Source organism: Alosa sapidissima, chromosome 11 (assembly GCF_018492685.1).
Source record: "Alosa sapidissima isolate fAloSap1 chromosome 11, fAloSap1.pri, whole genome shotgun sequence".
NCBI classification, from domain to species: Eukaryota; Metazoa; Chordata; class Actinopteri; order Clupeiformes; family Clupeidae; genus Alosa; species Alosa sapidissima.
The window spans coordinates 29,118,725-29,260,382 of NC_055967.1; the positions used below are offsets into that span (position 1 = coordinate 29,118,725).

The 141,658-nt window shown below is 41.7% G+C and overlaps 11 protein-coding genes and 4 long non-coding RNA genes across 20 annotated transcripts in view; 5 read left to right on the forward strand and 10 right to left on the reverse strand.

The window, feature by feature from the left end:
- Nucleotides 1–9,402, reverse strand: part of LOC121724320 (aminopeptidase N-like) — a 9,425-nt gene extending 23 nt beyond the window's left edge. Inside the window, exons 1-20 of the mRNA XM_042110783.1 lie at nt 8,793–9,402; nt 8,081–8,223; nt 7,848–7,984; nt 7,457–7,583; nt 7,191–7,345; nt 6,990–7,103; nt 6,351–6,494; nt 5,602–5,667; nt 5,093–5,158; nt 4,428–4,600; nt 4,069–4,145; nt 3,758–3,891; nt 2,984–3,039; nt 2,736–2,883; nt 2,491–2,582; nt 2,285–2,395; nt 1,654–1,821; nt 1,365–1,502; nt 1,180–1,261; nt 1–1,045 (exon numbers count right to left, since the gene is read on the reverse strand). The exon at nt 1–1,045 is cut by the window's left edge and continues 23 nt beyond it. Coding sequence (XP_041966717.1) covers nt 896–1,045; nt 1,180–1,261; nt 1,365–1,502; nt 1,654–1,821; nt 2,285–2,395; nt 2,491–2,582; nt 2,736–2,883; nt 2,984–3,039; nt 3,758–3,891; nt 4,069–4,145; nt 4,428–4,600; nt 5,093–5,158; nt 5,602–5,667; nt 6,351–6,494; nt 6,990–7,103; nt 7,191–7,345; nt 7,457–7,583; nt 7,848–7,984; nt 8,081–8,223; nt 8,793–9,325 — 2,814 coding nt within the window. The 5' untranslated portion in view covers nt 9,326–9,402 and the 3' untranslated portion in view covers nt 1–895. The remainder of the gene's footprint in view (nt 1,046–1,179; nt 1,262–1,364; nt 1,503–1,653; nt 1,822–2,284; nt 2,396–2,490; nt 2,583–2,735; nt 2,884–2,983; nt 3,040–3,757; nt 3,892–4,068; nt 4,146–4,427; nt 4,601–5,092; nt 5,159–5,601; nt 5,668–6,350; nt 6,495–6,989; nt 7,104–7,190; nt 7,346–7,456; nt 7,584–7,847; nt 7,985–8,080; nt 8,224–8,792) is intronic.
- An 802-nt stretch (nt 9,403–10,204) lies between these two features.
- On the reverse strand, nt 10,205–13,528 carry LOC121724322 (aminopeptidase N-like). Its single transcript, XM_042110787.1, has 3 exons — nt 13,109–13,528; nt 12,464–12,606; nt 10,205–10,512 (listed from the first exon to the last, which is right to left on the reverse strand). The coding sequence occupies exons 1-3, from the start codon at nt 13,126–13,128 to the stop codon at nt 10,439–10,441; spliced, it is 237 nt and encodes a 78-aa protein (XP_041966721.1). The 5' UTR covers nt 13,129–13,528; the 3' UTR covers nt 10,205–10,438.
- Nucleotides 13,529–22,666: 9,138 nt separating this feature from the next.
- Nucleotides 22,667–32,576, reverse strand: LOC121724507 (aminopeptidase N-like). 2 transcript variants are annotated; one of them, XM_042111110.1, is made up of 21 exons: nt 31,949–32,576; nt 31,433–31,575; nt 30,499–30,635; nt 30,181–30,307; nt 29,584–29,738; nt 29,282–29,395; nt 28,925–29,068; nt 28,708–28,773; nt 28,515–28,580; nt 27,975–28,147; nt 27,816–27,892; nt 27,580–27,716; nt 27,431–27,486; nt 27,068–27,215; nt 26,744–26,835; nt 26,516–26,626; nt 26,024–26,191; nt 25,282–25,422; nt 25,074–25,155; nt 24,042–24,198; nt 22,667–23,874 (listed from the first exon to the last, which is right to left on the reverse strand). In XM_042111110.1, exons 1-20 carry the CDS (start codon nt 32,545–32,547, stop codon nt 24,043–24,045), a joined length of 2,892 nt encoding a protein of 963 aa, XP_041967044.1. In that variant the 5' UTR covers nt 32,548–32,576; the 3' UTR covers nt 22,667–23,874; nt 24,042. The 2 variants fall into 2 exon arrangements, with proteins under 2 accessions (XP_041967044.1, XP_041967045.1); XM_042111111.1 differs by lacking the exons at nt 22,667–23,874; nt 24,042–24,198; nt 25,074–25,155; nt 25,282–25,422 and adding an exon at nt 25,513–25,606.
- Nucleotides 23,805–47,076, forward strand: LOC121724509. Its single transcript, XR_006035220.1, has 3 exons — nt 23,805–23,883; nt 37,902–37,912; nt 47,066–47,076. It is a non-coding gene; the product is annotated as an uncharacterized LOC121724509 (long non-coding RNA).
- Nucleotides 38,451–44,445, reverse strand: LOC121724508 (aminopeptidase N-like). Its single transcript, XM_042111112.1, is given in 19 exon segments — nt 38,451–38,778; nt 39,118–39,155; nt 39,433–39,581; nt 40,028–40,195; nt 40,538–40,648; nt 40,760–40,851; nt 41,122–41,200; nt 41,202–41,227; nt 41,229–41,268; nt 41,462–41,517; nt 41,611–41,747; nt 41,847–41,923; nt 42,006–42,105; nt 42,321–42,399; nt 42,781–42,846; nt 42,957–43,022; nt 43,215–43,349; nt 43,626–43,643; nt 44,295–44,445. Coding segments are annotated over 19 exon segments (1,596 nt in total). The 5' UTR covers nt 44,298–44,445; the 3' UTR covers nt 38,451–38,622.
- A 7,246-nt stretch (nt 47,077–54,322) lies between the features above and the next one.
- LOC121724282 lies at nt 54,323–55,505 on the reverse strand. Its single transcript, XR_006035177.1, has 2 exons — nt 54,831–55,505; nt 54,323–54,741 (listed from the first exon to the last, which is right to left on the reverse strand). It is a non-coding gene; the product is annotated as an uncharacterized LOC121724282 (long non-coding RNA).
- Nucleotides 55,506–67,256: 11,751 nt separating this feature from the next.
- On the reverse strand, nt 67,257–72,421 carry ap3s2 (adaptor related protein complex 3 subunit sigma 2). Its single transcript, XM_042111220.1, has 6 exons — nt 72,264–72,421; nt 71,741–71,832; nt 70,573–70,684; nt 69,195–69,266; nt 68,192–68,299; nt 67,257–67,805 (listed from the first exon to the last, which is right to left on the reverse strand). The coding sequence occupies exons 1-6, from the start codon at nt 72,330–72,332 to the stop codon at nt 67,680–67,682; spliced, it is 579 nt and encodes a 192-aa protein (XP_041967154.1). The 5' UTR covers nt 72,333–72,421; the 3' UTR covers nt 67,257–67,679.
- Nucleotides 72,422–74,925: 2,504 nt separating this feature from the next.
- Nucleotides 74,926–75,941, reverse strand: LOC121724434 (C-C motif chemokine 5-like). The gene is made up of 3 exons (XM_042111001.1): nt 75,713–75,941; nt 75,471–75,588; nt 74,926–75,262 (listed from the first exon to the last, which is right to left on the reverse strand). Exons 1-3 carry the CDS (start codon nt 75,762–75,764, stop codon nt 75,148–75,150), a joined length of 285 nt encoding a protein of 94 aa, XP_041966935.1. The 5' UTR covers nt 75,765–75,941; the 3' UTR covers nt 74,926–75,147.
- A 2,294-nt stretch (nt 75,942–78,235) lies between these two features.
- Nucleotides 78,236–79,125, reverse strand: LOC121724205. Its single transcript, XR_006035159.1, has 2 exons — nt 79,037–79,125; nt 78,236–78,939 (listed from the first exon to the last, which is right to left on the reverse strand). It is a non-coding gene; the product is annotated as an uncharacterized LOC121724205 (long non-coding RNA).
- Nucleotides 79,126–79,471: 346 nt separating this feature from the next.
- Nucleotides 79,472–80,660, forward strand: LOC121724204 (C-C motif chemokine 4-like). The gene is made up of 3 exons (XM_042110601.1): nt 79,472–79,564; nt 79,665–79,782; nt 79,935–80,660. The coding sequence occupies exons 1-3, from the start codon at nt 79,513–79,515 to the stop codon at nt 80,107–80,109; spliced, it is 345 nt and encodes a 114-aa protein (XP_041966535.1). The 5' UTR covers nt 79,472–79,512; the 3' UTR covers nt 80,110–80,660.
- Nucleotides 80,661–94,785: 14,125 nt separating this feature from the next.
- LOC121724184 (C-C motif chemokine 3-like) lies at nt 94,786–102,944 on the reverse strand. 2 transcript variants are annotated; one of them, XM_042110572.1, is made up of 4 exons: nt 102,476–102,944; nt 97,131–97,152; nt 95,230–95,347; nt 94,786–95,070 (listed from the first exon to the last, which is right to left on the reverse strand). In XM_042110572.1, the coding sequence occupies exons 1-4, from the start codon at nt 102,503–102,505 to the stop codon at nt 94,971–94,973; spliced, it is 270 nt and encodes an 89-aa protein (XP_041966506.1). In that variant the 5' UTR covers nt 102,506–102,944; the 3' UTR covers nt 94,786–94,970. The 2 variants fall into 2 exon arrangements, with proteins under 2 accessions (XP_041966506.1, XP_041966505.1); XM_042110571.1 differs by lacking the exons at nt 97,131–97,152; nt 102,476–102,944 and adding an exon at nt 95,462–95,845.
- A 9,988-nt stretch (nt 102,945–112,932) lies between these two features.
- Nucleotides 112,933–139,201, forward strand: LOC121723356 (carboxylesterase 5A-like). 3 transcript variants are annotated; one of them, XM_042108945.1, is made up of 13 exons: nt 112,933–113,022; nt 128,328–128,523; nt 129,142–129,280; nt 130,430–130,563; nt 131,265–131,418; nt 131,666–131,770; nt 131,944–132,045; nt 132,641–132,778; nt 132,906–132,989; nt 134,033–134,174; nt 135,020–135,169; nt 138,424–138,496; nt 138,842–139,201. In XM_042108945.1, the coding sequence occupies exons 1-13, from the start codon at nt 113,013–113,015 to the stop codon at nt 139,008–139,010; spliced, it is 1,596 nt and encodes a 531-aa protein (XP_041964879.1). In that variant the 5' UTR covers nt 112,933–113,012; the 3' UTR covers nt 139,011–139,201. The 3 variants fall into 3 exon arrangements, with proteins under 3 accessions (XP_041964879.1, XP_041964877.1, XP_041964878.1); XM_042108943.1 differs by lacking the exon at nt 112,933–113,022 and adding an exon at nt 119,815–120,036; XM_042108944.1 differs by lacking the exon at nt 112,933–113,022 and adding an exon at nt 127,926–128,054.
- Nucleotides 112,991–127,017, forward strand: LOC121723357 (carboxylesterase 5A-like). Its single transcript, XM_042108946.1, has 13 exons — nt 112,991–113,022; nt 120,960–121,155; nt 121,261–121,393; nt 121,793–121,926; nt 122,389–122,542; nt 122,843–122,947; nt 123,416–123,517; nt 123,603–123,743; nt 123,863–123,946; nt 124,260–124,401; nt 125,233–125,382; nt 126,276–126,348; nt 126,664–127,017. Exons 1-13 carry the CDS (start codon nt 113,013–113,015, stop codon nt 126,830–126,832), a joined length of 1,593 nt encoding a protein of 530 aa, XP_041964880.1. The 5' UTR covers nt 112,991–113,012; the 3' UTR covers nt 126,833–127,017.
- Nucleotides 116,608–141,658, reverse strand: part of LOC121723361 — a 30,992-nt gene continuing 5,941 nt past the window's right edge. Inside the window, exons 2-3 of the long non-coding RNA XR_006034938.1 lie at nt 132,199–132,203; nt 116,608–117,704 (exon numbers count right to left, since the gene is read on the reverse strand). This is a non-coding gene — a long non-coding RNA (uncharacterized LOC121723361). The remainder of the gene's footprint in view (nt 117,705–132,198; nt 132,204–141,658) is intronic.
- Nucleotides 140,322–141,658, forward strand: part of kiaa0513 (KIAA0513 ortholog) — a 20,639-nt gene continuing 19,302 nt past the window's right edge. For both annotated transcript variants that reach the window (XM_042108949.1, XM_042108950.1), the window contains exon 1: nt 140,322–140,403. The gene's annotated coding sequence lies outside the window, so the exon portion shown is untranslated. The remainder of the gene's footprint in view (nt 140,404–141,658) is intronic.

A 141,658-nucleotide genomic window follows, 5' to 3' on the forward strand; every position in this document is an offset into this window, starting at 1 on the left:
GAGATTTGTTGTCATTTCTAAGCAAAGGCAGTTCACAGATATTCTGAAAGAAAAACACTTATCATGATCCCATTTTGAACAAGTTGTTAGAATAAGCAATGTACTATTTTCAAAAACAATCTCAATCGTTGAGTACTAATGCCTATTTTATTCATACACTGGCTAACCACAAGAATATAAATTATTTTAAAGGTACAGAGATACATTTTTGATGACCTAAAACACAGAAAGAATAAAAAGCAGCAGAGGCATAGGGCCCTTATGGTGGGCAAAGTGCAACGTCTATCACCATGAAAAGTTCGCTATCAACTCTAGCTATCCTGTGGCATGTGGAAGCATTGAGGTGACTCATCCATATCTGTAGTTACTGTCTTGCCCATTAGCAAATAGATTTCACCTCGTTAAATTACAGTACAACTTTGTCCAACATCAAATGAAGGCCCTTAGAAAAACACAATGTTCAGGCGTTGTTTGAGATGCACACATTACTCTTGCATTGCATTTTTACAGCATTTCCAATGAGGCCTTGGAATTCCTGATGACATAGGGAAGTGGTTTACAGCCTCTATCACAACAGCAGTGAAGTGCTAATTGCACACCTGCTGAGAGCTGGAAAGGCTTTAGGGTTTTAACACTCAGCTGGGTGTCCTCTGACAGCCAGGTGAAAGAAGAGAAGGTGTGGGGGGGGGGGGGGGGGGGGGGGGGGTACTACAGTATACTCTGGTCTTTACGCAACACACGCAACTCTGATCTATCATGAGGATCCCCACCAACCTTTTAGGTGGAAAAAGTAGATATTTCTGTTTTTTTTTATCATGTGCTTCCATAAACAACAGTTGCCAAATTCCTACACCGGATAATTAGGGAATGCTCATTTAACTCTGTGAAGTGTTGATTATGTGTGTTGGATGAACCAGTCTTTGATCTCGTCCTGGTTTGCAGCCACCCATCGGATGTTGGCACGCGTCTTCTCCAGAGCCTGCTCGAGGGCAGTGGTGCCAGACCCGAATCCAATGTCCGAGTTGTCCATCATAAACTTCTCCAGCTTTAAACAATAAAAAATGAAAGAAAGGAAACATATTCATATCAGTGGCAGTGCACCAGGAAAAACAACGAATGATGATGAATGATACTGTAACAAACTGTTCTCTAGAAAAGGTGCGTAACACACATGCATACCTCATCCAGCTCTGCTTGTGTGGAGAAGCTTGCGGTCACACCACTTATAAGACTTGCGAATGAAAAAGATCCGCTTCCATATCTAGGAGATATGACACACACATCACATGAACACCTTAATGTCTCCTCCAGCTGCAGCTGTATATGTATACTGGTGTAGTAGTGGTATATTAGGCCAAACATACTGTGTGATATACCGCCAGTTGTCTCTCACAAAGTTCCAAGCCAACGTCTGCCCATGCACATTACTGGCAACAGCCACGATAACAGTAGTAGCATCTTGTTTTCGAATTTTGGCGGAGTCCAGTGTGTAGTTCAAATATCTGAAGTAATAAATGCAATAGACTGCAGGTGATCCATTTCATATCTTACATTGCTAGAGAAAAGTATAACCTCACATTATATCTTTAAATGCCATTGTTTGATATACTAAGAAACACTGTAGTGGCTCCAAGGCCTACAGTATAGTCTCACTGGTTTAGAAGTGCAGTGTCTTTAGTGCAGGCCAGGGCTGCCATGAGTTTGTTTGCCTCTATGGCGATGGAAGCATTCTGGAACATCTTCCAGCCAAAGTTCCACTGGTCCTCGCCTCCACTGGCGATGGCACTGCAGTAGACCGTGGCTCTGAGGTTGGGGTGGATCCTGGCATAGAAAACAAATGCAATCCTTCAAATGTATCTGCTCCAATGTAGTTTTTAAAACAATGAATACATCTTGGTGCATTGCAGCGACAGTCTAATACAGGTGCACCATGCAAGTGTAAAGTATTTTGGTTTGTATATGTGCTTGGACACAAGAAAAGAATATTGTGAGTCGGAATGCCTGAATGATGTGCTTTTAAACAATCAAATGTATTGCTTTTGTATTTGCCTACAGAAACATTAAAGGCAACACCCTCTGGCGGCGTCTGACGCACGTCAAGTGACACCAACGTTTAGAACTTCACTACTTTTAACAGAGCAAAGCCCACTGGTACCATCTGACATGCGGCAATGCCAAAGTTTAGAAAATTGTTCAGCATCAAACCCATAGACGTGAATGTCGTCGCCAGTGGACGTTGGCTTTTACATTTTCACTCATGAATCAACGCTAACCCTTGACTCACATGTTCTTCTGAGGCTGTGCCATCCACTGGCTGTACCAGGTTAAAGTGAGATTCTGGCAGCCATTAACCCCAGTGCTACAGGCCACTCGTAGAGCATTAACCTGGTTGTATCTGCAAACAGAGAGAGAGAGGCATGGAAGCTCATAGAGAAATAACCACTTAATTTTCTACATGTATAATCCCAAAAATAATCATAAATTACTGACTGTTCGGTGTGGCCTTCGGGTATGTCTGACCAGTCTAAAGTGATGTTCTTGAAGTAAGCATATAGGGGCTCCACTTGTTTCTTTAGATATCCCTGAGTGATATACAAATATAGTCAGTCATATAGTCTTGTAATCCTGCTGCTTCAGACACACACACACACACACACACACACACACACACACACACACACACACACACACACACACATACACACACACACACACACACACACAAAACAACCCACCTGCAACAAGTCATACACTTCTGTACCATCAAACATGAGGTAAAAGTAATCCAGATTGTTCAATGCTGTCTCCCATGGCATATACTCCCTCTCAGTAATGAGGTATCTTGTTGTGTTCAGAGCTGCACTCATTGGGATTATTTTAGCCCTTGAGATGAGAGAACAGGCAAATACTGTGAGTTAAAGTGCTACAGATCAGTTATTGATGACAGCTACTAAACGGACAGAGACATGGAAGAATTTCTGACCTTGCAAGATTGAAAGCATCATCTACAAGTTGTGCTCTGTTAATGACAGGGATAACCTGCAAAAAATGAAAGATGGGTATGTTTTTCTATCCGCACACTACAAATTACCAAAGTAGCTTTGCTTGGAAAAACAATTTGGAAATTGCTGTGGTTATACATATGATTGGGCTATGTCTTGCTATATATGCTAATTTCAGCTGTTCTATGAGATTTACAAATTAAAGGTGCTCTAAGCATTGCCACACGTTTTTTAGGCTAAAACATTTTATGTCACTTACTGCAAACATCGCCTAACCAACCGCTAGCTGTCTGGGTCCTGAATACACTGTAAAAAAACAGCTATAACAGCCCAGTCTCCAAAAACGGCAACAGAAACAACCTGGGCAAACCTAGCCCATAAAAACATAACAAACTGTTCCAGCAAATCACAGACGATATGCACGTTTAGGAGAGCTTCAATTGCACAGGAACAGCACGGGAGGAAGGGAGAGGAAGTAGCGAGCTTGCTCTCTGTTAACAGATGTGACGTTACCCAGCATGGCTTAGAGCACCTTTAACCCCCAAAGCTCTCAGTCTCAGACTGGCATTAATTCTTCAAAAGGTAGAAGTCATTCCACCACACATTTGTTCAATCCATTCCCTAAACCAGCTGATTCTAATTACCACAGGTAATCAGATCAGATGAGTTAATGAGTGAAAGCACAGTCAGAATTAACACAGTTAATGAGTTACTCAATAAGTATTTAACATGAGTTGTTATGGCATGGCCTTCACCTGATGATCCGCACGGAGCTGGTTCAGAAGTTTATCCCAGTTTGCAGTGTCATAATTCACTCTGTAGTACCCAGTAACATTAATGTTCGCCAGCAACCACTGCTCTCCAGTTGTTTTCATTGCACTATAACCGGCTGCAATACACAAACACACAATAATCAACCAAAAAGTAAATCATGTTGATCACTCCATAAACAAGCTAAGTAGAACACCTAACACTAAATTATACAGGCACTTAGGCAAACAGGATAAATACAAAATAAAATAATGTTGGAGAAATGCTGAGGTAAGTGAGAAGTGTACTAGCCTACCACTTTTCTCCATGAGCCAAGAAAGTTCATCATTCCCTCCAGACTTCATCCACTTTATGGGAACTATCCACTGATACCTACAGATACAGAGATCAAATGCACACAGCAACTTAACTTGAATACAGCACCTGCAGGTAGGCTATTATTCTTGACTGTTTCTGAATAAATTATTATTTTCTCATGTGTCCATTATTTTATACTGGTATCAAGTATCACTGCTCAAGCAGTTAATGCTCTAATAAAATATAAGCACATGAAATGTTGCCATTACATTTGTGGCGGTTGTATCTTAAAAGCACAAGTTAGCAAGCTAGCTGGGATATTGTTGTAACTCATTTTAGTATTTAGCAGTAGGCTACTTGAACTCAGATGGTCTCTCCACTACAGAGTCAGGGTCCAGCAGGAAGTGTTGCTGGGATACAGTTCCAGTGGCGGTATCTATGGAGACCACAGGGAAGCCCATCTGGAGGACCCAGCGGTTCATGATTTCATGGACTGTTGCTGGCAAATTGGTTCCAGTCTCTTTAACGGCCTGCAAGACAAAGGTTGAAGTGTGATTGTATGAGAAACCAGAGCAATATGTGTTCTCACCTAAAAGTAGAGTTAGATCAGCAGGAGCGGTTATGCTTATGTATCCTCCTTACCCAGTCAGGCTATCCTGGATCTCCTGCAGCTACAGCTACACTTGAAGGAGGCATTTACTCTTGTGTTCCATATAAATTGCTTATTGGCAGTGCTACTTACTGCAATTGAATACTACATGCTAGTCACAGAGATATTTTTGGTTGACGGCATTTGTTTTTTATTGTTGTTAAAATGTGCTATAATAAGCTACTAAAATAAAACATGACTTGGCGGGGGAGGATTAAACAAGGGATACAACCCAGTTACAGTCCCATAAAACACCAGAGGTGATAATTAAACACATAGGAAACACTGGTAACTATCTATACATCCATCCATCCATCACATCTATACATTTCTGCCTGGTAAAGAATATTAGGAAAGTCAACAGTGGGCTCACCTGCTGTAGATGATTCCACAGGTCTGACCCTTCTGTGTTACTGTAGGCAAATTCATTCAGATATGTCTGCACATGGATAACACACAGACATACATTAACACATATCAAACATCTACACCAAGCACAAAGATACCACACACACACACACACACACACAGGGGCGTTTTTTTCTGGCCAGTATGGGCGAGGGCAGCACGAGCGCTGTGGGGGGTGGTCGCCCTGGACGTCATACTAGGTAGGACCGCCACTGCACACACACACACACACACACACACACACACACACACACACACACACACACACACACACACACACACACACACACACCTGTATTACACATTATAAGACCCAAACCTATTTTAAACACTACACATGTCTGCACATGGATCATTTTCTGTATTACACCCCCCAGTTTTTTTCTCCTTGCAAAAATGTAATACTTTGGTAGCAAACAGCACTGGATTGCCATATGGCACCAACGCCTTTGTATAATCTCAACAAGCACTCACTTTGAGACCCTGGAGGAACACAGGCTCAGTGAGGAAGTCAGACAGCATCCGCAAGACTGAGGCCCCCTGGAGAAGGACAACATGATGTAGTTATGCATGAAATCAGCCATGTAACCTGTGGGGTATACTACGAATCTCGATTAGTGGGTTAGCGAGGTATGTTGCGCTCAAAGCCAGGGTATGCTGTGACACGAAAGTGGATCTGTTTTAGTGTCGCTATATCACCATGGTATCTTATGCTGTCAACCAAACCTGGTCAGGAGGACGAAAACGAAGTTCTCTCACGTGTAGGATTCTTTCATATCTTACAGATGGAGCTCCGCCTCTACTAACATTTTGGATCTCGAATGTGCTTTAATAGTGCTGTGCGTGCAAATATCCCACTATGGACGTGCATACCATACAACAACTGATGACAATTGATTTATTTGATGTTATAGGTTAGACACAGATTGGCCAACGTCATCCCAACACCGACAACGCGCACAGATCTGAGCTGAAAGCCTAGTTGACAAATATATCACATAACTGCTATCGTAGTATCACTTAACGTATACCCCTGAGTCAAGGCTTTGTGAAGCCTCGATATGTCTACATAGCCTAGATATGTCTAACGTGCTTCGTAGTATACCCCACTGCAGGCTTAGACATATAGATTGCATTCACAGGACGTATCTTTGCACACAGTCAAGTATGTGTGTGTGTGTGTGTGTGTGTGTGTGAGTGTGTGTGTGTGTGTGTGTGATTACCTTGCTATAGGAGATGGCATCAAAGAGCTCACTGATCTGCTCCGGTCTTTGGATCTCCTCCTCTTTGGAGGACAAGGGATGAGAGGATGCCAGGGCGTCCACTGCAAACACTCTGTGCACGTCATCCAGGACAATCAGGTCTTTCTGTAGAGTGCAAGAGAGAGAGAGAGAGAGAGAGAGAGAGTAAGGTTGCATTGCAGTTTCATGTTAACTAGAACAAACCAGGTTAAATGGAACAATGCACAGTGATAATAATATACATCTACAACAAACCACTATCCATTTTTCATATTGGACAACACATCAGCATGTGCGCATGCGTGGGACTGTATGGGATTACGTTTAAAGTGTGCATGCTTATGTGTTTGTGTATGCCAGTTAGTTTGCTATATCGTACATTTGTGTGTGTGTGTACAGTATGCCATTTAGTTTGATATACTATACGTTTGTGTGTGTGTGTTTGTGTATGACTTTTAGCCTGATATACCATGCATTTGCGTGTGTGTGTGTATATGCCATTTTGTTTGATATACTGTATGTTTGTGTGTGTGTGTGTGTGTGTGTGTGTGTATGTGTGTATGTCATTTAGTTTGATATGCCATACGTTTGTGTGTGAGTGTGTGTCATTTAGGCACTCACCACATTCCAAGTAGGTTCTGCCCTATTGGCTCCAAGGTACGACACATAGGAAGCAAAGCCCTCATTTAACCAAACCTCATTCCACCATTTCAGGGTCACCAGGTTTCCAAACCACTGGGGAGAGAGACGTGTTCACTAGTTAAGCTGGTGACAGCTAATTTATAGATTATGGTGTATCATAAATTGTACGCTATAGAGTACCATGTGTGCCAGTTCATGAGCGATGATTGTAGCTGTTGTCTCTTTGTTCCTGTTGGACGATACATCTGGATCGTAGAGTAGGTTGGCTTCTCTGTAGGTGACAAGACCCCAGTTCTCCATTGCCCCAAAGTAGAAATCAGGTAGTGCAATCTGGTCTTTTAGGAAAGGAACAGACAGATACAAATTTGAGGAAACTAAATTATGACATTTCTATACAGCTCTGTAAGTGAGGCTATGTAAGGTGTCCACGCTCTGTAATAATGCACCTGATTTAGAGAGAGGGTAGGAGATGTTGTAGTAATCCTCAAAGAACTTGAGCACAGGCACTGTCACATTCAGAGCATAGCTTCCATGGCCTTGAATGATGGCATTCTTACGAGCCCAGATCCTTATCTACAAACAGAAAGAGACTTTAAAGGTGATACCTGTAGGTTATACAATCAGAAAGAGACTTTAAAGGTGCTACCCCCCACTTCCCCACCCCAGGTCCTGGGCAACATACTAATGACCTCAAAATGGCTATTTCTTCATATTCTATTACATATAGTTAGCTCTGGTTAATCTTACATATTTGAACATTTTTTTAAACATATATTTTAACTTATAGCACCTTGAAAGAGATATGAGAGAGGTGGTTTGTAATGTATTGTTACATACCGAAGTGTTGCCAGCCAGTGATGCCAAATGGTCAAAATCACTGACCACCAGTGCCAGTAAGTAGGTGGACATTTTCTTAGTCGGCTCAAAGGTGGTCTTGGTGACAGCCTGACCCTCAACAGTAGTATCCTCAATGGCTAGAAGACAAAAAAGAGATGTCTGGAATGAAGTTTAAATGCAGTAGTGTTAGATAGACTAAAACACATTAAGTTTCAAAGTGCTTATCAACAGACCAATTTCCATGCCGTTGGACAGGGCCAATGTCCCTGGCTTGTGAAGGACAGTGATGTGGAAGACAGCTTTCATGGCCGGCTCATCAAAGCATGGGAAGGTTTTCCTGGCGTGGGTCGGGTGCATCTGACTGGTGGCCACCACCCTTTAAGATGAGTACAAAAAGCCACATATCAGTTCAAGAACCTTTACATTTAGTTGGCAAATACAATTAGATGGTCACAATTAGAGCACTCTGTCAAGTATGGACATATTTGACCAATTTTGTAGTCTTGTCATTACTACTACACTAATGAAGTCTGGTATTGGCCTCAGTAAATTTAATCTACATTTCAATGTTTTGTTGGTATATGAGTCTAAAGTAGTTTAACAATTAATATTAAATTCATATTGAAGATTAATATTAAAGATTAATATTATTTTGTGTTCGTACTGGGGAGGTTCTGATAACACATTGCATATCACGCGGCCAGTCACATGAATGGGCTCCTTGCCCAGCCAGCGTCAGATCCACTGACGTCATCCACAGAGCAAAGGTTGAAAAACACTGACAGATATCGGCATTAAAGATTTACCTCTCATCCCGAGATACTTCCCTTTGGCCTTGCAGTGTCTACTTACTGATTTTTTCCCCTCTGCCCTTGAGCATGACAGCAGAGATTCAAAGTGCACACAGGTAAAAAACAAGTAATAGCACAGAGAGCTGAGACTTACTTTGTGACCCCATCCTCAGTGTACTCACTCCTGTAGAGCCCTTCTAGGTCATCGGAGAGCTCTCCCGAAAACTCGGTGTGCAAGTCGTAATCCTGGCCAGCCTTGACCACCCCATTCAGCTGCACCACCAGGTACTGCGTGGGCTCGTGGAGCCAGGTCTTGCGGATGGCCGGGGGCGTGCCACGGAGTGCGGTGAGCTTCACCAGGTGCCCACCCGAGTCCATGGTGGACAGCTTCAGCTGCTTGCAGTGGAGGAGGATGAGGTTGGTGTCGCGGAGGCTTCTGAACCGGACAGTAGAGTGTCCCGTGAAGATGTACAAGCCGTCGGCGTCGGGGTCCAGCCGTGGCCACAGCGTCACGTTGTAACGCTCGGGCACCAGGGTGTCGGGGAGCCGGTAGTGGTCCCACTTGTTGGTGGGAGGCGGGAAGCTGGTGAGCTGGTACACCCACAGACCCACGATAGTGGACACGCAGACCAGCGCCATTGTCGCCAGCATGACCCAGACCCTTTTGCCACCGCAGCACAACACCATCTTTCCACTCAGGCCAAAACTCACCCGGGAGAAAGAAAGCTTGCGTCTGGTCACCTCTCCAGTGAAGTGCCAGCCACCGTCAGTCCCCTAATCCTACACACACACCTTTGAAATGGCTAATCCATTAACCACACCGTAGGCTGCCTGATGGGAAAGATGTGATAAAGGCTCACATGCTGATAGTGCTTTATTATGATGCTCCATTGGCATGTTTACATTCAACCCATCCATCACGTCATGGGGCCTGCGCTGCGCTGATGGGAACCAGGTCCCAAGGCCTCATGAGGCCTACTGCCAGTGTCACAGTGTGGGGCCGGGCATAGGTCAGGTGTCAAAGGACTATTAGCTCAAATGAATAATCTGGTGGTCTCACAGTACACCATTAAAAGAGCACAGGGTCTCATGTTTTGTACTTTGTACCTAGTGCTGTATGTCTTAGTGATAGTCTTGAACGTTAAAGAAAAACTAACCTTTTAAACCATTCTTTATCTGTGTACTTAATTTAACTTATCCTTATTTAGTTTTTTTTACTATTATTATTATTATTATTATTATTAACTAATTTCTTCTTTTGTATTTGTTGTTAAACCATAATTGATGCTCATTGAAGTGTATTGTTTAGGCCTGCAACTATTGCTTATTGTTATGATGATAAAAGTGCCTGTTAAGTAATTATAACCACATCCACCCTATACGTAATTATAACCATATACCACATGAGCTATAAGTCATAGAATATCATAAGAATAAATAAATATCCTGAATCCACAGTTCAAGAAGTTCATATTAGACAATTATCTTCACAGATTTTGATCACAACAACTGTGTTACAAATAGTATTATCAAACTTGTATCAAAAATACACTTTAAATGATGATCACACTTAGATTTTCAATTTATTGTGTGCGATGTCAATAACGGTGGTTCTACTGAAAAGAACTGGATATATTGCGAAAAGTCATTTTGGCAGAAAAGGACTGAAATAATTAATAGTGGGACAAAAGACATCTTAATCTTTAAAAAATAATACAATTAAAAGTAAATTACGGCTTCAGCCAATTCAGCACAATGTCTCTGCTTTCTGCTACCCATTTGATGTTGGCCTGTGTTCTCTCAATAGACTGCTCCACAGCCAGGGTGCCTGATCCAAAGCCCACATCGGCGTAGTCCTGCTTGAACTGCTGGAGCTGTGGAGGGAAAAGTCAGAAGAGCAAAGAGCTATAAACTACTACAGCTAAATGGTATGTTGTGTGTGTGTGTGTGTGTGTGTGTCAGTGAGTTCTTCCACTAAGAAAACTTAATCTGTAAACTTAAGCTGTTCTTGCATTGAAATTGATGCAAAGAAATGAGTGCCTCATGAAAAAAAAGTCTAACATGCTGGTTGAGTTTAGTTGACTGCCACTAGAGGGTGACATAATAGCACTTGATGGCCAAAAGCAACAGAGCAGTCACTCAACTAGATGTACCGCAGAGTGGTACAAAATATGACCGCCGCCCAGTCCGGCAAATGTTTTCCACAAAAATAAGTCACACTGTCTCACTGAATTGCATTATGCACACTCAATTCTCACAGGTATCTGCTAGACAACAAGTACCAAAACATGATTAGTTCATAGATTTCACATGTAAAATACATTTTATACAACCCCACCCCTATCTTGCCTGTTCATAATTCTGAGAAATTGTTGAATTGTGTGCATTGTGCGTGTACGTGCTTATGTGTGTGTGTGTGTGTGCATGCATGTGCTTGAGGGTGTGCCTGTGTGTGTGCATGTGCATGCATGCGTACATATATCTACTGTGTGTGTATGTGTCATACGTATGATTACTGTGAATGTATGTGTGTGTTAGAATATTGTTGATGCACATGTGTGCATATGGAATTGGTTAACATGACCCCTGGAGGCAAACATATGCAAAAAATTGGTCATCCTAGGCCCTACGGTTCTCAAGATATTCACAGAAAACTCTGTTGGTGTACGGTCACTAAATGTACACATAAATTAATTTATTGTATAGCCCCCCATGAACCAAACTCCACGAAACTTGCATGCATTCAGAGAGTGTCATAATGATCCTACACTTTCAATTTCGTGCAGTTTTGACCATGTCAGCCAGAGATATTGTGATTAAAAACACCTAATGTTTTGCTTTTTAATTTTTAACTAGGTGGCGCTATACATGAATTGAGTGGTAATGGGATTGATTGGCATGGCCCCTTAAGACCAACATAAAAAAAAAGGTGGTCCTCCTAGGCCCTACGGTTCTCGAGATATCCACTGACCTACAGGCCAGTTGGTGTACAGTAACATAAATTAATTTATTGTATGGCCGCCCATGAACGGAATTCCACGAAACTTGGAGTGCCTGCAGAGGGTGTCATAATGAGCCTACACTTCCAATTTCGTGCAGTTTTGACCATGTTAGGTCACAGATACCTTCAATTACAACACCTCATTTTTACTTTTTTGTGTTTAACTAGGTGGCGCTATACATGAAATGAGTGGTTATGGAATGGGTTGACATGGCCCCTTGAGATCAACATACAAAAAAAAAATGGTCCTCCTAAACCCCACGGTTTTCGAGATATTCACAGAAAACTGTGTCTGCCCTACCCTCCTTTCGGGGGGTCCAGTCAAGCGGGGGGTTACAGATCAAAACGAAAAACGATGGTTCCATGCTATCCATGTGGGGTTACATGCCCACTGCGCGGCGGTCATAATAAGGAAGCGGGTGCCGACTGCGCAGCCTGAGTCTCGTCGTAAGCAAGCGGGCTAGTTGAATGGCCTACTCCAGAACTAGCTGTTGTTAAATTGTTGGAAATTTAATTGATTAACACATCACATAAACTGTTATTGAGTGTTGTTGATACACTGAACTTGTGTCCTCGGAACCAAATCAGACAGCAAGCAGCTTTGGAGTTTTGGAGTAGGCTGCAGGCAGGCAGCTGGTGGATACATAACTGGCATGCGTAAGGTAAAAGCAACGACCGAAATGCAGTGTTGAAACACGTGCATGAAACGTATTACATATGCAAACACAGATCCGGTATAAACACTGCCCCCCCCCCCCCCCCTGTTTTTGGAAAGCTAAATGTTGACAGGTATGCTATAACATTCACATAGCTTCAGCACTAACCGATGTCCATGGCGTTGGACAAGCCCACAGTGCCCCGTGGGTGGACAAGGGTGATGTTGAAGATGGCCTTCATGACCGGCTCATCAAAGCAGGGGAAGGCTTTCCTTGCATCGGTGGGTTGCATCTGAGTGGTAGCCACCACCCTGATCGGTACAGAAAAGGCACAGTGGTTACTTCATGCAGACAATTTTCAGAACGTGTCAGTCACTGACACAGTGAGTAAACCATTCACAGGAGATTAAACATTTATCTTCATGGTGAAAATATAAAAGAAAAATAGAATTAACAAGCTACAATAGATATAGTACAGTAGGCTACACACACACAAACGTTTATCAGAATCAGAAAACAGCCATTTTAGTTCACTAAGTAATGGCAGTGAAGGGAATTTTACTGTATACGACTCTGAAATATTAAGGATCGCCGTGTTTTGTATAAAGCACATCAGTGTGTTGCGGCTGATTTAAAAGAGTAATTCAAATGGTGCATGTGTGTATCATTTTGTTGCAAGAATTACATTTTTGACACAATGAGCTAAATTTTGCAAAAAGTGTGTAGCAATAGGCAAAATCTGTTCATATAATCTGTGAAATTAACTGTAGATTAAGTGAGCTGCACTGTAATAACTTCTGATAGTGAACTTACTTCTCCACGCCATCCTCCATGTAAACGCTCCTGTAGAAGCCACCCAGGTCATCTGCCAGCTCCCCTGTGAAATCAGTACGCAGCACGTAGCGCTGGCCAACCTTCAGATTACCGTTCAGTTTGACCACCAGGTACTGAGTCCGCACCTCCAGCCAGGTGTCTGTGATGGCTGGGGGCGTTGAGCCGTCCTCGGCGGTCAGCGTGGCCAGCTTGCCGTCGCCATTCACCGTGAGGTTGAGCTTGTTGGAGTGGATGAGGATGAGGTCGGTCTCCTTCACGCACCTGAAGGTGACCTCAGAGTCGCCGGTGAAGATGTACAGGACTGGGTTTTTCGTCAGCCGCGGCCACAGGGTGACCTAGTAGCTGTCCGGCAGTATGGAGTCCATAACAGAGAGGATTTTGGCACTATCTCTTACAGGACCTTGACCTCAGCTGCCTTCGACACTGTCTGTCATACTAACCCAGCTAGAGACTTGGCATCACTACCAACCTCTAACCTGGTTGACTGCCTGTCAATGATTTCAAAGCAATGACAAAATAACAATTAAAGGACAAGGCTAGTGATCTGATAGAGCACTAAAACATATTAGAGGTAAGATCAAAACTGTAAGTACGCACACATTGAAAAATCTATGCTATGTACAAGTGAGGTTTTATTTTCCACTAACACATTATCATGTTCCGTGGCTATTCCAGGCCTTTCCGTTAACTGGGTTGTAAGGTCGGTACTGTATATGAAATATAACATTTCAACAGAATAATAAGAGTTTCAAACGGCAAGACAAAAGTACGCTTTGAAAAAAAACATATACACCTGGGAAGAAATGGAAAAAATGCATCTTTTTTCCTAGTATTTACTATGTTTTTAAATTGTTTTTATTAATTATGAAATTAGCATGGTCAGTAATCCAAAAACTCTTAGATTGCTATGTTCATATTGATAGCACCCAGATGTGAAATGATTTGTAGTGTATTGTGTAATGGCAAAAAGAGATTGATTGTGGCCCTTAAGACAGTCCGATGGAAATTGCAGTCCTGATCGCAACTTTTTATAGCCACTTTGATTTTAAATCACCTCTACTTAAAGGTTGTATCAGCGATTTCAGGTCCAAAAACGGCCCAAACATAAATGATCACATTCATCTAATCTTGCCTAACGATCCACTAGCTGCCTGCCCCATAAGCAGGCCATAAAAAAAAACACGTCTCTGTAGGCAGAATAGGCTCCGAGGTCTGTACACAAAAACAATTGCTACCAACAAGTGTTGGCAACCACTCAAAGGCAAAATAAAGTGTTCCAACCAATAACCGACGAGATGCGCGGTTAGGAGAGTTTCAATTGCACGGGAGAGAGGAGGAGGGAGTTAGCCTGGATACCAGACTGACTTCGTAGAGAGTCTGGCCTAGATCCATTGGCAAACATTTATTTCCTGGTTGGTGGACACTTGTCTGAAGTTTGAAATTATTCACTATCACTAACGTTTGGTATTGACGTATGTTAACCACGGGGGACACAACGATAACGATAGGCTTGCAACTTAAACGTAATCGCTCTCAGGAACGCCCTCTGTTCGCTGGTTGGTTCGGAGACAAGTTGCCAAAGTAAACGAAGTGAACGAGAGCTATTCCAGACAGAATACTGTAGGGAAATGTAAATGAGCGGAAGTACGTAACGTAGACAGGCGGAGTCAGGCTAGGAGGGAGTAGCGAGCTAGCTGTCTGTTTTGTTTGAACATCAACAGAAGTGACGTTACCCCACCATTGCTGATACAACCTTTAATTGTACATCATACAAATAACTATATAGGTACTATTATATAAATAATATATGAATAAATCAGATAAATGTCAAGCACTCTCACGCTTTTTACTACCTGACATTACTGACACTGCAAAAGTTGTCAGTAATACAAAAGTTTTGTTGTTAGCTCTTTAAAGTACTTTTACACCCTCAAGTCTGTGAATGGATAAACCTTAATCATAAACAAACATAACTGCACAACCGTTATTTGACAGAGACTCAAGGTTACACATCTGTTAACACTCTGGTAGAGAATTTCACTGGTGGATGTCTTAGTCTTAGTTTATCAAAGTATAAATAACTAGGTACACTTCATCTTTTTGTTCTTACAGGGTGTTACCCTTTTCAATAAAATGTGAACCTGTAGCCTACCCAGAGGAAACTTTTGCTTCTCATTTGTATCCCTTCTGTTGCTAAAGAGACAAAATGGTGATTCTCTTTTAAGGATCATTTTTAGTATTACTTTTGTCACAATTGTTTCTCCTAATTTTGCCTTAGGAGAAATAAAACAAGCAAAAGATGAGACACATAGCAATAAGACAAGTAGGAGTCACATAAGAGATATTAGTTTGAGAAGCAGGAGAAATACGGGAGATCTCTTATATGTTTGAGTGTAGTCTCACTTACAACTTGTTTCTCCTTAGGAGAAACACTAGAGCAGATGGAGTCACATAAGAGATACTAGTTTGAGAAGCAGGAGAAATACTGGAGATCTCTTATATGTCTGAGTGTAGTCTCATTTACAACTTGTTTCTCCTTAGGAGAAATAATAGAGCAAATGAGGAGACATTGCAATGAGAAACTGTTGAGAAGTAGGAGTTACAATTGAGATATCAGTTTGAGGGTCAAAAAATAGCGCACTCCATAGCATTTCAAACTTTTATTTTATAAAACAAAGCAAAACAGTTGTACTTTAAAAATGGACTTTAAGCAATGGGAGCTTGCACAGATGCACTTTAAAATGGACTTCAAGCAATGGAACCATGTTAATGCCTTGATATGTTCTTTTTATAATGTGTATTCTTATTTATTTATTTTTTTGTGTATGAGTGTGTATGTGAGTATTATTTTTAAAAGCTGCACAAGCAAATTGCATTGTACGGACCAACTGCACAATGACAATTTAAGACTATCTATAAATCATACAACATGGAGAAATTAACTAATAAACAATAACATAAACAAACTGAACTTGTGCCAAAGCGTGCCATACTGTGTACAATGGTGGATGAAAGCGTGGGCTGGTCAATCTGCGTCTTTTATCCTGGTGGTGGAACCAACCAAAGGGAGGAGGGAGAGAAGAGCAGAAAATAGAACATTGTTAGTTTGTGAGCCACTCAAAAATACAAAGTAAGACATTTGTTTGACCGTCTGCTTTCATAACTGTGGGAATTTTGATACAGCACAAAGACACACCTTATTAATCACTTAAACACAGAATGGGGGATGTGATAGCTACCACTCACATTTGCTATATGTTGCCCAATTGAAAAACAGATTTTATTGATATATTTGTCAAGCTTAAACAAGTTTGTTGAATTCCCTCACCTCATCTAGTGAGTAAACTGTATTGTCAGGCTAGGATTAACCCCTATCCAGCTTACCGCTAGGCAAAACCTTGTTTTGGTTGGACTAAGCCTATTCAGTGTAAAAAAAAAAAAATGTCCTGATGTCAAAAAAGTCATTTGGGCAATTTTTTTTTGTCATCTGGGAGCTGGCTCCATAGTCAGAACGCATAACAACTAAATGCAACGTTGCCTTGTTTAGTTCTGATAGTGGGTTTCAACAGGAACATTTCTCCTGTGATCAGTGAGGTTTAAGTGATGAGTATTGCTGGAACATGTCACACAGTCTCATTGAAGGGCAAATCTGGTGTAAACTGATTCAAAGCCTTGTTGTTCGAGCTCACCAGGCACTGTCCAAAGAACAAAGAACAATAAAATGTGTCATAACCTAGACAAGTTATGGACAAGAAAGTAAAGCTGACTCAATATGGCAAAAAAGCCTTCGGTATCTTCTTTCTATTACAGGGTTTCCTTAGGTTTGACCACCTAGGTTTCACTTACATGAAAATTAAGACCTACATCACACCCATTATGCGGTTGTAAAACACCAGATCAAATCCATAATGACAATTAAAACAACACTTCCCTTCACTGACTAGGCTATTTTAATCCGGTCCGCGACACCTTCACGGAACACGCTGCTATTTAGACATGAGGCAGACCGACACAAAGTGTGGCCGCCCATTCTTCTCTAGGAACTACTTGCGAAGTAGCATCACAGACATCACATGAAATAACTTTTTCTCATCTTTTATAAGGTGCTATAGCCGCTATTTGCTGCGATAAACGGTTCGCGAGAAAATTAACTTTCAAGAAATAATCATATTAGGCTACTATAGCTCTGCGCTCATTTCAATTCATATAGGTGGAATATCTCACAAACTTTTCGTTCCACACATAGATAGATAGATAGATAGATAGATATACTTTATTGATCCCTAGGGGAAATTCAAGCCTTGATAACATGACAAACCGTATATTGAAGAGGTTCATTAGGCTTACTGTTTTACTAATTCTTACTGTTTCTCTGTACAAGCCAATAAGGTAAAATTGTGTACCTGACAAGTTTCGGCTACCTTGCCTCTGTAGCCTTCATCAGAGGTGTCACATGATGTTGGGCGCCCTCTGCTGTCTGGTGGTTTTTCATACAGTGTCTTTATCGCCCAGCATGTCTATCATTTGTTTTTCGTATTGTTTGTGTCCATGATGACTGTTGTTCTGCCTTTGTCTGCGGGTAGCACTTTGATGGTTTTGTCTTTGGCTATTGACTGTATAGCCTTCCATTCTTCCCTGCTTGTGTTCCTGTGTGTGATTTTGGCAGACTTCAGTATCCCCGCTATTTCATTGCGTAAACCAGCTTTGTCGCCTTGGTTTGTTATCTTCTGACATGCTAACTCTGTTGCTACGATGAATTCTTCGTATGGGATGTTTATTGGTGTTGTGGCAAAGTTAAGACCCCAAGACAACACACTGCTTTCCGTTGCTGTTAGTTTTCATTGTGAAAAGATTACCCATTTCTTTCTTTTTTCCGTGTGTTCTTCCTCCTTTTTTGCTGAGGTTAGCTTCTCAAGTTTTCTGGTGTGACGGTATTTTGTTATTTTGAATTCTCTCATGCTCACGTTGTAGATGTTCATTCATTATCCGTTCGATTTCCGTGTCCAGGGGAAACGTTGTTTAAATCCACTCCTTTTTTCGGCTAACTGCTCTTCGATGTTGTTTATCTTGTTGACCGTGCAACGTATCCTTTCCTTCACCAAGGCATTCCGTGCTTTACTCACAATTCGTTCCGCGTTCTTCGTCGGAATTGGGTTTTTGATTCCCAAGCTTGTTGGAACAACTCCTTCATCTCGGCAACGTAGTGTGAATCTCAGGTGGTTGCGGAAGCGGGCCAGTTTGTGTTCCAGTTGTTCCAAACAACGGAATTCTTTGACACTAATCTGTCCATGACTTCTACGTAGTATATTGAAGAGGTTCATTAGGCTTACTGACAAACCGTAAACCAGAATAAACAGCAGACCTTACCGAACACAAAGGTGTAATGCAATCCCCTGTACAATAAGCCGTTCCAGAGTAATCCGGTTTTGAAATGGTAGCAAATTTCTATATGGTCAAAGTTGGCAACCCTGCTGGTAAGTTATTCATGACTGCAGATGCTGACTTGCCTATTTCTCGATCCCTCGACCGCAGCAACGCTACTTCCTAGTTTACCTGGGTTACAAGAATGCCCTTTCACTCCTGTTACAATATGCTGTAATTTATAGCAGGTTAAACAAAAGTGAGAACATATTGTGGGGGGAAATATACTTACCATTTTGGTACGCTGTCTGTTCAGCAATTTGATCTGATGGTCTAGCGTAGTCTTCCATTTTTTTAAGAAGCTGCCGGCCTCTTTTCAGTGGCATGAGCTGGAACCAGTTTAAACCAGTGGCAATAACGTTAGCTTCGTCACCTTGACTGACATCCCAAAGACATTTTAAAATTCCGTGCATTTTGGCTACAGCATGGCTTAACACCATTCAAAACATACAGACTAAAGCTGTAAGGCAAAGTAAGCTAGTAGCAACGTTAAATGGTCTAACGTTAGCTTTATATACAAGCGGCACACCCAGTGATGTAACTTACAAGTAGCTAACATTAACTACAGTAGCTAGCTAACTTTATGTGCTGCTTCATCAGGTTGTTCAATGATATATTGAGTCTAAAAATATGCAAGAACGTTAGCAAATTATCAAAATGTTAATGTACCTTCTCTGAGTTTTCGTGGTGGCACAATCCTTCATACCCACACACCGTTTCACTTGGTTTCACTGGGCGCCAAATCTAGACTGCATTTTCTGGAGTCTTCTTGCACGCGAGTTTGTCACGTCCGACCATCATAGACCTCTGGAGTCTAACTTGATTTCTCTAACTTGCTAACAAGTCGCAAGTTTATGGAGTGTCTTCGCATTCAAATCTAGTGGTATTTATTTGTGGATCTACTGTATGGTGTGCAGTAGGAATGTCTCAAAATTACGTCATCGACATAAAAGCAAAAAGGAGATTCACAAATGCAGATTCCACATACAAAGTCAAGCATATTTATTTTCAAATCTCGAAAATATATTTACAAAGACACGTTTATTTATATAAATTTGTTTATTTATTTGTATGTCACATTTTTATATTTGTATTTTGTATTTGGATATTTATAAATGTATGTATATGTATATATATCCTTTTATATATATTTAAATCATTTTGAGACAATTCTCACTCCATACAAGTTAGCTCTGGGGTAGCAAAAATCAAATTGTGCCGCCTTCACGTACCATTGATTATAATATCTACTGGAAGGTTGAAGACAAAAGTGCGTTCAGGAAAGCATCTCCGATTTCGTCGTCTCCCTGGCCTGCGCGAGAATTTAACAGGTGACCTCCTTATATGGGCATAGATGGTAGCTTTTTTGTAGGCGAACTTCAGAGGTCTGTCAGAGCATCGTCATGTGTGGTGGTCACATCACATGGTTAGGCCTACTGTTTGCAAATGTGAACTTGAAAATATGTGCAATTAAAACAAATAAGCCAATGCAAATCATTTGAGAATTGTTGTACAACAGCTAGAGCTCTTACAGATCAGACTAATTTATCAAACAAATAGGTCTGGATGAGCATTACATGAGTTCACTTAGAGAGCTCTCTGATGGATAAGCCTGAGTAAAATATGAGATATATAAATTGAGCAAGTCTGAGTATTGTATAAGCCTTTGCTGAGATCTCTTTTGTAAATCAAAAAAGGACTAAACTGAGATAACTAGAATGAGAACGGTTAAAGCTTGTGAAGAGATCTCTTTTACAGAACTGATGGAGCCTATCTGAAATTTACCAAAAAGATCTGAAATGAGAATTGCATGAGTTTACAGAGAGAGCTCTCTGGTGGATCAGCCTGAGTAAAATATGAGATGTATAAATTAGACAACACTGAGCATTATTTAAAATATTGATGAGATCTCATTTGTAGATTAAAGGGAGTCTACACTGAGATAACTTAACTCTTTTGCTCCAGAGACAAACCTGAGAAGCGGGAGACAAAAGCAATAATCTCATTTTTATATCACTGTGATCTCATTATTGTCTAGGAGAAACAATTGAGAAAGAGAGGAGCTCTCATTTTAACATTTTCTTTCCTCTGGGTACCTCTCTGAGTGAACACACTCTCACTCTCTCTCTCCCTCTCACACATACACACTCTCTCTCTCTCACACACACACATACACAGGCTCTAAGACATCTCACCACCAGTCCCCATCACGGAGGGCCAGATTTTTGGCTAGTGTCTTACAGGTTAGTGTCGAGTGTCAATGTAATGGAAATCAACAGCCTCAATCCATCAACAAACCATTAAGTCAATAAACAATCTTTTACAGCTTGACTTGTAAAAACTTGAGGTGAGGCCGACACATTGTGGCACTATCTGCTTTGATAATCCCCACATTTATATGCATGACAACACGTGTTATAAGAGATGACTTGCATAATAATGACTTGCTTAATAAAACAAAAGTGAACACAGTGTCCCCTGTGTCAGTGCTGAAGCACATAAACAGAGGAGAGCGGTGTACAAAGTAACACATTTTAGTTTTCGCTAAATATTTTTAAAACCATTTGAGTTTCACTGCTCATATTTTTATACAAGCAACATACATAACACAATAACACATACACAACAGCAAATGTGCACTGGAAGTATGTTTGTAGGACCTATCTAGGCCGTATCTACCGTTCTTGTACAGTGGACCTACCGTTCTTGTACAGTTCCACCAAGACTGGCGATAGATGAAATGTTACAACCTGCCCAATATGTGTGGTTAGTTGTAAAAAACAAAAGGCTGTTTTGTGTTTTAATACAATTACAGTTTTTGCCAAACCAATGACTCAATACCTTAACTTCTTGTGAAATACCTTAAACACATTTTCTGCTTTGCATGTTGTATGCAATTTTGCAACACACTTATTGCGAAACACTACACAAGGCTTCTTGCATTAAACACTTTGTTCAAAAATGAAATCTGTTATCATTGGGAAAACACTTCCAAACAACATGCAAAACACATCTTGTAATTGGTAATACCCACACACATGCCGCCACACACATCCCTTACTCCATGGTGAGGTAACTACAGTAATTTACTTCACACACTTAGAATCCAAATGCAGGGTTGTTGACTGCTGTTGGGTCATTTTGTTGAGTTATAGCCATATAGGTTTAGTCATTTCTTTTCTTCCTGATTTTTTTAATTATTTCTTCAGTAATTTTGTGTCAACGATTCCCGGGACACTGAAAGACAGGGCCGCACAAAACTTGGTGGGCATGTAGCCCCACAAGGATGACCCGATTTCATTTTTTGTTTGTTGGGCTCAAGTGGCCATCTCAACCCATCCCATAACCATTCATTTATGGTATAGCGCCACATAGTTAAAAATGAAAAAGCAAAACTGAGGCTCTCTAATCGCAGGTATCTTTGGCTAATGTGTTTAGAACTGCACGAAATTTGACCCGTAGGATCACTAGGAGACCCTCAGAATGCATGTTGAGTTTCATGGAATTCCATTCATGGGGGGCCATACAATAAATTAATTGATGTGTACATTTAGTGACTACACAAATCGGCCTGTGGATGGTGGTGTTGAGCGAAGGGTTGCCGGATGAAGTTGAGATGTGTACACTACACACACTCACATACACGTACGCACACACAAACACACACACACACACACACACACATAGACACACACACAGGCACATAAACGCACACACACACCATTACCCCCCCCCCCCCCACACACACACACACACACACAGAGGCATACTCATTTACATACACAAAAGTTGCAGAGTAGGGGATGAAGTAGGAGATGGAGACAAATTCACAAGCGTGATTTATTTTTGCAGAGAGAATGTGCAGGACTGGGCAGCTGTCATATTTTGTACCGCTCTGCGGTACATCTAGTTGGTGTTACTGTTTGTTTTTGTTTATGTAAATCACATTGAATTACCTTTGTGTATGAAATGCAGTATACAAAACTTGACCTGACTTGACTTGAAAATTAAATGTATTATTATTATTACATAATTATATCCATGTACCACATGGGCTATATGTCATAGAATATCGTACAAATAAATAAATAAATAAATAAGTAAATATCCTGAGCCCACAGTTCAACAACATTTTATTAGACAATTATTTATGTCAATTTTGACCACAAGCAACTGTTACAAATATTATCAAACTTGTATCAAAAATACACTTTAAAATAGCAGCCCAGCAGGCTGGAGTTGCCACACATCAGACTCATGGCAGTAAGCACTCACAGCAAGTTTAATGTCAAGCAACCAAAGATTGGCTGAGATATAAGGTCACTTCCTGTTTGGTGGCTTCACCGCTGATTTTGATTGGCTGTGATGGGCGAACGCTTTTGATTATTTAAAATAACTTTTATGAGGCTTAGTCTGAAGATAATCTGTGCAAAGTTTCGTGACATACGGACAAAATTTGTGATCTGTGAAAATGCTTTCGTGTTTCTAGCAATCGAACATGATGGCCCGATCAAGTACTTGGGACCTTCCACAGCATTAACAGATACAGCTAGTAAATTCAAACACATCATCAGTTACAAGCCAAAATGCATTAATTGTGGCAGCCCTCAGAGGTCAAAGGTCACCAAATGTCTTGTGCGTCCTTACAATGGGGTTCCAATGTCCATGTACCGAGCTTGGTTTTGATACATGACAGTTTTGCAGAGATATGACTTCCTGTCACGGGACGAAAGCTTTTGCAAATGGATTCATAATGCATTTGTAAGGCATGGGCTGGCCTACAGGATTAACGGTAGGTTATTTCATTGCTCTGATTGCATGCAGTAGACTCAAATTCTAAATAGAATTGAGTATGGCTATGTCAGGCTAAAAAGTTGTGTGCGTGAACACATGGCATGTTGGTGGTGCTAGATCGCTCGAGGTGCAGACATGAAACTTGGTAAAAAGAATCATGGGACTGTCCCGTATCAGTGTGCCAAATTTCACAACTTTTTACCAGACGGTTCTATGGGCTGCCATAGTCTCCCACGGGGAAGGAAAGGTAATAAGAAAAGTAAGAAACACATCACAGTTAGATGTTCAATTTGTGCAAGACGTCAATAGCCTTATGTAAAGGCTCTACAGAGAAGAACTGGATATACTGGGCGGATTGTAGGGCGGTGGTAGTGTACGTAGGGCGGTGGTAGTGTAGTGGTTAAGGAGCTGGGCTAGCGTGCAGCAGCCTGAAAGTTGTGGGTTCATTTCCCAGCTTCCACCGTTGTGCTCTTGAGCAACGCACTTAACCTCAAGTTGCTCCGGGGACAATGTGATCCCTTGTAATATAGCTGACATATGTAAGTCACTTTGGTCAAGAAGTGTCTTCTAAATGTAATGTAATGTACTGCTAAACGGCATTTGGGCAGTAAATTACTCTAAATTTTATCTTTATCTAAAATAATAAATAGAGGGAGAGAAAACATCTTTTAAAAATAAAGAATAAAATGACAATTACATTACGGTGAAATTGCCGATTTAAGCCACGTTTCCACAATGACTTTGTTTTCTGCTACCCATTTGATGTTGGCCTGTGTTCTCTCAATAGACTGCTCCACAGCCAGGGTGCCTGATCCAAAGCCCACATCGGCGTAGTCCTGCTTGAACTGCTGGAGCTGTAAACGGCAAGATAGGAGAGCAAAGATAGCTCAATTACAACCAATATAATTACATGGAATGTGATGTTTGTGTGCGTGCATGCGTGCATGCGTGTGTGTGTGTGCGCGCGCGTGTATGTGTGTGTGTGAAGATCAGTGAGTTCTTCCTCTTAGAAAACCTCCTCTGTAAATTCTAGACTGATGTTCTTGCATAAATTAAATAATTAAAGTAATGAAATGGATGCTCATGAAAAATTATTTTCAGAATTTGGTTGTTGGTTGAGTTTAACCTAATTGCCACTAGAGGGCGACAAACTAGCATTTGAAACATCTGAACATCTTCACCTTTTGCTGTTCTTTATGCTCGCACCTTTTTTATGCATTTAATCTCCCCTAGTCCACTTTTATGTTAACCCTCAGTATCTTTTCACTTAAAGTCATTGTCATTGCTGTAACCAATGACATCTGCCTGGCCTGGTTCCTCTGATATCCATACAGGTGAGAGTCCAGTTTGAGACCACCACTCTAATCATTATGCTTAAGCAATAAAACAACGCCGCTTAGCTGTTCTAAAATCAGTCCAACCTACAGACTCAAGTGGTTTATTGCTTTTCTATAACGGTTACTACATATAACTGGCAAGATTTCATAAAATAAAGGCACAGCAACAAAAAATGTAATGATTTATTCATAGATAATCATTCTTCTGCCAAGAAATATATTTCATCTATCAGAATGGTTGCCCAGCAACTCTAACTTTTCTATCAATTTGTGGTGTCAGACCAATATAGAATAATAGACTTGACTTGACTTGATCATACACTGATCAGTTTTTCTAGCTATGTGCTCTTTTTACTTCTGGTAGTAGAGGCAAGTTACAAGTCATTGATTACCTGTTTCAGTTCAAATTCTGTAGAAAATCTTTTGGTCACACCATTGATTAGATTTGAGAAAGAGAAAGATCCACCTCCATACCTGAAACATGGCAAGAGAAGTTAGAAAAACTTTCATAATCTCGCTATCCAAGTCTAAATTTTACATCTGAATGTTAAAACATCAAATGGGAACATCCTTTTTTGATATAAACTCATTTGTACTCACTCATTGAAAATGTACACCCAGTTTGCTCTCATGAAGTCCCAAGCCAGAGGTTGGCCCACCACATTATTGGCAATGTAGACAATAGTAGAAGTAGCATCCTGTTTCCGAATCATGTCTGGTTTCAAGGTGTACTCCAGGTACCTAGAGAGTAAATACTCCATTAAAACCTGCTCACTGAATCATGTCTGGTTTCAAGGTGTACTCCAGGTACCTAGAGAGTAAATACTCCATTAAAACCTGCTCACTGGTTACACACTCCACCAGCGGCAATGGCACTGCAATAGACTACAGAATCATTTCTGGTTTCAAGGTGTACTCCAGGTACCTAGAGAGTAAATATACACTCAGTATTAAAACACACTCAGAAAAATGCATAGTTGAGATTGAGGTAAGATTATATGTAGCAGACACTTTTATACAAAGTATATGACTGATATAACATCTACAATGATATACTTGATATAACATCTAAAATGATAAATACCTGATATAACATCTGCATACTTGATATAACATCTACATGATACATACTTGATATAACACTTACATAATATACTTGATACGACAACTGCAATGTTTTAGTTTATGGATTATATCAGAGTATGTTTACAGAGAACACAGAGACATTTATGACCCTCTGTATGCCAGCAGAATGGGACCCTAGAGCATGTAGGCTAGCATGTAGCCTACTCTAGGCCAAAGTCACATGAGGGGACTCCAAGGTCACAGGAGGGGACCTCACCTGTTCAGGAGCCAAGGCTGTGAAGCGCAGGCTAGGGCAGCCCTGAGCTTGTCCTGCTCGATGGCGATGGTTGCCTCTTTAAACATCTTCCAGCCATGGTCCCATTCTTTCACTCCACCAGCGGCAATGGCACTGCAGTAGACTACAGACCGTAGGTTGGGATGGATCCTGTTGAGGGTTAAAGTTACAGAAGTTAAGAGGTCACCAAGATCTTCTCAGCATGCGTCCCTATGAGAGAGTACTGCATTGTTGCACCAAGGCCCATCTTAGCTAGGCTTCATCTTTATCAACAGGTGTATGAGTATACAGTTAAGTGTTTTTTTTGCACTTGCTTTTCAAACAGCAAGGACAATTATGGAAGTCTTTGATTTTATAATTTTCATCCCTCACAAAGCTTTTATATTTCTTGTACCATCACAAGTATATATTGCTTTTATGTCCATTCAAAACAAATCAAAGCAAAATAAAAAGCGAAAGGCTTGTAGGACTTACGGGTTGTTCTGTGTGTTGTTCATCCAGCTACCGTACCATTTAGTGACCAGGTCAGTGCATGCTTCAATCCCTGTGCTACAGGCCATCCTCAGAGCATTCACCTGGTTGTACCTGTGGAAGCCAACCGACAGCAATCAGCCTAACTTGGGGTAACTGAACTCTTTCTAATATTTCACACTTCACATTTATTCCACTTATTCCACAGTCACTGACTGGCAGAACACCTACTGGTCAGTGTGCCGTTCTGGTACTTTGGTCCAGTCCGCAGTGATGTCCTTGTAGTGGTTAAAGAGGGGCTCCACTTGTTTCATGATATACGTCTGTCATGAGGGCAGAGCAGAACACCAGTCAACCATCGGTAAACGAAATTGAACAAAACGAAGGGGCAGATGTGTAATGGCACTTTCAGATATGGGTTCAGTGTAAATTAGTAGTTGGCTCAGCGTGCCAAGGTCGAAGGTCAAGATTTTCACTGCAACCCACACGTGGCCTTGCTGAGTGGCGTACTGAGGGACTGGATGACCAGTAGTACAGTAGATTAAAGGGACTGACCTGCAGGAGGCCGTAGATCTCCGTGCGATCGAACATCAGGTAGAAGAAGTCCAGGTTGTCCAGAGCAGACTCCCATGGCATATACTCTCTCTCATTGTTCAAATACTTGGTCATCTCCAGAGGTAGTGTTGTTGGCACGAGTTTCGCTCTTCAAATATTAAAGAAAACAAATACATTGTTGAAAATCTATTTATTTAAGCATGTGCATTGAATTCAAAATTCTGAGGAACAACTTACTGAGGAATATGAATTGTATTCATAATTAAACACACACACACACACATGCACACACACACACACACACACACACACACACAGCACACACACACACACACATGCACACTGTATCACTAAACCACTCACCTTGCTAGATTAAAAGCATCATCGATAAGTTGGGCTCTATTGATCACTGGAATAAGCTGGACAAGAAGCAGATGAGATGTTGTTTATTTCAGTATTTCCTGCAGACTGTGTCTGATATCCAGTTTTCTATATGCTATTTAACCACTTACTTCATGAGCCATTGTGAGTTGATTCTGAAGCCTCGCATAATTTGCATCATCGTATTTGACTCTGTAGTATCCTGTCACATTGAGGTTGGCCAGCACCCACTGATCAGCGCTAGTTGTCTTAAGGTCATTATTCAAATCTGGGAGTCATGAAGAAAGAAAATGTATTATTCATCCTGTATTTCATGCCAGTGGCTTTTGTGTTTATCGATAGGGTAACACAAAATGGTAGGCCGTACCTGATTTTTCCAGCAGCCAAAAGTCTGCACCTTTCACAGAGTTCTTCTGCCATGTAATGGGCACATACCATGTATAACTGTGAGACAAGAGAGACACGGTCACAAATCAAATATCTTTGAATGCAAGTCATTATTGTGATCAACCACTGAATCACATACTTGAACTCAGACGGCCTGTCCACAACAGAGTCAGGGTCCAGCAGGAAGTGTTGTTGGGTTACAGTTCCAGTGGCGGTATCTATGGAGACCACAGGGAAGCCCATCTGGAGGACCCAGCGGTTCATGATGTCATGGACTGTTGCTGGCAACTTGGTTCCAGTCTTCTCAGCGGCCTGCGGAACAACAAACGTCTTTCAGAGCTGACAGTGGGAGGAACCATAAAGATCTCTACAGAACACATCATCACACAATCAGCTAGAGCTCTGCTTCCTCTGTGGGGGTGAACACTGCTCTGCCTAAACTATTATATGTCTTTCCCAGGACAGAACAGAAATTACAAGGAATCACCAAGGCAACACACCCAAAAACAATCATCAACACACCAAAAAACAAGCCACTCATTATGTCACATTTATTTTTTTCTGATGGAAATTCCATTCCTTCTAAAATATCATAAAACGCTATAGCAAGCTGTATGAGCATATAGTTAAGCTTCACTATGAATTGTCTCCTTGAGTTTCCAAATAGCAATGCACTTACTGCTTGCAGGTGGTTCCACAGGTCAGTGTAGACAGTGTTACTGAAGGCAAACTGGTTCAGGTACGTCTGTAGGAACAAGAAGGTGGAGATGAGGGATTTCAGAGACCTCAAGCATGTATACCAACAGAATGATGCTAGATTCTAACAGCAGCACTATAATAATCCAGCGCTATAATAATGAAGGGATACCTACACTCAGTCCTATTACAAAGACATCTTCAGAGAGGAAGTTGGATAGCATTCTTAGAACAGAAGCCCCCTGTAAACAATAAACACACAACATACAATGCATACGAATGTAGTCACAGTTCGCAGATATAATGAATGTGTGTGTGTGTGTTTGTGTGTGTGGGTGTGGGTGTGGGTCTGTCTGTATGTGTGTGTGTGTGTGTGTGTGTGTGTGTGATTACCTTGCTATAGGAGATGGCATCAAAGAGCTCACTGATCTGCTCAGGTCTTTGGATCTCCTCCTCTTTGGAGGACAAGGGATGAGAGGAGGCCAGGGCGTCCACTGCAAACACTCTGTGCACGTCTCCCAGGACAATCAGGTCTTTCTGTAAATGGAAAGGGACAAACTGAAGCAATACACACGTTCTTTCCGTAAACGTACGGATGTCAGTAGATAAAGGCATCCCATAATTTGGTTCTTGGTGCCAGTCAGCCATTTGGGCAGAATGTAATGTATTCATATAAACTCTTGTAAATTGTGTGTTAAGACTTGTTCATAAGAGCTTGAAGAGACTCTTAAAGGAAGCAAGAATACGTACAACGCCCCACGCTGGCTCTGCGTAGTCGGCGCCCAGATACTCCACATAAGACGCAAAGCCTTCATTTAACCAGAGGTCATTCCACCACTTCAGGGTCACAAGGTTTCCAAACCACTGCAAGTCAAGGAAAGTCAAGTCACTTTTATTTATATAGGAGAAGCATTTAATGTTGTTAGTGTGTGTGTGTGTGTGTGTGTGTGTGTGTGTGTGTGTGTGTGTGTGTGTGTGTGTGTGTGTGTGAGCGAGCTGTCCCCTGAAAGGTTCTATTTCAAGTACACCAGACTGTGAAATAAGCAACACACCATGTGTGCGAGCTCGTGCGCTATGATGGTGGCGATCCTCTCCTTGTTGCCGTTGGAAGACACGTCGGGGTCGTAGAGCAGGGCCGTCTCCCTGTAGGTGATCAGGCCCCAGTTCTCCATGGCTCCGGCGTTAAAGTCGGGCAGGGCAATCTGGTCTACGAGACAACGTTCAACAAGAGTTTAGATGATGACTGAATGCATGACAAAAACTTAGAGCAGAGCAGATGATATCACACATTCAAGAAAATCAAAACAAGAATACATTCAAAAATAGCGAGACTGTAGTAGCCTGGTTGACTACTGCGTTTTAGCAGGTTTATATTATAAGAGGCTCTGGAAAGGTAAGGTATTTTGGCTCTGTTCCAAAGGGAAAAAATGGCTGACATTAAAGATACTGTATCTATCACAGCAGCGAGGCAGCAAGGTGATGCCTTCTGTTTAACTGTTCAGTAGAACAATTGCTCTACTGTCGACTGTGTAATTACAACTCATAGTATCTATTAACCTTGCCGTGGTTAAAGTATGTACTTCAGAAAGTCTTCATGTAGGTAGCTTTGCTAAATGTAACTTTTTTGAGTGCTTTGGTTGAGTTCTCACCTGACTTTTTCAGTGGGTAAGTAGCATTGTAATATGTCTCGAAGAATTTGAGGATGGGTCCGGTCACGTTAAGGGCATACTCGCCCTGTCCTGCTGCGATGGCCTTTCTGCGTGCAAAGATACGGATCTGAAAGAGCACAGAGGGATTCAGTCAGATCTGGGGATACTGCTTTACAGAGTAGAAACTACACAGTCACATGTAGATGAACTCTGGAAACATACATTCACCTGGCAATTTCATAAGCATGCAGAAGATAAATGCAACATTCAACTGGCAATTTCATTTCATAAGCATACAGAAAATAAATGCAAGTTTACCGAAACATCTCCTTCCATTGCTTGTATATAATCATAATCACTGACAATGAATGCCAGCAAGTAAGTTGACATTTTTGGTGTTGGGGCAAATTTAGTCCTGGTAACCTCCATTTTATCAATAGTCACGTTCACAGTCTCTGAAAAAAATAATTAATATGCCTTTTGAAAGTATAGTCATTCAAAGCCACAGTATGAAATATTGCAGAGTATGCAGTTAATTTCATATGTAAGGTCAAAGGAGGCCCCAATGAGGTATAGACAGTATAGTAACTCCCCCTATTTCCACCGGTCCCGTATTTCCACCGTCTTGCGTGTATGTGTCACTTAATATCCATTTCTATACAAACCAAGACAGCGGACTCCTATAGAAACACAACCACCCACAACATAGGTGTATCTAAATTAGCTATGTACCAAAAATGACATTTTACCGTGACTCGAGGAGCTGTAAACAGTGTTGTAAGGCTGCGTGTACACAACCGCTTGGAGCTCCAGTGGAATTTTAATTTCACGACGAGAATTCTCGGTCTAACCGTCCATGTGCCGTTGAAACGGTGTAAATAGGCGAGCCATCAGGCCATCACTATAACTCCGAGCGTGGTAAACAAAATCGGATATTTCAGGCAGTAAATGCTCCCGTTAAGAACCAAACCAGATTTTGTTCAAATCTACACAACTATGGCTACTGAAAAATGTAAGGTTCATTTAGTAAATGTTATTTTGAAGTGTTAAAAAACATCGTTGTTTTAGAATTTCTGAACAAAAGTGGTGATAATTGGGGGTGTTACGATAAATGATCAAACAGTAATAAAAACACCATTGCTTCTCTACTTGATTTCCCCTATGTATCAGAGCTAAAAAATCTCTTTGGACAGGGGAATTCTCCATAGCTGTGCAGTCAGTGTGTTAACACACACACAGCTTCAACACTAACCGATGTCCATGCCGTTAGACAAGCCCACAGTGCCCCGTGGGTGGATGAGGGTGATGTTGAAGATGGCCTTCATGGCCGGCTCATCAAAGCACGGGAAGGCTTTCCTTGCATCGGTGGGTTGCATCTGAGTCGTAGCCACCACCCTGATCGGTACAGAAAAGGCACAGTGGTCACTCACATTCAACATGCAGACAAGTTTCAGAACGTTTCAGTCACTGACACAGTGAGTAAACCATTCATAGGAGATTAAACATTCTCTTCATTGTTGAAATAATGTAAATGGACCAGTCTTGGAGAAAATAGAATGAACAAGCTACAATAAATATGTACATATAGTACATGCATACAAATTACGCATATCAGAATCAGAAAAAAAGACATTTTATTCACTAAGTAATGGTAGTGAAGGGAATTTCTTCTGGTGTTGGTAAATTAACATTATCTGTTCATATAATCTGTGAAATTAACTGTAGATTAAGTGAGCTGCACTGTAATAACTTCTGATAGTGAACTTACTTCTCCACGCCATCCTCCATGTAAACGCTCCTGTAGAAGCCACCCAGGTCATCTGCCAGCTCCCCTGTGAAATCAGTACGCAGCACGTAGCGCTGGCCGACCTTCAGATTACCGTTCAGTTTGACCACCAGGTACTGAGTCCGCACCTCCAGCCAGGTGTCTGTGATGGCTGGGGGCGTTGAGCCGTCCTCGGCGGTCAGCGTGGCCAGCTTGCTGTTGCCATTCACCGTGAAGTTGAGCTTGTTGGAGTGGATGAGGATGAGGTCGGTCTCCTTCACACACCTGAAGGTGACCTCAGAGTCGCCGGTGAAGATGTACAGGCCGACTGAGTTTTCCGTCAGCCGCGGCCACAGGGTGACCTCGTAGCTGTCCGGCAGTATGGAGTCCGGCAGCCGGTACTGGTGCCACGGCTCATTGAGGGCTGGGGTGGTGACAGGTACGCCGGTGGTGGTGGTGGTGGTGGGGTTTACCTCAACATTCTTGGACTTCTCCTGGCTGTAGGCAACGGACAGGACAATGATGGTGGCCACGGCCCCAGCGCCCAGGATGATGCCTACTACCCCGACCGCCTTGCTGATGAAGAACCCTTTCGCTGCCATGGCTTACTGCTGAAGCCGAGAAGGACAAGAGGAGGCAGCTGGTAGCTTCTCACATATTTATACCGTATGTGACTAGTTTCCCCTCCCATCACAACTAATGGCTAACTATTAACACGAGGGTAGGTTGGGGGGGGGGGGGGGGGGGGGTTGGGAGGGTGACCTTTGTGTACAAGAAAGGATCTCTCACAGGTCAATGATTTCAAAGCAATGACAAAATAACATTTACAGGACAAAGCTATTGGTGTTGTGACAGAGCACTTAAACATATTAGAGGTAAGATCAAAGTATGCATTCACTGAAAAAAATGTACCATATCCAAATATGTAATGTACACCAGTGATGTTTTATTTTCCACTAACACCTGATCACGTTCTGTGGCTATTCCAGGGCATTCCATGAACTGAGCTGTAAGGTCGGTACTGTATATGAATATACAACATCTCAACAGAATGACAAGGGCTACAAATGCCAGGACAAAGGCACACTTTGACAACCTATTACATCTGGGAGGAAATGGATGAAAAATGCATATTCTTTTCTGGTATCTCCTCTTTGCACCTTTTTGACTCTGACTGACTGAAACGTCAGTTCATTAATATACTGGATGCACAGTAAAGGAACCAGTGTTGCACTTTTCTTTTCCCCTTCTCCAAAGTCATTTGTGAAATAGCTGCACCTGCAGCACAATCTATCAAGGTGTGCAGGCTCCTGTCTACCACACACATGATCATTAGTCCAACGATTCTTAGATTGCTATGCTCGTACTGACAGTATCCAAAAGTGAAATTATATGTAGTGTATTGTGTATTGAGTGTGCTTATTAGATAGATAGATAGATAGATAGATAGATAGATAGATAGATAGATACTTTATTGATCCCCAAGGGGAAATTCAGGGTTAGTAGTATTAGTTAGTAGTAGTATTAATGTACATAACAGTCCTATGGAAATTGCAATCCTGATCACAATCTATTTCAAATGGATTTTGAATCACCTCTACCCATTTCTACATCATACAAATAACTATATACTATTGTAGTAAAGAATACTAAATATTACATGAATAGATCACGCCTTTTATTCACTGGTATTACTGAAACTACAAAAGTTATAGTATAGCAAATATGTGACTCTTTTTAACCCTCAAGTCTGTAAATGGATAAACCTTAATCACAAACAAAGATAACTGCACAAGTGTTATTTAACAGAGACTCTCTCAAGGCTACATATCTGTTAACACTCTGGTAAGGGAGATGTCTCAGTCTTATTTTATCAAACCAGTATAAATAACTAGCTACACTTCACCTTTCAACTTTGTTTTGAGAGGGTGTTACCCTTTGTATTTTGTACAGCCTATTGGGATGTAAATCAACTTTTTTTTTAGATATGCATGGAAAAAAAACTTTCAATAAAATGTGAACCTGTACCTCATGAGTTTCTCTCTCTCTCTCTCTCTCTCTCTCTCTCTCTCTCTCAGGGCCCCATCATGACATTCTAAAGTGCATCGTCACTCGTCAAAAGTCTATTCAAATTTAGTAGGATGTCCAGTTCACATTGGGAGGGCTTTCGTTATCAAAAGTGGAGTGCATGGCGCAACAAGGTGTTCCTAGGTTTTTTAATCAGTCATATGGGTGTGTTTGGGGCGTAACATCATTTTAAACCAATTAGAATGACATCTGTCATTCCCTTTAACGGCGCAAAGCGCGATATGTCAAATAAATGCATCAGTATTCTGGCATTCAACGGCGCATTTGAAGGAGGCTGCTTGCGAGACCGTATGGAATAGTCTATGGAATAAGGAATCTATGGAATATATTGTAATGATCTGAGCCTAGCTGTTGATGACTGTGCTCCCATGATGCTGTTCGGTTGATGTGTTATGTTGAATGTTAATGTTAACCATGCAAGTTACCAATGTTGTGCGTCCTGACTGTCGTGTTTATGTTTATAGTTGATTACAGTGTTCATAACCGGGTCTAACTAGTGTGTGTTGTAGATACAGCCTCACATAGATGTTTAGTGCTGGAGCATAAGGGCCAGGTCTGGCCTGGTATTATGCGTTCGTGTGTATTGGTGCGTAACCAATAAAGACCTTTCTAAAACAACTTTGCAAGATTGTTACAATATTCTTAAACCATGCATTACTAAACCCTAGCATAGCCTTCACGCATTTGCAACCGTCTATTATTTGAACTCATTGGCAAAGTGAAACTAACTTCACCAAGGAGTCAGTCAACGACAAGACAGTTATATGCAGTTATTTTCACTATTGACTGACAATGGGTTACCATCGAAAACATAGGCTGGAAAAAGCAACACTTACACTAATATTGCTCAAATGACTGAATAAAACAACATTTATCCTGCAGAGGAGTTGCTTATATCTCGTGACAGTGCGTCTTCAGCTGTGCTCCATACGTGTCTCTCGCCTCTCCCCTAATCACTTTTAACCGTCATTACCAATTTGCAAATGATGGTGAATAACTACTCATCATGAGATGTACAGTATTTCGTAATGTCTTTATTCTAATTATGTTTCCCATTGTAATCGTGCAATTTGTAATGCTTTGCATGGACATGCGCTGGTGTGCGTTCATGAATGATAGAAGGATGGTGCGTGCACCTGCCAATATGACTGTTGACATGCGCTCTTAAAATAGCATATGAACAACTCGCCATTGACTTCTGACCAGGTTTAGGTGGTGTACGATAGCGATTTTTAGACAATGCGCCAGGCCCCTCCCTAGGTTGTTAATTGCCACACCCCTGGGCGCAATGTTTAAAAAATAAACGTGCAAAATACCGAATTAAACTTTGCGCGGTTAGAAAACGAACTTTACGCCATGCGCTGGTGCCCAAAATACAGCCCACAGGCTCTAAGACACCTCACCGCCATTGCCCATCAAATTGTGAGGGTCAGATTTTTGAAAGTAAGCCGGTACTGGCCGGTACGGAGTACCACTAAAATATTTGGAGAGGGTACGCCGTACCGGAAAGAAAACTATACTGTCTCTGAAAAATATAGCACTTTCAGCATGACAACACAACTGCTAACGTCAAATTACCAGAAGCAACACGTTTCCCCCAAAATATATTTCATATACATCGTTCTGAACTGTATCTGAATTGTGTCTAAACCTCCCGTGCAGCTGGACAGACAACGAGCAAGCTATAGCGCGCCTACAGTAATTGCGCCAACGTGCACTGGTATCCAAACTGTTTTAGCAGACGGACGTTTCTTGGAAAGTCTCCCAAATGAAAAAAACATACAAGCTAAAGAAAAATATGTTGATGTTTCAATAGCCTATTCTGGTTTTATGTGTGCAGTGTTTCGCTGGAGAGACACGAGACAGACAGCGCGTGTACGGCTTAACCAGATCTTGCGCAGCAATAATGAAAAGTGAAATGCTAAGTGAAATTTTCGGCGCGCGCTCTGGGCGCGCATTATAACTCTATATCATAGTACCACCAAGAAATAAAAACTACTTTCACCCCTGCTTACAGGTTAATATCTAAATGGTTGAGTGACAATGTAATGGAAAGATATGCAGTGTGACTGCTATCTTACACAACAGCCTCAGTCCATCAACAGAGTCAATAAACAATCTTTTACAGCTTGACTTGTAAAAACTTGAGGTGGGGCGACACATTGTGGCACTATCTGCTTTGATAATCCCCACATTTATGACAACACGTGTTATAAGACATTACTTGCATAATAATGACTTGCTTAATAAAACAAAAGTGAACACAGTGTCCCCTGTGTCAGTGCTGAAGAACAAAGGAACACTCCATGATGAGGCGACTACTTCCTTCACACACATCTAACCGCTGATAAGGGTAAACTATCAACGACTTGATCAACGATCTATCTGAGAATTCATCATAAAAGGGGGAGGCTGTCAAGGCTCTGAGGCTCCAGCAAAAGGTGACAGGTGCACTTCTACAGTAAAGTTAGTTTAATGTTTAACATTTATTTAACATTCAAAAGTAAAACAACCGTGTAGCATGGAGACGTACTTCCCTCATACTGTATATTTAATATAATGTATATATATATATATATATATATATATATATATATATATATCCATTATGTTCCCTGACCAATGGACCTCATAACATTAAACCAATTGTACAACATTGACACTAATGGCTTTTGTACATACTGTATGCCACAATTGGCTTGTTTTTCCCAAATATACCTTTTGCATGATTTTTGCATGAGATGTAGCCTAATACTCAAGCATTGGAAGCTACCACATGAGGGAAGTTAGTCTCCATTCTACACAGTTGTTTTAATTTTGAATGAATTCGTGAAACGTTAAACTTTACTGAGGTGATGGGTAGCCTACATTGAAAAAAAAGATAGAGGTTCCACACCCATTCTTGTCCCACACTCTCACTCTCGGTCACACTCAAGAGACAGGACATACATGACTTTACGAGTTCTCATCATTGTGACTCTCTCTGTCCTTTGACCGCCATGTATCTGTCCAGGCATCGACACAATTATCAGATCTCAAGAATGTTCCGGACAAGACAGAGTTTAGCACACAGGGCCTGTATTCACAAAGCATTTTATATTACCGCTAAGAGTACTCCTAAATCGCACTAAAAGTTTTTAGCTAGGAGTTTTCTCTAACCTATTCACAAAGCTGCTGAGACCAACTTTCAGTAGGCTACAAAGCAAATGACCTAGTAATAGAATACTCTATGGATTGATGCAGTATCTCAACCTTTTTAAAATGAATCTGTTTGAAGGACACATTTACATATGAGAAACAATTCAATTTGAAACTAAATTTAGTTTAAACCTTGACAATGAATGGTTTTGGTTGTTTTTTTCGTGGCACTATTGCATCCCTTAAACTTCAAATTATTCCCTCACTATTTAGATCTCCTGTAAGTGATTCTGCATGTGCATTTCAAAACATTGTGACATGGTACAGTATGCTACAAACAGCAGCTTACGATTTTTTGTAAATAAGTCTTAGTGAGTTAGGAGTCCTCTTGACTACTTCTAAGCAGTCCCAGATTTAGGTGCTATTGTAAGAGCTAAAATGCTTTATGAATTACGCCTAGTAAAAAATGTAGGAGTGCAAAAGTTAAGTTTCTCATAAATCTGCCAGTTAGGAGCTACTTTTAGCCTTAAGATTCGTTGTGAATATGGGCCCAAATCCACACCTGATACCAATTTTTAGTGAGGAAAAATTACAACTCCTAAGATAAGATAAGAGCTCTGTTGCTGGCTGACGCCATTTGTCATACACAAGCTTGATTGGAGTGACCACTGTTCAGTTTTGTTCTGTCATTGTTACAGGATAACAACAAAATGTTGTTAGAGCAAAACAGACAAGCATATAGTTTTTAGTTGCCCCCATGAAGTTGAAGTAGTTGCCCCCATGAATCACCCATTACTTTATACATAATTAATTCACCATAAATACCCCCTAGAAAAACCCAGAAAGTGCTATGTCCAGTAAAGTGCTTGGACAAATAATAATAATAAATTAATAAACCTAATAGAGGTAGGGTCATAGAATAGAGCCAAGAATGTTGTTTTTATATCCAAATGAGTACAGACTAGAATGGGTATATTTCACATTCAGTGATACCAGTTCTGCCCACACTGACAGTTGAAATGAGAAAAGTCCAATGTAGGCATATAGGTCTGTTTCAAAGCTACTGCATGAATAGCAATAATAGCCTACCTGTTAAATAGATTAACACAAAGGGAAAAATAAATTAAAACCCAACAACAGGTACACACATTTGTTGATGTTTTAATGAGAGGATCTCTGCCATGTTCAAAGAACAACATTGAGTTTCAGCTGTTGTGGCTCCTCACATGACTCTACACACTACACACTATATTAAGCTTTCCTTTGTCCTATACTCCAATCAAAAACATATGCGACATTGCGAGTGACAGCATGAGCTACTGAAAGTGCTCACAGCTGACACAGCTATTAGCATTTAGCAGAAAAGGACTCTGAAATAATAAATAGAGCGATAGAAGACATCTTAATATTTGTTTAGAAAGATAAAAAATAAAAATAAAACCCCATTTAAATTACGGTGAAATTACTTGTTTTAGCCAAGTCTGCATTATGTCTCTGTTTTCTGCTACCCATTTGATGTTGGCCTGTGTTCTCTCAATAGACTGCTCCACAGCCAGGGTGCCTGATCCAAAGCCCACATCGGCGTAGTCCTGCTTGAACTGCTGGAGCTGTGGGGGGAAAGATAGGAGAGCAAAGAGTGATCAATTACAATTGCTACAGCTTTATGGTATGTGTGTCTGTGTGTCTGTGTATGTCAGGCTTGTGCAAATTCAGAATTTTCTGAATTTGAATTGAATTGACAGGAAGTGGAATTAAATGTATGGCAAATTGGCAATTCAAAGCAGTTCCACAGTAACACAACAGAAAGAATGTGTTAAATCTCATATACATTCACTTTTGGGAAAGTTACTTTGGAATTGTAATTTGTTACTGTTTTAAGTTACAAGTTAAGTACCCTTAAATGATGTATATGAATTTCTTTGATTTTCATTGAATTTCAATTCTACTTCCTTCAATTCAAATTCGAATTGTAATTCTACATCCTGTTAAAATGTAATTCAAATTCAAGAAATTCATTGAGTCATTCTCAATTCAATCCTGGATTTTGCACAAGCTTGGTGTGTGTGTGTTTGAAGGCCAGTGAGTTCCTCCTCTAAGAAAAGCTCCTCTGCAAACTGTAGACTGACTTTCATTGACATTAAAGCACAGAAATGGATGCTCATGGAAAATATATTAGGTTATACTTTACTTGACAGTATCGACATAAGAGTGACATGACACTATAAACAAGTCTAACTACAATCATTTCAGTATAAATTAATTAATGTACTCACTCATTGAAAATGTACACCCAGCTCTCATGAAGTCCCAAGCCAGAGGTTGGCCCACCACATTATTGGCAATGTGGACAATAGTAGAAGTAGCATCCTGTTTCCGAATCATGTCTGGTTTCAAGGTGTACTCCAGGTACCTAGAGAGTAAATACTCCATTAAAACCTGCTCACTGGTTACACACTCCACCAGCGGCAATGGCACTGCAGTAGACTACAGAACCATGTCTGGTTTCAAGGTGTACTCCAGGTACCTAGAGAGTAAATACTCCATTAAAACCTGCTCACTGGTAACACTTTACGGTAAGGGCACGTGCTCGTGGAAAAGTCCATTGCACTGCACAGTCCACACACTGAGATATTAAAGGCTCAGGAAACCATTGCCAGTGTTTTGACAATTAGCTGATTAGAGCTCTTTACAGATTGACATTTCTGTATTATAAATTCTTTGTCATATTTTCAGATATATATACAGTATAACATGTATGTATAACATAATGACCCTCTGTATGCCTGCAGAGTGGGACCCAGAGATAGCTGCAAGTATAGGTAAAGGTCACAAGAGGAGACTCCAAGGTCACATCACCTGTTCAAGAGCCAAGGCTGTGAAGCGCAGGCCAGTGCAGCCCTGAGCTTGTCCTGCTCGATGGCGATGGTTGCCTCTTGAAACATCTTCCAGCCATGGTCCCATTCTACCACTCCACCAGCGGCAATGGCACTGCAGTAGACTACAGACCGTAGGTTGGGATGGATCCTGTTCGGGGTTAAAGTTAAAGCAGTTAAGAGCTCACCAAGATCTTCTCAGCATGCGTCCCTATGAGAGAGTACTGTTGCTCTCATACTCCCTGCATTGTTGCACCAAGGCCCATCTTAGCTAGGCTTCATCTTTATCAACAGGTATATGATTATACAGTTAAGTGTTGTTTTGCACCATTCTTGTTTTTTAAACAGCAAGGACTATGGTGGAAGTCTTTGAATTTATTATTTTCATCTCTCATGAAACTTTTCATATTTTTTGTTCCATCACAAATATACATTGCTTTTATGTCCATTCAAATCAAAGCAAAATAAAAAGCGGAAGGCCTGTAGAACTCACGGGTTGTTCTGTGTGTTGTTCATCCAGCTACCGAACCATTCTTTGACCAGTCTAGTGCACACTTCAATCTCTGTGCTACAGGCCATGCTCAGCGCATTCACCTGGTTGTATCTGCAGAAGCCAACCAACAGCAACCAGTGTCACCTGCAGTAACTAAACTCTTTCTAATATTTCACACTTCACACTTACTTCACAGCAACGAATGACTAGCAGTACACCTACTGGTCAGTGTGCCGTTCTGGTACTTTGGTCCAGTCCGCAGTGATGTCCTTGTAGTGGTTAAAGAGGGGCTCCACTTGTTTCATGATATACGTCTGTCATGAGGGCAGAGCAGAACACCAGTCAACCATCGGTAAGCATCCATACCATCATGGTTGCTTTTAGCATGTGGTCTTGCAGCATATTGAACAAAAAACGAAGGGGCAGATGTGTAATGGCCCTTTCAGATATAGGTTCGGCGTAAATTAGTAGTTGGCACAGCGTGCCAAGGTCAAAGGTCAAGATTTTTACTGAAACCCACACGTGCCACTGAATGTGACTCCACATTCTCTCTGTGACACCAGTAGTAGATAAGAGGGACTGACCTGCAGGAGGCCGTAGATCTCCGTGCGATCAAACATCAGGTAGAAGAAGTCCAGGTTGTCCAGAGCAGACTCCCACGGCATACTCCCTCTCTTTGTTCAAATACTTATGTCATGTCCAGAGCTAGTGTTGTTGGCACAAGTTTTGCTCTACAAATATTAAAGAAAACAAATACATTGTTGAAAATCTATTTATTTCAGCATGTGCACTAAATTAAAAATTCTGAGGATCAACTTACTAGGAATTTGAATTATGTCCATAATTAAACACACACACACACTCACACACACACACACACACACACACACACACACACACACACTGTATCACTAAATCACTCACCTTGCTAGATTAAAAGCATTGTCGATAAATTGGGCTCTATTGATCATTGGAATGAGCTGGACAAGAAGCAGATGAGATGTTGTTTATTTCAGTATTTCCTGCAGACAGTGTCTTATATCCAGTTTTCTATATGCTATTTAACCACTTACTTCATGAGCCATTGTGAGTTGATTCTGAAGCCTCGCATAATTTGCATCATCGTATTTGACTCTGTAGTATCCTGCCACATTGAGGTTGGCCAGCACCCACTGATCAGCGCTAGTTGTCTTAAGGTCATTATTCAAATCTGGGAGTCATGAAGAAAGAAAATGTATTATTCATCCTGTATTTCATGCCAGTGGCTTTTGTGTTTATTAATAGGGCAACACAAAATGGCAGATTGTACCTGTTTTTTTCATCAGCCAAAAGTCTGCACCTTTCACAGAGTCCTTCTGCCATGTAATGGGCACATACCATGTATAACTGTGAGACAAGAGAGACACGGTCACAAAACAAACATCTTTGAATGTAAGTCATTATTGTGATCAACCACTGAATCACATACTTGAACTCAGACGGCCTGTCCACAACAGAGTCAGGGTCCAGCAGGAAGTGTTGCTGGGTTACAGTTCCAGTGGCGGTATCTATGGAGACCACAGGGAAACGGGGCGGTGGTAGTGTAGTTGTTAAGGAGCTGGGCTAGCGTGCAGTAGCCTGAAAGTTGTCGGTTCAATTCCCAGCTTCCACCTTTGTGCCCTTGAGCAAGGCACTTAACCCCAAGTTGCTCCAGGGACAATGTGATCCCTTGTAATATAGCTGACATATGTAAGTCACTTTGGTCAAGAAGTGTCTGCTAAATGTAATGCAATGTAATGGAAGCCCATCTGGAGGACCCAGCGGTTCATGATTTCATGGACTGTGTCTGGCAAACGCTCACTGGTTCCAGTTTTCACAGCGGCCTGCGGAACAACAAATGTCCTTCAGGGCTGACAGTGTGAGGAACCAGACCCATGAAGGTCTCTACAGAACACATCATCACACAAGCAGGTAGAGCTATGCTTCCTCATTAACACCTGTGGGGGTGAACACTGCGCTGCCTAAACTATTATATGTCTGTCTCCCAGGACAACAGAAATGACAAGGAATCACCAAGGCATCACCTACCAAACAATCATCAACACACACAAAAACAAGCCACTCAACATGTCACATCTCTGTGCTTTTCAACTGGACACAATTACATTCCCTCTAAAATAACATAAGAGCCTCTATAGAAAGCTGAAAGAGGCTATAGTTAGCTTTGAATTGTGAGTTTTCAAATAGCACAGTACAGTACTCACTGCTTGCAGGTGGTCCCACAGGTCAGAGTAGACAGTGTTATTGAAGGCAAACTTGTTCAGGTACGTCTGTAGGAACAAAGAGATGGAGATGAGGGCCCAGAGACCTCAAGCATGTGGAGCAACATAATGATGCTAGACGTTAACAGCAGCACCATCCACAGTGAAGGGACACCTACACTCAGTCCCATTACAAAGACATCTTCAGACAGGAAGTTGGATAGCATTCTTAGAACAGAAGCCCCCTGTAAAACACAAAAACACAACATATAATGTAGCATATGAATGTAGTTACAGTTTGCCCAGGTAAGATATAAAGCATGTGCTTGTGTGTGCTTGTGTGTGTGTGTGTGTGTGTGTATATGTGTGTCTCTCTCTCCTCTCTCTCTCTCTCTCTATCTCTGTGTGTGTATGTGTGTGTGTGTGTGTGTGGTTACCTTGCTATAGGAGATGGCATCAAATAGCTCACTGATCTGCTCAGGTCTTTGGATCTCCTCCTCTTTGGAGGACAAGGGATGAGAGGAGGCCAGGGCGTCCACTGCAAACACTCTGTATATGTCACAGCCTTGGCTCTTGAACAGGTGATGTGACCTTGGAGTCTCCTCTTGTGACCTTTACCTATACTTGCAGCTATCTCTGGGTCCCACTCTGCAGGCATACAGAGGGTCATTATGTTATACATACATGTTATACTGTATATATATCTGAAAATATGACAAAGAATTTATAATACAGAAATGTCAATCTGTAAAGAGCTCTAATCAGCTAATTGTCAAAACACTGGCAATGGTTTCCTGAGCCTTTAATATCTCAGTGTGTGGACTGTGCAGTGCAATGGACTTTTCCACGAGCACAATCAGGTCTTTCTGTAAATGGAAAGGGACAAACTGAAGCAATACACACTTTCTTTCCACAAATGTACAGAATTCAGTAGATAAAGGCATCCCATAATCTGTTACTTGGCACAATATACGGATGTGAAGATCTAATAATCTATTACGGATGTGAACAGACAGCTACACGGAGCACATAGTAGGCCTACTTTCACTTTCTAGAGTGCCCATTCATTACGTGAAAGATGCTTTATACCAAAACAGCGATCAAATATTACCAAATTTATCATGTGTTGTCACAAACACTTACTCCTATTAGAAAATCAAAACCGAAAACATGTAAGTGAGGACTAGGCTACGTTAAGTGTTGTTCTCATTAACGCCTGTACTGTAATAAGGAAAATGCTTAACATCGAGGACTTTGTTCTTAATCGATTTGTGTTTGTAAAATGTATGCCCTGCCCCCAACTGTACTAATCCCCCCTATGTGAAGCACTAAAGGGGGTAATTCCCCCACCCCAATTTTGAAAGAAATTTAAGCCCTGATATGTGTGTGTGTGTGTGTATGTGTATGTGTGTGTGTGTGTGAGTGTGTGTGTGTGAGTGTGCAAATACAAATGTGCTCTATATGCATGCCAAACAGTGTGTCAGTCCTAAAAGGTTCTATTTAAATAAGCAACACACCATGTGTGCGAGCTCGTGCGCTATGATGGTGGCGATCCTCTCCTTGTTGCTGTTGGAAGACACGTCGGGGTCGTAGAGCAGGGCCGTCTCCCTGTAGGTGATCAGGCCTCAGTTCTCCATGGCTCCGGCGTTAAAGTCGGGCAGGGCAATCTGGTCTATGAGACAACGTCCAACAACTGTTTATATTGCATGACGGAATTGTAGAGCAAAGTAGATTACATCACACATACAGAACAAGAAAACGTTTAAAAATAACAAGACTGTAGCCTGGCTAACTACTGATATTTCACAGTATATCTAAGAGGGCAGTTCCAGCATTATGGATGTGACAGTTAAACTCATTATGGTAAACAAAATGCCTTAGAGCATGGACAAGATTAGTATCAGTGAATTCATTTGCATAACTTTTAATGTAACCTCTGTCCTCTGAATACTGACAAATCCTCAAATTTCATATAATCATTTACAACATTACAGCATTATGGACGTTCTACAAACTCTTGAAATTTTAAGGAAACTGCTGAAACCATGATTTATGTACCATCGAGACTTGAATGAACACAAAAAGTGTGTTTTTGAAACTATGCGTCATTTTTGTAATGCATTATGTAGGAAAAACTGGATGTGACATTTTTGCGTTATGGATGTGACGTGTCTGAACCAGTCCTCCACAAACTACATAAAACACATAGTGAATTTTGATATGAAACAATTTAAATAGTAATTATGAAAAACTAGCAATGAAATTATTGCATCCTCAGTGCCCACTGTGATCCACAGAGAATCAGGACAACAAATTTCAAATATGCAGTATACTGTACTGTATATATACTTTACATGATGTTTGTTAACATTGTTAAATGATGGTAATTCACTAGTTCCCTACAGTATTTTGAAGGAAGGAGCCAGTTCTTTATGCATTATTGTAACAGATGGGCTAGGTTATTGGTAAAGTAGTTGAAAAGCACTACACATGCACCCGCACATACAAACACACCTACATACACAAACACAAACAAACACACACACACACACACACACACACACACACACACACACACACAAAAAGGAACAAAGTATGAAATGAACACCATTTGACAAATGTTAACATTATTTTTGTGGAAAAAATGTGCTGGACTGGGCGGTGGTCATATGTTGTACCGCTCTGCGGTACATCTAGTTATTTGACTTGCATAATCTAGCCTATTGAATATCCTGGATATTATGTGCTTGATTGGGATTCCATGGTTGCTGTTATGACACAACCACCAAATACTATGATCAGCTTTGTTAACTTTGTTACTAGGCTAAATCTAACTAAGTAAGTAGACCCGTAGGCTATGCAAAATATGTCTATGAGGTGGCGTGGTAGCGCATTATGATGTGCATAATGGAATTACGCAGAAGGTTACCATGTATATTTTTATTATTATACGGCTCTTTACAATGCAAGTAGAATGCTCCATTCACTTGAATGGGATTTCCCAAAGTCATTATTTTAGTCTAAGGACCTCTAAATAATGACCGCTGTCAATGTCACTAAGGTGAAATATGTTGAAACTGGCATGCCACCAGAACAAATGTTTATCGGCTTTGAGGTAAAATAAAGTCTCCACTCCTGTAAATTCACATTATGTAACATCCCTAACGTTACATCCATAACGCACCATTAAAGGTTTTAAAATTAAGAAAGGGCCACAATTTGTTCATCACACTTTACATTGATATAAATCAGCTTTGCACAGAAACTTTGGACATTGTCGCATCAACACAGTATGTGTAGCATAAACTTTTCCTATAAAACATTATGGATGTGACAAGGACATGGAACTTGCTGACTTAAAAACAAAAGCCTTACAAATTTAAAGAGCTGTGCTCTTAAGGCAAGCTGAGCATACACATTACTCGACTACCCTTGTCAATTTGGAATTGTTGTTGGAACCTTGAATCCATTTATTCCTTTTTTAAAAATGTATAATATTGCCATGTGAAAAATTTTGTTTCTGTATGGTTGCACACCATATTTATGATGTAAAAACAGTGTCATTTTCCATCAAATTCAATCAGATCAGTTACAAACAATAAAATATAGACCTAAAACATTTTAACAACAGTTCTATTTGTGTGTGCACAACTTTTTTTCCATGGTAAGGATGACCTTTGCATGGGATTGGCCAAGAGGTATATTTACATAATCTTATAAAAGGTCATTCTTTGATTACCTCTCTGACTTAAGTTATTCTACTATTTACTGTGCAATTCTAAAACTCATGTGCATGTGTGTAGACCTTAAAGTGTGTAAAGTTGTATTTACCTTAGAAAGTGTTCATAGGTAGCTTTGCTAAATTACATTTTTCAGAGTGCTTTGGTGAGTTCTCACCTGACTTTGACAGCTGGTAAGTAGCATTATAATATGTATGTCTCGAAGAATTTGAGGATGGGTCCTATCACCAGGCCCGTCGCTAGAAGGCAAGCAAACCAAGCAATTGCTTGGGGCCCCGAGCTGGCCAGGGGCCCAAGACAACGACTGGTTAAGAATAAAATGCAACGACAAACTGTGAGCGCCCCTTTGATAGTCAATGCAGTAAAGTGCAACGACACTGTTACCGGCAATACCGGGATCCCCCTCAAGGGGGCCCCTCTCAGTAGTCGCTGACAGCAGCCAGCCAGCCAGCCAGGTTTGTGGTCTCTGCTGCTGCCGCGAAAATATAAAACCTCGGGAGTCATAATGAAGGGGAGTTATGCGTCCAGAAGCCAGAAGAGAAAGGAAGAGGATGACAAGAAAAAACAAGATAGCGGTAAGTGATAAATAACACTGGATAAAATAGCTCTACTTGTCTTGTACAAATGGTGTAATGTCGCAGCAGGAAGGCTAGCCTAGCAAAAAATGTTTATGTTAACTACCTGCCTGATGGCCCATGCTGCTTGTAACAAACTAGAACAGTTAGCGCAACTTTTTGTTCTCGAACGGACGGAATATGGTTACATACTGTAATATGTTTATTAACGGTATAATGAAGACGCAGATCTGTTCCAGAATCACTGTTTATCGTATTTAATGACATAACATTGCTATAGCTTTGTAATAGGTTTTGATGAAAGTGGCATAGCTTCTCTGCTATACTAACTATTCGACCGTGATAATCTTTACCAAATGGGGGTTAGGAAAACCACACGATAAATTCCGTGCATCAAAGCAGACTGGAACTTTCATGTCTAGTAGTATTCATGCACGCCAGCTGTTTACTGCCTTTAAAGCACCAGGTGCGTCTGTCTAATTCTCAAACAGCAGAATGCTTAAATGCTATGTTAAGCTACAAGTACTGTAGGCCTAGGTCAATGTATAACATTAGCTTGGGATGTTTTTACAGTAAGCATTGGTAGTTGTGAAAGCAGCTGAATCCCTTCTAAATATCAAAATATGGAAATGCTAACATATCTTTTCTTTCTCCCTCAAGGTGCTTTGCTTACATTTCTCAGCCCTCAGGCTGGTCCTAAGGATACCTCCACTGATGAAAATGGCCTGAAAGGTTAATCTTATGTGTGTGTGTGTGACTGTGTGTGTACTTGTATTTATGTCGAAGTTTTAAATTGCTATACAACCTGCACTCTTTATAGTTTGAACAATGCATCCTTTTTCTGCATTAGATGGCAGTGTTTTATTTTCTCACTTTGTGAGAACTGAAAAATGTTAAAGATGAACTGAACTGAAAGAATCAACATTGATAATGTGTTGATTATGACAATTAAAAATAAATTACACTAAAAAAAATATTTAAAAAAATCAATACGTAGCCTTTTTTAAGCAACACCAAAATTGCGTTTGTTAGTATTAGAACGCTGCCAGTTTCAATGACGTCACTGGCATGGTAGGACCTGAGAAGTTCTATAGGCAACAGCTGCAGCATATTATGTATACACGAAAATTTTTAATTTTAATGGCATCGGTTACAAATTTGAGCCTGTGAGGGACAGGCCTGTAGTGTCTTGACTACCACTAGATGGGTTTCAGGCTCCAGCTCAACCTTCAGTAGGATCATTTGGGTGAAAATGACTGTGTGGGCGCTGCCGGAGCATGGACACTGGAATCTGTCTGTTGCAAAGCAGTGGCGAAACGTAGGGAAAATGTTCAAGGCAGCCAAAGTGACGGGAAAAATATGTTTATTTATGTATGTGTTTATTTCGGGGGGTATACATTTTGTGCAATGTACAACATAGATACATTTTGTGCGGCACAACATAGGCTACTGTAGAAAACTGGACGAGGGGCGCTTGAGACAGCAACACGCACGCTGTCTCTCTGTCTCCCTCCATCCCTCACACACACACATTGCCTACTGTACATCCTCCACACAACTGCATGCTCACTCACCACCACTACATTAGGCCTATGCGAAGGCTACGGTGCATATACAAAGCTATATACAGTAACACGCATTGTCATGTCAATGTAGGCTAACGCAGTATGGACTACTGGCACTCGTAACAGCAACTCACACAGGCTCTCTCTCTCCCTCCCTTGAAACTGTTAAAAACTTCGTTACCCCAAGTTGACCCCAGATACACGGAGGATACACGAGTTTGCCGTTTATTTTAGGCTAATGTTAGTGGAGAGTTTGCAGATTTTTACCTTGTGGATGTTGATATTGCACGAGTCTCTTGGATAGCAGCACTGCGAGTTAAACTCCCTCGCATCAACAATCTGCCCTGAGACGGTGAACAACTGGCTTCAGGGTGAGTAGAAAGGGACATTGGATTCTGTTTACAGACCCGCTGTGGTTTAGTTACCAGCTAGTAAAAGCATTATTATCGATCTGTGATATCGTCGGAGTCATGGTTTATACTCTCTATGGTCGGAGTGCTAGCTTGTGGAGTTTGACATAAGAGTGTTTCCAAGGTGTTTAGCTGCTAGCCCTTTCCTAGGTAGGATCGTATGGTAGCCTATCTAACACTGGACCTCATCTGAGGCTACTTCGAGATATTATTCCAAAGGGGACAGATAGGCTACTGCACTTAAAACTTTAAACGATTGAACGAACCTTCCCGAAACTTTGTAATTGCGACCAGTGACTGCATTGGGTGAACGAAGCCGAAGTTGAAACTTAGGCTCTATGGCACATAGACTGTGGGCTCGCCCTTCTATGAATTGAAAAAGACTACAAGCTGCCCCACCGAGTTTGCGATAAAGTAAGCAAGAAAAGGGTTTTTTAAGTCAGGATATGGCAAGTCAATGGCATTTATTCGTCCAAAGTTACAGACCAGTTTCCATAGTGCACATCTTATCAATAGTTTGAATGTCGTGTGTGTTTCTGCTCATTGACAAAATAGCGTTCAGTATGATTCATGCCCAATTAATTTCCCCTGTTAAAGTGTTCGCCTTTGTTTCACTAGTTTGGTTTCATTTTGTATGAGATTTTGTGATGTAGGCTAGCCTATGATAAATGGCTTATGGCCAATATGTAACTCAGCTAGGCCTAATGTTAGTTTCCTCAGCCATGTCAGCTAGCCTCAGACTCATTATCTGCTATGGCTGCTAGTGCTAGTGCAGAGTAGCTTACCATGCCAGTAACGTAGCCGATTGTTGAAATCCAACATGGCGGCGCCCGTGTAACAACAACACCACTTTCAACGTACAATTGTATCCCTTTTAATAAATTCAGCCATTTTAATCATTGTACCAATGAGAAGAAATAAAATACATCTGTTATATCACCTTTACTTCAAATTCCAGTTCAGTTCATCTTTAATGTGAGTGTGTGTGTGTGTGTGTTTAAGTATGTTGGATTTAGTTATTGTGCACTTTTATTTATATTGGATTTTATGGTACGGTGTTCGAAATGTTCAAAACTAATGCACAGTATATATATGCAACTGCAGTATTTGCACTGTCAAAATTTTGTATTTATATAAACTGTGGGTGAACTTAAACTGTTCACCCACAGTTAAACGGGGGGGGGGGGGGGGGGGTGGGCGGTGCTCCATGTCCATTTTGCTTGGGGCCCCCAAATTCCTTGAAACGGCCCGAGTCAGGCCCACACGGGGATTTGAACCTGGCCTAAAGATTCACTTCGGATAGGGAGACTCTCTAGCATTCGCCTGCCAACTGCAGATACAAAGATTTCCAGTGCAGAGCGTGCAACAAGAAAGGGCATCTGGAGCGAGCATGCAGAACCACGGAATCCGGCAAGCACAGCGGCGGACAGCGACCGTCAGCAAGGGGCGCGCCATCCGAGCGAGACACCCTCTACGTCGTGAGAGAACCGCCAGACAAGGGGACAAGTGCAACGCGGAGCCAACGGTCAGCATCGCCCTTGGAGGGAGCGGCATACGCGCCAGGACAGCCACCAGGAACTGAGAACTGTGCAGACACTGAATTACCAGGGGTCACAAAAGACTATGAACTGTTTACAGTGAAAGGTGACAGTGAGTATGTGAAGCCATATATGGTAATGGTGAGATGCAATGGTATTAAGATTAAGATGGAAGTTGACACAGGTGCAGCAATGAGTGTAATGTCAGAGAAGCTGTACAACAAGCGGTTTAAAAAGTGTAAACTGCAGCCATGTGATGTGCGGCTTATAACGTACTCCTCAGAGCCAATTGTACTCATGGGTCACATTAGAGTGAAAGTACAGTGTGGTGAGCAAACAAAACAACTCACGTTGTTAGTGGCAAAAGGAAGTGGTCCAACACTAATGGGTAGAAATTGGATTCAGCACCTGCGTTTAGACTGGTCTAGAGTGAATCACTTACCAGTTACTGATCCTCTCTCAGAGATGTATGAGAGATATTCTCCTGTGTTAAATGCAGATCGTGGGGTCATTTCAGCTGTGAAAGCAAAGCTGAGAGTCATGGAAAATGCCAATCCAAAATTCTGCAAGGCTAGATCTGTGCCTTATGCACTTAGTGCTGCTGTTGACAAACAATTAGCCAAATTACAGGAAATGGGAGTTTGGGAGTACAGTGAATGGGCAACCCCAATTGTGTGCATTCCAAAAACAAATGGTGATGTCAGAATTTGTGGTGACTACAAGGTAACGATAAATCCATGGTTAGAGGTAGACAAATACCCTCTTCCTAAAACACAGGATCTGTTTGCCCAGCTAGCTGGGGGAAAATACTTCACCAAGCTAGATCTTACCCAAGCTTACCAGCAGGTGGAGCTAGATGACGAATCTAAGCAGTACCTGATCATTAACACACGAAAAGGGCTTTACCAAATGAACATGTTACCCTATGGAATAGCTAGCTCACCAGCAATATTCCAACGTATTATGGATCAGATTCTTCAGGGTTTACCAAAAGTTGTATTCTACCTTGACGACATATTGATTACGGGGTCAACCGAGGCCGAACACTGGGAAAATGTGGAGCAGGTGTTACAACGCTTACAAGACAGAGGCATACGGGTAAACAGAGACAAATGTAGCTTCAGTCAGCCAAGTGTAACATACTTGGGGCACAAAATTGACAGTGAAGGGTTACACCCTGTACCTGAGAAAGTGGAAGCGATAGTCAACGCTTCAGTCCCTAAAAATGTCACAGAGCTTAGGGCTTTTTTAGCCTTACTGACCTACTATGGGAAGTTTCTTGAGAATCTCTCAGCCGTTATCAATTGCTACAGAAGGACAGTCAGTGGAACTGGTCCAGCCAATGTCAAGCAGCGTTTGAGAAAGCTAAATCACAGTTGGCATCGTCTAATGTTCTCACACACTTCGATCCTCAATTGCCGATTTTACTGGCTTGCGATGCTAGTGCCTATGGTCTAGGAGCAGTGATATCACACCAAATGACAGACGGTAGTGAACGACCTATAGCATACGCTTCACGTACCTTGAGTAAAACGGAGATTAACTACTCACAAATTGAGAAGGAAGCGTTAGGCATCATTTTTGGTGTACAAAAATTCAGGGATTATCTCTGTGGCAGGAAATTTGTTTTGGTTACTGATCATAAGCCACTGGTGAAAATTTTGGGTCCAACGACAGGAGTACCAGCATTAGTGGTTAGTGATGCATATTCACGTTGGCCAGAGGTCAAATTAATGACAAGTACTACTGCTACAGCTACTGTTGAAGCTATGAAGAGTCTGTTTGCAGCTTATGGGCTCCCCCAAGTGGTTGTTTCAGATAATGGCCCACAGCTTGTGTCAAAAGAGTTTGAAACATTTTTGGAAGCGAATGGAGTTAAACATATCCAGTCTGCTCCATACAATACAGCATCCAATGGATTAGCTGAGAGGTTGGTCCAAACTTTTAAGCAGTCACTGGATAAACAGAAAGATTCTGGGCGATCATTACAACACTGCATAGATAGTTTTCTATTCAGTTACCGAAACACTCCGTGTTCCTCTACAGGGAAAACTCCTTCTCAGTTGTTCCTAAAGAGAAATGTCAGAACCAGGTTGTCACAAGTGACACCAAAGTTTTCTGTGCAAATGCAAGAAAAACAAGCAAAACCAAACCCGTGTGAGAATGTTACAGCCAAATCAAGCCGTGCTGGTTAAGAATTTCCGGGGAGGGGAAGGAAAGAAATGGAAACATGGTGTAATTGAGCCAGTGCTGGGTCCTCTAACTTACCTTGTAAACATAGATGGACAAATAAGCAAAAAGGACATTGATCAACTGATTGCTACTAAGATTTCTGGTGAATGCAAAATTACTAAGAATGATGAGGTAATGGCAGAACAATTGTATGATCCTCCTGAAACAGAGATTGTACCCGGTCTTGAACTGGAAGGAGATGAATTAAATGAAATTGTGAATGAACCAGTCAGCACCTGACCACAGAGAATCAGGCGAGCTCCTGAACGTTTGACATACTGAAATGTTATGAGTTAATGAAGTTATCCTGTAAAAGATACAGAGGATTTTTTTGTTATGGTTGAAAAATGGATTGACAAAGATTTGTAAGTGTAAGTAAACACTATTGTTTTGATTTAAAAGAAATGGATGAGGTTAAAGGTTCTGGGGAGGAATGTTGTTTATGGATATACAAACTTGATTTCCCATAATGCCATGCGTTTAGGCGGGGGCTATATAAGGTAGAGCTCCCCCATCCAACGCTCTTCTCTACTGCAAGGAGACTCAGAAAGCCTATGTGTATTGTAATTATACAGTAGTTAATAAAGCCAAGTTTATTGTTCAGCACTTTCATGTCCGCCTCCAACAATGTGTATGCATGCCCCGGACACTACAATATGGACTATTACAATCAATAATATTTTGAAATTAATTAAAAGTAAAAATAAAATCCATTTCTATGAAAAATCTGTCTGTTGTGTGCGTGTGTCAAGGTAAAGCCTAGGCCTACCGTGCGCATATACTGTACTGTACTGCGCAAAAGCGCCACTTGCGCCTAGGCTATTTCATTGTATCGCCTTGTTAGGCTATGCACGGGGTGTGCCAACTTTTTATGAGATAGAGAGACCCCCTTAAAGACAAAAAAGATCATTCGAGCCCTGGTTGACAGAAAACCCATCATGAATGTGGAGAGGAGTGGGTCTGGGATGCCATATACCACTGTTGAGCCTTCTGGAGATGTTGTGGGCCTAATTCAATGAAACACCCATGAAGGAAACTGCCTGCTTGATAACCCCAGTGAAATGCTCTTGAATGCTGCTCTGTTGGTGATGTTTTTTGCCCACAAAGGTTGATTTGTGTGAATTTAGATAGATAGATACTTTATTGATCCTCAAGGGGAAATTCAAGGGTCTCAGTAGCATACAGACATAACACACAACATGCACTTACAGCAGAAATGGTAAACATCAGGATAAGTATAAATATATAACTAAACTCCACTGTACATTAAAGACAGTAGAAGATAAGACAGATAAGAAAACTAACAAAACTAAATACTAAATGTGGCGGTTGGGAGTTAAAACCCGGTTGTATTATACCGCAATATGGTCTGACTACGCCACTCCCATTTATTAGACTGGGATGAGAGACCCAACTAGTACAGTAGACTAAAGATGTACCCCACGCTAGTACTATTCAAGTGAATGAAACAATTGGAGGCTGATGTAGCAAAAGCAATGTAGACAATTTATTTATGGTCTGCAGAGTTATTAAAATAGGTGCTTCGTACAGTAACAACATTAATGGTAGTAATACATCATAGACACATACATGAGTTCTCGTAGACAAGCCTTCATAGGAGAGATTTACACTAAATATTGGGCCGGACCACAGTACTCAATGTTGACAGGAAATCCGCATTTAGTTCATCATGAGCACAAGGCTCCAAATGGATTCAGCACACCAAAGACAGCAACCAAGGCTACACTGCATTAACCATAAAGTGCTTTGTTAGTACACACAAACTCTAATCACACCACACAGTGGTCACCTTAATACATTGAGCATTGAGCTCTGCCAACTAGCTACGAGAACCCAAGCAATGGCCACTTAAATTTGAGAACAAGTAAAGTGCGTGAGTGCTACTATGATGATCAGCTAAAGTTATCCAAATTGCACATGCCCACTGGCACTTTCCCCTGTCCCCCCCCGTAATATTGCACACTGCCCAAACACAACAATTTATCTCAATGGTAAAAGATTAATGACCGGAAGAGCTTGACATTAACCATATAAGTTCATAGGCATGATATCAATGAATGATAAAAACATACATAAGTTTCATACATGAGAAAACAGTGGCTGGATGTCCAAACAAAGTAAACAAGACGAGAGATGGGGTTCATTCACAAAACGCTTCTAATAACCTCGTGTGAACAGACACACACAGACGCCGGATCGCACAGAAGCCAGTGCACACGTATGACGGAGCGCACGGGACCTGGTATAACAACGGGTTTGGCTAGGCCATCCACCCTAGCACACGGCAGCAATTATACACACACCCTGTAACACCAGCACAGTCTGGCCGTGAGAGTTAGAGAGAGTTCCCAGCGGATATCGAGATTCGTTCTATTTACACGCCCCTTCGGCGTTAAACCCAGAGACGCTTCCGTGATTCAACTACTGGTGACTGCACACAAACCCTTCAACACACGGAACGCCAGCACACTGGCCACCAACACTCATCTGTAATCGCGGTTCCACTCCGCTCCGTTTCCCTGGCTAAGCAGCTGACTGAAAACACAAGAACCCGCCCCTATGGGCACCTCAGCCTTTAAGCCCTTGCCACTCGCTCCTGGGTCCTAAAGTCCCACTGGCTACATCTACCCCCCCTTTCAAATGTCACTGTCCCACATGTGTACAAGACATTGGTCAATATCTAATGAGAGTCAGAGACTGCTTGGACTATAGCCTTCTCCCCCTACACCTGCGGCTACACCACCGACCGGGGAAGGTTGAAAGGATTAGGATGATGACCTGCTGTCACACGAGATGTCCGCCTAACCACTTCCAGACCCACCTCCCCCTGTACCACAGGGGGTGGGGAAGGGCTACTTTCCTGGGTCACTGCTGAATGAATCACACTTTGTGGTGGAATCTCTTGCCTTACTATTACCCAGTCACCAGACTGCTCTTCGTCATGCCTTTGCATGACCGAGTCATCAGTGACAGTGCTATCCTTTTCTAAAGGTGTAACATTAGACAAGGTTGGGGGGTTACGGCCAAACATTAACTCGTAGGGAGAATGTCCTGTAGACTGGTGAACCGTGGTGTTGTATGCAAACACTACTTGAGGTAAGTGGACTGGCCACCATCTCTTTTTTTCTGCAGGCAGCGTGCGCAAGAGGTCGTGCAGGGTCCTATTGAACCTCTCGCACTGTCCGTTGCCCGCGGGGTGATATGGGCTTGTGCGAGACTTTTCGACCCCATACAGCTGGCACAGACGTTTAAGAAGTTCTCCCTCGAATTGTTTACCTTGATCAGTGTGAATGCGTTGCGGGACACCATAATTATAAAACCACTTTTCTGTCAGTACTTTTACCACCGTTCCTGCCTTTTGGTCTGGTGTAGGGAAAGCCTGTGTATATTTAGAAAACACATCTGTGATCACTAAAAGGTTTTCAGCTCCATCACTGGACCGCTCAAGTGTAGTAAAGTCTCATGCAAGGATTTCCAAGGGCCTGGAAGCCATTAGGCTTCCCATGAATGTCCTGATTTTTGGTTGTACGGCTTTGGCCGTTACACACCGGTCACAGTTTTTACACCATTGCTCGATGTCTCGGCGCATAAATGGCCGATAACCACGCTGTCGAATCAGGCTGGTAGTACGCTCCACCCCTTGATGCCCATGGTTATTATGGAGACTCGTTAGTACCTCTGTCTGAAGAACTTGTGGTACCAGAAGCTGCAAGAATGGCTCCCGTCCACCAGGCTCATGGGTGGTTCGATACAACACCCCGTCTTTCTCCTGGATCCGGGCCCACTGTCGGACTAGCTCCACGACAGCAGGTGGTTCCTGTGCTCGCTCTGTCCCTGTAGGGGGTACGCCTGTCTGCCAGTAGCGTTTAAAGGCACTAATCACTGGGTCTAAAGTCTGCAGGCTTTTCAAGTCTGCCCTTTCCCGACTAGGAACAGCCTCAACGGCCGAGGAGGTAGTCAGCCAGGACCCGCCAAGCTCTGCAGAGTGGCTTTGGATTTCCACTGGAACCGTAATTCCAGCTGCTACCTCATCCATAGAGCAAGGGGGCGGAGCATCTGGCAATCTTGTCTGCATTTTTGTTTGTGGACCCTGGCCTATACACAATTTTAAAGTTGAACAAAGCCAACTGTGACGTCCAACGCTGTTTTACAGCTCCAAGCTTTGCCGTTTGAAGATAACAGAGAGGGTTATTATCTGTGTATATGGTAAAAAAAAAACCAAGGAGATATTCTCGAAATTTTTCAGTTACTGCCCATTTCAGGGCAAGTAACTCCAATTTCATTGCGCTATAGTTGGACATGTTCTTTTCTGTAGGTCGCAGGCCACGGCTTGCATAAGCTATTGGGCAGCATTGCCCCCCCTGATCCTGGGATAACACCACCCCCAAACCCAAACCACTGGCGTCCACCTCCAACACAAAGGGCTTGGAGAAATCAGCATATCCCAAGACCGGTGCGCTGACTAACTTGTCCTTCTGTGTTTTAAACGCTTGTTCACAGCTCCAATCCCAATGGCTCTGCAAAGTGCCGCCGGCTCGAGATGGTGTTCTTTTACGGCCCGGCTGCAACTTCGACACTAGTTTATGGAGGGGTGCCGCATATTTCGCGAATCCCTCAACGAAACGACGATAGTAAGAGGCGAAGCCTAAGAACGATCTAAGTTGCCCAACTGTTGTTGGGGTCTTCCAATCTTGGACAGCTCTAATTTTATCTGGGTCTGTAACGACACCCTTAGCCGAAATTACGTGCCCAAGATACTTGACTTCCGACTGAAAAAGATGGCACTTACTAAGCTTTAGCTTCAGCCCGTGTTGCCGTAGTCGGTCCAAAACCAGCTCCAACCGTCGCAGATGCTCCTGGAAAGAGGTAGAAAAGACAACCACATCGTCTAGGTAGAGTAACAACGAATAGAAACTTTGGTCACCTAAAATCCTCTACATTAAACGTTAGAAAGTCCCCGGCGCATTGCACAACCCAAATGGCATTCGATTAAATTCGAAGAGGCCAAATGGGGTGCAAAATGCAGTTTTTGCCTTGTCACATTCAGCCATGGGTACCTGATTGTAACCACTGGCGAGATCTAAAGTGGAAAATAGCGTGGCTCCAGAGAGTGCATCCAGCGACTCTTCAATTCTCGGTAATGGGAAAGCATCGCGTCGGGTTTTAGCGTTAAGTTGATGATAGTCCACACAGAGGCGTATGGTGCCATCCTTTTTCTGTACAACCACGATAGGTGAGGAGTACGGGCTACAACTAGTACGTACTACTCCCTGTTCTAATAGTGCCTGTATGTGAGCCTTAACAACATCATATTGGGATGAGGGGAGGCGACGATAGCGTTGACGTACCGGCACCTCATCCAAGAGTGGAATGTGATGTTCAATCAGGTTGCTGCACCCAATATCTCCTTCACCCTGACTAAAGACGATGTGATACCTTTCCAGTAGACGCCTAGCCTCTTGCTCCTGAGAGGGTGTCAAATTAGACCATGTGACTTCGGTAAGCCCGGGCACCACGACCGGTGTTGACTCTATAGCATTTATAAATGCAACTTCACCCAACTCGTGCTCTTGCTTTTCAAAACTGACGGGTCGACTAGTCGGTTGTACGTCGGCCAAATGTAGATCACCTAAGATGGTTTTAGGCTTCAACCAAATGTCTTGTGTTCCCACATTAACTACAGGGACCCAGATGTTACCATTTCCTATTGGAAGTAGCGCACTCGAGACCAGCAGACCGACGGGCAAGTGATGGCCCTCCGGTCCCGCAGGTTCAAGAAGGACCGAGGAAACCATTGGGGCGAGACCCTGGCGGCGAGCTGCAGCCACAAACAAAGAGACCCTGCTGGAACACAAACGGGACGCCCTGAAGACACTGAAACTTTACCCAGAGCTCCAGAGGCCAACACATGATCAAGAGTCTGGCAGGCTGATAACACTTGTTGCCATACCTGACCTGCTGTCTGAACCAATGGGGAGTGGAACAATGCGGCACCATGCTGTCTAAAAAGTTAATCGTAATAACTACTGATTACATTCATACCCAATAAGCCTGGAACAGACGCCTTATGTTGGTGGGCCCCCAATCCGACTGGATCTTTTACCACCAGAACTCCTCTTCGTGGCAACACTTTGCCAAGAACCTCCACGTCTAATTCCACATATCCCTTATATGGGATATCCAGACCGTTAGCAGCCTTTAGCTGTAACCAACTACAAGACTGCAATTGTTCCTGAACTGGGGACTGAAAATGTTGTTTAAAGAAAGTTTCGGTGATAGTGGTCACCATTGATCCTGTATCTAATAGTGATGGTACAACTACGCCCCCCATACGTATCTCAATAATGGGGCACTGACCAATCAGAGTGGGGCGTGACAAGGACGTACAAACTGAGTTTTGGTGTGAGCCTACAAGGCCCCCTCCCGATACCTGGCTCCCAGCACCGGAGGGCGCTAGTTTACCGCTTGCATTGTCAGTGTGCCAGCCGCTATCTCCGCACGAGTTTGGTCAGCCGAGCCTCTCCTGCCCTGTGATCGAGAAGGGCCACCCACTTCGTTTGAACAAAATCTGGCAATGTGCCCCACGTGATTGCACCGTAAACAAATAGGCTTGCCATCTGCATCAAAAGGATAACTCTTAGGGCGATAATTATTACCACTATTAGAAGCAGCTGATGGGTGCGAGGTTCCTAAATGTTTCAATATAGCATCCAATTGTGCCTGTTGTTTCCGAACTCTTTTAGTTCGATTAACTCATCACTAGGTTTAACAACAACAGCATTGGCTTCTACACTACACTCACCAGCTGCCTGGGCATGGGTGTCACAGGAGTATGCTCTTGCACGGCCTTGGTTGGGGCGTTCACCTTCATCAATCCATCGTACTGCCTCACTGCGAATTTTCATAAAATAAATGTTAGACTCAAGCCTTACAAGACGCTTTAATTCCCGGCGCAACATATTGTCTCTCACACCCTCAATAAATTGATCTCTGATCACTAGATCTGGATCAGACATGCCTCGGGTGTCTTTTCGCTTTATTACCTCTTGGAGGGCCATAAGAGAGTGCGAGAACTCTCACACACATGTCTCACCATCACGCTGTCTCCGCTGAAAGAACAGTTTTTGGGCTTCTACATAGGACTGTGAGCAACCAAAATTATCTTGAAGGATTTTAAAAATAAAAATACAAAGAGAAAGAAAAAAAATACACAGAATAATTACACATACACAAAATAACACTGATGGAAAAAAAATACAACACCTGACACACCCTGCTCGCACTGAACCGTGTTCCCCAGAGGTAAGACTGCCACAATCCTAGATCCGGTCAGCCACTGTTTTCTCACAACAAACCCAATTCTTTACCAAGCTACAGTATGCACATCAGCCAACAATCACCATCCTGCCGACTACGCCAAATGTGGCCGTTGGGAGTTAAAACCCAGTTGTATTATACCGCAATATGGTCTGACTACGCCACTCCCATTTATTAGACTGGGATGAGAGACCCAACTAGTACAGTAGACTAAAGATGTACCCCACGCTAGTACTATTCAAGTGAATGAAACAATTGGAGGCTGATGTAGCAAAAGCAATGTAGACCATTTATTTATGGTCTGCAGAGTTATTAAAATAGGTGCTTCGTACAGTAACAACATTAATGGTAGTAATACATCATAGACACATACATGAGTTCTCGTAGACAAGCCTTCATAGGAGAGATTTACACTAAATATTGGGCCGGACCACAGTACTCAATGTTGACAGGAAATCCACATTTAGTTCATCATGAGCACAAGGCTCCAAAAGGATTCAACACACCAAAGACAGCAACCAAGGCTACACTGCATTAACCATAAAGTGCTTTGTTAGTACACACAAACTCTAATCACACCACGCAGTGGTCATTGAGCATTGAGCTCTGCCCACTAGCTACGAGAACCCAAGCAATGGCCAGTTAAATTTGAGAACAAGTAAAGTGCGTGAGTGCTACTATGATGATCAGCTAAAGCTATCCAAATTGCACATGCCCACTGGCACTTTCCCCTGTTCCCCCCGTAATATTGCACACTGCCCAAACACAACAATTTATCTCAATGGTAAAAGATTAATGACCGGAAGAGCTTGACATTAACCATATAAGTTCATAGGCATGATATCAATGAATGATAAAAACATACATAAGTTTCATACATGAGAAAACAGTGGCTGGATGTCCAAACAAAGTAAACAAGACGAGAGATGGGGTTCATTCACAAAAGGCTTCTAATAACCTCGTGTGAACCTACACACCCAGACGCCGGATCGCACAGAAGCCAGTGCACACGTATGACGGAGCGCACGGGACCTGGTATAACAACGGGTTTGGCTAGGCCATCCACCCCAGCACACGGCAGCAATTATACACACACCCTGTAACACCAGCACAGTCTGGCCGCGAGAGTGAGAGAGAGTTCCCAGAGGATATCGAGATTCGTTCTATTTACACGCCCCTTCGGCGTTAAACCCAGAGACGCTTCCGTGATTCAACTACTGGTGACTGCACACAAACCCTTCAACACACGGAACGCCAGCACACTGGCCACCAACACTCATCTGTAATCGCGGTTACACTCCGCTCCGTTTCCCTGGCTAAGCAGCTGACTGAAAACACAAGAACCCGCCCCTATGGGCACCTCAGCCTTTAAGCCCTTGCTACTCGCTCCTGGGTCCTAAAGTCCCACTGGCTACATAAATACACTATATAAGTTAAATTAAGAAAGTCCAATGTGCTTGAGGGTGATCAAGCATAAGACGCTTGTAGTGACAGGGCCAGGACTGGTGAGGTGCTAAAGGGAGTGAGTGTCATGGTGAAGGTGCAAACAGTAGTCCAACCATAGTCCTTAGTTATGTGTGCCTGGCAAGGTGCTCAAGAGAGTGAGTGTCATGGTGAAGGTGCAAAAAGTAGTCCAACATTAGTCCAACAGTGCAACAGTGCAAGAGTAAGGTCTAGAGACCAGCATAGGTAAAATAAAAAACTATTTCAGTGCAAGAACAGGTTGAGGTAATAGGGTTATAGCCATTCATTCATTCAGTATTGTATCAGAAGCCTGACCGCAGCCATTGATCATGTGTGCTAATATAGCATGAAAAACAGTGTAGCAGTAAAACAGTAGTGAAAACATTAGGCCGTGTACAATAGTAAAACAGTAGTAAAACAGTAGTAAGCAGTAGTGGGCAGTCAGTACTCAAAAAACATGGACATGGAGAGGGTGGAGAGGCAGACAGACTAAGCAGAGAAGTCTATCTCTCCTCTTCCCTTTAGTGAGGCATTGAACAGTTCAATGGCCCTAGGAACAAATTACTTCCTCAGCCTTTCAGTTGTGCATGGCAGTGAGCGAAGTCTCCAGCTGATCAAGCTCTTTTGGTTTTTGATAGTGCTGTAGAGGGGATGACATTCATTGTCCAAGATGTTGATCAGTTTGTTTAGGGTCCTTTTGTCAGATATTGAAGTGATGCACTCCAGTTCAGCTCCCACTACAGAGCCAGCCTTCCTTACCAGCCTGTCAAGTCGCCCAGCATCCTTCTTCTTTGTGCTTCCTCCCCAGCATACCACTGCATAGAAGAGGGCGCTGGCCACAACAGACTGATAGAACATCCTGAGGAGCTTGCTGCACACATTGAAGGACCGCAGCCTCCTCAGGAAGTACAGCCTGCTCTGTCCTTTCTTGTAGAGTGCATCAGTGTTGGCTGACCAGTCCAGTTTATTGTCCAGGTGGAGACCCAGATACTTGTAGGTGCTTACCACCTCCACATTGACCCCATCAATGGAGACTGGTAGCAGAGCGGTAGCAGATTTAACATCTCTCCTGTGTATATTTGAACAAAAGGTATGGAAAATCCTCCTCATCTATGTTATCAGCATCTTCACCTTCAACCACACAACACACACAGCTTACTTCAACCACCAGACACACACAAATGGCCACACATTTTGTGCAAGTTTATGTTAGTGCATTGCATTTCTCAACTATAGACATCATCACTCAACATTCTCAAAACTGGTTATTAAATGCTGCAGCTGCTGGACAATAAGCTGATTATTTGTATCAGGTGTGTTGGAGCAGGGGGTATCTGAAACATGCAGGATAGGGGGTCCAAAAGAACCAGAGCTGAGAACCACTTGGCCAAAAGTGGTCAAACTGCATAATGTTGCCATGGGGCAATGGACAAATAAACCCTGTTTTAGTAAATAAATTAAAGGAGAATTCCGGTGTGATATTGACCTAAAGTGTATCGAAACATGATACCGAGTGTGAACGTATGTCTCATAGCCCATCTCGGCTTGTCCCCTGCACTCCAAAATCTGGCGCTAGTTAGCCGATGCTACCAACATCTTTTTCAATAGTGGTGCTTCGGCATCGGGCTAGCCATGCAAATTAATCACTGTTTTACACCCATTTACGAGGCTCAATGTATCTCCACACTTCATTGGTAGACTTCCTAGGGCCCTGACATTTAAAACGAGACATTGAGAACTTTGAAAAAGCACTGGTAGTTTACTTACAAGACGATTTATACAGACAGTATCTTCACGAAGTTTAACGTTTGCAGCCATCTTGAATTTAGTCACGATAAGTCGAGCAACGAGTAAGAATGAACAGGTATGATAAGGGATCAGATTCCAAAAATAATTCAGTGGAAATGCATGGATTCCAGTTTCTTCCAGTAGCAGCAACTGGAATCCACGCATTTCCACTGAATTATTTTTGGAATCTGATCCCTTATCATACCTGTTCATTCTTACTCGTTGCTCGACTTATCGTGACTAAATTCAAGATGGCTGCAAACGCTAAACTTCGTGAAGATACTGTCTGTATAAATCGTCTTGTAAGTAAACTACCAGTGCTTTTTCAAAGTTCTCAATGTCTCGTTTTAAATGTCAGGGCCCTCGGAAGTCTACCAATGAAGTGTGGAGATACATTGAGCCTCGTAAATGGGTGTAAAACAGTGATTTATTTGCATGGCTAGCCCGATGCCGAAGCACCACTATTGAAAAAGATGTTGGTAGCATCGGCTAACTAGCGCCAGATTTTGGAGTGCAGGGGACAAGCCGAGATGGGCTATGAGACATACGTTCACACTCGGTATCATGTTTCGATACACTTTAGGTCAATATCACACCGGAATTCTCCTTTAAAACTTAATGTATTTGAACAACTACATACACTTCTTTACAAATACATATTTTTGTTTATAGATTTATTTCAGTTTAAACATGTTAAAACGTGATATTTTTGTTATATTTTTGGCACTCTGGTCCATGCAGAGTTGCTTCCAGGGTTGCTCCACCCCCATGGTCAAAGGCAACACCCACTTCCACCCATCATTTTATTGGTCATGTCTTGTGTCAATATATTTAAATAGAATTTAAATGCAATGTGAAGGGCCAGTGTAATGACCAAAAAAGTGGTTTGTGGTCTGAGGGCAAGGCCATGCCATAGAAGGCTAGCATGATCAGCCGTACTAGATCATGGGATCACATCGCCCCCATCCTCCAGCAACTACACTGGCTCCCAGTTAAATAACGCATCCAATACAAAATCATTCTCCTTGTACACAAATCTCTCCACGATCTGACCCCTCCCTATCTATCAAATCTCCTAAGCCCATACACACCGTCCTGTACTCTACATCCACAGATGCCCATCTCCTATCCATCTTCTAGGCTTCGACTCTATGGGTGACAGGGCCTTCAATTCAATTCAATTCAAATTCAAATGTATTAGTCCCATACAAATTATACAGAGAAATGCTTTGTCCAGTGTCTCCATAGCTGTGCAATGTGTAAATAAATAAGGAAATAATAGAAAAAAGAAGAGAAGATCGAAGAAGAAATGTCTAAAGTGCATGAGGTGTTTCCAACATGCTTGTGCTTCTGCTACAGTCCTCATTCAGTATCCGGATAGCTGGGGGATAAAAACTTTTCAGTGTGGCAGGCGCTAAACTCTGGAATGACCTGCCATGAGCACTGCTCAATCTTGATCTCATTCTGTTTCAAATGGACTGTGTAACCAATTTTATTTTGAATTACCTCTACTTAATTCTACATCATACAAATAACTATATACTATTATATTAAATAATACATGAATAAATCAGATAAATGCCAACCACTCTCACCCTTTTTTACTAACTAACACTGCTGGCACTGCAAACATTTTCAGTAATCCAACAGCAAACAGTTAGCTCTTTAAAGTAGATACTGTATACCCTCAAGTCTGTGAATGGATAAACATTAATCACAAACAAGGATAACTGCACAAGCATTCTTTGACAGAGACTATCTCAAGTGTACACATCTGTTAACATCTGGTAAGGAATTTCACTGGTGAATGACCGTCTTAGTTTATTTAACACATACATAACTTTGCATAGCCTTGACTTAAAGCTACACTTGACCTTTGAAACTATCTTCACCTTAGTTCTTACAGGTTGTTACCCTTTGCTCTCATTACTATACGTACAGCACATTGTGATGTAAATCAACTTTCTGATTTTTTTGCATGAAACAAAAAAACATTTTTCACACTCACATGCACACGCACATGCACACTCACACTCACATGCACACACACACCTCACCAACCTGGAACACATTTCTCTTTCTGACATCCCCAAAGAACTACCCAGTTCTCATCACTACGTGAGGGTCAGATTTACCCTATAAGCTTACATGGTGGCATAGTTGCAGGGCTTGTTTAGTTGTGGGACCCGGACCCCAACCCCCCGGCCCAGATTGGCAGATAACGGACCGCTTGGTGGTATGCCGCCGGTGCCATGCCACTTGTGGTCCGCCATTGGACCAGTGGTTCGCTATCTACCAATCTGATTTTGCTATCTGGGATGATATATGGAGTATAACTGAACAAATGAAAAAGATTTTAGACCAATAGTGGCAAAATATTGGGCAATTTGTCTACAATCCGCCAGCGGACTGCCAGAGAACCGATGATCAAAATGCCAGCAGACCGCCAGCTATGCTGCCAATGGACCGACAGTGGTCCGCCAGCCTCTTGCTATCTGGGACTGTCCAAAAGTTTGGGGTCCCTCACATAACATTTCCTCCTTATTATACATGAAAACATGCATGGCTTTGACTATAATTACAATGGAAATACAGTCACTGACATGATAACATGATTTTTAATTGAAACTAGTAACCTTGATGCAGTCTGAACTTTATCCTCCATTTGCTTTTCTGTCAAAAACAAGGAAATGTCTAACTGACCCCAAAGTAGTGTATGCCTTTTACAGGGCGTCACAAGACACTAAAGAGTCAATAAACAATCTTTTACAGCTTGACTTGTAAAAAACTGAAGGGGGGGGGGGGGGGGGGGCAATACACTGTGACATAATCATGTTTAGAATCATCACATTTAAATGCATGACACAACACGTGAGGACTTGCATAATAAAATAGAAAAAGTGAACTCAGTGTCCAGTGTGTCACACAGAAAGGCAACATGGTAAGGTGACTACATCCTTCACATACTCCTATGATAACGATGAACAATGAACAGGTTTTAATCAATCCGATAATTCTTGAAAAGGGAGGTGGTCATTGTTCTGAAGCTCCAGCAGGAGGTGACGGACATTTTGAAAAATAAAAAAGCAAATAAAAAATAAAGATAGGGGTTCCACACCCACCTATTCTTCAGCCCACACACTCTCGGTCACACTGTGTAATTCAGAGAGGGAGCGTAAATGACTTTATGAGTTCCCACCATTGTGACTCTGCAAATCTCAAGCGATAACATCTGCCCTTTGACTGCATTGCATCTGTCAATCAACATCATTATCAGATTTCAAGAATGTTCCAGACACAAGACAGAGATTTAGCACACAGATCTAAACCTGATAAATCATTTGCAAAGACAGTGTGTGTGTATTTGAAATCCAATAGAACTATGCATCTGTACAAGAGAATTTGTATAGTTCACATTAATTGATACCAGTTCTGCCCAAACATTGAATGCTGGAGTGAGAAAAGTCCAATGTGGTCTTAAGATCTGTTTCAAAGTTACTGCTTGAATGACAATAATCCCCGTTAAAGGGCCACATAGCAGATCAACAAAACAGAACACAGAACATCTTTAAAGATTTTAAGCCTGTGTAAAACTTTTTTTTTTTTGCAGGAGACTCTGCGCCAAGCTGAACGTTTTCACACCTTCATGCCTTCCCTGAGTACCAACAGTAGCGATCCCTTTGAGATTATGTGTGTGTGTGTGTGTGTGTGTGAGTGGTGGCCCCATTACCATGGGGAACAAAAGGCTGAATGTTGTTCTCACCTCATCAATACTTACACAATGCGTACATATTTTTAGGGAAAAATAAATAAAAGCCAACAACAGGTATAGACATTAATGTTTTAATGAGAGGAAGTGTGCCATGTTCACAGAACAACATTAGGATATAGCTGTGGTGGCTCCTCAAATGACACTACACGGTATGTATCTTTCCTTTGTCTTTTCCTTTGTCCTTTACCATCATCCTCTGTTTTGGAATGTTTGAAATGCTTGGAGTATCCCTATACAAAACAATAAATAAATATATATGTGACATTGCAAGCCTTGGCATGAGCTGAAAAGGGTCACAGCTGACACAGCTATGAAACCTACAGTATGTGACCCATTTGGTAAAGCGTCACACAGATCCAATGGAGGAAGAATCCACACCTTGGTCTCCCATCACCTTTGACACGTACAGAGGAAAACAGGCTTGCAATGTCTCAGTAACATTCAGTGTAACATAATTTAAAATTCAAACAGGCATCTCGATCAGAATGGGGAGAGGCTAGGGACTTTAATGTTGATGTCCCCAATGTTGATGTTGCGAGGGATTTCCGGAAGATTCATATTCTTCACTGCTGACACCGCACGAGCTGGGGCCGCAGACAATCCACCCTGCGACAGAAAAAAAAAAAATCAACTCACAATTACACAACACAATTAACTCTAACCTTCAACTACAATAGGCAAACAGGCAAAAACATAATATATGATATTGTAGAAATCTTACATCAGCCATTCTTTTTATTTTATTTTAAGATGTCTGTGATGGCAATACAGTGCATTACAGGGTTTTGTCCATTGACAAAACAATGCCATATGTTTAAATGCATCTTAGAATCTAGATTTTCATCCTAGACATTTAACAATGGAAATTTACCAACATAATATAGCAATACAGGTCAAATGATTTCCCCAAACTTTCTCTTGATCTTTCTTCACTACAATGCTGAAGAGGTCACTGGGTAGAGGGTCCCAGTGTGTCCAGTCCAAAGACTAACCTCTGACTTCTCCATTCGGTTCTGCATCTCCACCTGGGCGACAATCTCATTCATGTTGGTCTCCAACACCATACCACCCATCACAACCTCCTGCAGGATGTAATGGACCTGGGGATGGGATATAAAGTTAGAGTTAAAGTTGACTGATACTGATGCAGACGCTTTTATCCAAAAGCACCAAGGACTTGCAACGGCGGGAATTGAACCCAGGTCGACCGGGATTTGGGCACTCCACTTCAAGTCATGCCTAACCATGCCCCGTAGCTATTCTAAACTCAGTGAAACCTAAGGCCTCACAGAGTGTTCGCAGCAAACGAAAACCTGTTTGCAAACATTTGTCTTTGCCATGCTGATTGTACATCAGATCTGAAATGTAAATTACTCGCTTGAGTTCATTATTACCCCATGCAATACAGTATTCCCGTATTATTAACTTGACAAGAACTAAAGGGGACTTTTTGAAGGGAAAGCGTTAACTTGGGTCTTAAATGTCCTTTACCACAGTGAGTCTTCTCACTCTGACATAGCTGACATACCAGATTAACAACTGGCTATTAGAAACTAAATGCAGTCTATGGACCCTTTCAAGAGAGTTCCATTATCAGCATCATAGTTGGCCCCACAAGACTTCCTTTTTAACATTCCATATGTTATCTTGATGCAGAGGAAGTAGATTGGGGCCCAAATAGAACGTTCAAGCATTGTTTTTATTGTTGAAAGGGTCCATATTAAGTACAGAGCATTTGAATGCCTCTTTCCAAATTAATCTTCCATGGAATATGGATACGTTATCTTATCACCAATCATAAAGATTTAACTCGGCTCATAAGAACACTGTCTGCACTGTATTAGTGTCATATAACTTTGCTGATTACCTCTGCTTTTAAAACAGATAGATCAAACTGCATACAAATGGGCAAATGTTTTGTAGACTCGGGGGGGAATTCTGAATTCTGTCATGGTCGTGCAAGAAAAGAACCTACAGTGTGTAACACAAACCCACCTTATCCATGTGAAAGATGAGGTCCAGTTCACAGACATTCTCAAAGCATTTATCCAAGGTTTCCACAAATACCTGTTATAACAGAGGGAGAGGAAAGATATTGAGCCTACAGTAGGTAAACACAAGAAACCATAGCAACCAAAATCCACAGAAACATAAACAGCAACCAATGAGAACACACGATCTGAGGGTAGTGCTGTATTGTTCATGTGATGATGGCCTCCTGTTCATGATGAAAACAGACATGAAATGTGTCAAAAACTAGAATATTGTTGACCTCAGTGACCCCAAACTTAAGAATGATAGTGTAAGTATAAAGTTACAAGAGTTAGCAGTGTTTACCACTTACATAAGCATGTTACTTTGCTTGTCCAAGCACATATCTAATATTGATTAGTTCACTGAAAGTTCATGTGAATAAACAAGCTGCATTTAAACTCATGTCGACCCAAACTGAAACTATAGCTCATGTGCTTCAGGGTCATTGACCATGTCACAAATACTCCCCACTAGATAATGGGTCATTCCATGTCAAATCACCAAGTTTACTAAGGGGCTCACAGGTCATACTTTTAGAAAAATCTGAAGACAAAAAAATCTATCCTTTGACGTTTTAAGCCATTTTAAGGATTTTTGGTGAACAAGCCTTTTTGGGCAGTTTTGAAAATCAAGCATATTTCCAAAAATGATTCTGACACTTCTGTAATAAACTAAAGTTACTGCATACACATGCAGATGTATAGAACGTCTGAAGGCTTTGTCTAGCACACTTTTTGAACGTGAAGCTCTAAAAAGGTAAGTTTTTATTTTTTATATCTATTTTTATTCAGAAATATTTTCAGAGCCTTATATGATAGAAAGTATCACTTCATAATAACAATTAGTGATCTTGACATGCTGTTTTGGATTTCTACATAAGCATAAGGAGCAGGAGATTTTATTTTCTCACTGTGATTTTTGTGTCCTGCTATTTGCACTGTACCTTGATTATTCTCTATTAAGTGCTGCCTTCATTGTAGCCTACCGGTATTTCATGATCTCCGACAGGCCATGTGTAGCCTACGTTAAACTTTTAGCCTACAGCCAGTTCAACTATTGTGTTTGTGCGGCGTTTGATAAGGGATGTCATGGGTAGGTTGCCATGATTAAGGACGGCTTTCTGTTACTGTTTATGTGAAGGTGTTACATAGCTCAATAAGGATACACTGCATGTTATGCTACATTAACCAAAGGCACATATATCATTGTGTCTGAATTAATATTCAATGGACCCGTGCATCACTGTTAGCCACTGCACATTTCAGTAATATAAAAAAATATCCTGTGTGTGCAAAAAATATCAATAGAAATGCCAAGATCACGTCAAAGGCGGGCTTACCTGAATTAGATCCAAAATTCCCAGCTCACTTTCTGAGGAGTCCACACAGAATACAAAGTAAAGAGTGGCATAATGTCTGTAAATCAGCTTGTAATCTGAACCACCGATTAAACTGAAAGAAAAAATGGTGGAGGATCGTGAGACATGATTCTTCATGTAGCCGACAAGATCTGTTCTGATCTACCATCATGGGCTTGAATGAAATACATGTCATTTTTTTTAAACTAGCATTAAATTGGATTCGATCCTACAATAAATAAGCATACCTATGAGCTCATTATCATATTGCTCAACTTACTGAGCTACTCTCCCTCTCCCAGATGAGCTTTCCAATCATGTATCAGTTAACCACGTAAGCAGCACCCTGGTAACATGTGGTCTTGCATTACATGGCACAAGTGGTTACATTGTCCTTATATCATAACTATACCTTGTACTAGCGACTAGGCCAATTGATGAAAATGAAGAAGGTTTCTTGTAATGTTCACAAGGATGTGAAAAGAACATATTCTTGTAAACTTGCTTCATTCAATATTTGAATAGCAAAACACAAAACATCTCAAGCTATATGTAGATCATTTCTTCTCTTGCCATTTAGTTTCAAAGTATACACTACTCTCACAAAAAGTCAGGGATATTCGGCTTCCGGGTGAAATGTCAGGATAAACCTAAAATCCACTATAACCTTTACAGGAGAACTTTAGGTGACCTAAACCTTTGAATGTCCATGTCCAACAGTCCAATGTTTCAGTAGACTTTCTGAACTGAAACATTAAACTTCACCCAAAAGCCAGATATCGGATATCCCTAACTTTTTGTGAGTAGTGTATATAGCCTACCCTAATTACGTCTGCACCCAAGACACCTTTTATTTTGAGCTGATCAACCACACTAAGAATAACATAAATGTACACTACTACAACACTGCACTGTCCTTCGCAGGCAAAGGTAAACTAGTTGTTGTAGATGCTGACGTTATTGATTGGTTAGCTCAGAGAGTAGAGAATCGTGCAGATGGTCAAACTACAGTCGGTTTTTGACACTTTTTGGCAGAAATATGTTTTACATGTCTTTCGTGTGAGTGGCTGGAGGCCTAATGCTCATGACATAGATAAAAAACGCGACTTAAAAACCGTCAATAGCGTGATATGTTTATATGTAAAATTACCTTCCACCCTCCAAGAAATTGCAGACATTATCATCCCTCTTGGACACAAGATGAAAAGTCTCTCTGATAATTTGTTGTTGCATATCTTCCGCCTGTTGAAGATAGATGCGGAATAACATGCATTCAGTTACTAGCTTGCGCTAAAGAGTAGCCCACAGGTAACGGTAGGCATTAACACAAAGTAATTTACAGACACAGGGGCAAAAGTTAAATAGACTCAAAGGGGGGAAAACGCAAAATGCACCCGCTTGAAGCAGTTCGCTAGCTCTAGCCACACATCTAACGTTATCTCTGTAGTGCTAACTGGCTGCTATAAATAGTTACATACGAAATAACAGATGGGTGTATGGGGATAACGTTTTAAATTGACCAAATACTGAAAGAAAAGACTGAATGAATAACATTAACGTTACTATGGCTGAGCTGGCTTGTTAGGCTAACTCTAAAGCTAGGTCAACTCTAAACCCACATAGATTAGAGTCTACAGAGTCTGATCTTGTTTTGTTTCCAATAATGGACTTACGAAATATTGATAAAACCGGATGAGGCGTGGTTTTCCATGGTTATTGAAAATTAAGATAGCCTTAATCATCTTCTCTCTCTATGAAGACAAATTTCATACAGATATAAACAGTAATGTCAGGTGATCATGCGACGGTCTGCGAGGAAGGACCCAACCCTGCTGTGAAAAGTGTTGTCTGAGATTGTGCCTGAAACGTCACTACGATCGTGTGATGTGATTTTCGATTTGTTTTTAGTTGTCATCCACAGATAGTAGCCTACAACTAGCCTAAAACCTGAACTGTGATTGAAAGTGATAGCCCAATAATTATATAAATTGTCTTGAGGGGGATCCATGAAATCTGTATCTGCGTGAATAGGCTAGGCCTACTAATGGAGAAGAGGAGATCGGAGAAATTCCAATAGGGGGCACTGGTGTACGCGAAACATGTAGTTCATCATATTCATTGAAATATAGCGAAACGTTTAGGTTATTTTTCAATAGTTTAAGGTAAATGTCCATTCCTCTTGTAGTTTCCCCTCTGTTCATTCTTAGCCAGCCTGCTTGTGCACACATGCAGGCCTAATTTGATCATTTTCTCCTCCTCTTTGAGATAGGAGCCTAAACCAATTAGCCTATCAGAAATTCCAAGCTGAAAATGTATGTTGTGGATAATGTAGGTTCAGAGAGAGTCTTCATTCGCCCTGTAATGAGTCATACACCAACTTACGAAGATGATTAATTAACATGAAAACATTGCCTGATGTCCCTTTAAATGAGAAGCCTTTAGCTACTGTCAATACTTTAGTCAGGCAAGGGAACGTTGTGGGCCCTCAAGTTTCCAAGGTCCCTCAGTTCCTTTTAGTGGTTTCCATACCACTCTCTTCAAATTTCTCTGGACACACTGACCAGGTTCCTCATTCTGATTTTCATGTATAAAAAAAAAAGGTGGGGGGGGGGGGGGGGGGGGTCAATAACATAGGCTAACATAGGTTCTCACAGTGAAAGAAGCACAGAGGGAAAGTAAATCAAAATCTCATGAACAAGGTAGAACCATACTGACTGATTCCACAGAGGTTGACATGTTCTGACACACCTTTACTGTTTTTGTTAGGGCCTCCTTAAATTATGATATACAAATCCTGCCACTAATATTTATTGTATGCTGAAATACAATATGTTTATTCTATTCTCTACACACACAGATCTACGAAGCATTTAATGCTGTGTTTACACGTGCATGTGATTAAAACATTGATGTTATCAAAAAAGACTTGAATATATTGAACAATACAACCATTGTAATAGCCTACAGTAGGTTAAAGCAAAATAAAATGGGGATAAAGATGAAACAAGCACAAGCCACAGTTCCTTTGAGCTATAGGATAAGAGGCAGAGAGCACATCCAAACAGGGGGAAACACCACCAATTTCTAAGACAGAACATGACATCTGCCAACATTTATGTTTAAGGAAGTTAAGAGAAATCCCCACTGCTTTCACTTCTTTAAATTTATTTTTCTTAGAAGCATTTTGCATTTTATTAATATGATGCATTCATTTTTATCATTAAATTCTTGTCATCATTGTTGGAAGATGCATTTACTGTATGCACATAGGGCAGATTTGTTAGGATTAAGATATGCTAAATGAGATGAATGATGAGTGAATTCATTTAGGCACAAGTGGACTCCAATCAAGTTGTAGAAGCATCTCAAGGACTATTAATAGAAGTAGGATGCACCAGAGCTCAATTACAAGCGTCATAACAAAGGGTCCGAATACTTATGTAAATGGAATATTTCAGTCTTTTATTTTTTATAAATTTCCAAAACACTCCAAACACCTGTTTTTTTTCCGTGGAGTGTTGGAGTATTGTGTGTAGATTGATAAAAATAATTGAATCAATTTTAAGATGAGTCTGAAACATAACAAAATGTGGAAAACTTGTGTCTAAAAACGTTCCGGTTGCACTGTATACTGTAGTGCTCATTTCAAAACCCAGCACCTGTTGGTATTGAGGTGCATTAGTGCCTATAGCATGGGCATCTTTCATATGGCAAAGCACAAATCCGGTAATTCAGAATGATGCAGGTTTTGAGCAAAACCATCTATGTATTTTTCAGGGAAGACCTTGAATATTTCAAGAAAACAATGCCAAACTTCATTCTAGGTGCTAAAATGGCCTGTCTGCAGACCAGACCTGTCACACTAGGTGCATCATGGAATGAGAAACATGGTTAAGAAGACCTCAGACTATTGAGCAACAGAAATCCTAAATCAGGCAAAAATGGGACAATATTTCATTCATATCATTCCCAATTCTAGCAGCTGGCCTCAGTTCCCAAATATTTACAGGATGTTTGTTAAATTAAGAGGTGGAGACACACAGTGGCAAACATGCCCCTGTCCACCTTTTTTGAGAGGTGTTGCTGGCAGCAAACTCAATCTTTTTTCCAAAAACAATATTTTTTTTCTCCAACAGTTGATATGTTGTCTTTTAACTGTCATGTCCCATGGACTCATATACAAGTCTATTGATTTGAAAATGCATTAATGTATTTATCTATTATGCCTGTAAGGATAACATGAAAGGATCTGTACTTATTTAAAAAACAATATTTTATTATAAATATCATCATATGATATGACAGTTACCACATTTTAAATGGACCATTTACTGCTCATTTTCAAACTACACAACAATGATTATATGGGAACAGCAGCATTTGTTTATCTGTTTGTATCCTCTATTTAGGACGGTCCCATTGAGATACAGTATCTGTTCTGCTGGAATATGGCCAAAGATCGAAGTAGCTTAAGTCAGCTGGATAAAAATTCACTGTCAACGCTGGTTAGTTTCGGAGGGACTTCTCCCAAGACGACCAAAGCTGATGATGATTCATTCACCGATGGGAGACTGTAGAAGGTCCTGTCTTTTTGTCCAACTTGGTGACAATGTTATTTACCCAGCCCAGGTTAGAGTTCACACAGAACTCCTTATGTAGTATTGTTTTAAACCTGAGATGAGAAAATAAGATGAGCACAGACACGGGAAATGTCATTGAAACAGACATAGGTTGGAGAAGATAATCAATTTATTTTATTTCAATTGTCCACAGACTTTATCTCATTGTACTCAATAACTACAAAACATATTCAAGACAAAAATGTAAGTTTTTACTTTCCATAGTGCCAATAAAATATCTAATTAATGCCTAATACTTACACACGTGATTTCAGGGCACATCTACTGCTGGTTGTGAAGTAAGACACCACCCTGCCTACTGGTATCGGCCCAGGGTAATGTTTTACACAGCAGCGGACAGTAGTAACGCCATACTGAGCTGTAACAGATCAAGCAATGGTTACTTATACAGAAATACTTATACAGAAGCTTGTCTCACAATTTGACATACATTGTGATGGATTGATGTAAGCCTACAATGTATGTACATGGTTTCCACTCACCACTAACTGAGATGACCAGCACCAGAGCCAGAAGAGCAGCCAGGGTCCTCATGGTGACAGATGCAGTGGATGATTATTTTGAGGCTGAAGAGAGCAGATGCTCTTTGTGAAGAAGACTGAAATGCTTATCGACTATATAGTGGATTTAAACACCTTCTTGGAAGGAAGGGGAAACTCCATCATATCTCATATAGCAACATGTGACGGCAGTGCCTTGAGTTAAATTCAACAACACTGTTGTTCTTCTTTCTGACTTCCACAGAGACATTGTTTGCTGTAAAATTATTCTGCTATGTAGTGGGTGGGAGAAGTCATGCTATTTTCTCTGGCCTGTAAAAGGGCGCAGCGCATCTGTCATAGGCAAAGGTGGCTTTTCCACCACAGCGTGGACAATGACTTTTACAAGTTGATTTGAAAAGTAGGCTGCACTATGTAATCATGTTGTCATGTTGATTGGGTTTTTAAGATGTTTGTTAAAATGGAGTCAAATCTAAGAGAAAGCTGTTTATGTGCATGTCTGAAAATGAAGAAAGATGCGCGGTAGAAAGATATGACAATTAATCTAAGCGTGCGTATTTTAAAATGAAATAGCAAATTTCATTTTAACCTAATTTTAAGTGTATCAAAATAAACTACAAAATACATTATCCACACAATGTATATAAAATAATCATCAATAAGTATTTTTGTGTTTTGAAAGTAATTAAAATAATCTGTTACACTTTACTTGACAGTATCGACATAAGAGTGACATGACACTGTCATGAACGTGTCATAAACAAGTCATAAATGTTTATGACATAACGTTTCTGTTATTAAGTGGCATTCGGTTTTTGTCATAACAAGTTAGGGTTAGGATTAGGGTTCATGTGTCATGACAGTGTCATGTGTTCATGACAGTGTCATGTCACTCTTATGTCGATACTGTCAGGTAAGTTGTTACCAAATACTTCATCATGATCATGATATCACTTTGCAAACCTTCCATATCTGTCTATTTAATCTATTCCTTCATCAGTACACTGACTCTACAGTGTTTGAGAGTAGCAGCTTTTCTTTGCCTACAACATGCCATAACCTGCAAACAGTCAACGGATCAACTATGCTTACCTGCCTATTACATCTCATAGCATCAGAGATACATTCAAAAAGTCACAACTGAACTTGTCTAGCGGTACAAAGTGGACACAAGTCTCTGATATTGCCAATGCATGCCCTTATTGAACAATATTACAGAGCAACCACATAACTGGTTCCATGTATTCTGATTGGATGATTAAAGTTGTCAAGTTCTCAAGATCTTCTTAGATGGTGTCTTCAAAGATGCTTCTAAAGGACATGATATGCTCATAAGTCGGTGTCCCGTGCACGCGTCACTGGTGAGTATGTGACGAGAATTGCATCATCTTTGCAGAATGCATGGGTTGTCTTGTGTTTTGAGGAATTTGTGACCGGGCGTCAAGAGTTACTGCGAGAACGTGTATACTTTGCAGATGCCCAGATTGAGCAATATTACAGGGCAACCACATAACCGCTTCCATGTTTTTTTGGATTAGATGATTCAAGTTCTCAAGAAACTTATCATTAAAGTTCTCAAGAGACTTGAGGTTGGTATGAGAGGGAGTGTATTGTATGTGTGAGCAACCTGCAAGTTACAGGTATTCATTGTTTTGCACTTATATGATGTCATCACATAACCAAGCATAGGCTATATTGTAGGTTTTACCAAAAATATTTGGCAGTATTTTTAAACCACAAAAATACACACCTATAAAGTACATGTATTTTGATAGAAAATACGAAGCCATTTTTCTTCAAGCTTTGCTAAACTTCATTGTGGTGAGCTTCTTTCTATTTACTGTGTTTATAAAATTTGTAACACCTGTGTGTGCTCCAATCTCATCATACTCACCTGTATGATAAAAGTCAAATAGAGAAACATGGATGCACCCTCTGAAGAAATGCATAGGGGGATTCTTTGAGGAACTCTTATGACGTGGTTTAGAGATCTCTTGTTGAAAATAAGCATCTTAGGTAAGGAACTAATTTCAAATTTTTGTATAGAACACTAAAAGTAACTGGGGAAAACCCACCAGAGTATTTTTGCTTCAGAGATACATTGAACTGAAAAAAGAGGAAGAAATTTGTAGGCCTCTTAGAATAAAATGGTTACCACTGCCAGCAGTTCCGAGCACATTTTTTAAACTGTTACGGTCATCCTAGCATAAAAAGTTGAGTGTAGTGTGCCTCTTTGACCTTATTGTGTTGGTGTCATCTATTGTACACCTGTAAAAATGCATTTATCTGATGATCTCACAGACGTCTAACGAATATCACAGATACAATAACTGCAAAGCACTGTTGTCCTTGTGATAAGATCAAGCTGTAATTAATAGAGTCCTTCGCATTTGTACTCATTGTCTAAATCAGTGGTTCCCAACCTTTTTTCTCCAGGGCCCCCCTAATTCACTTCTGTTGGAATTCGCGCCCCTCCCCCCCCCCAAAAATAAAAAAATAAAAACATAAAGGAAAATCATACGTCTTTATTTTGTGTGCCTAGCTTACACAGAGTAGCAGCACGCAAGCAACAGTTGACATTAAACATGTGAAATATCCAAGCTGTGCTGTGCTTCAAAAAAAAAGAACATCATTCTGTTCTAAAATCTTTTCCCTCAAGTTTCCTACCACTTAGTAATCATTCCATCTTCACCAAGCAATGAACAACAAAATGAACAAATGAACAATGAACAAAAAAAGATGAAATCATTAATGTGAACCTTGGGCTTGCATACCCACAGCCAGGGCTGGAATGTCAGGTGTAATATGAGTGACAGCCAGTCTAAAGTCGTTGTGCACCTCCAGTCTGTTGCGCGCTTTTGTTTTGATGGCGACAAGTGCACTGAAGGCCGGAACGGTGATGGGAAACAGACAGTCGATCCATGTAACGTGGGTGGGCTTTGGAATCTTTGACAACAATATTTCCCAGACATCCTTGCTACTTTTCGATAGCAATACTTAATAAAAAACGTTTGGTTTCAATCAATATTGTTCATAAGGGAAAGAATTTCGCTGTAAAGACTGACTATTGTTAATAATATATTTAACATATTATGTTAAATGGGTGGGTGATGGCTCATAGTAATGAACACCATAACTGAGATATGTTTGCAAATTGATTAAGTGCACTGCTTCTCCTAGTTTAGTCCATCAAAGGCAGTTCAGAATGTCTGTATGAACAGAAGACAGATATAAGTCAGACTAAAGCTTTGTGACGATGTATTACTGTGTTATTGCAGTTGTTAAATTTTGCATCTTACATTGCACCTGTTTCACGACAAAGCTTCGCGCACCCCCCGGACTCTCTAGCGCCCCCCCAAGGGGGTCTTGCCCCCCAGGTTGGGAAACACTGATCTAAATGATTTTCCTCCTCCAGTAGATTTGACCTGGTGCATACAGAGAAACATGCTGAAAGGAAGACTGGAATTGAAAACAGGAACGGGTGTAAATACACACACACACACAGAGAGAGAGAGATAGACAGACAGATAGACATTTTCCCCCAAGTCATTCTTGGAGATGGTCTTCCTAAAACATAGCATAGACATGTGCTTCAGAGAAGGTTTTAAACCAAAAGAGGAAACATGAAAATGCGGAACATCTTTTCTACGAAGAAGGCAAAGGTCAACAAATGTCCTTCCGCGTTGATTAAATCCTCTATATAAGAGACCACCAAGGCACCAAGACAGGGCACCTCTTCTCTTCAGCCTCACTGCATTGAATCATCTGCTGCATCTGTCACCATGAGGACCCTGGCTGCTATTCTGGCTCTGGTGCTGGTCATCTCAGTTAGTGGTGAGTGGAAACTGTTGAATGTATAGGCATATATCATAATGTAACACAATGTACATAAAATAAAGTATACTATAAGTAACTATTGCTTGAAATGTTACAGCTCAGTATGGACCAACTACACACGGTTGCTGTGCCAAATACTACTCTAATATGATTCCTGCAAACATGGTGGTGTCTTACTACAAGACTAGCAACAGCTGCTACCTGAAAGCTCTTGTGTGAGTATTACAATTGTATAAAGTGGGGACAGTTATCTAAAGTAACCTGCAAAACATGGTGCTGTTTCAATCTAGGGTCCCATGTATCTATTTTATTCATTTTAAAATATTTAATAATTTTAATAATTTTATTTTCTGTCACTGTCATGCAGGATTAAAACAAAGATGGGCAAGGTACGCTGTGTGGACCCTGAGGTGAAGTGGGTAAACAAGATTCTCAGCAAGCAAGCTGCAACCACGGTGATGCCTACCTCATCCTCAACTGTGAATCAAACGTCAACTTTCAATCAAACATCACCAAGTCCTACTGGGGCTTATGCTTTTTAGATGAAAGTAATTTATCCCACTGATCAAGTCTATGAAAAAGCTACATCAATGCATATCACTTTTAATATGTCAATAATTTGTTTAATAATAAAATAACTATGTATAAAGAAGTCACATTTGCTTGTCTGTTTCAGTTGTTTTCAGTCCTTCATTACATCCCTGATAGCAATTTGCAAATAACGGACCACCGGTGGGTTTTCACCATTGTGTGCCACTTCTGCTGTCAGACCCATCTTCAGTTTAACATGTTGTAAGCAAATGTTACTAAAATGACGGTAAAAATATAACTGAATAAATAAAAACACATTTGAGCCGTAAGTGGCAAAACAGTTTGACAGTAACCCGCCAGTGGACCCCTGGAAAAGCTAACAAGCAAAACACTAGCGGGCCAACAACGGTCCACCATCCACTGTACTGCAATCATATCATCTTCACTGGGAATTTATACTGCAAGACTGAAACATAAATGATGTGCGCTGCCTCCTTCTCTAATATGACACAATTCGTTTCATCCATGTTATTACTATTTGTAAACGTATACACTGTACACTTATATAAAGAAGTGAACCATGCAAATGGTTATGGTTATGGTTATGGATTTAGCAGACGCCTTTGTCCAAAGCGACACATACATACAAAACAACATAATAATATTTAAAATTGAACAGGGAACAGATTAAAATGTAGGTCAAATATAGTAAGGAGAATAGTTGTAGTACACAATAATATCAATTCAAGCAATAGCCTAATAAAAAGCAATGTAAAAAAGGGGAAAGGCAATAATAAAACAATAATGTCAATTCAATCAATAATATAAAAACAATGACATGCTAAGACTACATTAAGGAGAATATCAATAATAAACAATAATGTCAAATTAATTAACAGCCAAATTAAAATAAAACAACATTATATAAACCATAACACATAAGCGCTTAAACAACTAAGTATATGTTGAATAGGAATGTCTTTAGACCCCTCTTAAACGACCCAAAACTACCACAGGAATGGAGAGCACTGGGCAGTTCATTCCACCAACATGGAACCACTGAAGAAAAGAGTCTGGAATTAGACCCAGTTTTCATGACTGGTCGACACAACATACGCTCACCAGAAGACCGCAGTGGGCGGTTGGGGATGTAAGGCTTGATTATTGAATTAAAATAACTAGGAGCAGATCTAGTTAGTGTCCTATAGGCCAAAGTGAGAGATTTAAATTTAATTCTGGCTACTATAGGGAGCCAATGGAGAGTAACTAGGAGAGGAGTTACATGTGTCCTCTTTGGCTGATTGAAGACCAGGCGTGCTCCAGCATTTTGAATCAGCTGTAATGATCTTGTTACACAAGCGGGTAAGCCAGCTAATAGTGAATTACAATAGTCCAGCTTAGAGATGACCATGGTCTGAACAAGAAGTTGTGTGGAATCTGAACTTTTAATGGCTGTGAGAATAACAAACAGAAAACAAAATGATTAAAAATGCTTGAATAAAATAGATACATAACATAGATACACCAGGACTCGAAATTAGCTCACGCCAGGTGCCAATGGCGAGTAAAATTTTGTATAGACCCTTTCAACAATAAAAACAAAAACAATGCTTGAACGTTCTATTTGGGCCCCAATCTACTTCCTCTGCATTAAGATAACATATGGAATGTTAAAACGGAAGTCTTGTGGGGCCAACTATGATGCTGATAATGGAACTCTCTTGAAAGGGTCCATTGGCAGCTGAATTATGGCAGGCACTGCACCACTTTGGCGAGTGGAAAACGGCTGCTTATCAACTGCAAGAATAGGCTACTGTCACGTTAAATTGGCTTGCCATATCCACTCTACTTTGCATCTGTGTTCTGTTCGCCCAATGTTGACATGGTCAGGAATTATTTTCAGATAGGCTATGCGGTTTCTTGCCAAAACAAGAAAATTAAACTTCACGAGTCTTACAGTTATTTGGTTAGCCGCCCTTTCATGCATCTGTTGAGAAAACAACTAGATTACCACACAAATAGATCCCATACAATTTTAATACTCACTCAAGAGCTCTCAGATAGCAGCTCCTGCTAGTCTTGTAGTAAGACACCACCTTGTGTGGAGGATTCGCCTCGACTGAGAGTAGTATTTTTCACTGCAATTGTCAAGTCAAGTCAAGTCAAGTTTATTTATATAGCACATTTCATACACAGAGGTCATTCAATGTGCTTTACATAAACAAAACCAAACGATAATAACAAATAAAAGCATAGAAGGGCAATATAGTCAAAGAATAGTTAAAAGGTAAAGATCATAATAAAAGGAAAACATAAAACACAAGGTAAAATCATTTAAAAATAAAGAATAATTAGTAAGCAAAAACAAAGGCAAAAGTAGTAAAAAAAGTAATAAAAGACAAAGTAGAATAATTATCGAGGCAGATTCAGAATTTGTAACTCGGCACAGTTAGCAGAAAGCGTCTGAGAACAGTTTGGTCTTAAGTCTAGATTTAAAACTGGCTACAGTTGGGGCCTTTTTAATGTCATCCGAAAGTTGGTTGGTTTTACTAGCAGGTTTTTCACCTGGGACCTGAGAGGACGAGAAGGTGTGTACTGCTGAAGCATGTCTGACAAGTATTTAGGTCCTGCTCCATTTACTGATTTATAAACAAGCAATAGTGCTTTAAAGTCAATTCTGTGACTTACTGGAAGCCAGTGCAAGGACTTAAGAATTGGAGTAATGTGGTCAGTTCTTTTAGTTTTTGTTAGAGTCCTAGCTGCTGCATTTTGTATCACCTGAAGCTGTTTAATAGTCTTTTTAGGAAGGCCTGTGAACAGTCCATTGCAGTAATCAACCCTGCTGGAGATAAATGCATGAATGAGTTTTTCTAAGTCATGTTTTGATTGTGTGTAGTTGGTACATACTGAGCTGTTACAGTTCAAGCAATAGTTACAGTACTTCCACCTTTTTATGTACATTGTGATTCAAAATGATGTATACATTCAATGGTTTCCACTCACCACTAACTGAAATGACCAGCGGGTTGGACCAGCACCAGAGCCAGAAGAGCAGCCAGGGTCCTCATGGTGACAGATGCAGCAGATGATTCAATGCAGTGAGGCTGAAGAGAAGAGATGCCCTGTGTGAAGGCTGAAGAGAAGTGATAATGGAAAACTTTGTCAGATTCAGTGCTTCATCAGAACCTGCACAGTGGAGAACACTTCACATTCTTTGTTTACTTTTCCTCCTTAAAATTTTTTGGGGAACATTTCAGACATTTTCCTACTAGGCCTATTCTGCCATCGAGCTTACCTTAAACAGAATGTTTGTTTCTCTGCAAGTTCATCCTTGGCAACAAGGAACATTGGACAACATTGGAATATCATTAGGCTACAGTTTGCTTCTTCTAGTAGAAACAACTAGTAAAATAGTCCTTCAAAAAGGCTAGGATACTTTTTACTTTTATACTTTAAGTACATTTCAGAGTCTGTACTTTGTTGAGTATAGAAAGTGTGTAGTTTTACATTTGATCTTAGATAATTTCTGAAATGATAGTATGTGTGATTTAGAAAAAAAAAAACGAACATACGCACAAAAAACGTGCGTATGCCACTCTTCCAGATGTGGCCATTATAAATTACAAATGAACATGAACTTATGCGTTGCCGGATGGTTTTAGGTCTCCTCCTTGTAAACACCCCTTCATCAATATCATTAGCATGAAAAATAAATATATAATAAATAAATAAAAATATATTCAAAACATGTTATAGGCCGAGCCAATACCATCTGATGTTAGCCTATGTTTATTTTTATGTCAGTATGAATAGCTTAATTAATTATGGTTTTCCAAGCAACGCTTTCTGGAAAGAGATCGTAAGTTACGCATGTAACTATGGATCTGTGAGACCGAGGGATGACTGTCACTATGGTCTAAAAAAGGAATGATCACCTTCGTTCTGCCTATCACCGAGACCATATGTCAACAAAGTCATGCCCATGACCTCCGGAAGCAGAACGACTCGAGCTTGTAAATAGCGGAGATTGCTCCCGGTTCAGTCTCCTACCTTGAGCGCCTCAGGATGGTCCGAGCGACAAGGATAGTGACGGTCATCCCTCGGTCTCACAGATCCATAGTTACATGCGTAACTTACTATCTGTTTCGACCTCACTCTGACCGTCACTACGGTCTAAAAAAGGGATGACACATACCAAAAAAGTCGCGAGGAGCTCTAAGCTAACCATTAAAACCTTGCTTGGTCACGGACATGAGGGCAGCGTCGCCAACCGGAGCTGGGCGAGTGACGTCCACCCTATAAAACCTGGTAAAAGTGCAAGGCGTCGCCCATGAAGCCGCTGCACAGATATTGCTCGCTGGTACCCCCTTAAGGGCAGCCCAAGACGTAACCATACTTCTGGTGGAGTGAGCCCTTGTACTCGAAGGGACTGGCATTCCCCGAGCCTGGTAGGCATGGGAAATAACCTCAACCAGCCAATGTGACAGCCACTGTTTGGAAAGCGGTAGCCCCTGCTTCGCCGCTCCATAACAGACAAAAAGTTGAGTGTGTTCCCTCCTCAACGACTGTGTATGGGCCAGATAAGCTCTCAAAGCCCTGACTGGGCACAGAGTGAGCAACTTGTCGCGCTCTGCCTGTGAGGCAGCAGGCGGCTGGAATTGGGTCAGCTCCAGAACCTGGTTGATAGACTGCTGATTGAGAGCCTTAGGCAGGAAGGCTGGATTAGGCCAAAGTGACACGCCAGTGCCCCCTGCCTGCCACCTTAAGCAGTCTTCGCTGACGGAGAGGGCGCACAGCTCCCGACGCGCTTGGCCGAACAAAGAGCCAGGAGAAAGCAAGTTTTAAGAGACAAAGATCGCAGATCTGCATCTAAAATGGGCTCATATGGGCCTTCAGTAAGTGACCTTAAAACAGTGGGCAAATCCCAGTTCGGTGCCCGCAAAGTGCGCACTGGACACAACCGGCGGGCCCCTTTTAAAAACTGACCAATCAGTGGATGCCTACCCAAGGGTCTGTTATCCGCACCCTGGTGAAAGGCTGAAATGGCCGAGGCATAAACCTTCACAGTACTGACCGCCTTGCCTCGATCCAAATAGGACTGCAAGAAGCGCAAAACTTGTGGCACAGGGCAAACCGCTGACTCAAGACCCAAGCTGGCACACCAATCCGAAAAGATCCTCCACCTGAGTGCATAGCAAGCTCTAGTAGAAGGAGCCCTGGCATTGTTCAGAGTCTCCTGCACAGACTCAGGTAGCTGTTCAATGACGGACTCTGCAGGGGCCAAACCCACAGGCGCAGGGCACCTGGGTTCGGATGCCAGATCTGCCCGTCTGCTTGGGACAGAAGATCCGCCCGGCAGGGTAACTGCCATGGCTGACCCTGCAGGAGCCGGAGAAGGTCAGGGAACCAAGGCAGCAACCAGCAGAACTGTGTGTCGGCCCTCCCTGATCCTCTGCAGGACCTGAGGTACAAGAGGGGATGGAGGAAAAGCGTACAACAAGCCTGTCGGCCAGTCTTGTGACAGAGAATCCAGGCCCAAACTGCCTCCCTGGGCAGTGAGTCGTTTCCGCCGATGCAAACAGGTCCACTTGTGCAGTCCCATACTGAGCCCAGACCTGGCTGACCACCTCTGGGTTCAATCTCCATTCCCCCGGGAGTGGCCCGGTCCTGGAGAGAATGTCGGCCGCCCTGTTCTCCACGCTTGGAATGTGTACTGCCCTCACTGAAGCCAGACGCGGCCATGCCCATGACAGCAACTCCTCCGCCACCTGGAGGCACCGCTGGGACATGATACACCGCCGAGGTGCTGTCTGTCCTCACCAGAACATGTTGGCTTCGCAACCCTGGCAGGAACCTCTGCAGGGCGAGATGGATGGCCTTCAGCTCGAGGACGTTGATGTGCTCTGACGTCCAGGAGGGAGGCCACACAACCCTCGCTGACAGCCCTTCCCAGACAGCTCCCCAGCCTGTCAGAGAAGCGTCTGTCGAGATGACTTGCCTCTTGTGAGGAAGGCCCCCCAGTGGAACACCCTGGTGCAAGAACCTCCTGTCCCTCCAAGGACGCAGGGCTCGGATGCAAGCAGGAGACACCCACAACTTCACATGCCTGTCGTCTCTCGGGTGGAGCTGAAAGGCATTGAACCAACACTGCAGGGGGCGTGCCTTCAGCAGGCCCAATGGCAGTACCGCAGCTGCCGCGGCTATTAAGCCCAACAGCCTCTGGACTTTGTGGGCGGTGACCAGTCTGCCCAGCCGAAAGCCTGTCAGAGCCTCGGTCAAGCTGTCTGCCCTCCGTGGAGTGAGAGACGCCGTCATGCTGACCGAGTTGAGGAGGACACCAAGGAAATCCGCCTGCTGGCGGGGCTGCAAATTGCTTTTTTTCCAGTTGACCGTGAAACCCAGGGCCTGGATATGGGTCAGAACTGCTTCGGTGTCGTGCACAAATTAGCCAGTCGTCCAGGTACGGTAGGATCTTTAGGCCCCGGGCCTGGAGGGGGGCTAGTGCGGCTGCCACCACACGAGTAAAAATTCTGGGGGCCAGTGAAAGGCCAAATGGGAGGACCTGAAACTGGAACACCCTGCCTTGGAAGGCGAAGCAGAGGAAGGACCTGTGTGCTGGGCAGATAGGGACGTGGAAGTACGCGTCTTTTAGATCCAGAGACGTAAACCACTCCCCTTCCTGGATGGACCGAATCAGTATTCCAGTGTGGACCATTTTGAATGGCAGCACCTTGAGGTACTGGTTCAAGGGCCTGAGGTCGAGGACCGGCCGGTAACCTCAGTCATTTTTGGGCACAATAAAATATTTGGAATAAAACCCAGTGTGCTGTGCGTGCGGCGGTACTTCTGAGATGGCCCCTTTCAGAAGCAACTCCTGGACCTCCTTGACAAGCACGGAATTTAAAAGGGGGTCTTTCACAGACGTCATCTTGACCCCTGAAAACATAGGGGGCCGCCGTCGAAACTGTAGGCGGTAACCGTGAGCCACAACCCAAGAGTCTGGCACAGGAGGTCCTGGACAGCTGGGAAGGGCAATCGACGGGCAGCCCCGGATCCCTAAGCAGAACCGCCACCGCGGCCTGCACCTCTGCCTGCGCCCCGTCGAGGTCTTTGCTGTCCTCTGGGCCAGGGAGTTGGGGCTGAGCTCTGGTCTGGTGCACGAAAGCGCCGGTCCCGCGGGGCAGCATAGTTGATACTTACCTGTGGTGTTCGGGCGGGCTGCCACTGCCCATACTTACCTGATGCTGCCCTGCGGGGAACCGGAGCCCGCCTGTGGCACACACGCTGACCAGTTTCTCTAGAAGCGCCAGCCTGTTCCACTCTGTCCAGCACCCCCTGGGAGTCTGGATGGAACACATGCCCAGGCACAACGGGGAGACCTAACAGGTCTGTCCTGATGGCATCAGGGAGAGAGGTTTGGGCAAGCCACACCTGTCTACGGCACAGCACCGCAGAGGCCATAGCACTCCCCACATCACGCGTCAGCTGGGAGTGGGCTGACAGTGCGGCATCCACCAGGGCCCTTGCATCATGGTCCTCCGGGCTCATCGTTTTTCGCAGAGCCGCCAGAGTGATAGCCAGGGCGTTGCCCATACGGGCTGCCCGTGCTGATGCGTCAAAGCAGTGCGTGATGAGACGATCCGTCTTGGCACACTCCTTACGCGGGCAGCGTGGATTGGGAGATGCATTGGCAGGCCCCAGGGAAGTCCAGGCGACAACGGACTGCTCGACCGGTGGCATATCCCCTAGCCCCGAGTCAGCCGGATAGGCAGCCTTCGCCAGCTGACGGCAACCTGGATTGAATTGGGGGCGCTGTAGCGACTTACCCCATGCCATCCGCAGCACCTTCGTGTAATCCTCTGCCACGGGTATACAGGGTGGTGGGCTGCTGTGCGAGACGCCTTCCCAGACTCCCCCAAGGGAAGCCATGTCTGGCATAGGGGCCTGAAGATCCTGGATCTTGGAGGCACTCAACACCCGTGACATCAAGGAGCCGACGGGGACCTCCCCCGGCACCGTGGATTCATCAGTTGGCTCCACCATGTCTGAATGTAGCTCCTCCAGGAGGCCGTCCCCGCTTACATCATCGATCGTAGAATGAGGGGCATGGAGCGACAGCACATCCACATTACCAAGATCAACATCCGCACCATGGCTCTCAGGCCTGGACGAGGAGCCTTCCTGGCCAGGGGGCAGAGAAGAGGATGACGTGCCCTGGAGACCCTCCAGCCAGTCCATCCTCCTAGCCAGAGCCTGGAGAGCTATGAGAATCTGAAGCGACTCCGTGCCATCACCCTCGGTCACGGCAGCTGGAGCCGGACGCTTAGCAGGTCCAGGGACCTCCACCTGGCCATGCCTGGAAGGGGACTCATGTTGCTGGTCCCGTTTATGCTTGTGCGTATGCTTACGGCCATGCATGTCCGGCCATGCATGTTTTTTCGCATGTCCAAATTTCCGTCAAGGATTCCCGGGACACTGAAAGACCGGGGTAGACGAAACTTGGTGGGCATGTAACCCCATATGGATAGCATGGAACCATCATTTTTCGTTTTGATCTGTAGCCCCCCCGCTGGACTGCACCCCCCGAAAGGAGGGTAGGGCAGACACAGTTTTCTGTGAATATCTTGAGAACCGTAAGGTTTAGGAGGACCATTTTTTTTTTGTTTGTTGATCTCAAGGGGCCATGTCAACCCATTCCATAACCACTCATTTCATGTATAGTGCCACCTAGTTAAACACAAAAAAGTAAAAATGAGGTGTTGTAATCGCAGGTATCTGTGACCTAACATAGTCAAAACTGCACGAAATTGGAAGTGTAGGATCATTATGACACCCTCTGAAGGAACACCAAGTTTCGTCGAATTCCGTTCATGGGGGGCCACACAATAAATTAATTTATGTTACTATACACCAACTGGCCTGTAGGTGGCCGGAGACAGTTTTCTGTGAATATCTCGAGAACCGTAGGGCCTAGGAGGTCCACCTTTTTTTTGTATGTTGGTCTTAAGGGGGCATGTCAGCCCATCCCATTACCACTTATTTCATGCATAGCGCCACCTAGTTAAAAATTAAAAAGCAAAAAATTAGGTGTTTTCACCACAATATATCTGGCTGACATGGTCAAAACTGCACGAAATTGAAAGTGTAGGATCATTATGACACCCTCCGAATGCATGCCAAGTTTTGTGAACTTTCGTTCATGGGGGGCCTTACAATAAAATAATTTATGTGTACATTTAGTGACCGTACACCAACAAGGATTCCCGGGACACTGAAAGACCGGGGTACACGAAACTTGGTGGGCATGTAACCCCACATGGATAGCATGGAACCATCGGTTTTCTGTTTTGATCTGTAGCCCCCCCGCTGTACTGGACCCCCCGAAAGGAGGGTAGGGCAGACACAGTTTTCTGTGAATATCTTGAGAACCGTAGGGCCTAGGATGACCAATTTTTTCCGTATGTTTGCCTCCAGGGGTCATGTTAACCCATTCCATGTGCATAAACACCCCCCCCCCCCCCCCCCCCCCCCCCCCGTGCTTCCTAAATAACTACCTGAACCCACATCAACCTGGCCCATAATCACTCATTTGTGATTTGCACCCCCCCCCGGTAAAAAATGAAAATGCAATATTATTCTGCTTTAATCGCCCCTATCTTCAGTTAAGATGTTCAGAACTGCACCAAATTTTATGTGTATGATTGACCTGGCATTCTCTGGGGGTATGCCAAGTTTCGTAGAATTTCATCCATGGGGGGGTCTAAAAAAATTAGGTTATGTGTACATTTAGTGACTGTACACTCATTGGCCTGTAGATGGCGGTGCACACATATACACATGCACACACACACAGGCACCCACATACTATCGGTATTAGAACGGCCGATACATAATTACAAATTCAGTAGGATTAAAAGAAAGCCAAAATAAATATTCATCATCATCATCATGGCTGCATTTTCAGTATTGGCGATAAGTAGTCGTTTGTCCACTAGATGGCGCATCATTGCAGTGAGACGTAATTTGTTGGAAGTTAAAAGTGGGTTGGAAAAACAATGGATGCTTCCTACAAGGACTGTAATTTACCGCAGCGAACATCTAATAACGATAGGACGATGTTCACATGAAGTGTAATTCCCATTTCTTCTTGAAGCCGAAATAAATCTGAGGATGTTTATCGGACATGCTTGGTTTTTACTGCAGGTACGTTAATCTTGTAATATCAATAAGGACCTAGGTAATGTTACCGTTAGCGTTGGTTGAGTGATGGAGGCCAATTTGATTGATTGCATTTGTAGAAAACTATAAATGCAGTTATACCAAACAAATTGATAGCAGCACTGTTTGTATCTTTCGACTGTCATTTATTGCACGTGCTACAAAATCATTCTGTGCAATGGAAGATTTAACAACGTTACACCGGTCTGATACAATTTTGCCTATACATGCATGAGACTGAGACGCCTGTTTATTTTGTTTTAAGTGCGTGCAGGGTGTGAGAGGAGAATCGATGTGCTTTGATTCCAGCTTGGTAGTTGTAGTCTGTGAAATTAAAAAGCAGGTGTGTGTGAAGTATCCAAACAATGACACCTTCATTTCATTATGGCTGCTTTAGCAACACACCTTAAGCTACTTAAGCTACTAGTGGGTCCCATTTAGAAGTGGCTACTTCATTCGCGCTTTCCTTGACTCATGGAGCTGCGTGAATTTTATTACAACTTTTCGCCACGATATGGCAGTTTAAGTCCGCTTGATATTGTAAGGCGTAATTCCCCACTAACACAAAACGTTAAGGGAACGTTCGGGAACGTTAGTGTATGGTTCCCTAAAGGTTAGTTCGAACCAAACCAAAAACTAACGGTTAGGGAACGTTCCCTAAGGGTTCTAACATTCCCTAAACGTTAAGGAAACCAACCAACTAAAACGTTCTCCTGTGGTTGCACAGTACCTTTACACAACGTTCCCGTTTGGTTGTCTTTGGTTGTTCTGAGTGCGGTTTTGAAATGTTTATTTAAACAAGCTCCATTTCAGTTTTTGAAGTAGCCTAACATACAAAATGTTTGCAGTCACTTGATTTAGATCCACTCAAATGATTGGTCTTATGAAATCTAAGTAAGGTAAACATCATATCAAGATAATATTTATTTTAGGCTAATATCAATTTTACTAAATAAAAAATATATACTTTTGTGCTTTTTTACCGTATTAGGTGAATGAAAAAAAAAAAAAAAAAAGACATTGGTTTCCAAAGGAGATTTTATTTGTGTCGCCAACATAGCCTATTGACAATTTATGTTGTAAATAGGCCTACCTTATAATCCTACCTGTAGCTTAGGGAAGCTAACAGCTTTCTATTAGGATCTAGTTTGTTAGTTACAGTTTTGTCATAACTCCCTGATGCATTTTTGCATTTAGAATAGCCAGAGCGTGTATATCTCAATCGGAAAATTAAACAATATCGGGTGCCTATGGACTAGGCTGGGTGAACCCAGCCTGATCTGCCCACTATTTATTTTTTGATTTCTTAAAAGATTGAGCTTGGTCTGATGAAAGCCAGACTAGCCATGGACCTCAGTTACACAATGCAAGGGAACATGAATCAGCCTATATTTGCACGAACAATAACGGACAAAAGCTCTTCAACTTTGGCCCGTTAAAATGTGTATGAACAGTCTAGCGACACATTTCATCAAGGCCCATTTGGACATGTCAGTTATTTGCACCACTGGTTAGATGTAAAACAGCATTTCGTTTCAGACTACTGTTACTTAATTTGTGCATTAACAATAACGTTTCAGACTACTGTTACTTAATTTGTGCATTGACAATAAAGTATTACATGAACTAAAGATGACTAAAATCTTATGTAGAAGAAGAAACATTCACAAAAAATCCATCCATCCAAAAATGACCTTTTGATAGCTGTTGAAAACGGCATGGAACTGACAGAGATGTTTTTGTTTATAAATACATAAAAAAAATAACATTATGCTGATACCTTTTGCTTTTCCCAAACACAATGTAGCCTACAGGTGTAAGTGACCTTTCATCAATCCAGTTGCAATGGATGAACTGTGATGAACTGCCCTACTTGTGATTGTTTAGAGATTTTAAAGGTTTTATAACAATGCTACATCTTCTTTGGCTATTCTACAATCTATTCACCTTTTCAGCACCAGTAGGCTACTTTCTGTGCAGCCGCACACACACACACTCAGGCATGCCAAACGAGCATACACAAAAGTTTCAAGAGTGGGGGATGGAGTAAAATATGGAGACAAATTGAAGTGTGATTTATTTTCGCGGAACGGATGTACAGGACTGAGCGGCGGTCATATTTTGTACCGCTATGCGGTACATCTAGTTCTACTTTGTGTACTTTACTTTTTAAACTACTTTTAATTGCCATTTGATGTTTTAATTTATTATTTGCTTTTGTTTATGCAAAGCACATTGAATTACTGTACCCCTGTGTATGAAATGTCCTAAATAAACTTGCCTTGCTTCACCTAATGCTCAAACCTAGATGATAAGAATTGTTTCAGAATTCAGACAGTAAAGGCTGTCACACACGGCTGGCGATGTGACAGTCAAATGCAACGGTGGAATTCTGTTACAGTAATTGCGTTACTACACACACTACTAGTGACGTGATCACCCGTCAATTCAGTGGAGCTACACTGACCAGACAGCTGCTTTGTATTATGACGTATCAAAATCGCCCTGAAAAATAGAAAGGGGCTGATTAGAGCGATGCAATGGCGACGGTTGCCCTGTTATTCACCTTTTTGTAAATAAACACCTTAAATTTGATCGCTATTTTGTTCATCCCCCTGTTTGGAGGTGTTCAACCTCAACCCTTTTGTTGTGTGTCTAACCCCTAGACTGGCACGTAACAAAGGCTCACTTTCACATAATACACACACACACACAGACACACATACACACACACACACACACACACACACACACACACACAATCATAGGAGTGAGTCCTGACATCATATCCGATTTAGAAGCTTCTTTGTAGACATGATTGTTCTCCTTTTTTATTGGCTTCCTCTTTTGTTCTTAAAATTTCTCCCAAGTGCACTTCCACATGTTTTGTCAGAAGTGCATCTCGAGGTAGACTATCACCGTAACCTTACTAACACCTTAAATTTGATTGCTATTTAGTTCATCCGCCTTTTTGGAGGTTATCAACCTCAACCCTTTTGTTGTGTGTCTAACCCATAGACTGGCACGTAACAAAGGATCACTTTCACATAATACACACACAAACACACACACACACACACCCTTTATGTAATCTTATTTCTTATGTAGGCATTTTGTACTCTGTATTATATTATTATTTGATATTTTGTTATTATTCATATTTAATCATTAATTTGTTAGTTTTGTCTCCCCCTACCTGTCAATGTTGTGATCATTCTTGTATGTTTTGTTGACCTAGCTTGTGCCATGTGCTTTGTGTTTACCTGTCTGTCACCTGTCGTTGTCCCGCCCATCCCCTATATGGTCTGCACTTCCTGTCTTGTTAGTTGTCCCTCTGTTTCTGCTTGCATCTGTTCCCCGTCATTGTCTTCTTGGTCTCTTCCTCTGTCCTTTGTCGGTTTGTCTCTCTGTTTACCCTGTCTGAGTACGTAAGTAAGTTGTAGTAAATGTGTAAGTTTGTAGTTTAAAAATAAAGTGTGTTTGTCTGAGATACTGCCTGGAAGAGTCTTGCACTTGGGTCCTCCCGCCTACCCTGACAGTAAAGCACTTTGGGTTAACCCTGTTGCATAAAATGTACTAAATACATTCTGAGTATGTCTGTCCAAAAAAATGAAATCAATCAGTTTGACCTTGGTGAAGTTGCTAGTTCCAACAGCTAAAGCAGCAAGGCAGTTAACGCGCTACACTCTGGGGGCATGTCTGTGAGCCTCTGTCCATATCCCCAGAGTGTAGTAGCTGCCTGGCTGCTTTAGCTGTTAAAACTAACAACTCGAGTTAGGAAAAACCGATTGTTTTCTGATTATTATATTATTTTTTTTTACCAACAGTACTTGGTGACCTTGAGAAACGGAGATCTACAGTATGTGAAAACTCGCCGGATTTCTCCTGTATAAGGAAAAATTTGATATTCTTCAACCTGGGATGCATGTGTGGTTGATAATGAGCCTGAACTTTCATTTGGGACCAGACATTCTACATACTAGCTCAGGATGTGTAATAATTTATTTAAACCTGGTTAATTAAAAAAAATGCAATTTACTTTGACATAGCAAAGCTGCCCTCTAAGGTTACGCTATACTCAAAACTGCACCCCTTGATGTGGTTTAGTCCCAAGAGAAAATGTTGACTTGTTGACTTGTTGAGGAATACTGAACTTCTTTAACATGTCTGTTTTTTCACACAGAATTTCCTCTTCCAAAGGCTATACTATTTGCTATTCAGTAACTGCATATTCCAGTCTTACTCAAAACTGATGCGATGATGTGGTTTGGTCCCAAAAGAAAATGGTGACTCGTTTGATGAGGAATAATGAGCTTCTCCCTTTACAGGTCTGGTTTTTCACACAGAATTCCCTCTTTAACTGCCCTATGCGGTATCCGAGCTCTCCTAAATGCATGTTATGCAGTGAAGAAAAATGTGAAATGATGACGTACAATAATTTAATTCATGCAAATATATTTTATTACATATAGTACCTCAGCAACAACATTTGTAATGGAACAAATTAAATATATAGACAATTTTAACACAACACTGATTTTGTACAAACAACAGCATGAGATTGAAGTAGCTTAAATTAGTTGAGTAAATCACTATCATCAGGAGAGTCCAGGTGGGACTTCTCTCGAGATGACCATAGATGGTGGGGATTCATTCACAGAGGAGAGGCAGTAGAACCCAAATTGGTGACAATGTTCTGAACCCATGGCAGGTCAGGCTTCACACAGAACTCCATCTTTTTCTCTGTTTTAAGCCTGCACACAGAGATGAGGGGAAAAGTTTGGAAAAGCCTTTGAAACAGACATAATTTGGAGAAAACAAAATACTGGATTACATAGCTTCTTTTATGGTTTCAGATCACACATGCTTCACTAATAGCTACAGGGAAACAGTGTAGGCAAATTGATACTCACACAATAGCAGTCAGGTAGCAGCTGCTGCCGGTTTTGAAGTAAGACTCCACCTTTTTCTGAGGAATCGTATGAGAGTAGTATTTTGTACAGCATTGCTCTGTAGTTGGTCCATACTGAGCTGTAACAGTTCAAACAATAATTATATTACAGTTTGCTCTCACAATATATTTCATGTACTGTACATTGTGCTACATTATGATATGGGCCTATACATTCAACAGTTTCCACTCACCACTAACTGAGATGACCAGCACCAGAGCCAGAAGAGCAGCCAGGGTCCTCATGGTGACAGATGCAGCAGATGATTCAAAGCAGTGAGGCTGAAGAGAAGAGATGCCCTGTGTGAAGGCTGAAAATGAGATGCCCTGTGTGAAGGCTGAAGATGAGATGACTGCAGCTCCTTGGTTGGTCTCTTATAGGAGTCTGTCCTGACATCATATTAGCATTTAGAAGTTTCTTTGTAGACATGATTGTTCTCCTTTTACATAGGCTTCCTCTTTTGTTCTTAAAACTTCTCCCAAGTGCGCTTCCACATGTTTTGTCAGAAGTGCATCTCCAGGAAGACTACAGACCATAGCAGATTTCATATTTTACTTCAGCCAAAGTGTTTAGTTATTATTTGTTGTAAAGGAATTCTGGGTCTATTTATTGCTATCTCAAAAACTGATTGGGCAATTTTAAAAGAGGTACAGGTGAGAAGGATAAAAAGCAAATGCCACTGAAAAAAAAGAATTCCATTTGTCCCATATAGTATGTGTTCACAATAGTTACTCAGCGTTTTGCACTTGAAATGACCCAAAGAAATAGCCTGGCTAACGCCAGACCTCATCATCTCATTGAGATGGGGTCTGGGAACTATACATTAATTTTCTCGTATTTGAGACGTGGTTTACGAATGCCCAGAGCCGTTTATTGGGCGCTACGAATGTCTATCAAAGGCGTCTGTACGTAGCTCATAACCACTTCAGTGTGTTGTCATCGTCTTGCTGTCCCCCCTCCGTTCTGTGATTGGTTCATTCGTTGAGGTGAAAATCGGGTCCATGGAATCCAGGCTGCCTAGCAACGTGAATAAAATCGCACGTGTAAGGCACATCTTCTACCAAAGAAAAGGAGTTCAATTAAAAAAGGAGGTTTTACAAAGTGCAGGCACTGCACCACTTTGGCGAGTGGAAAACAGCTGCTTATCAACTGCAAGAATAGGCTACTTCAGTCTGTCACATTAAATTGGCTTGCCATATCAACTCTGCTTTGCATCTGTGTTCTGTTCGGCCAATGCTGACATGGTCAGGAATTATTTTCAGATAGGCTATGCAGTTTCTTGCCAAAACAAGAAAATTAAACTTCACAAGTCTTACAGTTATTTGGTTAGCCTCCCTTTCATGCATCTGCTGAGAAAACAACTAGATTACCACATACATACTGTAGATCCCATACAATTGTAATACTCACTCAAGAGCTCTCAGATAGCAGCTCCTGCTAGTCTTGTAGTAAGACACCACCTTGTGTGGACATGGGCGGATTATGAACTTTCTGGGCCCAGATGTATTTCATTTTTTTGATGTGATTTCTTGTATTCTGGTGCATTTTGGGGATGGCCAATACTACATTTAATCAGATTCATAGCCTTCATCCTGATTTGTTGATATTGAGGCAATGATTCCATGCAAAGGCTTGGGCTTCAGGGCCCGCTGACCCCTTGGGCCCCTGGGCCTGGGCCCGGTAGGCCCGTGCAGTAATCCATCCCTGTGTGTGGAGGATTCGCTTCAGACTTAGACTGAGAGTAGTATTTTTCACTGCAATCGTTTGTAATTGGTACATACTGAGCTGTTACAGTTCAAGCAATTGTTACTTCCATCTTTTTATGTACATTGTGATTGATACATTCAATGGTTTCCACTCACCACTAACTGAGATGACCAGCACCAGAGCCAGAAGAGCAGCCAGGGTCCTCATGGTGACAGATGCAGTGAGGCTGAAGAGAAGAGATGCCCTGTGTGAAGGCTGAAGAGAAGTGATAATGGAAAACTTTGTCAAATTCAGTGCTTTATCAGAACCTGTACAGACGAGAACACTTCACATTCTTTGTTTACTTTCCCTCCTTAAAAATTTTTGGGGAACATTTCAGACATTTTCCTACTAGGCCTATTCTGCCATCGAGCTTACCTCAAACAGAATGTTTGTTTCTCTGCAAGTTCATCCTTGGCAACAAGGAACATTGGACAACATTGGAATATCATTAGGCTACAGTTCGCTTCTTCTAGTAGAAACAACTAGAAAAATAGTCTTTCAAAAAGGCTAGGATACTTTTTACTTTTATACTTTAAGTACATTTCAGAGTCTGTACTTTGTTGCTTTTATTTGAATAAAGAAGTTGAATCATTACTTATACTTTTACTAGAGTCTTTTTTACAGAAGTAACTGTACTTACTTGAGTATGGAAAGTGTGTAGTTTTACATTTGATCTTAGATAATTTCTGAAATGATAGTATGTGTGATTTAGAAAAAAAAAAACGAACATACGCACAAAAAACGTGCGTATGCCACTCTTCCAGATGTGGCCATTATAAATTACAAATGAACATGAACTTATGCGTTGCCGGATGGTTTTAGGTCTCCTCCTTGTAAACACCCCTTCATCAATATCATTAGCATGAAAAATAAATATATAATAAATAAATAAAAATATATTAAAAACATGTTATAGGCCGAGCCAATACCATCTGATGTTAGCCTATGTTTATGTTTATGTCAGTACGAATAGCTTAACTAATTATAGTTTTCCAAGCAGCGCTTTCTGGAAAGCATCCTTTCCAGAATCCTTATGCATCCATGTCCATTGTCCTGCTTGCAGTAATGTCAAGAATCAAACTTTAGTAGGTTTACGTTGAAATAGTAGGGTACCTTATGAAGGAGTAAGTATAAGTATATATACTCTTTTGATCCCGTGAGGGAAATTTGGTCTCTGCATTTATCCCAATCCGTGAATTAGTGAAACACACTCAGCACACAGTGAACACACAGTGAACAGAAGCACACACTAATCCCGGCACAGTGAGCTGCCTGCTACAACAGCGGCGCTCGGGGAGCAGTGAGCAGGTTAGGTGCCTTACTCAAGGGCACTTCAGCCGCTCCTGCTGGTCGGGGTTCGAACCGGCAACCCTCCGGTTACGAGTCCGAAGCGCTAACCACGGCTGCCACAAGAAGAAGAAGACCTTTACAGCATAATCTAATAAACCCACATTTTTTCACTTTTTTAAGAAGGCTCATTAGCAGTTTCATGTCAAACCATATCAAATTAAGCTGCATCCAGTCTTTAAGAACTATTAAAAAAAAATTCTGCTGATATTGATCATGCATATGGCAAAGAAAGACATTTGAGGCCTAGGCTATTTTCAGTGTACTTTGGTCATTGTAAAGGCCATCTACTATTCTAGGCTATATAGTTTTCAAGACAGTATAGGCTACCCATATCTGGGAAAGTATGATGTGATTATACTTGCATATATCTTCTGTCAGCATTTGTGTCAAGGAAAAATACTTTGTGTCTCATGATTATTACATTCATGTCACCTGAAGCATGATGGTAGAAATATCTATTCAAAAGCACAGTTGGTCTGCATGCCATGATCAACTTTTGATTCTTTGAAATGGAAAACAAGTAAGTCAAAACTCAGGAATTACTCTGTGCTTCCTGTAATAAACACGTTTCTTATTCACTTATGACTTAATTTCTTCATTCAGAACTAATGCAGTCGGTCAGCCTTTGCGTAAAGAAATAGGCAAAAGCCTACATTTGAAAAAGTGAACATTTGAACCCTTTGACAATAGTGAATTTTGGGTAAAATACACATTGTTATGCTGTTTTTATCAATGAAAACACTCATATTTTGTAATAACAACCACATTTTGTAATAACTTATAACATAATGCGGTATAATGTATTATATATTGCGTTCAAACAGTTTATTACAAAATGCGGCAGATTATGGAAAACTGAATGGGCAAAAGTGAAAAGAGGTACAGGAAGCTACTAGTCTTCTATAAATAGTTAATTCTCATAAGGAAGCTTATGTCTTCATGAATCACTTTCTAATAATGACTGTACTCATACATGTCATATTTTGAACATGTATGTTCCAATCTGATGTCAGAACACTTATCATTCCTTTTACTGAAGCACAAGGTTAAGTTGGTAGCTGTGTTTCAGTAATCAGATTTTGTGACGCATTCTGTCCTTTAATTATTCTACTTTGTGTACTTTACTTTTTAAACTAGGCTACTTTTAACTATTGCCATTTGATGTCATTATTTGCTTTTGTTTATGCAAAGTACATTGAATTACTGTACCCCTGTGTATATGAAATGTCCTGTATAAATAAACTTGCCTTGCTTCACCTAATGTTCAAACCTAGATGATAAGAATTGTTTCAGAATTCAGACAGTAAAGGCTGTCACACACGGCTGGCGATGCGACAGTCAAACGCAATGGTGGAATTCTGTTAATCGCGTTACTACACACACTACTAGTGACGTGATCACCCGTCAATTCAGTGGAGCTACACTGACCAGACAGCTGCTTTGTATTATGACGTATCAAAATCGCCCTGAAAAATAGAAAGGGGCTGATTAGAGCAATGCAACGGCAATGGTTGCCCTGTCGTTCACCTTTTTGTAAATAAACACTTTAAATTTGATCGCTATTTTGTTCATCCCCCTGTTTGGAGGTGTTCAACCTCAACACTTTTGTTGTGTGTCTAACCCCTAGACTGGCACGTAACAAAGGCTCACTTTCACATAATACACACACACACACACACACACACACACACACAATCATAGGAGTGAGTCCTGACATCATATCCTATTTAGAAGCTTCTTTGTAGACATGATTGTTCTCCTTTTTTATTGGCTTCCTCTTTTGTTCTTAAAATTTCTCCCAAGTGCACTTCCACATGTTTTGTCAGAAGTGCATCTCCAGGAAGACTATCACCGTAACCTTACTAACACCTTAAATTTGATTGCTATTTAGTTCATCCGCCTTTTTGGAGGTTATCAACCTCAACCCTTTTGTTGCGTGTCTAACCCATAGACTGGCACGTAACAAAGGATCACTTTCACATAATACACACACAAACACACACAAACACACACACACACAAACTCTTTATGTAATCTTATTTCTTATGTAGGCATTTTGTACTCTGTATTATATTATTATTTGATATTTTGTTATTATTCATATTTAATCATTAATTTGTTAGTTTTGTCTCCCCCTACCTGTCAATGTTGTGATCATTCTTGTATGTTTTGTTGACCTAGCTTGTGCCATGTGCTTTGTGTTTACCTGTCTGTCACCTGTCGTTGTCCCGCCCATCCCCTATATGGTCTGCACTTCCTGTCTTGTTAGTTGTCCCTCTGTTTCTGCTTGCATCTGTTCCCCGTCATTGTCTTCTTGGTCTCTTCCTCTGTCCTTTGTCGGTTTGTCTCTCTGTTTACCCTGTCTAAGTACGTAAGTAAGTTGTAGTAAATGTGTAAGTTTGTAGTTTAAAAATAAAGTGTGTTTGTCTGAGATACTGCCTGGAAGAGTCTTGCACTTGGGTCCTCCCGCCTACCCTGACAGTAAAGCACTTTGGGTTAACCCTGTTGCATAAATTGTACTAAATACATTCTGAGTATTGTCTGTCCAAAAAAATGAAAACAATCAGTTTTACCTAGGTGAAGTTGCTAGTTCCAACAGCTAAAGCAGCAAGGCAGTTAACGCGCTACACTCTGGGGGCATGTCTGTGAGCCTCTGTCCATATCCCCAGAGTGTAGTAGCTGCCTGGCTGCTTTAGCTGTTAAAACTAACAACTCGAGTTAGGAAAAAACGATTGTTTTCTGATTATTATTTTTTTTTTTTACCAACAGTACTTGGTGACCTTGAGAAACGGAGATCTACAGTATGTGAAAACTCGCCGGATTTCTCCTGTATAAGGAAAAGTTTGATATTCTTCAACCTGGGATGCATGTGTGGTTGATAATGAGCCTGAACTTTCATTTGGGACCAGACATTCTACATACTAGCTCAGGATGTGTAATAATTTATTTAAACCTGGTTAATTAAACAAATGCAATTTACTTTGACATTGCAAAGCTGCCCTCTAAGGTTACGCTATACTCAAAACTGCACCCCTTGATGTGGTTTAGTCCCAAGAGAAAATGTTGACTTGTTGACTTGTTGAGGAATACTGAACTTCTTTAACATGTCTGTTTTTTCACACAGAATTTCCTCTTCCAAAGGCTATACTATTTGCTATTCAGTAACTGCATATTCCAGTCTTACTCAAAACTGATGCGATGATGTGGTTTGGTCCCAAAAGAAAATGGTGACTCGTTTGATGAGGAATAATGAGCTTCTCCCTTAACAGGTCTGGTTTTTCACACAGAATTCCCTCTTTAACTGCCCTATGCGGTATCCGAGCTCTCCTAAATGCATGTTATCCAGTGAAGAAAAATGTGAAATGATGACGTACAATAATTTAATTCATGCAAATATATTTTATTACATATAGTACCTCAGCAACAACATTTGTAATGGAACAAATTAAATATATAGACAATTTTAACACAACACTGATTTTGTACAAACAACAGCATGAGATTGAAGTATCTTAAATTAGTTGAGTAAATCACTATCATCAGGAGAGTCCAGGTGGGACTTCTCTCGAGATGACCATAGATGGTGGGGATTCATTCACAGAGGAGAGGCAGTAGAACCCAAATTGGTGACAATGTTCTGAACCCATGGCAGGTCAGGCTTCACACAGAACTCCATCTTTTTCTCTGTTTTAAGCCTGCACACAGAGATGAGGGGAAAAGTTTGGAAAAGCCTTTGAAACAGACATAATTTGGAGAAAACAAAATACTGGATTACATAGCTTCTTTTATGGTTTCAGATCACACATGCTTCACTAATAGCTACAGGGAAACAGTGTAGGCAAATTGATACTCACACAATAGCAGTCAGGTAGCAGCTGCTGCCGGTTTTGAAGTAAGACTCCACCTTTTTCTGAGGAATCGTATGAGAGTAGTATTTTGTACAGCATTGCTCTGTAGTTGGTCCATACTGAGCTGTAACAGTTCAAACAATAATTATATTACAGTTTGCTCTCACAATATATTTCATGTACTGTACATTGTGCTACATTATGATATGGGCCTATACATTCAACAGTTTCCACTCACCACTAACTGAGATGACCAGCACCAGAGCCAGAAGAGCAGCCAGGGTCCTCATGGTGACAGATGCAGCAGATGATTCAAAGCAGTGAGGCTGAAGAGAAGAGATGCCCTGTGTGAAGGCTGAAAATGAGATGCCCTGTGTGAAGGCTGAAGATGAGATGACTGCAGCTCCTTGGTTGGTCTCTTATAGGAGTCTGTCCTGACATCATATTAGCATTTAGAAGTTTCTTTGTAGACATGATTGTTCTCCTTTTACATAGGCTTCCTCTTTTGTTCTTAAAACTTCTCCCAAGTGCGCTTCCACATGTTTTGTCAGAAGTGCATCTCCAGGAAGACTACAGACCATAGCAGATTTCATATTTTACTTCAGCCAAAGTGTTTAGTTATTATTTGTTGTAAAGGAATTCTGGGTCTATTTATTGCTATCTCAAAAACTGATTGGGCAATTTTAAAAGAGGTACAGGTGAGAAGGATATAAAGCAAATGCCACTGAAAAAAAAGAATTCCATTTGTCCCATATAGTATGTGTTCACAATAGTTACTCAGCGTTTTGCACTTGAAATGACCCAAAGAAATAGCCTGGCTAACGCCAGACCTCATCATCTCATTGAGATGGGGTCTAGGAACTATACAATAATTTTCTCGTATTTGAGACGTGGTTTAAGCCGTTTATTGGGCGCTACGAATGTCTATCAAATGCGTCTGTACGTAGCTCATAACCACTTCAGTGTGTTGTCATCGTCTTGCTGTCCGCCCTCCATTCTGTGATTGGTTCCTTCGTTGAGGAGAAAATCGGGTCCATGGAATCCAGGCTGCCTAGCAGCGTGAATAAAACCTCACGCGTAAGGCACATCTTCTACCAAAGAAAAGGAGTTCAAAATTAAAAAAGGACGTTTTACAAAGTGTGGCAGACAATATCTCATTTAACTCAGTTTGGAGCAAACTCAGGAAAGAATGCCCTTGTTTCCAAGGTCATGTTCTTGTTCTCAGAATACTGACAACAAGAATTGGCCCTAATGGAAATGATTGTGGTCAATCGTGCCCTTCCTAGAGATTCTTCCTCTTTTAGTATGCTTGTCTTGATTCATACACAGGATCATGCTGAAGGAAAGACTGGGACCACTGAAAAGAGGAAGGCTCTCATTCATATAATACACACACACACATTCACTGTGGAATTCTGTTAATGGCTTTACTACAAACACTACTGGTGACGCGATCATCCATCGATTCAGTGGAGCTACACTGACCAGAGAGCTGTTTTTTATTATGACGTATCAAATCGCCCTGAAAAATAGAAAGAGGGCTAATTAGACTGATGCGACGGCGACGGTTGCCCCGTAGTTCCACTTGCCATGTGTTTCCCCACTCACTTCAATAGATTCTAGGGCTTTATGCTATTTGTAGGAATGTTTATTTTGTGGAACTTTTATGAGATTGTTAGGGGAAAAATAAACATCTTTAGTAAGGTGTATATATCAAGCCTTCGTAGAACATTAAGAGACACCATGAATGGGAAAAGCACATCAGAGCACCTGTGTCTAAAAAAGAGAGACTGGCATGGCCACAGATTGAGAAGCTGGTATGGCCTTGACGCAGGCTTTGTTGTTAGGCCTTGTTTCCTGGATTATGTTGTTACTTTGCCACTTTTGTGTTTGATTGTATATTGTTTTCTGATTCAATCTTTTCTTTACTTTTATTATACTGTATATTAACCTTTTTTTAAATAAACACCTTGGTAACTCTTTAGAATAACATGTGCTTATAAGACCTTTCTTACCTATTTGTAGTAAATTTTGCAGCCCCCCAATCTAAAGGGAGGACCATGTAGCCTAGTTCCACAAGCCCAACCTTCTATCTCTATATATCTACTGTATCCATCTATCTAGCTTGGTTAAGCTGTGAGAACAGCACCTTCAACATTTCTGCAGTGAGCAGGAATCAAACCCCAGTCTCCCGCGTCATAGAGTGACATGCAACTTACTAACCCTAACCCTTAGTGTGCAGACATTCCACCCTTTTTTTCACTTTCACATAATACACACACACACACACACACACCCTTTATGTAATCTTATTTCTTATGTAGGCATTTTGTATGCTGTATTATATTATTATTTGATATTTTGTTATTATTCATATTTAATCATTTGTAAATGTCACAATCCCCACCTGGACTGTTAGTTTTGTCTCCCCCTACCTGTTAATATTTTTATCATTCTTGTATGTTTTGTTGACCTAGCTTGTGTTAGTGCTTTGTGTTTACCTGTCTGTCACCTGTCGTTGTCCCCCCCCCCCCCCCCCCCCCCCCCCGTTCCTCTGTCCTTTGTCGGTTCGTCTCTCTGTTTACCCTGTCTGAGTCCGTAAGTAAGTTTGTAAATGTGTAAGTTAGCCTTGGAAGAGTCTTGCACTTGGGTCCTTCCGCCTACCCTGACAGTACGAACTGACCAAGCATGGACCCAGCAGACTCTGAAGTCCGCATGGAAGAAATAAAGCAGTACACTCTCAGCAGGCTCAATGCTGAACTTGTCAAGTCTACTGATCTGGAGCGCCGACATGCTATTTGTTTGATGATGGAAAGGACAATTTCCTCCAAGCCCTGGCTGCAGGAGGTTCCAGGTATGGCTGCCCTGGTAAACCAGATTTCGGGTCTGGGTAAAAGCCTGCAGTCCTTCCTTGTTCCTTCCAGTGAGGCTAAGTGAGTTAGCCCATTGGCAGAGCGAGGGGGTGGCTTCGGGGGCTCAAGCCCCGAATCTTTTTTCAAAAGCCCCGAATCTTTTTTTTTTTGTGTGTGTTTTCAATTTCCAACGATTCTAATTTCTAATTTAACTTCCCCTCGGTTTCTCTATAAATGTTACAAAATGTACTGTTACTGAGCAAATATCTCTTATTTTCATGCATTTTAGGGGAAAAAATACCTTCCTCGACATCAACAGATGTTATCCAACACTCCCCACTCAGGTCCAGATTACGAGTCGAGCATGAGCCAAGCACAACTAACGTTAATTATTGGCACAGCAGTCAATCAATCAGCAAGATAGCTACGGTAACTAGGCCTACATCAAAATAAAATATAGCCTAGGCCTACTGATTACTGATTACCTACATTTCAGCACAGGATTGCGGGTATAGTGCATGATTTATTCAAGTCCCGCAACTCTAGCTATCATAATGCAAGAAATCCCTGCACACATTTTACAGAGCTGTCTGGTAACATTAATCTATTAATGGAGTGGCGTGAATGCGGGACCGGATGGACCAACTTCTGACTTGAATCGAACGTAACCCCATGCAGACAGACACATACACACACACACATTTCAACCATTTATTTATGTCCACATGAAGAAAATGGTACAGGGACACAAATATTAAGAATGCAGTACAATACATATGCAAACCTATGGACCAGTAGCATGCACCAGGTCTTCACAATATCACTTAACTTAAGTGATATATAACTTAACAAGCACAATACTCAGTTCTTAAGGGTATAAGTAGCTACGTCTCTGCCATATGTGGTGGCTGCCAATAATAGCAGAGATGGCACAGTACTTTGCAAGCTGTTTAGCCCTCCCTTTGGCCATCCCAAGTAGTTGCAGCCCTCTTACTACCAACCTGTGTACGTGTCCTAGGCTACCAAATATGAATACGAGTAGTCTGCACTAGAGTGCGGTTCAGGCCGCAAATTTCTGTCCGAACCCGGCCAGCGTCCGACAGAGTTGCGTCCGAACCCGACAGGCATTTTCATTTTTATGTCCGAACCCGACCCGAGCCCGACGCAGATGATGCCTCAGTTATTCCCATGCTAGTGATTAAACGTTCACGTTTGTGGATAGCCTGTCTTTTTAGCCCATTAAAACGGAACAAACCACAAATGGAATTGTCTACAGAATCAGATGAGCGTGCACACACGCAGGTCACACACAGCGCACATTAACACAAGAGGCCCAAGCAAGCATAGCCTATTGAAATAGAATTCTAGTCTTACCATTGACGAAAAGTCTTGAAATGAACTGCAACAGTCTTTGAAACTACAGTGCCTCTGTCACTGATCCATATGCAGCATCGACGTTAATTGGGGCAACTCGAGGAAATCCTCATCCAGTTGAACGAGACAACCTTATAGCCTACCGGTAGCCTATGTCTTTACCACAGTATGCAACATCGGTTAGAGTTACTATTGCAGTGCTGAAACATGGATGGTTTTACCTGGGAATGTTTGTACATTCTTACTGAGGGTGGAAAATGGACGTGCTATGTACATTCCTTTGTAGGCATGGCAGCCATTAACGATGTATGACAGTGTTTCAGTGATATGTTCTGAGGTGTGATGCAAGCAATGAGGGACCTGAGTTGTGGGAAACCAGATAGAGAGGTTGAGTCTAGTAGGGAGGACTTGTAATCTGGCTTTAACTGTAAATGTGAGAATGTCCTCATTGAGTGCAGGGGAATGAGGAATGAGTGAGACACAGAATGGTCAGCAAAGGGAAGACATGCAAGTTTTTTTCTGAAGTTTCAGTCCAGTCCAGTGTTGTTGTTGAAGTTGGTGTAAGTCCATAAGAGTTCGCCGGCCACCTGCAGATGTAAGCAGATGGCTGTGACCACCATATGTAGCTGTTGCCTTGACGGCAGTGAGAGGGTCAGTTATAATGTCCTCTGAGACCATCACAGTCCCAGAGTCAGACCGCACCCACTCCAGTGACACTCCTGTTCGTAAGCAAAGGTCATTCAGATCTGGCCAGTCTGACCAGACCCCAAAACCAGCAGAGTGTGTATCAAGTTTTCCGCTGTTTTTCCTTTTGAATCCTAGGAAGTGGGGATCTGACTCCCTGGCCAAAGGGACCTTGCATCTTCTTACATCCAGGAACAGGGAGGATCAAGCCAGCTCCCTAACATCCTTGTCATCGCTGTTCAGCATGTTCAGAAGATGTGAAATCCGCATGCTGGTGTAGATCCACTCTATGTTTGGTACCCCCAGTGGTGTTTACTTGCTCCTTCCATTCTCCTGCAATGTTAATTTTGTGTCCAAGGTAGCTGTATGTCTCATGAAGAGAATAATGTGTTCCACTGAACATTATAATCAGTGGGTTCACAATGTGTGGGGCTGTGCTAAACCTGACCATAATGTACTTTGGCCAGAGTTCAAATTAAAAATGTATTGAGACAAGGTAGCATCCCATCAGGGTTTTAAACCCTAAAAACCCTAAGCCCCCAATGTTTAAAATGTCTGGCTCCGCCCCTGAGTTAGCCACAACGCCTTCGCTAAAGCAATGGTTTTCTAATGGAAAATATACCTGAAAGATAACCTGTCTATGAAGCATCCTAAACAGGCTGGGACATTTCTGCTTGCTAAATAGGTTTTTCTGCTGTCGATTCGCTCACAGTCCTTGGTGGCCCTGTCAGTGCTTTGTAAAATGTTGCATTAAGACCACAAAAAGTCTCAAAAAGCATCTGAGCTAACGTTCATTCCCAAACACCGCTTCAATCCTCTATTTTCAAAGGTGTTTCAAGTAAGGAAGAGCATGGCTCAACGTAAAGTAACTAGGGCTGAGACGACGTAGGCTAATTGACTAGACTAGGCCCTACATAAATTCGTCAAAGTGAATCATTTGTGTCAACTCGTCACAATGTAGATTTATTACCACACCAGTGATGATCTACATCTCCATTTAAAGGAACACGCCACCCAAAATCAGTAGTAATATATGTTCTTACCTTAACTTTCACGAGTTGAGTCATACCTCTCCCGCGTCGGTATGTGCACTCAAACGCTCTGGCGTGCGGCGCGAATGTGTTAGCATGTTGCTATTAGGGGTTTTCACGGCGTGTCATCAGATCGCCATATTGGAGATACTCGCCTCATTAGAAAGCATTAGGCACTGGAGTAAATCCCTAAAATCGTCAAGGAAAATGGTTAATTATTGCTGTGTTTTAGGTTGTACCAATAGGTCAGACTCTGAAAAACATCTGGTGTAGGTATCAACTTCCAAAAGTTATTAAAAAACCAGGGAGAAGGGACAATAACGCCAGAAGTTAACAGAGGAAGGGGTGCGCTTGTGGTTGAACTTGGTACCTCACCAAACTCATATGGATCTGCGCTGACAATAATCCATAATTTCTCGAAATATCACGCCTTTTCTTGTGGTCCAAGTCCTGCCCTATATGCCTTTGCATCTTAGACACATTTTGATGAGCTTTTCTGTTGTTTAGACACGGCTACAATCACGTAAGATATCCAAAGTGCATAATACTCCATTGTACTTCATTCACTGAGTATCGCCAATATGGCCGCGTGTGCTGGGTTACCATAGTTACCGGCCAGAATGTGACGTTGGTGCAAACCCCTAATGCTAGCGGGCTCTGCCGTAGCCGTAGAGGGAGTAAGATGGCATTAATCAAACACATCCACGTTTTCCCTACTTAGTTGCACAAGTATTTGATAAAAATGTGTAAGGTCACACAACATGAAACGTGACGATTTTCCAAATGAATAAAGGAGAACTAGGCCTACAATGTGTGGCGCAATAGCACTTGGGAGTACTTCGACCTATGGTAGTAATATTAATTAACACCTAATTGTAGATCCTATCCACCACAGAGTTTAGAATCCATGCTTGATCGACTCCTCAGCCTCCCCCTCCCCTCTGAGCAAGAGAGAGGCCCACACACTAGAGATGTGCTGATGGGCTTTTATTTCAACGCACATCGGCCTGTTGCCTATTCTGTGTGCCATATAGCCTATCGTCCAAAATGCTTGATTGCATTGCATTCTCCACATTTTTAGCTAAATTATCATGTACCACATCAGCAGTTTTGTTCCGTGAATCTTTTGTAAATTCTTTTTGTAGAATCTTTTTGCTTTACAATAGCGTCGGAATTCACATTATAGGCTAGCCTACTTTACGCACTGTCATGTCAAGGTGACACTATGACAAGCCTGTTCTGAAGACTTCCATTCATTTTGACTGCATGGGAAGAGAGCGCGTCTTTTTCAGACAGACAGCGCAATTCATACCAGCAGGCCGATCGGACAAACTAGCGCCTCGATATTAAAGAAACGCCGACTCCATTCATTCCGAAAGTCCACCGCACAACAGTGCAATGTGCATGTTCACATTTTTAGCAACAACCGCCAAACTTGCTTGCCTTCTAAGTTTCCCGACTTTTTTTTTTACCTTTTTTTCTTACCTTCTTTTTTCTGCTATGGATGTTATTGAGCTTGTAGAAGTCATACAAGTCATATCACTCTCTGTCTCTCTTTTAAATGCCTAGCCTATTCCCTGAAGGCTACAATTACTATGTGTTTGATATCGAAACAAAATAACCCAGGCAGTCTCATCTAGGATATAGGTTGAAGTCTACGTCAAGTTGGTTCTATTTACGGAGGTGAATGTGTGTGTGTGTGTGTGTGTGTGTAAACATCTTGTAGATGACTCAGAAATGACATCGGAAGACGAAGGAGTGAATAGTGGCAATGAATAGAGGCAAGCCGAAGGCTGCTGACAAGGGCCCGACGCTATTGTAAAGCAATTTACAAAAGATTCACGGAACAAAAATGCTGATGTGGTACATGAAAATTTAGCTAAAAATGTGGAGAATGCAATGCAATCAAGCATTTTGGACAATAGGCTATATGGCACACAGAATAGGCAACAGGCCGATGTGCGTTTTATTTGGAGACTGTGAGACTTTGGAGACTTTATTTGGAGACTCTCTCTTTCTTTTCTTTTCTTCCTCTCTTTCCTTTTTTCTCTGATTACCTACATTCTGTGAAGCGCCATGATACATGTGTAATGTTTTGGCACTCTATAAGCACAATAAATTGAAATTGAACACTTTCATTATGGCTGCTTTCGCCACAGACCTTCAGCTACTGTACAGTGGGTCCCATTTAGGGCTAGTCCACACGTACGAAACCGATCTTTTTTTCCTCAGTCTTCCCTGAAACCGCATCAAGAATATTTGCGTCCAAACGGATCCATCTCAACACGACTCAACACGTTACTTCATACCCCAGGCCTATAGGTGGCACTGTTTCTTTACAGAAATTGACCAAAGTTTGTGCTTTACAAACAGACAGAATAGGCTATGACGAAATGGCTAGTGCAAGGAAACCAGAATTGTTTGTGTGGACTGATGGTGAACTGTCAACTGTAGTCAACTGTAAAACTAATAAACTTTATTTTACGGTTTGTGAAGGGTGCAGTCCCGTCCTTTATTGCATTCAGTGTGCTACCATCGGCTTAACGTGAGTTCTAAGCGTCTTTGTATGCTTATATCTGATTTCACTCGACTGTGAATGCATGTAGCCTATATATGTTGTAAGACATGTAAAATAAATGAATGACACTGGCACTACGCACAAATTAATGTAGCCTAAACTTACACCGCACTTTCCTAATAACTTAAGTTCTCTCGCGTCACTGACAGTAGCTAGAATGCATTAAAAAACACCGGGAAAAAACAGTGTTCAGTCCACCAAGTCAGGGCAGCTGAGGTGTGGCGATGACATCATCAATACGCAAGCAGGATGTGCGGTTTCGCTGTCTAAACGAATTCAAACGGGCTACGGTTTCAGATTTCTCCACTCTGGGACCAGGTTTCAGAAAAGTGCGGTTTCGGGCAGTGCGTTTACAGGATTCGTTTGGACGCTCGGCCAAGACGACGCAAATCCTCTGCATTTAACCTAAAAAGTGTCTCCGTGTGGACGGGCCCTTAGAAGTGGCCACTTAATTTGCGCTTTCTGTGATTCACACAGCTGCGTGAAATGTAGGCTATTACAACTTTTCGCCAAGAGGGGGCAGCTTAAGTCCGCTTGAGCCAGGGGTTTTCAACCAGTGGTCCGCGGCCCACTTGTGGTCCGTGAGGACATTGCTGGTGGTCCCTGACCATGGATTCAGTAGTTGCAATGTGGGAATCAGTATTTTTCCCACAAACAATAACAGACACCGCTCTCAACTTGGCCCGTTAAAATGTGAACAGATGCATTTTAATGAAGGCCCTTTTGGACATGTCAGTTATTTGTACCACTGGTTAGATGTAAAACTGCATTTCATTTTAGACTATTGGTATTTACTGTAATTTGTGCATTGACAATAAAGTTGAATATCATATGAACTAAAGATGACTAAAATTATGTAGAAGAAGAAACATTCACAAAAATCCATGGCATGACCTCTCTTCTTGATAGCTGTTGAAAACTGCATGGAAATGACTGGGATTGTTTTGTTTGTTAATAAATAAATAAATAAATACATAAATAAAAGTAAAACTGATACCTTCTGCTTTCCCCAAATAGGCCTACAATGTAGCCTACAGGTGTACATGACCTTTCATCAGTCCAATTGCAATGGATGAACTGTGATGAACTGCCCTACTTGTGATTGTTTAGAGATGTTAAAGGTTTTATAACAATGCTACACATTTTTTGGCTAGTGCTACAAATCTATTCACCTTTGCAGCGCCAGTAGGCTACTTGTGCGGCCTGCACACACAAACACAGGCATGCCAAACAAGCATACACAAAAGTTTCAAGAGTGGGGGATGGAGTAGAAGATGGATACAAATAGACCAATTTCACAGTGTCCAGGTCTCCGGCCTCATTGATGTTAATGATACCTTAATTGGCAGGGTAAAACGTCTTCCTGTTTCAGTCTTTCCTGTGGACTTTTCTTTTGCTGTCTATGGGACAGTGCTCTTCAGGAAGTTGATTTACACAGCAGCCCCATCTTGTGAAATGGGCTAATTGATTAGTGTGATTTATGTTTGCGGAACGGATGTACAGGACTGAACGGCGGTCATATTTTGTACCGCTATGCGGTACATCTAGTTGACATGTAAATCGCTTTGGATAAGGAATTCATAGAAATGTGTGTGTAACATGGATTTATTATGTGTTTACAATTTTGTTTGCATTTTTTGCAATTCACAGCGTTAGGGCCATTTCTATGGAATAATTGAATATGTTTATGAGAAATATATTTAGCAGAAATTTAATTAATTTAATTTTCTAATGTTTAGCAATAATATGTTGTATGCTTGTTTAGAGACAGAAAAAATAACATAAATATGTAATCTAAATATTTTAATAGGTTGTGTGATGCATTTTGATTGGCTACTGAGTTTAATATAAAAGCATTAGAACATGCATGAGTCAGCATTAGTCTTGAACCATATAGAGCATCGCAGCCTTTTGACCGTCACATTTCATGTTGAATTTAAGTTTTCATTTATATCATCTCAGTTGAAGTTTAGTAAAGAACAAGAACCATACATCTTGGATTCAAGACTTTTGATTTGTGTCGCGTGTGAAAGAAGTTTGAGGTTCTAAGCTAGTGAGTCTGCTTGCTGCACTCACACACAGCATTTCAAATTCCAACATGTTTGCAAAAAAGGAAATCTGTCTGAAATGTCCCCTTCCACCTGGTTTACAGTGACTCCACAGGGGTTCAATCAATGGATGGGTTACAAAACCAGCAGCTGCCAGAGGTCACTTCAGACTGTGACCGAAGATCTTCCAACCTCTGTGTTACACATCTGATCTGTGTTTGTTTGAGCAAATGGTGAAAGGTCAGTTTGGTCAGCATGAATAAGAGAAAAGAAAGAGTGAGGGGGAGAGAGAAAGAGAGAGAGAGTGTGTGTGCGTGAGAAAGAGAGAGAGTGTGTGTGAGAAAGAGAGAGAGAGAGAGTGTGTGTGTGTGTGTGTGTGTGTGAGAAAGAGAGAGAGTGTGTGTGAGAAAGAGAGAGAGAGAGAGTGTGTGTGTGTGTGTGTGTGTGTGAGAAAGAGAGAGAGTGTGTGTGAGAAAGAGAGAGAGAGAGAGTGTGTGTGTGTGTGAAAGAGAGAGAGTGTGTGTGTGTGAGAAAGAGAGAGAGAGAGAGTGTGAGTGAGAAAGAGAGAGAGAGTGTGTGTGAGAAAGAGAGAGAGAGAGAGTGTGTGTGTTAGAGAGAGAGAGAGTGTGAGTGAGAAAGAGAGAGAGAGAGTGTGTGTGAGAAAGAGAGAGAGAGAGTGTGTGTGAGAAAGAGAGCGAGAGAGTGTGTGTGAGAAAGAGAGCGAGAGAGAGAGTGTGTGTGTGTGTGTGTGTGTGTTTGTGTGTGTGTGTGTGAGAGAGAGAGAGAGAGAGAGAGAGAGAGTGTGTGAGAGAGAGTGTGTGTGAGAAAGAGAGCGAGAGAGTGTGTGTGAGAAAGAGAGAGAGAGTGTGTGTGAGAAAGAGAGAGAGAGTGTGTGAGAAAGAGAGAGAGAGTGTGTGTGAGTGAGAAAGAGAGAGAGAGTGTGTGTGAGAAAGAGAGCGAGAGAGTGTGTGTGAGAAAGAGAGAGAGAGTGTGTGTGAGAAAGAGAGAGAGAGTGTGTGTGAGAAAGAGAGAGAGAGTGTGTGTGTGAAAGAGAGAGAGTGTGTGTGTGTGTGTGAGAAAGAGAGAGAGAGAGAGAGAGTGAGAGTGTGTGTGTGAGTGTGAGAAAGAGAGAGAGAGTGTGTGCGAGAAAGAGAGAGTGTGTGTGTGAAAGAGAGAGAGTGTGTGTGTGTGTAGTGTTAATTTCGTCAGACGAGACGAGAGGAAAAATGTTAGTCAACAACCTTTTTTTCCATGACTAAGACGAGACGATGACGAGACTGCACTAATGTCTTGAAACACTGACTAAGACTATCTTAAGATGCATTATTGTTGACGAAAAAAGACGAGACTAAAATGTTTTGCTTGAAATAAAAACTAAGATAAAATTTCTCTTCCATTTTCGTCTACAAAATGAGAAGACAGAATAGCTGTTACCTTTTCAAAATATTACGAATGAGTTCATGGTTCATGCGCAGCAGCTTTCCTGTAGGCTAGTCTACGTGCTGTTGCTGCAACCCTGTGGCTGCAGCAGGAAACTACATGGAACAAAAACACCGGAGATTTCTGCCAGAGTTAGGCTTTATGCCACAATGCTACATACCCAGAAGTTGAAGCTTCTCTCATATACAAATTAACATCCCCCAGAAAGTCCATACGAAAAGTTTCAGCAAGTAATGTCAACTATTTAACTAGTTACACTGATGATGCAAAGTTTGCTAGCAAGTAAGCTAATATGGAAAGTTCGCTAGCAAGTTAGCTAAGATTGAGAGTTTGTGTTGCGTTTGGGCGCATATCGCCATCTAGCGTGGCGGAGTAAAACATTCATACTTTGGTCCAAGACAGTGTTTCTCAAACTTTTTCAGATGAAGGACCACTTAACTAATCAATAAAAAAGAAACGCACGGACCACCTAGCTAAAAAGAAAAAAAATTGACCTAGCAGTATATTAGCCTACACAATAGCCTACTCACTGAACCACCTTGCTTATTGTCTTTGCACTTTGTTTAATTGTGTCAGAGGATTCATATGATTTAAACTGGCATATCTGACATAGACAGTGTTGTAGAACAGTTTGAATTTACATACAAGTTGGTTCAATATTGCAAACAACTCATCTATATTATATTTTACCACGTCTGCTCGTGGACCACTTGGGATAGCTTGCGGACACTGAAACACTGGTCTATGAAGATCATGACAGTGGTCCAGTCAAATCTTTTACTGTCTATGGCCAAATCCCAGCCGAGCTATAACTGTAGCTCGACTTACCTGTGCATGTACTGACTGACAAAAAAAATCAGAATGAGTAATTATAACAGTCGAGTAGCCCTGTGGACACATAATATTGTTGGAAAATTGAGATGTGTGAAACACTATTTGACTTAAATGGTAATCAGAAATAATTTGTTATAAAAAAAGACTAAAATGTTTTGACTAAAACTAAGATAGCTTTAGTTTTCTTTTGACTGAAACTAGACTAAAATGACGAGACTTTTAGTTGACTAAAACTTGACTAACAAAAATGATATTTGAATGACTAAATATGACAAAGACTAAAAAGGACATTTCGTCACAAGACTAAGACTAAGACTAAATTAAAAATAGGTGACAAAATTAACACTATGTGTGTGTGTGAGAAAGAGAGAGAGAGAGAGAGAGTGAGAGTGTGTGTGTGAGTGTGAGAAAGAGAGAGAGAGTGTGTGCGAGAAAGAGAGAGTGTGTGTGTGAAAGAGAGAGAGAGTGTGTGTGAAAGAGAGAGAGAGTGTGTGTGTGTGTGAGAAAGAGAGAGAGAGAGAGTGTGTGCGAGAAAGAGAGAGAGTGTGTGTGTGTGAAAGAGAGAGTGTGTGTGTGTGTGTGTGAGAAAGAGAGAGAGAGAGTGTGTGTGTGAGTGTGAGAAAGAGAGAGAGTTCTACCAGAAAGACTCGGTAGACAGAATAGAATCAGTTAACAATTTAATTAGTAAAGGAACGGCTTGGATGCAAGCATGATAGAGTCCTGAATAGGTAACAGTCTTTGGCGTAGGCCCCGTCTCGGATCCGTCCAGCGATGAGCGGATCTCGTCTCCTGCCGATGGATGAAGGCAGGGGCGGGGAGCCTACCCCCAAAAGGATGAGTGATGCCCGCCAGGGCGGTGACTCAGTAATCTGGTTCTGAGAGGAGCAGAGACATTAGTATACATACAAGATGAATTAAACAGCATGACTGGGCCGGGGTGAAGATGTTGTGCCAGGACGCCGACAGAATTTTAAAGTAGCTAGGTGTTAACCATAAACCTAGGGTTGTAGTGGGGCCCGCAGCATGCTTTCGCTTTAGTGGGATTTAGAAGCTTGATGAGCTGGGCAACCAGCGTCTAGGGCAACCTAGACCAATGCGGCGGCCGGGCAAACGGCGTCCAGGGCAACCTGGACCATAAGCACTTCACGATCTGGGCGCCCAGTGACTAGCAAGCTAGTACATCGTGACGAGCCAGGCCACCGGCATCCAGAGCAACCTGGACTTTAGTGCTTATGCGAGCTGGGCAACCAGCGTCTAGGGCAACCTAGACCACGAGAAGTGCCGGGCGACCGGCATCCAGGGCAACCTGGACCGAACTGGGCAACCAGCGTCTAGGGCAACCTAGACGAGCGTCACGAGCCGGGCAACCGGCGTACGACGCGACCTGAACCATGAGCTGGGCAACCAGCGTCTAGGGCAACCTAGACAGACATGACGGCCGGGCAACCGGCATCCAGGGCCACCTGGACCAAACTGGGCAACCAGCGTCTAGGGCAACCTAGACGAGCGTCATGAGCCGGGCAACCGGCGTCCAAGGTAACCTGGACAGTGAGCTGGTCAACCAGCGTATAGGGCAACCTAGACCGATGTGATGGCCGGGCGACCGGCATCCAGGGCAGCGTGGACCAAACTGGGCAACCAGTGTCTAGGGCAACCTAGACGTGCATCACGAGCCGGGCGACCGGCGAGAAGTGACCTGAACCATAAGCATCGAACGAGCTGGGCAACCAGTGAAAAGGGCAACATGCCCATGGCTGAGACTAAATCACCACAAGCTACCGGCATGCTGGGCCCCAATATGTTTCAGCGATTAGTGCAAGGCGAATGCCAGAATTTAACCACCGCCACCAGGATTTGTGAAGGTAAAATGAGGTACCTGAGTTAACATGGGAGAGCAACTTCTGAGCATCGAAAATGTCAAGAGTTAGTTTGATGCATCCTGATGGATGACGTGGATAGCCCTTTTTGGCCGGCAGTCTTGGCTGCGCCGATGCAGAATGAGTGAGAAGTGAACCTCTTTGAAGAGAGGTTACATTTAAGCAGCACGTTAGCTAGATGGCTGCTGAAAATCAGGTAAAGTGTGAGCCGGAGTTTAAGGTAGTGAACGGGGACCAGGGAAGCAAAACATGGTTAGGGTTAAAAGGTTAAACATGATGTACTCAGGATCAATGCTTGTGGTTGCAGATGCTTGGGACCGGAGCAATGAGTTAGTTGATATGGGTTCTTGAGTATATTCGCATCGTAGTCATGTGGTTTAATATTTAGGATAGATAAGCATTATGACTAGTTTTGTAGAAGACTAGTGCTTGTGAAGCCAGATGTGTGTTCTGGTTCGATAGCTCACCTGCAGCGGCTAGAGTGAGATGAATGCATTGAGCTGCAGACCCAAGGCCAAGATGGATGCGTGTGAGCTACACCTTAGCACCTGCTCTTGGAAAGCCACCCCAAAATAAGATGAGCAGCATCAGTAATGCGAGGGAAGCATGACCTTGCGACGTAGACAAAGGACTTCAGGACAGTTCATGCCTGTATGTGACAGGAGGAAGAAACATATGTAACTGAAATATGACGAGACAACGAACAGATGAGTGCTGGGGTACCACCATGGTGCTTATGCATCTCAGAGTGCAGAGGAGCTCTGAGAATGACTTAACGCGAGCTTGCTATACCAACTGCACCACTGTGGCAGGATAGTACAGTTTAGAACTGGCTGCTGGAGAGACAATGAGTAAAGGTAGCAATGAGGAGAGAATAAGCAATACATATCGCCCAACTGGAAGCAGAAATTATAGCAGTCATGCGCCAAGCACTGGCCCCTGAGTGAGTGGAGGGGTGTGCATTCACGTGACATTCCATGTGGCCAGGACATTTTTAATCAAAGCGACTGACAATGTACCCTGGGAATCCAGAGTTCTCACGGAAGCGTTTGCTCAGGGAGAGACTCGAGTCTGGGAAGGAGTATGATGCACGTAACTTTTGCCCCTTGCATCGCAGGGAACCAATATCTGTGTAGCTGATATAGCGGGCCAGAGGCGATCTAAACAGATGACAGACGTAGTGTCATCCAATTGCGTCGAAGTCCGGAATCAGGCAGTTAACATTGACCGTATAGCGGTATCCTGAACCATGAGCTGGGCAACCAGCGTCCAGGGCAAACCAGACAGACATGACAGCCGGGCAACCGGCATCCAGGGCCACCTGGACCAAACTGGGCAACCAGCGTCTAGGGCAACCTAGACGAGCGTCATGAGCCGGGCAACCGGCGTCCAAGGCAACCTGGACAGTGAGCTGGGCAACCAGCGTCTAGGGCAACCTAGACCAACGTGACGGCAAACAGGTTAAAGCTAAAACAATTCTCCCACAATGCCAGTGCAATTAAAAACAATTTAGAAGGTAGAGCACAGTAACGAAAAGTGCATCAGTGAGTGCCGGTTTTACACAGTCAAGAGTCAGTTCTAGACAGGTGATAAGTGCTGGGATTAGGAAGGCTAGTTTTAAGCCGTGCTACAAGAGGAGATATCCTCGAAAGCGCTGGCCTTCGGGAGATTTGTGAAGACGGAGGGATGACCCCCCTCCAGTATAAACTGGAAACATGATCCACACGATTGCGTGATTCCGTGAACCGGCACTGCCATCCCTGTAAGAAAGTAGATGTTAGTGTGATATGTGGAACTGCTTCTCCATTGACGAACTGCATCCCCTCAACGGAAGAGGGGAGGCATGATGCACCTGCAGGGGTTAGCAAATTAAAGATTGGGAGGAGAATGTAAAAGGAACTTGCACGTCCTCCCTGGCACGAGCCAAGGCAAAATAGGAGAATGGAAATTAGAGTACACATTATTTGCAGAGGATCCTGCTAAAACGGCAATTCGAGTCAGCAATCAATGTGACTGATGGCGTGACTAGATGGGCTGAAATCACATGGACACGCAGAGACCCGTTGTGTCTAAAGAGAGTGCATGAAGGGCGCGGCGTTGGCCTGAAGGAGACTTGAGTCTGCCAGTGATGATGGACCGCTCCGTTTGACCTGCGAGAAGGAAGGAGTGGTTAGACAGGCGACATGTAGCATAGTCATCGGTAAAACAACCAGCCAACGGCTATGTTGGTAGTCGTGATCAACGAACTTCCAGCATAGGCCACCATTTAAACCACAACTAGCGAAATGTAAAATTGCCGACATAATCATGAACAGCCGGTAACCATTAACACCAATATATGGAGTGCTGAAGCGACCCACTGGTGGGCAGTGAGCAAAGTGAGGCCTGCCATAGAATTCCTAGGAACCCAATACACGATACGGAATCAGAAAAGACAAAAGACGCTAGAAGGATATGTTACATACACAAATGACACAGCTTCTTAATTAAAAGCTCAACCATGTGGGCATGAGCCCACACTGTGGTGTCAGCTCATGAACACTGACATAATACGGGCATTGTGTGACATACTGGCAATTGATGACCATGGGCCGGCGTGCCGTCATTTTGGTTCGAGCTTTGGTGTAAGACCCCCCCAAAATTGAGAACCCAGATAGCTGAGAACGTCGGGGACGTCACAGATCAGCGGTAGGATTGTAACAAGTAACGCCACTGAGGGCAGAAGAGGCGAATGTAAAAATGTAGAGAGCCCAGGTCCACGGAAGCCTGAGCTAGGACGTCAAAGTCAGCGTACTGAGAAGCAGAAGCAGTGTTAGGTGGTACATATTTAAAGAGCCCACTGAATTCCTATAGGCTAGCGCTGATTGAATGAGTGAATGATCAGATTGCAGGGCTTTCCCAAAAGTAGGCAAAGCTAAGATTGGCTCCGTGTAAGCATGGGAGGAGTAAGCTACACTACGAGTCTTCCTAGTAGAACTTTCGCTGAAGCTATCATAGAGAAGACTCCTGACTGCATTGCTGCACTGAATAGCCATGATGAAGGGTGTTTCAGTCTGTGCATTCCTTACTCTGGCTTTTTTTGAAACCTCACTTGCACAACCAGGTATGTGGTGTAATGTAGCTCAATTCAATGCAATGTAAAGTATGCATGTGTGCATGTACTGTTTAGAGCATGTTTTGCAATGAAATGCTTGGTATACTCTAGGCTAAAATTCTGACACGTATACAGATAGTATTTTAAGGGTGACATATGTAGCACAAGATGCTTGCATTCAATTCAGATAGATAGTGTTTATTTGCATTGCTCCATTAACAACACACAGCATGAGCAGAACGCAGCTGCCCGAAGGCAGAGCCAGCTAGAGCTGATAAAAACAGACTGAGTGGAGGAAGAGAAAGAGAGTGGAAGAGCGAGGGAGACAATATAATATAAGAGGAAGAAACCGAGAGAGAAGGAAGAGAGAGTGAAAGTGTGGTACTATTGTCTACTATTACTACTACTACTACTAGCTACTATTTTAGCTGTTCTACAACTAGCACTTGAAATGATTTTCCCTGTTTTAATCTGCCCTCAGTTCTTCAGTGTGTCATTTACAGTACCATTTTATGTCTGTTTATGTTTGCTCATGTCATGTGTTTTATATAGTCACGATAAGTAAACTGACATGCTACTTAGCACGATTCATGAGTGAACTCATCTGTCTACTTCTGATTTTTGCTTCTCGTTGTCTCCTGTCTCTCCTTCTGCCCCTACCACCACCACCACCACCACCTTATCCACTTTATATCTGTCTCACAAGCTGATAACCCCCCCCCCCCCCTCCCCCATTCTGAGTTTCTGCTCAAGGTTTCTTCCTGTTAGTGGGGGGTTCTTCCTTACCTAAATAAGATTAAAAGTAATCCTTTTTATCCCCCATAGGCATATTACATGCATTTAGCTAAATAGCTGATGCATGCTGTATGGTGCACTGTGGTCAATAGCCAGTACTTGTGTTGTGGTACTAGTGTTTGCTGTGTGATCTGCAGACTCTAGTCCCGTGGTGTCGGTGCGGAATGGGACTCTTCGGGGGGCCTCCATGACTGTGAAAGGCTCCGATAAGCAGGTGCAGCAGTATTTGGGGATCCCCTTTGCCCGACCCCCTCTGGGCCCCCTGCGTCTGTCTGCCCCCCAGCCTGCAGAGTCCTGGGAGGGAGAGAGAGACGCCACCCAGCAGCCGCCCATGTGAGTCTGGCTCAATGCTCAACCATTAGGCACATACCGTATGTCTCTCCATTGTGGAGCTATACACATGTGTAAGTGTGTTTTTGTGTTGTATGTGAATGACAGGTGTCTTCAAGATCCAGACATTATAACAATGACATCAAAAGTCATGGCCATTGAATTCACTCCTCCTGGTATATCAGAAGACTGCTTGTACCTCAATGTGTACACTCCAGCAAAATCAGGGGAAAAACTACCAGTAAGTACATCTACCAGCAACTGCTATCTAACAGAATAAATAAGATAAAAATAAAGTGTACTTATAATAAATGATACATGTATAATAAATACAATAAATGTGTTTGTAAATTGTGGTTTAGATTTAGGGTCTGAGACGCATGCATCAGATTATTCACCGTTTTCAGAAATACTTACCATATTGGAGTGGTGGTAGCATAGTGGCTAAGGCGCTGGGCTAGCATGCAGTAGCCTGAAAAGTTGAGGGTTCAATTCCTGGCTTCCAGCCTTGTGTATATACCCTTGTAATATAAGTCGCTTTTGATAAAAGTGTCTGCTAAATGAATAAATGTAAATCTGCAGTAATGCAGTAACATAAATATCATGTTGTTGGTGGTTTTTTTTTTTTTTTTTTGCACAGGTGATGGTGTGGATCCATGGAGGAGGACTGTATATGGGTGGAGCCTCCCAGTATGACGGCTCAGTGCTGGCTGCCCATGGCAACATCGTGGTGGTGGTCATGCAGTACAGACTCGGGTTTCTGGGATACTTCAGGTATCGTGAAGATGCAGTGGCCAAAGACAGGCCATAGTGTTTGTATAGCCTGTAGACTGTATGTGACATTAACTATTTCCTGTATGGTTTGTAAAGATTTGGGTTTAGCTCTTCTTGATGTACTGTGTAAGATACAGCAGAGGTATTCAACAGGGGGATATTCATCAGAGTTACTGAGTCCTTGGCCTGAAAAACGTTGAAGACAATAATTGTATATTATATAGTTATTGTATATATACAGTATAGAAAAAGAAAGGGGAAAGCCCCCTGGGTCAATATAATGTTTGTTGTAGTAATGCTTATGTTTATTCACACAGGAGTGTCTCGGTTCTTTTTTTTTATTCTATACAGATATAGAGTACCGTAATGTCCTATAATTGAAGTGAATTGAATCCATTGATTTGAGAACACATCCTGGTGAAGTCAACAGCATTGTCTTCTGCTCCTGTGCTTTGTGTACAGCACTGGAGACACGAATGCTCAGGGAAACTGGGGTTTCCTGGACCAGATCGCTGCTCTCCAGTGGGTGCAGGAGAACATCGAGAGCTTCGGGGGAGACCCCAACTCTGTCACCATCGCTGGAGAGTCGGCTGGAGCGATAAGTGCATCTATACTGGTAAATAAAGTGCTTTATTTATTATTTCTTTTGTTTGTTTTTAAAATAGAACACATAGAAAGTGTTGGTATATAACACCCTTCAACAAATTTGAATTATTTAATGTCAGATAATTCCAATTGTTGTTGGTTAATTACCTAGCAACTGAGCAGTTTAATTAATTAAATTACATAATGATACAACAGTTTCCAGTATTAAACTGTAAACTGTTAGAGGTAGGCCCATTCCATGTACAGTAAGTACAGTGAAAAAAACCCCAGTAACTCTATGTTAACTGTTCTGTTTCTGCGTTTGCCCCAGATCCTGTCTCCTCTGGCCAAGGGGCTTTTCCATCGGGCAGTTCTTCAGAGTGGAGTTGCCACTATTGGGGCCTACACAACTAAGACTCCCATGGTCTTTGCCAAGGTTTGCCACAAGAGGACAAAAAGTATAATTATAATAGACCTTCAAGACCTTGAATTTCCCCTGGGGATCAATAAAGTATCTATCTATCTATCTATTATAATATATATATATATATATATATATATATATATATATATATATATATATATATATATATATATATATATATATATATATATATATATATATATATATATATATATATATATATATATATATATATATATATATATATATATATATATTTCCCTCAAAGGGATCAAAAGAGTACATATACTTATATAATATAAATTATTTCTCTTATTGTTCTTGAAAAATGCAGGTGGTGTCAATGCACATTGAATAGAATCACATCAAGTACATCATAGAATATTTCAAAATCTATTGTTATTTCTTTAGCCAGCAGTTGGTTTTACTATATCAATATCAGTAATTCAGTAGTGATTTTTCTTTTCTCTCATTTTCAAGATGATGGCTAAGGTTATGGAGTGTGACTCAAGCTCAAACAAAGAGCTGGTCAAATGTATGAGACAAAAAACAGCTGATGATTACGTTACAGCAATGAAAAAGGTAAGGTTATGTTACTGTATGTTTAAACACTGAATTAAATTAATATCACAGAATCATTCAATAACCTTCAACGTCTGTATTGAAGAAAAAGATCTTCATGGGTGCTGTAGTGGACGGGGAGTTTTTGAACGACATAGCTGAAGAAGTTTTAAAAAGCAAAGACTTTCAGAAAGTCCCAATTATCGTTGGCATGACAAATCATGAGTTTGGATGGATGCTTTCAAACGTAAGTTATTCTGAAACAATACTTTTTTAATCCTGCATACAGTTAACTATTATTTTGAACGACTACATGATGATGATGTGTGTGTGTGTGTGTGTGTGTGTGTGTATGCTTTCTATAAGGCTTTTGCTCCTCCCGGCTGGCAGAAAGGGATGACTCGACCTGAGTTCCTGGCAATGGTCAATACCTTCTTCCCTACAGGGAATGTACGTTTTTTTTCTCTCTCTCTCTCTCTCTCTCTCTCTTTCTCTTTCTCTTTCTCTTTCTGTCTCTCTCTATCTATCTATTTATTTACAGCAGATCATTCTATGAGATTTTATCTGATAATCTTACACAATATAATAGTACTGCATTGTTGAGGAACAAAGGTAAAACGTCTCTACTTCTATCTTATGGCTGACTTAACATGGCATGACAACGGTACTAAAGTCACGTTGTCTGTGCCTTCTATTGTGGCTCTCCGCATGGAGAACGTACATTGTTTACACTAAATATATTTGTGTTTCTTGTTTTGATCAGGCCTCATGTGCTAACGAGCTGATTGTAGACGAGTATCTGAAAGATGCAGACACACCAGAGGACGTTAGAGATCAGTTCACAGAGGCGCTTGGTGACCTGTTCATGGTCATCCCCGTCATAAAAGTGGCAGAATATCACAGAGGTAAGTCAGGCAAAAAAGCATATCTCAGAGGCACGAGCAACCTACACAGACAACAGGACACTATTTAAAAATAGTCCCTATAGCTGACAATTTCTTTGGGTCATTGGATCACAAAGTAATTCGTGTCACATCAATGGAGTACAAATGAAGAGTTCAGATGCAAAACCCTCTAAATCCGTCTGACCACTTTTCTTTTAAATGAGCATTTCAATTCAGGCTCCTATAGGTTTTTTGCCTATAAATCGATATTTCAGACCAGGAAGAGAGTGGTATTTAGTGGGTTTAGAAGTTAAATTATTTGATTAGCGTATACTATGTGTGGAGAGAATCCCCTCACCATCTTTATCTCATTTTTGACATAGGTGGCATTTAGAGGCTTTTGCATCTGAACCCTTCAAATACTGAAAAGGGGGTATGAAAAAGTATGCTATGCGGTATGTTTGTTTAAGGTATCTCTTATTAAAAGGGGCGTTGGTAGCGTAATGGTTAAGGAGCTGGGCTAGCAGTAGTCTGAAAAGCCCCATCGTTGTGCTCTTGAGCAAGACACTTAACCCCAAAATGCTCTGGGGACAGTGGCCCTTGTAATATAATTGTCATATGTAAGTCACTTTGGATAAAATCGTCTGCTAAATGAAGAAAATGAAAATGAAAATGTAAACGTAAATGAATGGTTAAAACAAACATCAACAGGAGTAAATAAACATCTACAGTGCATAAAATATCTTGCATCTTGTTGGAACAGGTTGTCCAGGGAATCCTGGGCATATTTGCCACCTGCACCATTAATCCATATTGATATTAGTCGCTCGTCTGCTCTCCTTGTCCACACAGATGCTGGAGTACATGTGTACCTGTATGAGTTCCAGCACAGGCCAGAGATTTATAAGGACACCAGACCCAGCTTTGTGAAGGCTGATCACGCAGATGATGTTGGCTTTGTCTTTGGCTCTTGTTTCTGGGATGGACATATTAAACTCAATGGTATGCCATTACTCTATGTATTCTTATACTGTATGTTTCAGACCTATTTTAATATCAGTCGACCAGTCCTAACTCTTAATATGGTATTAATTATCAAAGAAACAATTATACTAACAGGGACTTACTTTACTGGGGCGCGTTTCCCAAAACCATAGTTGCTAACTTTTTAGTAACTGCTAAGTTTTCTTTCGTCAGCCAGCTAGTGTTCAAGATCCACCTATCCACCCAACCTCTGCAGTAGCACACAATTGCACCAAGTCTGACTTTGAGGAGGATCAGAGGTTGAATACATTATACCCCGTAGGAGCCATAAGCACATAGATGGACTGGCTAAAGGGTCTCAGAAAGTGTGACAAGCTCTTTATTTCATGGCCCTCTCCCACCACCCATATAGGGGTAAGCTTATCTCTAAGCAACGCCTGTGTCTTTGGACTGCATTTCCCCCCTAGCCTGAGAGAAATGGTGCGTTCATGGCACTTGGGAATGACAAGGACCGCCCCCATGGCTACTTTGTTTTTCCCACAGGAATTGTTCATGTGCTTTGCCATCGGAATGTGTGACGACAAAAGTGATGACGAGCCCCTAACTGGGCAACTCTGTTAGCAAAATCTAGCCCCAGTTTCCGACCTCTGACTCACACATTACATGACGTGAATGATGCGGAATGATGATGTTTTCACTGGGAAAAAGGTTTTTCCGATGCCCATGAACACTAGGTGAGGCCACTCTTCACAGGGTATAGAGTGGGTGGGGCTATCTGTCAGGGCTAGAGTTGGTGCAATTGGATGCTTCTGCAGAGGTTGGGTACAGATGCCCGCCCCATGGGTGGATCTCTTCACTCAATGGTTCAGAGAAGTGCAGTTGCACCCAGTAACCTTTCGTTTCACTTGCAGGTACCACCACAGAACAGGAGAATCAGCTCTGCAAGACGACAATGGCGTACTGGGCCAATTTTGTTCGCACAGGGTGACTACAATTCATGTTAAACACATACATCTTTTACAACTTAGAGCCTCCACAGACACACAGCCAATGAAATGTCTTAAATGCATACAATTAATCTTTTAGGTGGTGCATGCAGATTGTTTTATAAGCTGTGGTTGCTGAAATGTATGTCTACTTTGGACAGATGTCATGTTTAGTTAAAGAGTACCGTTATAAGTAGCCAAACAAACAATACATCTGTTGCGAAAGGTGCAAAGGTACATGGAGTCTCCTGTGTAAGACTGTTCTGTTCAGTATAGTGCCCATGGTGATAGAGGTGTTTCTGTGATCCTCCAGCTCTCCTAATGGGCCTGGCCTGGTGCACTGGCCTCTGTATGATGCCAGCAACAAGTACCTGAACCTGGACCTGCAGCAGAGTGAGGGGCAGGACCTGAAGAAGGACAGAGTGCAGTTCTTCAACACGGAGCTGCCCAAGAGGCTCGCTGCAAAGAAAACAGCTCAGTAGTCTCATTAGTTTACAGGCATTATACAGTATAATAGGCAGATGATATTAGTACACTTTACATGCGCCTGGACAAGTACCTCATCCATCCATTTAATGATTTAAAAAACTGAACTGTACTCCTGTAAAATAAACAAATGAGATGTGACACTGTGATAAAATTGTACTCAAATGATGGTATTCAGTCCATTTGTATGTGTACATGTTACCAATAAAACTTCCATTTTCATCATAAAATATGAATGTAATGCTGGAGTTTTTATGTAAAGATTTGCACTGACTGCAGGGACCTGCCCTTGAACAAATGCACCCACATGACTCAGCATCGAATTGCCATTAATCTGTATTCATTATACTGTATGCTGTTAATGATTAATTCATTTGTCTACCTGTTTGTTTTTTCTGCATTTTGCCCATCAATCAGTGATAGCTTGCCCTTGATCAGATATGGTGCATCAACACAACATTCATGTTTTTAATTAAATTAAATTCCATTCATACAATTATTAGTAAAGGTCTTTATTGTGCCAAAGGCCTTCAGCCCCTGGAACAAGCATCTCTTGCACAAGGGACATTCTGGTGCTGCATCCTGACAGAAAAAAAGAGAGCTCTCCTACACACCTGGTCTCCTTCAAACAATCTGTTCTTTGTGGTCTTGCCTCTCGATGCATTCCACCTGTCTCTTATGCAGTAATGGTCCACTGACATGACTGCTCCACAGTACTGGATTCATTCTGCCTTCTGCCTGGTGTTGGATTCTCTGGCTTCCCCAGGAAAATGTTGTCTCCAACAAATAAACTGTAGATTTGAATAGTCTGATTTGCTGTTGTTAGTAGAAATGTGCTGCTGAGCATCTGACAGTGATGCTCCCCAAGTGGCTCCCTCGATCCATTTCGAAGCTAAGTTCCTAACTAAACTATTATATTAAAACCTGGATTGTAAATCTGTCAATTTGGCAGGTATCCACTATTGCACAAAACCGGGCATGACCATATATGAATGCTGTGACTGGTACTTTCTCTGTGTGTGTGTGTTTGCCTTGATGTTGGCCATGAATCACTATGAGTGAGAGTGTAGAGTGTGTGTCTGTGTGAGAGAAAGAGAGAGAGGGGTAGAAAGCCTTACTGTGTCCTGGTCTTGAGCTGCTTGACTGAGATGATGGCAGGACTACTGATCTTTGTGTGTGTAACACTGTCCATATTTCAAACTTCACTATCACAGACAGGCAAGTACCAGTGACCTTCATCTTCATTTTGCGTTTGCTGAATTTCTGTGAGCATTTCATGCAGTTCACTGAACCTGGTTATAGCTGCTTAGGACATTTCATTCACATGGTAATTTTGAACTTACCTGTGTGGCGTGATAGCATGGTGCAGGTGCATGGTGATGCCATGTTTTGCATTGTGATAGCTAAATAGCTGCTGCATGTTGTATGGTGCACTGTGGTCAATAGCCAGTACTTGTGTTGTGGTACTAGTGTTTGCTGTGTGATCTGCAGACTCCAGTCCCGTGGTGTCGGTGCGGAATGGGACTCTTCGGGGTACCTCCATGACTGTGAAAGGCTCCGATAAGCAGGTGCAGCAGTATTTGGGGATCCCCTTTGCCCGACCCCCTCTGGGCCCACTGCGTCTGTCTGCCCCCCAGCCTGCAGAGTCCTGGGAGGGAGAGAGAGACGCCACCCAGCAGCCGCCCATGTGAGTCTGGCTCAAGCACTAGATACAGTAAGTGATATGTAGAGCCAGATTTAGGGGGTGGGGGGGGTCATATAATATTTTTCATATTTGTCATTAATGCAAAGTCATATTATAATGGTGCTGTTTCTTCAGCACCATTAGCTCATACATGTCATTAAATTTACATTTATTAATTTGACAGACGTGTTTATCCAAAGCGACTTACAGCAATGGAATAACATTTATGCTATTATTTAAGCATTTTAACAACTAAGCTACAGAGCTACAGCTACAGTAATAGAATAAGATTAAGCTATTAACATTAAGTATTTTAACATTGAAGCTATGAGCTACAGCTATAGCAATAGAATAATATTTAAGCTACAGTGCAGAGGAGACTATAGCTAGGAATAACCACTGCATCTGTCAAAACTAGCACTAGAGGATAGGGGTGCGGGTGCCTACATATTAAGTGGTAGTAGAGTATGGAGGAGAAGAAATGGTAGAAAAGAAGGTAGAAAAGGAATTGGAGAGGGAGTTGTGTCTTCAGGAGTTTTTTGAAGATAGAGAGAGACGCCCCCTGCTCTATGTCTTATGTTCTCTGTATTGTATTTATTTCTCTCTTATGTTACAATGTAGGTGTCTGCAAGATCCAGACATTTTACCAAAGATGTCAAAAAACTTGCTCATGGAGTTCAGTATTCCCCCAGTATCGGAGGACTGTCTGTACCTCAATGTATACACTCCTGTGAAATCCACAGGTGGAGAGAAACTACCCGTAAGTTCATGAATTCAGCCAATTCAAATATTTACTTGAGTGGATGCAATGGCATTAGTGAGAGTACTATGCAATATTAATTAATGAGAACAACACTTATCAGCTGATATTACAGTTTCTTACAACTTAAACACATTTTCAAAACTCTGTCTATTTTTAAAAACTACACACAAAACCCAAAATTGCTCACACAAAATGCCTCAAATCTCCAGCAAAATGACACACAACATTCAAAATGTCATAAACAACAACAACAAAAAACAAAGCACAATACAATGACCACCAGATGCATATGGAGTTTTGAAAAAACTGATTTTGCCTAAGACAGAAATGACTGTATTTCCAGAGAAAGAAATGACTAAAGTTCCTAAGGCATTTCTGAAGGCACAGAAAAAATCACTGAGCTAATGGTAACTTGGGGACAAACAAAAAAACAGTAAAAAAGTCAAGTTTTACATAATGCCGACTTTTTGTAGAACATTACGCAAAAGTCCGATTCATTTTCATTTCAAAGCATCTGCATTGGTTCTAAACATTTCAATCGGAAATCCTCTAGGAGCAGATCGAAAAGGTCTATATACCTATGTATAGAGAGTATATCTATTCATAGGCCTATACTAAGGCAATGATTGTATGGTGTTCAGTAAAGTATGAGTGTTTAACACATGTGAGGAGAGAGAGTGAAGCATTTTGATAGGTTGTGTTTGAAAAACGAAATCAAGTTACTTCCTGTTAGATTTTTGTGTGTTATGGTAGAAAATTGTGTGTGGTGTTTTGCAAAATGTATTTTAGTTCATTGTAGAATTGTTCACCTGTTTAGAAAATTGTGTGACAAGCAAAGATTTAGTGTGTAAGCAGTTGAAAAAAACTGTAACAAATTCAGTTTTAACAAATAGAAATGCTATAAATATGACTAAAACCACATACATACTTACAACAAGCATCTGAGGAAGAATGAATATGCCATGTGTGAGAGGATACAGTATCACCCAGCAATGGGGATTTGCTTTCAGGAGCTTTGCCCTTTGCACTAAGTGAGGTAAACAAATGGGAGGTTATACCCTGAAGGGCCCTGACCAGTGCACAAGATCTGACAGGGTGAAGCCCAGGTGTGCAGGTAACACCACCCATTTACCCCCTTTACATCAGGTATTTGTTTGGATCCACGGTGGTAATTACCAGTTCGGAGCTGTTTCCCAGTATGATGGATCCGTCCTGGCTGCCTACGAGAATGTGGTTGTGGTTATTGTTCAGTATCGGCTTGGAATCTTAGGATTCTTCAGGTATGATTTTCCCACATACACAGACACACACACACACACACTGAGTAGTGTTTTGCAAAATGTGTTTCAGGATATTGAAAACTCAAACTCGGTCAAACACAGAGAATTAGTGTATGGTTTTGCAGATTTGGTGTGGGGTTATGGTGTTTGGAATACCTGTTTAGAAAAATGTGTGACAAGCAAAGATGTCTTTTGGCATAGATGTGAATTGTTTCCAATCTCCAAATGCTATGTCTTATTTGGCTTGTGTGTAGAGTTTTGGCATAATAAGTCAAACTCTGCAAAAGTGTGTAAGCAATATGGTTATGGTTATCGTTATGGGATTTGGCAGACACTTTTGTCCAAAGCGTCTTACAAATAAAACAATAGTTAAAAAAACTGTCAACACTCTGTCACACACACACTCTCTCTCCTCTCTTTCTCTCTCTCTCTCTACCCCCTCTATTTCTCTCTCTCTCTCTCTCACACACACACACCCACACAGTTGGCTTTTTTTGTTTGTTTTTTTAAAGGAGGCAACATGCTACATGGCAAATGAGTAAGCCGCGACTGCCACAGCTGATTTTCTTCATCAGTGTCTTTTGATGCTATATGTCTCTTTTTCTCTTCAAACTTCATTCACAAACCATGTGTAGGTAGAACTTCATTCACTAACCTTTATTCATCAACAATGTGTTGGTGTCTGTGTGTGTCCTGTGAAGCACTGGAGATAAACAGGCGTGGGGAAACTGGGGTTTCCTGGACCAGCTAGCTGCTCTCCAGTGGGTGCAGGAGAACATCGAGAGCTTCGGAGGAGACCCCAACTCTGTCACTATCGCTGGAGAGTCGGCCGGTGGGATGAGCACCTCTTTCCTGGTAAATCAAAACACTCAACGTCCATGTTTTCACAAGCCGATGAGAAATGCAGATAAAATTCAATTTGTATTGCATTCTGTAGTCTGTATTCAACTGTATTTGTACAGCCATTAGTAACCTGTTAGCTATTAAGAACCATAAGTAACCTGTTAAGCGTATGTATGTGTAATGCTTATCATCCAATACCAGACATTTACATATAGGATGTGCCTTCACTTTGCATGCTTGATATTTACCCTTTTCTTAGGTTCTGTCTCCTCTTGCCAAGGGACTGTTTCATCGAGCTGTATTTCAAAGTGGAACAGCAACAGTGGCTGGCTATTCCACCAATACCCCAAGGGTTTTTGCCGAGGTTTGGTCACATCTATATTAGATGTGTTCACTGCACACAGGCATTGAAGACCACATATGTGCAGACATTTTTTTTTTAAATGTAAAAAAATATGTGCTGTTTAATGCCTTTAATTAACAACATTTAAAGACCATTTTCATAAATGAGGATCTTTGCTTTGTCTCTAAGTGCAGATGGTGGCCAATGCATCAGAATGTGATGCCGGCTCATCAGAGGTGCTGGTTCAGTGTCTTAGACTGAAAACCCAGGAGGAACTGATCAGTATCATGAAAAAAGTAAGCCAAAAAAACACCTGCAAAAGAAATATCACATACTAGCTTGGGAATACCCATACGTACTTTCGACAAATTTGGGATTTGCTCTGCAGGTCTGTCTAGAGGCCATTGAAGCCCATTTACAATGTTCCTAAAACACGGCCATGCAAATACAATCGCTAATCCAGCATGGACGTGTATTTATTTGGAACTGAGTAAACAACTGCATTTTAAACCTTTGTTTACAAGATTTCTATACTTTTGAAATGTTTTGGTAAGAGTTTAATATACCAATTTAAGTTAAATTTCACTGCTAGTTACGTCCCTGCTAGAAGTTGTAAGTCAATTAACCTTTTCCAGACCCACTCCCTATTGTACAATTGTGAAGGTCTGGGTGTTCCCAGGCTAATCACATTCTGTATAACAAAGAAAGATGACATATACCATGCCTACAGGCATCCATTATTTTACAATTACATCAAATGAATGCATTACTGTAAGTCAATTTGCATATGCTTCCACATCAATAATATTCAAATGAATATTTACCTAGACTAACACATTGGCTATAATTATTCAATTATTCCTAATATCTAAAATGTCCTAAATCTTCTAGAAAAACCTTGCAAGAGCCACTGTCGATGGGATGTTTTTGACAGCCCCAGCAGAAGAGGTTTTAAAAAGCAAAGACTTCCTGAAAGTCCCTATTCTTATAGGTGTAACTAATCACGAGGTTGGATGGTCATTAGCCATGGTAAGTCACCTGTCACCTATCCTCAACGTAACACTTAACAGCAATGGTGTGATTTAACATTATAAATCCTGATAGCAAAACTGTTTTTCCAAAACTGCCATTTTATAGCCTAAGTGTGTCTGAACAGGCTTCTCTACCTCGAGGATGGGAGCAGGGCATGACTCGAGCGATGCTGATGGAAGCACTGACCAGGTTCTATCCTATGGGGGTGGTGAGTTTGTTCTCTTTCCCTCTCTATTTCTCATCTTTCTCCTCCTCTATTGCTTTTCTCCATCTGCTGTCAGCTTTATGTCTTGCCATGATCTCATTAGGGAATGACTCCACCTGCTGGAGGCATTTAGTAGTGCTGTTGAGTAGCTGTGATATGAAGGGTTCAGATGCAAAACCCTCTAAGTCTGACCCCTTTTATTTTAAATGAGCCTTGTAAAAGGCTTCTATAGGCCAAGTTTTTGCCTACAAATTGATATTTCAGACCAGGAAGAGTATTTATATTGAAGCAAAATTATTTGATTAATGTATTAGACTATGTGGAGAGCATTCACTCACCATTGTTATCTCATTTTTGACGGAGGTGGTGTTTAGAGGCTTTTGCATCTGAACTCTTCATATACTTTTATTTATTTAGCAGACCCTTTTAACAAAGCAACTTCCAAAAATGAGGAATAACAAGCCACAGAGCAGTGGAGACCTAAGGAATTAATACTGTATCAATCAATGTTATGGCTAGAGGTTGAGAGTGCAGACGTTAAGTACGAGTCAAAATGTATAGAAGGAGAGAATGGTTGAATAAGATGGAGGTAGAGGAGGGAAGCAAGGGAAGTGCAATTGCGTGTTAGGTGTTATTTAGGTGTGTCACTTCCCAAACCAACCGCATCTCTCTCTCCCACTCGCTTCCCTCCAGCCTTCTCACTATAGACCCTTTCAAGAGAGTTCCATTATCAGCATCATAGTTGGCCCCACAGTTGGCCCCACAAGGCTTCCGTTTTATATATATATATATATATATATATGTTGACCCTTTCAACAATAAAAACAAATAAAAACAAAAACAATGCTTGAACGTTCTATTTCGTTCCCAATCTACTTCCTCTGCATTAAGATAATGGAATGTTAAAAAGGAAGTCTTGTGGGGCCAACTATGATGCTAATAATGGAACTCTCTTGAAAGGGTCTATAAAGGCAAAAAAGCCCCAAAAAATATACTTAAGAAATATGAGAGCAGTAGATGGGTGAATAAAGAATGGGTTCTTTCAGGCCTCCGGACTATATGCAATCATTGCAGATGAGTATCTGAAGAATGCCAAAACACCAGAGGAAATCCGTGATGCTAGCCTTGAACTTCTGGGTGATTTATTCTTGGTGGTGCCAACCATCACCGTTGCTACCTATCACAGAGGTAAACACAGATTCCTCCTTCCAGCCACTCTCACACCAGCACCTGTTTCAATTACGTATGACACCATATTATCCTAACTTACTATTTAAATATTTTGTGTAACTTCTTTTCCTTTGAATGTGTTTTTCTTGTATTATCCTTTATTTTCGTTTATCACATTTTGAATTATCTCAGATTTTTCTCATTTGTAAAACCCTTTGAATGACCATAATGTTTTAAAGGTGCTATATAAATAAAGTTGCCTTGCCTTGCCTAGCCTTATGTTATTCAGTATCATTTTCTACCAAATTGACATGAAGCACATTTACACATATAGTGTGACAATGTAAACTTTTGAGTTTTTATGAAGTACTGTGTATTTCATTTCATTTGCATAATTAACACGTGCATTGTCGTTAGTCTTGATCATTTTCAGTTTCATATTTGTTTTGTGCACACACTATAGTATTAAACATGTCCAGGCTGTCATCTTGTTCGTTACAGTCTGTTGATCCGTGCCACCTCTATGATCTTGCAATGACTTGCATGACACCTCACAGAGAGGAATGAGGAAATCATTCATTGTCAAGACTCTCCACCCAGATGCTGGTGTGCATATGCATCTGCTGAAGGAAATTCTATATGTAAATAAGAGTCGACTGCACTTGAAGAGTTTATTTCCCAAAAAAAAAAAAGATACCCTCAATTTTCAAAAATGTTAATTAATCATTTTTATTGTGTATTCCAGGTAATAGCAATCAAGCTGCAGTTAAAATGGGGATATCTGTTTGAGTCCTGGGCCACTTTTGCCACTTCAATAATCCATATTGATGTTAGTCGCTCGTCTGCTCTGCTTGTCCACACAGATGCTGGAGTACATGTGTACCTGTATGAGTTCCAGCACAGGCCAGAGATTTATAAGGACACCAGACCCAGCTTTGTGAAGGCTGACCACTCAGACGACATCGGGTTTGTGTTTGGGGCCTGCTTCTGGAATGGACACATTAAACTCAATGGTAAGCACAGTGCATGAATAATTACAATAGGCTATATTATTCTCTTAGGTAATAGCCAGGGCCAGGGATTCGGGCTGCTTTGTAAGTCTTAGTTAGGGGATGGTTCAAGTGTAGTTTGACTGTAGGCCAACTGTAGATGTTGAGTGAGTCTAAAGGACTGCTTGGTAAATGCAAAATATGCCAGTCACATTATATTTTACACCTACAGTACGCATGTAGAATAGGATTATATTGTATATTATTCTATGACAAAGAATGTGTTGATTCACATATTGTAAGTGAGTAGAAATGGCCAAAATTATTAACATACAAATAATTAACACAGTGGGAATCTTGACAAGGCTGTAATTTAATTTAATCTAATTAATGAGAGCTTTATAGTAAGAATCGGACATGAAATCTTGTTTGATACATTTACACCCAGTGGCGATCTACAAAGAGCCATTTCTTCCCATACTTTCTGGCACCTTTCATTTGTATTCAGTGAACACCTCTACAAAAAGGAAGGGAGAAAATAAGATCTTATCAAAATAATGATGAATTCAAGTGCCTCATGAACTACCTAAAGGTAATTACGAGAGATCAGACCATCTGCCTTCATCACTCTCTCTAATGTACTTCACTGGGTGACAAAAGTGAAAGAATGCCTCAAGCAAGAAAAAAAAACATCACAGAGTAGCGCTTCCCAACGTGTGGGGTAGGCTGGAGTTACAGTGAGTTCAGAGTAAAAAATGAATAATAAAATAATAATAATAATTAAAGAAGAGCTCTGCTAAAATAGAATAAGTTAACTGATAACTAGACGTAAATGATTCAATTGAAGATGTTCTGTTCAAATGTAAAAAAAAGCAATGTTTTAGATTTTTCAGTCATAAAAGATTTGGGAAACATGCAGAGATACACAAACCTTTTCATGCCTCATCATGACTTAGCTAGACTGGGAATACCCATAAGACCCTTTGGCAAATTTGAGATTTAGGTATTAGGTCCGCCTGGCCAAGAGACCATTAAAGCCCATTTCCAATGTCCCTAAAACATATGCACGCAAATACAATCATTAATCCAGCATGGACGTGTATTTATTTGAGATTGAGTAAGCAACTTATAACCCTCGTTTACGAGATTGGTACACTTCTGAAACAGTGTTAATGCAGCAATTTTAAATTCTAGTTACCTCCCTGCTGGAAGTCGAAAGTCAAGTAACCTTTTCCAGACCCTCTCTCAATTACAGTTGTGAAGGTCTATGTGCTAACCAGGCTATAGCTTAGCTAATGTCGCGGCAGTTTTATTGAGAGATTTTATAGGAAGCATGAAAAAACAAGGGGAGGAGAAATAAAGAATGTGTAAGTAGCACAACAGTGAGTTGTTCTAACAATGACAAATCATTTTCATTGTATACTACAGGTGCTGGTCATATAATTAAAATACCATCATACCATTCCATTCAAAAAGTGAAACTTGTATATTATATTCATTCATTACACACAGACTGATATATTTCTCAAATGTTTATTTCTTTTAATTTTGATGATTATAACTGACAACTAATGAAAATCCCAAATTCAGTATCTCAGAAAATTAGATTACTTAAGACCAATACAAAAAAAAGTTTTTTTTTAGAAATGTTGGCCAATTGAAAAGTATGAACATGAAAAGTATGAGCATGTACAGCACTCAATACTTAGTTGGGGCTCCTTTTGCCTGAATTACTGCAGCAATGTGGCGTGGCATGGAGTCGATCAGTCTGTGGCACTGCTCAGGTGTTATGAGAGCCCAGGTTGCTCTGATAGTGGCCTTCAGCTCTTCTGCATTGTTGGGTCTGGCGTATCGCATCTTCCTCTTCACAATACCCTATAGATTTTATATGGGGTTAAGGTCAGGCGAGTTTGCTAGCCAATTAAGAACAGGGATACAGTACCATGGTCCTTAAATAGATACTGGTAACTTTGGCACTGTGTGCAGGTGCCAAGTCCTGTTGGAAAATGAAATCTGAATATCCATAAAGTTGGTCAGCAGCAGGAAGTGCTCTAAAACTTCCTGGTAGACAGCTGTGTTGACCCTGGACCTCAGAAAACACAGTAGACCAACACCAGCAGATGACATGGCACCCCAAACCAATCACTGACTGTAGAAACTTTACACTGGACTTCAAGCAACGTGGATTCTGTGCCTCTCTTCCTCCAGACTCCTTCCTTCCTCCTCCTTCCTCTGGACCTTGATTTAGCAGCAGTCCAGTCCTTTTTGTCCAGGTGAGACGCTTCTGACGCTGTCTCTTGTTCAAGAGTGGCTTGACACAAGGAATGCGACAGCTGAAACCCATGTCTTGCATACATCTGTGTGTGGTGGTTCTTGAAGCACTGACTCCAGCTGCAGTCCACTCTTTGTGAATCTCCCCCACATTTTTGAATGGGTTTTATTTCACAATCCTCTCCAGGGTGCGGTTATCCCTATTGCTTGTACACTTATTTCTACCACATCTTTTCTTTCCCTTCGCCTCTCTATTAATGTGCTTGGACACAGAGCTCTGTGAACAGGCAGCCTCTTTAGCAATGACCTTTTGTGTCTTGTGCAAGGTGTCAATGGTTGTCTTTTGGACAACTATCAGCAGTCTTCCCCATGATTGTGTAGCCTACAGAACTAGACTGAGAGACCATTTAAAGGCCTTTGCAGGTGTTTTGAGTTAATTAGCTGATTAGAGTGTGGCACCAGGTGTCTTCAACATTGAACCGTTTCACAATATTCTAATTTTCTGATATACTGAATTTGGGGTTTCCATTAGTTGTCAGTTATAATCATCTAAATTAAAAGACATAAACACTTGAAATATATCAGTCTTTGTGGAATGAATGTATACATTATACAAGTTTCACTTTTTGAATGGATTGCTGAAATAAATCAACTTTTTCATGATATTCTAATTATATGACCAGCACCTATATTGTACTTTAGTAATATATCAGTCTAGTACAGATGCATGGCTGTAGGCAGTGTTTTGCCCTCTCCACTACATGTACCAAACCATTTTTATGAGTATATTTTTTGGGCTTTTTAGCCCTTATTTGGATAGGACATTGAGTGACATGTGAAAGGAAGTAAGTGGGAGAGAGAGATGGGGTGGGATTGGGAAATGACTGCAGGTTGGATTTGAAGCTGAGTCCCTTTGGGCACTTGGACCCAAACATGGTATGGATGCTGTAGCCAGTTGCGCCACAGCAACCCCCCTGTACCAAACCATTTTGTCTTGTCTGCTGCAGGCTCATCCACAGAGGAGGAGAATCACCTGTGCAGGACAGTTATGTCATATTGGGCCAACTTTGCTCGGACTGGGTGAGTGTCTCTGCTGTGGTCTGTCTGTCCGGTTTCTTTTCTGTGTCTGAGGTTTGTTTTTTAAGAGTGATGACTCACCCAGTCTGTAATCTATAACCAGAAAATGTTTTCTTAAGTCTTAAATGCTGTAGCCTTAAGAAAGTGATATTGAACTATCATAACAATGATACATTCTATAGTCTACACTGTATACACAGATTGTGCTTCAAATATGTTGTTGTTGGGTTTTTTTCCCTTGTGGGAGGGAAGGTGCCAGAGATTTTTTCTTATCTACTCACTGATAGCAATCAGATGTAAAGGCCTTTACTATTTGTGTGTCAACTGCAATCTTGCTGTGCCCTCCAGCTCTCCTAATGGGCCTGGCCTGGTGCACTGGCCTCTGTATGATGCCAGCAACAAGTACCTGAACCTGGACCTGCAGCAGAGTGAGGGGCAGGACCTGAAGAAGGACAGAGTGCAGTTCTTCAACACGGAGCTGCCCAAGAGGCTCGCTGCAAAGAAAACAGCAAAATAATATGACACGCCTGATTGGCTACTGTTACTCACCCTACTGTGCCTCTGTAGAACCACTTGTGTTAAAGGAATCGTATGTAAGAAATGTATTTCTATTAATCATAAAATGACCCTGATATGTCACTAGACATTAAGAAATCATGTTCATTTCAAATACTTATATCACTGACAACAGTAGTCCGGCCAGGATATTATCATTTAAAAAGTGAAGTTGCAGCCCTCAACTGATGTTGATGTTGTCATGTTGTGTTTTGGCCTGATGCGCCACCCTTCACCTATCTACTAATCACGAAGTCAGTAGTGTTTCGCATCCAGGGTGCCAATTCTGCTAGTCAAGGGGGGGGGGGGGGGGGGATACACCGCTCTACAGTAATTTGAAAGTGATTGCAGTACCAGTTTTGGCCACAATCTTACATACGGTTCCTTTAAAGAGATCAATATCTTGTGTGGCAGCCAATCAGACATGTTGTGCCTGATTTGTAAGTGTTGTAAGTGGAAATCCTATATCCTACTATAATCCTTGCAAGAAACAAACAGCTAAATCATGGGCTGAATAGTGTATGTGTTTCCTTGAATGTTTTTTTTCCTGGGGGTGGGGGGGGTGCTCCTTTATGAGAAATACTTTATGCTATAGGCCAGTGTTTTTCAACCTTTTTTGTGCCACGGCACACTTTTGACACTTAAAATGTCCCACGGCACACTAACATCCTGTGTGAAGAAAAAATAAACATACCATAGCCTAAAATTTCAAATAATACAGATATGGCCTTATTATGGCTTCTATGCAAGACCTGCTCCATAAAACAAGCGCCCTCTGTTTCATTTGTAGGTGACTATATCTAATTTAATTGTTGTTATGAACTGGATATGTTATGATTCTGTGAATACTGGATATGGGGCCCCTGTTGTACAATGCCTGCATACCACAAATAGTGCAATCATACAATCAATGAGAGCATGTGGTTATAAATTCTTTGATGCAACAGTTGCTTTTCTGGACCAGTGAGTGACATTTGGGTAATTTTCTGCGGCACACCTGATGATCTCTCACGGCACACTAGTGTGCCCCGGCACAGTGGTTGAAACACTGCTAGGCAACCATAATGTTTCACATCATACTGTATCAAGGCATTGTCGTGACTCCTTCCAAGAAGCAGAATGGTTGGTTTTCAGTAGCTACAAGGAAACATCCTCACGCATTAAAAAAAAAAAAAAAAAAAAAAAAAAAAAAGTGCAGTTGTGGTCACGTGCTCTACATTTACGTCACTGGATTCTCCTCTCCTCCTATTCTTCGGACCTAGCTGCGCATGCGTGAGCAGCAACTCCTGCTGAGCAACCTGAGCAGGAAAACACACAGTGGGAGGACGAGCCCAGCGCTGGCAGCTTACATCTTGGTAAGTCCGGTTCCATGAGATAGACTGCTAGGAAACTACCAAGAAACACGAAGGTATCGCAAAGTCGTTTTTTACTTTTATCTTTACACTGGTCTGACCGTGAAAGGTTGACAGCAGTCTAGGGTTTTTTTTTGTGGTGATTACGATACAGTGGACATGCACAGTTTATTGGACCGATGATGATGCAAATGTAATGTAATTTATCATCTTGTGGACAGTGTTGGCTCGCCCTTTGCGTCTGTTCTGCTGTAGTTGCCAAGCTATCCGATCCGGTGACTCACTGGACAAGTTTAATAAGTATGAAGGAAGCATATGCCATCCTGATTCTAATGAAAATGATGCTTACTATGACAAGTGGGAGGTCCTCTCCGTGACAGTAAGACTATACAGAATGTACATGAGATGCGCATTATATTGATGCCATTACGCAGCTATGTGGCTTGCTGGAATATGATCGAAATAAGCTAATTATTAATAAAATACTTAGATCGAATGACGGATGTAAATATTCATCGAATGTGAAAGCTGCCCGACTTCGAACGTGTCGCATTTCAGTGTCACGAACTGTGACCAGTCGAATTGAGAACGAAAGAACTTCCTCCACGTCCGCTCGCAGTAGCGTAGTAGGCTACAGTAGGCTATGGACAGAACTTAGTCTGACCATCTGTCATTTGTGCAGCATTCATTCTTAAAACTGATCAAAATAAGATGTTCATTTAAGTTCACAGCAATATAAATGCCTGTTAAGACGTAAGCTGTGCAATAATTTTGCATAATACCTTTGAAGACGTTGCACTTTTAAAAATCCACTTTCGTGAACTCTGTGGGCCCACGATTGCGTAACAGTAACCTATGGCAGAATTAAACTTTGCTAGAGCCCCTTGACAGATTATGGTAAATGCAAGGTTGAGTGTTGTAGATGCTTCTGCTGATGATAAATCTGGCTATATGGTCAGGGCAGCAGGAAGAGCCCTCTTAGTGCTGCTGTCAGACCTGCATCAGATTTGGTTTCTATAGATACTGTACAGCTCTGGAAAAATCTTAAGAGACCACTGCACATTTTTCTGATATCATCCTATGGTTGCTGAGTGACATTTGAATGAGTTGACAGTCATATTCAAAATTAAGAGACCACTGTAAATTTGAATATGACTGTCAACTCATGTTTCTTAATTTTTTCCAGAGCTGTAGATTAGTATGTTCCAATCGCAGGGCTGAGTTCCTCTGTCATTGTGACTGTCTGTGGTGAATTGCC

Excerpts from the sequence above, each read along its gene's own strand:
- LOC121724322 (XM_042110787.1), bottom strand. The coding sequence starts at position 13,128 with ATGGAGGATGGCGTGGAGAA. Across the intron at positions 12,607-13,108 it reads ATGGAGGATGGCGTGGAGAA|GGTGGTGGCTACCACTCAGA; the intron begins GTAAGTTCACTA and ends TGTACCGATCAG. Across the intron at positions 10,513-12,463 it reads GTCCAACGCCATGGACATCG|CTCCAGCAGTTCAAGCAGGA; the intron begins GTTAGTGCTGAA and ends TTCCCTCCACAG.
- LOC121724507 (XM_042111110.1), bottom strand. The coding sequence starts at position 32,547 with ATGGCAGCGAAAGGGTTCTTCATCAGCAAGGCGGTCGGGGTAGTAGGC. Across the intron at positions 28,774-28,924 it reads ATGCCATCTCCTATAGCAAG|GGGGCTTCTGTTCTAAGAAT; the intron begins GTAATCACACAC and ends TATTGTTTACAG. Across the intron at positions 26,836-27,067 it reads AGATCTACGGCCTCCTGCAG|ACGTATATCATGAAACAAGT; the intron begins GTCAGTCCCTTT and ends CCCTCATGACAG.
- ap3s2 (XM_042111220.1), bottom strand. The coding sequence starts at position 72,332 with ATGATTAAGGCTATCTTAATTTTCAATAACCATGGAAAACCACGCCTC. Across the intron at positions 69,267-70,572 it reads GAATTTTGGATCTAATTCAG|GTATTTGTGGAAACCTTGGA; the intron begins GTAAGCCCGCCT and ends CTGTTATAACAG. Across the intron at positions 68,300-69,194 it reads TCATCTTTCACATGGATAAG|GTCCATTACATCCTGCAGGA; the intron begins GTGGGTTTGTGT and ends TCCCATCCCCAG.
- LOC121724434 (XM_042111001.1), bottom strand. The coding sequence starts at position 75,764 with ATGAGGACCCTGGCTGCTCTTCTGGCTCTGGTGCTGGTCATCTCAGTT. Across the intron at positions 75,589-75,712 it reads GCTGGTCATCTCAGTTAGTG|CTCAGTATGGCGTTACTACT; the intron begins GTGAGTGGAAAC and ends GATCTGTTACAG. Across the intron at positions 75,263-75,470 it reads TGTGCCCTGAAATCACGTGT|GTTTAAAACAATACTACATA; the intron begins GTAAGTATTAGG and ends TTCTCATCTCAG.
- LOC121724204 (XM_042110601.1), top strand. The coding sequence starts at position 79,513 with ATGAGGACCCTGGCTGCTATTCTGGCTCTGGTGCTGGTCATCTCAGTT. Across the intron at positions 79,565-79,664 it reads GCTGGTCATCTCAGTTAGTG|CTCAGTATGGACCAACTACA; the intron begins GTGAGTGGAAAC and ends GAAATGTTACAG. Across the intron at positions 79,783-79,934 it reads TGCTACCTGAAAGCTCTTGT|GATTAAAACAAAGATGGGCA; the intron begins GTGAGTATTACA and ends ACTGTCATGCAG.
- LOC121724184 (XM_042110572.1), bottom strand. The coding sequence starts at position 102,505 with ATGAGGACCCTGGCTGCTCTTCTGGCTCTG. Across the intron at positions 95,348-97,130 it reads GCTGGTCATCTCAGTTAGTG|CTCAGTATGGACCAACTACA; the intron begins GTGAGTGGAAAC and ends GAACTGTTACAG. Across the intron at positions 95,071-95,229 it reads TGCTACCTGACTGCTATTGT|GCTTAAAACAGAGAAAAAGA; the intron begins GTGAGTATCAAT and ends CTCTGTGTGCAG.
- LOC121723357 (XM_042108946.1), top strand. Across the intron at positions 123,518-123,602 it reads ACGTTACAGCAATGAAAAAG|AAAAAGATCTTCATGGGTGC; the intron begins GTAAGGTTATGT and ends TCTGTATTGAAG. Across the intron at positions 123,744-123,862 it reads TTGGATGGATGCTTTCAAAC|GCTTTTGCTCCTCCCGGCTG; the intron begins GTAAGTTATTCT and ends GCTTTCTATAAG.
- LOC121723356 (XM_042108943.1), top strand. The coding sequence starts at position 119,967 with ATGATGAAGGGTGTTTCAGTCTGTGCATTCCTTACTCTGGCTTTTTTT. Across the intron at positions 120,037-128,327 it reads AACCTCACTTGCACAACCAG|ACTCCAGTCCCGTGGTGTCG; the intron begins GTATGTGGTGTA and ends TGTGATCTGCAG. Across the intron at positions 131,771-131,943 it reads CCCCAAGGGTTTTTGCCGAG|ATGGTGGCCAATGCATCAGA; the intron begins GTTTGGTCACAT and ends CTCTAAGTGCAG.